We start from the raw sequence: 131,513 nt of genomic DNA, 5'->3' as shown, positions 1-131,513 counted from the left end.
ATTGAACTTCGTAATATAATTTGATACAAAATTAAAAATTAAAATATTTACTAGTTTTAGGCCTGTGCCATCAAATATAGAAATTATAATGTCATAATCAAGATAAATAGGCAAGCAAAAATGTTAAACAAAAAAGGAAAATTGGGTGTTATTTATTAATTAAGCTCGATTAATAAATAATAAACCTAAACCTAAAATATTCCAGAGTAGCTGAAACGACGCCTAAAATATCACATTTTTAGTTGTTAAGCAAAGATAAAGATGAATCTGGACTGTTTTCAGGAAAATAGGTGCCCCGTGTCACGGAATCTCAACGTTGTGTCGCGGCACACATACCGTGACATGGTGTTTTATTAGGGTTTCTCCGTGGCGCCTCTTCATTTATAGTGTTCCGTGCTTCACCCCACTATATACGGATGATTTCCTTAGTATCGGGGCACCAACAATCATTCTCTTCTCTCTCTCTTGCTTTAGCCTAAACCCTACCCTCCCTATTCTTCCATATACTTCCCCTAAGCACTCCAAGGAGTCCATACTTGACCTGAGGTTCCATCCTTGAACTAAGGCGTGAGGGTTTGGACTAAATCAATTCTATTTTTATTTAATTTAATTTTATTTCAATTTAATTTATATTTTTATTGAAGTTACTAACACGTTTATTTGTTTATGCAAGCAAACAAAATCAAAGTAAAGAATCATGTTCCTTTTGTTACTATTACCTTTCTAACGATTTTTATTATGTTTGTCATATATTAATTATTGGACTTATTGTTAAATTGCTTCCAATATTAATCTTGATTTTATAATTGTAAACACCCATTTGTGTCTCCCCAAAACCAGACCCAGTGATGAATAACCTTTCACGTCAAACCATAATCGAATAAGGTGAAAGTGTGAAAAATTAAGTGTTGCGGTTTAGTTTTATTAAATTCTCTACTCTCTGTTTTCGAAAACAATATTATTTTATTAGAAATAGCCAATCCCGTTTAGTTTGGTCCATAATAAGGGTCCACTAATAGTGTAATTGGATGGGTCTCGCAAAGACCTTTCCAACGATATATTATAAGCCCAATTCCGATGAATATTGAGGAAGTTATGGCCAAAATACTAAAGTGGGCCCGGTTTGTTATTTACATACGGCCCAATGATCTAGAGGAGGGCCCAATGTTAATTACTATTCCTAAAATTATTAGGATTAATTATAATTTTCTAGAAGTTTCCAGAAGGTTCTTTTAAATTCTAATAGAGTTAGGAATGATAATTATATCAAGATAGATTTTTATTTGGAATAAAATATTATTGTTTTATTATTTTAATTACACGATTTCAGCTTCTGTACGGATTCCGTGTGTTTAGGGTAATTTTACCCCGCCATGTGGCCCAATCAGAGGGCGACACGTGTCAGCCCGGGGATGGTCCAAAACGGACCTATCCCTGTTTGACACGTGTCATCCCAGATATTTGGGGGGGGAAAAGTCGGCCTTCAGGCCCAAATCCCGAGAAACCCGCAATGCGGCGCAGCCCACTGATTAGGGTTCTGTCACTTAATCAGGGGCACAAATCCCAAGGACCCTATAAATAGGGGGATTCCCCTCTTTTGGAGGGCACGTTTTTCCATTTATTACAAACTGTCCCTTTGATAGAGACAACTGAGCTAGAAATCCTAGCAGATCCCCACCAAAATTTCCGCACCTTTTTCTCTCCTTTCAAGTTACTAACTTGATCGTCGGAGGCGGAGCACCAACCAATAGGTGTCTCCGTTTGTCTTGCAGGTAGAGGCCGCTTCGGACCAGTCTTCGAGCTGTAACTCTCCCGAGGGACAAAAACACCCAAAACATTTGGCGCCGTCTGTGGGGAGAGTACCTCAAGATGGTTCAAAGTTCTGTACCAATTCTCAATTTTACCTCTCTACGTCCGGGTACTCAGACGGGTAACCCAGACGACATGCAACCGGTTATTCAGCCGGAAGGGTTTGAAATCCCTCAGCCTCAGCCTCAGCCAAAGGTATTCACGGAGGAGGAAGAAGAAGAAAATGATGTGGAGACCTACATATCTAAGGATGGCTCCCTCATCTCTAAATCCATTCGTTCAAGGGATTAACTGGAGCGAATTGTAGACCAGGCGGGCCCAAGCAGGCGCCCATCTGGAAGGCCAGAAGGGGAAACCCAGAAGGCCAAAGGTGAAATCAAGGCCATGATCAACAAAAACAAGGCAGGCTCTAGCAAGAGTCAGCCGGCTAAAATGACTCCCAATGATGGGAAGAAGAAGAAGCCGGTCAAGGATAGGCAGCCAACTCCTCATCCAAAGGAGAAGGCAGCCGCAAAACTTGACTGGTCTAAGATTTTGATGCCTCGGCGACCCCAGTCGAAGGCCAAGAAGACGTCTACCTTCGATGCTAGAGAAGTCATCAATCGAAGGAGGCAGCAACAGTCTGAGTCAGCTTCTACCTCAAGCTTTCCAGACAGCTTCAAGGAAGCTTCTGCAAGGAAATCTCTGTCGTTGCATGAGAGTCGGACAGGTAGTAAATCCATCAACACCGAACCTCAGCTGATGATAGGGTATATGTCATACGCACCCCAGGCGCAGTATGGGCAATATGGCCTCCAATTCATGCAGTCACCTCCTTTTGGAGGTCAGGCGGCATATACTCCTGCCCAGCCTCTGGACTGGCAGCTCCGGCTAATGAGGCTAGGCGAACAGCCGTCTACCTTTGCAGCTAATGTAACCGAGGCGGCTCAGCCGGCCAAGGTTAAGAATGTGTTGGTGGGCACTTATGACGGTACCACCAACCTAGAAGACTACCTGATGGCATATACCAACCTCATGTGCTTACAGGGTTGGGACGATGCCACCTGGTGTCGTTGTTTCCCGGCTACACTAAAGGGCATTGCTCAGCAGTGGTTTGGCAACTTGCCAGCCGGTTTTATTGATAGCTTCAAGAGGCTAGCCTTCTTGTTTGCTACCAACTTCTCAATGAACATCCCTGCCAAGAAAACGAGCCTTGATTTGAGCACCGTTAGGCAGGGTGAGAGAGAAGGGCTACGCTCATATGTCAGGCGGTTCAACCTGGTCAGAATACAGATCCAGCGACTGTCTGACGAGGTAGCTTTCACAGACGTTTTCAAGGATCTGAAGGACGGGTCGGCTTTTAAGTTCGACCTTGTTCGAAAATGGGCATTTACGCTACAGGCGGCCCTGAGGGAGGCGAAGAGCTACATTCAGGCTACCGACCTCTGCTCGCTTGGTAGCCAGTCAGACTCCAAGAAGTCTGAAAAACAAAAAGAAAGCCGGTCAGCTCAGCCGGGTAACAAAAAAGAAGAGAGCAAAAAGAAAAAGGAAGTCTGGGCGGTTAGTGATTCTGACCAGCCGTCCCAGAAGAAAAAGAAAGAGTTTAAACCGTATGTCCCCAAGTACGAGTTTAACAAAGATTGCAACTCCATCCTCATGGAGGTAAAGGACCGGTTGTCTATTGAGAAGCCGAATCCGATGAAGAGTTCCGTCCAGTCGCGGAACAAAAATAAATTTTGCAAGTTCCATGAGGAGGTTGACCATGACACCAACGACTGCTTTAGTCTACAGCGGACGTTGGACCGTCTGGCTGACAAGGGGCTTCTAAAGTCCTACATTTCTAAGTCCCCAGCTGGGGCGAAGAAGAAGAACAAGGGTCAGTCCTCCAAGGCTGGCCCCTAGCCTACTAGTAGTTCGGAAACCGACAAGGATCTGGTCTACACCATAGCAGGCGGATTTTCTTGTGGTGGCCCTACCATCCGGGGCACCAAAAGCCATCTTCGAAAGATGGACAAGGATGATGATGAGCAGGCGTCTGCCTCCTCCACCTTCCCAAACGTCCTCATAAATGAGAAGGACAGGGGCAGCGTCCGCCGTCTGCATGACGACCCGGTCGTCATTGAATGTAAGGTTGCCAACCAGCTGGTTGGACGGATCCTTATTGACACCGGCAACTCGTCGGATATTATCAGCCTCCGGTGCCTGCAGAAGCTGAAATACAATGTCAGCAGCATGCATTCGGTCACCCACCCCTTGGTTGGTTTTGGGGGTGGGATGGTCTACCTAGCCGGCAGAATTGACTTGCCCATCCGGCTGGAAGAAAAAGGCCAGAGACGACATATTGTCGTTAGGTTCTTGGTCGTGGAGGAGTTGACCGCCTACAATATCATCCTTGGTAGGCCAACCCTCAACGAAGCCAAGGCGGTGATCATCCCGTCACTCATGCTCATCAAGTATGAGCGGGATGACGGCTCTGTTGGTTCCCTGAATGGGGATCAGAAGACGGCTCGGGAGTGCTACCTCTCAGCCGTGAAAGATACTGTGGCCTCAGGCGGCCAATAGAAGGAACCAATAGACCTTGAAGATGTCAAGGATGCCAACCCTGCCCCACCAGCCGTTGGTAAGAAAAGAAAAGCACCTCTCCTGGTGGAGGTGAAGAAAGAGAAAAAATAGCAATCACTGACCGGGGAACGGTCAGACGAGCTCCGTCCCCAACCGGCTGGAGAGAATATTGATCTCGTTTTGGACGACAGCCGTCCAGAGCGTACTGTGAAGGTTGGGACGGTTGCTTATGCTACTCTGGGTGCAAGCTTGCACCTTCTGCTGAAAGAATTCAAAGACATCTTTGCCTTTGAAGTGGAAGAGGTGCCAGGCGTCAGCCCAGATCTCGCTGTCCACAAACTTGTCGTGGACCCCAAAAAGAACCCCATCCGGCAAAAGAAAAGAAACCATGGCGAGGAAAGAAGTCAGGCGACAGCTGCCGAAGTCAAAAAGCTGCTAGACGCCAAGTTCATTCGGCCCTGTAATTACCCGACTGGGTGGCCAATGTCGTCCTTGTCAAGAAACCGAATGGGACCTGGCGCATGTGTGTTGACTACACAGACCCCAACAAGGCGTGTCCAAAGGACAATTACCCGCTTCCAAAGATCGATAGTCTGGTCGACTCTACAGCCGGTCACGCCTTGATGAGCTTTATGGATGCCTATTCCGGCTTCCATCAGATACCCCTTTGGAAAAAAGATCAAGAGAAGACGACCTTCGTCACTGATTTGGGATTATTCTGTTATACTGTGATGCCGTATGGCTTGAAGAATGCGCCTGCCACATTCCAACGGATGATTAATACGGTCTTCATTAATCAAATTGGGAGGAATGTGGAGGCGTACATAGATGACATGATAGTCAAATCCAAACAACAGACGGATCACCTTGCTGATCTCCGAGAAACATTCACCACCCTCAGGCGGCATAAGGTCATGTTAAACCCCAAGAAATGCGTCTTTGGTGTTGAGTCTGGGAAGTTTCTCGGATTCCTGATTGATTAAAGGGGGATAGAGGCTAATGATGGGAAGGAGAACGGTAGGTCGTTTGGCTACCATCCCACCCAATCAAACAAAATTTGTAACTTAACAAACCCCTATTTAGCGTAGTGGTAATTCAAGGTCGAACCCAAAGGAATGGAGGTCGAATGCACAATGTCTAAGTCAAGCTATTTCGAAGTCAAGTAAAAGGGGTTTATGAAGGAAACTAGAGCTAGAGCTAAATGATGCAAGAACTTATATGAAATCAATCTAAAGACACTAGGGCAATGGATCCACATGTAATTGTAATGGAAAATGGTAATTTGGGAGGTCAAACCGACTAAGTCAAGTGATATGAAGGAAGATCATCATGTATCCAAAACAGCATACTAAGATGGTTCACCTAGAGGTCTATATAGCGTCAACTACGCTAAACACTACCTACGGAACGTCACAAAGCACCTCAATCATGAAATTGCAAGTTACTAATTAATGTGCAATCTAGTGCAATAATCAAAGATGGCCAAACCTCAATTAATCACACACATGCACATGAATTATCAACCAAATTTAATCATATCATCAACTCCATCAATTATCCCCAAATTACTCTAATCCATTATTCAAACATGTTTCACCATTTCCTTAGCTAGCAAACTACTCACTAGCCATAGGAATCAAGATCAAAACTACAACAATCATCAATTTCATCATCAACATAATTGAAATCAAAGATTAAACCAACAATCGATCAAATTCAATCATTAACCAAATTAATCATCAATAACATGGAAAACAAATGAAATCAACTAGAATCAAACTTGTATTTAAATCAAGAAGAAGATCCTTACAAAACTTTGATCTAAAGATCAAATACAATGAGGAATTCTTGAGCAATCACCAAAAATCATGAGTTTCTCTCTCTAAAGTTCTTGAGTTTCTCTCTCTAAAATTCTCCCAAAACTAACTATCCAAATTCAATATAAAAACTTCTTACTAAAAATAGGTAGAAATAACTATATATACAAAGAGGAGGTCGGTATTGACGCCCAAAAATAGACCCTCGTAGGTGCGGGCGCTCGGAGGAGAGAGAATGGTGCGCACGGGACACACCCAGACTGGTGCGCCCGCACGCACCAGGTGTGCGGCCGCACCCGACCAATGTGCGGCCGCACACTCCCTTGGTGCGCCCGCACTTGGCTGGGTCTTTCCCCCTTCTTCTCTTCGTCCTAGCTCAAGCGGTGCACACATCCTAGATGATGATGACGGAGGACAAAGTAGGTAGAAACTTTCTTGAATTTCTTGAAAAGTATAAGCCATAAAGAAGGCATATACAAAGCCTTGAAGCTTGCCTCTTGGATCCACCCTTGACTTGAAGCTTCTTGCACCATCTCTAGGCATGAAAACAATGAAAGCTCATAGAGAGGAAGCTCGGGAATTCGTGGACAATCAATTACCACCTACAAACAAATGATAAAAAGCAAGTAAAAGAGAAAAATAACAAGTAAACTAGAAAAGGCATGAAATAGAGAAACTAACTACAAAAAGCATAAAATAAAGAAAACAAGATTAAAACTAAGGAAAACTAAAGAAAAAAGAGATAAAATGAAATAGAAATCATCCAAAAAGGAACCAAATGAGTGCTATAAATATCACTCATCAAATTCCCCCAAGCTAAACTTTCGCTCGTCCTCGAGCAAAACAAAGCAAGAAAGGATGAGGATGAAAATTTTATTGAAAACGAAAAAGAAAGACTCGAGATAAGAATATACACTACAACTCACTGTCGTAGGAATCACGGTTGTTTTTAGCTACAACAAGCCCTTTAAACCCCAAAGTCTCCTATGAGGACGAGTGAGGTCTCGTAAGGGTATCCTAAGAGTTTGACCCATAACTCTCCACCAAACATCAATGAGGCAAACCAAAAAAAGGAAGGAAAATGAAATAAAAACAAACCTTTGAGAAATGAATCAACATAAAGACTATAATGCAAATGAATGACAATCTTTCTCAAGTAGTTAAGGTATGCACGTTTCAAGATATCCAAGGTTGATTGAAACATAGGGTATGCTAGGCATAGGAACTAGTTATCACAATTCACTTTCATCCCAAACAATCTTATCGCGTTCTTCCCACTAGTCTCGAATCTCCTCTTAGTGAGTGTCCCAATGATCCCTCGAAGGAACCGGAAAAGAATTATTTTAAGGCTACTCGACAATCTTGACTATGCATCCCCTTTCCTTAGGCAATGACCCATGATGCCCTCCCCCGAATAGTGACTCAACTATCTAGGTCGAAAGGTATTTCCCCAAGGTTGTAACGTAAGGCATAAAGGGTGAAGGTAGGCTTAAAATTTAAAAATTTGGTGATTTTCCTAAAAAGTGAAGCAAAAGGGTGATCAATCCTTAAGACCACAATCAAGAAATTACCAAACAAAAACAACACCCCCAAGCTTACTTGAAGCTATACTCATAAAAATATATATACAAAAAGCGTACACGCTTCTCCCCCGAGCTAAAATGAAGCATTGTCTTCAATGTTTAGTAGGAGAAAAGAATACATCAAAATAATTTTGAATTTTTCACTTTTTTCAATTTTTTTTTTGTGTGTTTTTATATTGTATTTGCATAGTCCTTGCCTTTTGCTTAATTCGGACGGCTTTTCCTAAATGCAAATTATTAGTCCATGCCTTTTGAGAAGTAGGACGGCTTTTCCACATATATTTGTCATTATTCACAAAGGAAATGAAATCACAAACTTGCTTACATAAAAACCAAAATTCCAACTTAACCACCACAAACTTCATCTCAAATGATCATAATGCTTCACAAAACCCAAGAAAATATAGAAAATGAAACAAAAGGTCAAATAACTAAAGATGTGGCTTGAAAAGAAGGGATAAGGCTCAAATGGTTGCAAGAAGGCAAATGTAAACCCAAAAATAAAGTAAATAACAAAATATAACAAAAATGAAAAATACCACCCCGAAAAATGTGCCTTTGTCCTTCCTAGATAGTTCGGTCTCGTGTTTTAGAATCATACATCAAGCTTTATTAGATTAGGTTTGCATAGTCAAGGATCCACGCCGCTTATACAAGGAATGTTGAAGGCTAGAAAAACAAGTAACCTCACAAGGTTGAGGCAAAAACTCACTAGTGGTGTCAAATCAACTATAGGAAGCAACTACCAACGTACCACAAACAAGTAGAATCCAGCTTCATGATCCTCCTAGTTCAAACCAACTACCCTAGCATACACTATCCTAGAGTCAACCAAACATAGTCTCAAACTGTGCATATCTTTACAACCTAGGAAGAAAATCATGCAAAAGACAAGTCCAATGTACAAGGTTCATTTCATAAGAAAAGAAATGAAAAACAATGCCTCAAAATCACATTAAAAATGAAAAGAAAAATAAAGGAAAGTAAGAGAAAAAGTAAAATAAAAGAGAGTAAAAGAAAAGAAACGGAGACATAGAAAAGGAAAACATAGGAGAAATAGCATGCAAAGGACTAGAAAGCAAGTTAAGCACATAAAGTTCCCAATCGACAAACAAGTGATCGATAGACAACAAAGTCACCGATCCCAAACACATTACGTGTTAACAAGCATCTATCCTCGAACCATTCAACTTCTCCTAAACTAATCCTATTCTATGCAACCAAGGAAAATAAAGAGAAAATAAGAAAGGTCTCACCAGGTATCCAAGCTTAGCAAAGATAAATGAAGCGATTAGAAACCACCTCGTAGCATGCCATATCCATAAGCTCTTCAAGGAACCAAGTGAGAAAAAGAAATAAAAGAAACTATGAACAAAGAAAATGGTTAGTAACTTCAAAACAAATAAAAGAAAACAACAAATAAAAGGAAACTAAACTAAGAAAGAAGTATATACAACTAAAGGAAAGAAAAGCTAAACTAACCAAAGAATAGAAAGAATAAAAGAAATAAAGCTAAGTAAACAATAAAGTCTAAACTAACTAAAGAACTACTCTAAACTACAAGATTTGGATTTAAGGGATTTGGATACAAGGGATCATCAACAACAACATGCCAAGCAAAACATCACCACAAACAACAAACATCCAAGCAAACGGGCAAACCAGCTAGCTAAAAGGAAAATAGCCTAGAGATCAAGAAAATGAGGAAAACAAACAAGAGGAATGAAAATAGACATGCAAACAACTAAGATATGTACACAACAACAAAATTGGTCACCGAGCAAGTTATTAGTTCCCCCAAGCTAGATAAAAATACATCTCAACATCCCAATCAAAACAAAACATGCATAAAAAATATAAGGGATGGAGGCAAAAAGCATGAGAAGCTAAAGGGAACTAATAACTACTACCATCACCACCACCACTCCCACTCGGCCCGGCCCCATCGGGGTCTCTATTGCGCTCGGGGTCATCGAAGGGATGAGGGTAGGGCTCCCATCCTCTGGTGTACCCCTCGGGCCACCCATAATGCCCCTTGAAAAGATCTTGTTGCCAAGGAGCAAGAGGGGTGATGTTATCGGGCAAAGTGAGTTCAAAGGGGTGGTTGGGATGGACATGGGGTTAGTTAGGATCACCCCTATAGTCACTATCACCCGGAGCCTTGTAATCATAGTTACCGTGCTCGTCCGGATAGTAGCGACGCTCGGTGCGGGGTTAGAACTCCCCGACCAATAAGGATGCCCATACGAAGGTAGAGGACCTTGTTGGGGTGGGAAGTACGGATAGTTAACCGGGGGAGTAATGTTCCCACGGTTAACCTCCGCCTCATAAATTTGTTGTTGTTGTGTAAACATACCTTGCTGCATCTCTTGAATACCTCTTAGTTGCTCATAGATGGCCCTAATGTCTTGATCATACATGCCATCCATGTGGATTTTCAATCCACTCATTTACTCACTAAGAGCCCTCAAATCCGCATTGGCGAAAGCATGTTGCCCTTGCTCTTGCTCTTGCTCTTGAGGAGCTTGTTGTTGTGGAGAATAATGTTGTTGTTGTTGTTGATGTTGCTGTTCTTCTTCATCATCTTTTTCCTCATCCTCCTCGGAGTCAAAATTGGGATGCCGGAAGGACTTGGGAACATGCCACACATTGTTGGCAATCCGAGCCAAAGAAGTCAAGCTGGGGTTAGGCAAGTAGCACCAATGCTCGTTGCCCCTAAGCCACTAATATCTCCCTTCGCTAAAGCCCTTGGAAATGAATTGGATTTGACCCAATTGTTGCATATCGAGGTAGATAGAAGTTTCATCCCCGATCTCCTTACAAAATGGGAGATAAGCATCGAGGCGAAGGCGAGTCAATAGCCTAGTTACCATGCCCCCGCATGGGATCTCTCCCGTACTCCTCTTGCGAAGATCCAAGCAATATTGGGCAAAGATATAGCCCAAGTTCAACCGGCCCACATACTCCGGGCGGGTAGACAACCAAAGGACCTTGAGTTCCAACTTACTCAACTTCCCCATTTCTTGTTTGGGGAACAAAACATAGCCCAAAAGACAGTGTACAACCCTAAGCCAAGGTTGGTACACCGCTGAGATCTTAGCCCGGCTGGTGATAAACTCATTACCACCTGAGATGTCTTCCCACCATGAGTGTTGATCATACTCCGGGAAGATGTAGTGTTCAACGTTGACAATATCCCCATGGGGATCAAAATCCAGAGCGGCGTTGAACTCTTCCAATGATTGGTCGAAGATGTGGTTGAATAATTGGAAACGCACCCTATATACCCCTCCTACGGGTACAAGCTCTAAGGTAGCCAAAAACTCCAAAGTAGGCTCCTTATAGGTGCGGTAGGCATCGGTGATGAAAGAACCCAATCTGAGATTTAGAAGCAACGACCGTACATCATTATCAATACCCAACTTCAGCATATCGGGTTGGAAGTAGTGGCGGGTTTGTTTTAGGATTCTTTCTTCCTTCAAGTTTTGGTAGAAGGTCTTTTGTTTGTTGGTGAAGTTTTTCTTTTTGGGAAGAGAGGTTGGGGGTCGTGTTTGAGTGGAGGAAGGGTTGGAAATACTAGGCCTAGAAGATGTACTAGGCCTAGAGGAGGTACTTGGGCGAGGAGGTTCATCGATGCTAACATCGGTTTTCCGCTTCTTGGTGAACTTCTTGAGGTATTTAGACATTTTGAGAGGCTTAGAAAGATCACCAATATCCAACAAGGAGCAAAATCAATGAACCAAGAATACCACACCCAAATTCACCACTTACTACCAAAATTGCCAAACTCCAAATTCACACTTCTTTTCAATCAAAACCAATTCCAAACCAATCAACAACACCAATAATCCAAGAAAAACTCCTTTTCAAAAATCCAAGAATAACCACAAGACCAATACCACAATCAGCATATACTACCAATACTCCAAAAATTCAACTCACAAGATTTCAACCAAAAATGATGAGAATAACTACAAAATCAACAAACAACACAATGTTATGCAGAATCAATCAAACAAACATCACCAAATCACAACCAATATCAAGATCAAGCATTAAAAATCACAAAATCAATACTACAGCTACACTATTCACGCTCATACAAATTTTCAATCTATGCAAATTTATGATATAAATGGCAAAATTAAAGCAAGGATTAGTGATTATACCATAAAAGAAGCAAGATTAATCAACTTATAGCAACCAATTCAAACCCACAAAGAAAGCCCCAAATTCGGCCACCAAGAGTAGGAGAGAGAGTGAGTGAAATTTGGGTCAATTTGTGAGGAATTTGTAGTGTACAAAGCTTTGTGAGTGATTTTAATTGAAAATGGAGTGATTTTGGTGAGGATTTGAGTGATTTTTGATGATGAATGAGGGGGTTGGAGGTGCGCACAAGGAGAAGGGTTTGAAGGAGGTTTTCGTGAGCTAGAAGAGGATGAATGAAGGAATGAGAAAAAGAATAAGAAGGAAAATAAGGAGCATGGCAGCAAGTGTGCGGCCGCACATGCTGCTGGTGCGCCCGCACAGGCCTCGTGTGCGGCCGCACAAACTGGGCGCTTCTAAATCCTTCTTTTTCTCATCATTTTGATACTTACTGCCTATTTGGGTGCGCACATGAATCATGATGGTGATGAGGAACAACATAGGCAGTAGCTAAAATCATTTTCAAAGACCTCAAAGTTGAAAATTCATGTGCTCACCACAAAAATTCACTAAGTATCAATTTCCTCCAATTTTCAAAACATGAATTTCCTATCTTACGTCCCTAAAATTCTTACCCCTTTTACCTCAAATTTCGATTAGAATCGAATAAAATATGATTTGTGCCACGAACACCTTCCATTCATCATGCATACTTGTAGAATTCCAATTACGCAAAAGGTCATCCTAAAAATCCAATCAAGTAGAAAAGTGAAAGAAAAGACAAAGAAATAAAAGAAACAAAAAATAAGAAAATTCAAAAATCAAAGAGAAAAAGTTAGAAACTCTGGGTTGCCTCCCGGGAAGCTCTTGCTTAAGGTCCTAAGCTCGACCCTTCCTCCAAATCATGGAGGATCAAAGAACACCACCTTCTTCAAGGTGGTTGATAGAGCAAAATCTTCTTCAATTTTGAGCAACTTCTCATCGTTGCTTAATGAAACCATCACAAAATTCTTTTCAAATTCTTCCTTTTCCTTTCTCAACTTCTTTCTTTTTCTTGCTTTCTTCGAGTCACGGGCCTTTTTCTTCGGCTTGACTTCAACATCTTTAATCATGGAGGCTTTCTCTTCATCTTGAGAATTAAGCTTGAACCAATTTGGAATCTCAATTTCTTTCTCATCCCTTTGCTTTTGAATTACAAATTCTTCTTCATTAACATCATTAAGACTTGCACAAACATCATCAACAACCTCAAAAACATCGTTAGTAGAAGAATCAATCATGCACATATCATCAATGGAACGAGAAAAACTAGCACATGCTATATCTTGCACACAAGATAAGGACTCATGCATTGGCTTCAACTTAAAACTCTCTTCCAATTTTCCACATCTCAAAGTGATTTGACCTCCCTTCACATCTATTAAAGCTCCCGAGGTGGCTAAGAAAGGCCTCCCTAAAATGATTGGAATATGCTCATCCTCCTCAATTTCCAAAACAACAAAATCCACGAGAAAGACAAACTCTCCAATCTTTAAAGGAACATCATCAATTCTTCCCTTAGGAAGCTTAAAAGATCGATCGGCCAATTGAAGTGTTATATTAGATGGTTGAAGCTCACCTAGATCAAGCCTTTTGAAAACCGAAAAGGGCATAATACTCACACTAGCCCCTAGATCACACAAAGCATTCTCAAAAACCATTTTCTTAATTTGACAAGGGATTGAAAAATTCCCCGGATCTTCCATCTTCTCCGGAAGCTCACCATGGATAAGAGCACTAAAACACTTCCTTCCTTCCACCGAACTACCCTCATCAAAATATTCCTTCTCCTCTAGTATCTCCTTAAGAAACTTGGAGTACTTAGGCATGTCGGGAATTGGCTCGGTAGAGGGTGTGGAATCATGAATTTCCTTAAGAACTCCAAGGAACTTTCCAAATTGCTCATCCATTTTGAATCTCAAATATTTTTGGGGATATGGTAAATCGGGAAATCTCTCTACCTCACTCATCTTTTCAACAACACATTCTTCTTTTTTCTCAACCTCATAATAAATTTCCTTGGACTCAACCCTCTCCACTTCATTCTCCATAGCACCAATCTCATCTCTTTCCTCTTTTGAACAAGAAACTCCCTCATAAAAATCATTTCCACCACTTGTGGCAATAGAGTACACGGGTTTCTTTGGTTCAACACCTTGGGAAGGCAAAGATGAAGGACTAGCAAAATCCTTAATAGTGCTTGCTAATTGGGTAATTTGAGTCTCAAGTATCTTATTGTGGGTCATCATCTCATTGAATTTCTTATCACTAACCGCCATATAGGTTTTAATGATCTTGGTTTGATTATCAATCAACTCCTCCAAAGTAGTCCTAGGAGAAGAAGGTTGTGAATAGGAATTTTCACCTTGAGTCTTTGGAACAAAACCGGGTGGGGGACCTCTTTGAGCGTTGTTTTGAAAATTTCCCCTTCCTTGATTGTTCCAATTACCCCTATTTTGATTTGAACCATAACCTTGATTATGGTTACCACCACCATGATTATGGTTACCATTACCTTGGTTATGATTTACATAACCATGGTTTTAATTACCATAATTTTGGTTTTGATTACCATAATTTTGGCTTTGATTTTAGCCACTATAACCTTGGTTATGGTTACCACGAGAACCTTGATTCCCTTGGTTCCTATAACCACCATTATGATTATAGTTGTCAAAATTGCCTTGGTTTTGGTAATTCCTATTCCATTGGCCTCTTTGATTATCAAACCTTTGAACATTGTTGTTTGACACAAAATTAACATGTTCACACTCATTGCTGTCAAATTCATCAACACATTCATTGTTGCAATTGCTAGAATCATGGTCATATGATCCACATACATCACAAAACAAACATCCCATAGGCATATTATGTGAAGTAGAAGGAGTTTGAGAGTTAGAAGAAGTACCTCTCCCCTTAATTTGGGAGGGAAGATTTAGAGCTTGGGAAGAGGAAGAAACACTCTCCAACTTGGCCTTGATCGCCGTCATTTCCTTTCCCAAGTTTGTCATTTGAGAGGAAAGATTGTTGATGGCATTGAGATGGTCCACCGAATACAACGAAGATTGCTTACTTGAAGAATCTCTTTCCCCATCTTGCCAATATCTATAGTAAGTCACCACATCCTCTATTATGTCCAGAACTTCTTCTTCGGTTTTGTTCATGATTGGACCACCGGCCCCTCCATCAAGGCATGCCTTGCCTTGAGGACTCAAACCACCGTAGAAGATTTGGATCAATTGATATGTTGGAATTTTGTGGTGAGGACACTCTATTTGGTACTCCTTGAATCTCTCCCATGCCTCATAAAGACTCTCATTTGGCTTTTGCTTGAATCCTTGAATTAAAGCTCTTGCCTTCGCCGTTTTCTTTTGAGGATCGAAACGGGACAAGAAAGTTTTAGTAACATCATCCCAAGTTCTCAATGAATTGGGCTTCACCTATTTGTCTAGCCATTCCAAAGACCTTCCTAAGAGAGAAAAAGGGAACAACTTAAGGCGGATGAATTCTTGAGACACTCCATTAACCTTGATCGTGTTGCAATATTTTTCAAACTCCTTAAGATGGTTCAATGGGCTCTCGTTCTTTACCCCGCTATATTGTCTCCTCTCTATTAGGGTGATCATTGCCGGCCGAATTTCAAAGTCGTTTGCCGGTGTAATAGGTGGAGCTATGCCACTCTCGAACCTATATGCACCGGGTACTCCCAATTCTTTCAACGCAACTCTTGGTTGTTCTCCCATGACTTGCTCTTGTTCAATCTCTTCTTCGCTTGAGGAACTATAATTCAAGGTCTTGTTTGCTACTCTCCTCCTTGAGAGAGTTCTTTCAATCTCCGGATCAAAAGGGAACAAATGAGCGATCTCGGGACCTATGCATACAAAACTCAAAGAAAATATGAGTAGCACGGCTACAAGTGTAGCCTAAAGTGTAAAATCTTTTTGTATTTTGCAAATGAAACGAAATAGACTCAACAACAACAGTACATGCACTCAAAGCACCATTCCCCGACAACGGCGCCATTTTGATGGGAAGGAGAACGGTAGGTCGTTGGGCTACCACCCCACCCAATCAAACAAAATTTGTAACTTAACAAACCCCTATTTAGCGTAGTGGTAAGTCAAGGTCGAACCCAAAGGAATGGAGGTCGAATGCACAATGTCTAAGTCAAGCTATTTCGAAGTCAAGTAAAATGGGTTTATGAAGGAAACTAGAGCTAGAGCTAAATGATGCAAGAACTTATATGAAATCACTCTAAAGACACTAGGGCAATGGATCAACATGTAATTGTAATGGAAAATGGTAATTTGGGAGGTCAAACTGACTAAGTCAAGTGATATGAAGGAAGATCATCATGTATCCAAAAGAGCATACTAAGATGGTTCACCTAGAGGTCTAACTAGCGTCAACTACGCTAAACACTACCTAGGGAACGTCACAAAGCACCTCAATCGTGAAATTGCAAGTTAATAATCAATGGTCCGTATCATAGCAAGCTCACAATGCAATCCAGTGCAATAATCAAAGATGGCCAAACCTCAATTAATCACACACGTGCACATGAATTATCAACCAAATTTAATCATATCATCAACTCCATCAATTATCCCCAAATTACTCTAATCCATTATTCAAACATGTTTCACCATTTCCCTAGCTAGCAAACTACTCACTAGCCATAGGAATCAAGATCAAAACTACAACAATCATCAATTTCATCATCAACATAATTGAAATCAAAGATTAAACCAACAATCAATCAAATTCAATCATTAACCAAATCAATCATCAATAACATGGAAAACAAATGAAATCAACTAGAATCAAACTTTTATTGAAATCAAGAAGAAGATCCTTACAAATTTATGATCTAAAGATCAAATACAATGAGGAATTCTTGAGCAATCACCAAAAATCATGAGTTTCTCTCTCTAAAGTTCTTGAGTTTCTCTCTCTAAAATTCTCCGAAAACTAACTATCCAAATTCAATCTAAAAACTTCTTACTAAAAATAGGTAGAAATAACTATATATACAAAGAGGAGGTCGGTATTGATGCCCAAAAATAGACCCTCGTAGGTGCGGGCACTCGGAGGAGAGAGAATGGTGCGCACGGGACACACCCAGACTGGTGCGCCCGCACGCACCAGGTGTGCGGCCGCACCCGACCAATGTGCGGCCGCACACTCCCTTGGTGCGCCCGCACCTGGCTATAGGGGTGAGCAAAAATTCAGGGTACCCTGATATGGAACCGGAACCTGTTCGGAACCGCAGGTTCCAAACCCGGAACCTGTTGATCAGGTTCCGGTTCCGGGTAATAAAATTAGGAACCTGTTGCAACAGGTTCCGGTTCCGGGTAATAAAATTTTGGACCTAGAACCTGTAGGGTACCCTGTTAGTACATGTTCCCTATAGGGTATATGAAACCGGAACCTATATGATATTAAATATTCTAGACAATTAGTGTTGGTTTGTTATATTTGAAGTAGTTTACTAAAGTTGTAAACTTTTATTGTGAACATCCATTTTTAAAAATATAGATTTGTCACAATTTATCAAGTAACTATTAAGCTTACTTTGAAAGACAGGGTACCCTGTTTAGGAACCGGAACCTTCAGGTTCCGGTTCCGGTTCCCAATTCTTAGGAACCTGTTGCAACAGGTTCCGGTTCCGGTTCCTATTTTTAAGAACCTGTTGCAACAGGTTCCGGTTCCGGGTATCGATATTTTTACAGGGTACCCTGCTACGCTCACCCCTACCTGGCTAGGTCTTTCCCCTTTCTTCTCTTCGTCCTAGCTCAAGCGGTGCACACATCCTAGATGATGATGATGGAGGACAAAGTAGGCAGAAACTTTCTTGAATTTCTTGAAAAGTATAAGCCATAAAGAAGGCGTATACAAAGCCTTGAAGCTTGCCTTTTGGATCCACCCTTGACTTGAAGCTTCTTGCACCATCTCTAGGCATGAAAACAATGAAAGCTCATAGAGAGGAAGCTCGGGAATTCTTGGACAATCAATTACCACCTACAAACAAATGATAAAAAGCAAGTAAAAGTGAAAAATAACAAGTAAACTAGAAAAAGCATGAAATAGAGAAACTAACTACAAAAAGCATAAAATAAAGAAAACAAGAATAAAACTAAGGAAAACTAAAGAAAAGAGAGATAAAATGAAATATAAATCATCCAAAAAGGAACCAAATGAGTGCCATAAATGTCACTCATCAGCTAACCCCGAAAAGATACAGGCGGTCATTGACATGAAGTCACCCCGTTCTGTCAAGGAAGTTCGAGACTAACTGGTTGCCTGGTCGCCTTGGGAAGGTTCCTCAGCCGGTCAGGTGACAAATGCCTTTACTTCTTCCAAGCAATCAGGAAGAAGACCAGGTTCGAATGGGGAGACGATGCTGAGACGACATTCCAGAAGCTAAAAGAGAACTTGCATTCTCTGCCTAGGCTGGTCAGCCCTCTACCTAGGGAGACGTTGTATATGTATTTGGCCGTCTCAGATCATGCTCTCAGTGTCGTTCTCCTTGCTGAGCGAGACGGCGTCCAGCTCTCAGTTTACTTCATTAGCCATGTTCTTAAAAATGCTGAACTCCGGTACCCCGTGGTTGAAAAATTTGGTTTTGCTTTGTACATGGCATTCAAAAAGTTGAAGCCTTACTTTCTGGCTCATCGATGGTGATTTACACCGATCAGCCACTCAAGCGGCCAATGTCTACCTTGGAGTAATCCGGCAGAATGTTAAAATGGGCTATTGAAATGCAAAGTCTTGAAATCACTTACGAACCAAGAAAGGCAGTGAAAGGTCAGGCGTTTGCCGACTTCATTGTGGAAATGACCCGTCCGGTGGCTCCGGATAATCTTGATCAGGTTTGGAAAGTGTATGTAGACGGGAGTTCAACAAAGAACGGTTGTGGTGCAGGCGTAATTTATGAGTCTCCTGAGGGGGACAGATATGAGTATGCACTACGGTTCAAGTTTCAGGCCTCAAACAATGAGGCGGAATATGAAGCCCTGCTAGTCGGAATCCGCATGTGTAAGGCGGCAGGGGCAACAAAAATTGACGCCTACTCTGATTCCCAGTTGGTCGTTAGCCAATATGAGGGAACATGATGTGTGTCATAAATGGCACACATTTGATGAGCATTTAGGTCCTTTTTGTCCTCTTTTCATTGCTTTCTTGCTCAATAAATGCTCGGTTTTATGCTTTCTCTCTCTTTTCTACCTTTCTATTGTTTTATAGTATTTTCTCCTTTATTTCTTATATTTTCGTTTTTTTAGTTGTTTTCTCTTTATTTTAGATTTTATAGATTTAGTTCTATTTTACTTTAGTTTATTTGATTTTATTTTCATTTCATTTTCCTTTACTTTATTTTATTTTTATTTTATTATATTTTCTTTCCTTTATTATTTTAATTTTCATTTCATTTCTTTTACTTTTATTTGTCAGTTTTAGTTTTATTTCACTTTATTTTATCTCTCGATTTTATGTGTGTTTTGTAGGTGTTTGTTCCAAAGTCCAAATTGGTGTAGCTACTGCACACTTTGGTCTTCGTGACCATCATGGTGATGATAGTGATGGTGAAGAAAGGAGGCAGGAACTTCTCCTCCATTTCCCCTGTTCCCGCAACTCCCTCACCACGCAATTAACCACCTCTTTTAGCCAGCCACCAACACGCCGTCAAGTCAGCCACCATTTCCACCAGCAACTAATCAGCAATCGCAACCACTCAAGCAAACACCTCAACTACCACGGCAACCAACAGGACAGCAGCCACCGCAGCCCCTGCTCTGCCGCAACCACCAGCCGCACAAAGCAGCCCCTACTACCCATTAATTGCGCCTCCAATCAGCCACCAACCTCCTCCAGCAACTCCCTTATTTCCCCAATTCGAACACCAATCGCAACGTTTCCTCCCAGCAGCTCCACCGCACCTCCAACTCACCACCAAATGCACACAACACACAACACACCCACAGCCACCTTCGCACCTCAAATCACAGCCACCACACCACGCAATAGCAGCAACAACTCCATCCTTCGCCACCAGTCACCACCAATTGCGCCTCCCTTTCCTCCGCAACCGCCATTGCTCCTCCTTCATTCATACCTCAGCAGGTGCGGGCGCACATTCTACGAATGCGGCCACACCTAGCTGGGTATTATTTGAGTCGTTGATTGATGAAGTTTGATGATGATGAGCGGCTCTGATTGTTCTTGATTAAGGGAATGGTTGTGCGAAGCATGGGATAATTCCCAATATTAGAGCAGCAATTCGAAGCCTCCCCTGATTCCTTATTTGGGGATTTTGGTTTTATTTTATTTTCCAATTAATTTTCTATTTTCCTTTTTACTTTCTTTTCCTTTTGTTACTTTTATTTTATTATTTCTTTCCTTTTCCTTTTCTCTTTATTTTTATTTTCTATTTTATTTTCTATTTTATTTTCTTTTATCCTTGTATTTATAAATACCCATTTTTGGGTAGAGAGAAACAATTACACAATTAGAATTAGATTAGAATTAGAATTAGATCATATTCTTAGCTTAGTTGAGAGCTTCTCTCTCTAGATTTAGGGGTTAGTTTTAGGAGTAGATTTTAGAGAGAGAAAGTGAAGAATTTCAATGGTGATTGAGAGATTGAAGATCCAATGGTGACAATTGTATTGGAGATCTACTCTATTATCAATGAGCATTTCTAAACCCTATCTCATTTATTGTTTTGCTTAGTATTCATGTTTAGATTGTTTGATTTTGATTAGATTTTGATGATCTGATGGTTGATGTTTGATTAGAGTTATTGTTCTTCTTTGATTGTTGATTCTTTGATTGTAGATTGTTGATTTCTTAGTTGTTTGTTGAATTGATGATGTTGCTAGAGTAGTTGTTTGGTTTGGGATTTGGTGAAGCTTGTATTATGTAATGGATTGATGTAGATTGGGGATTTTGATGGAGTTGATGATGTGATTAAATTGTTTAATTGATTATGTGCATGTGTGTGTTTGATTTAGGCTTGATCACCCTAGTTATTCACACTAGATTGCATTGTAAGTTCACATTGATACGGACCATTGATTTGTGGCTTGTATTTACACGATTGAGGTGTCTTGTGATGTTTCCTAGCTAGAGTTTATCGTAGTTGACGCTAGTAAGACCTCCAGGAGAATAACTTGATATGCTCTTTAGGTTGCATAATTAATCTTCCCTCACATTGCTTGACTTAGTCAACTTCCTAAACTAATTTGCATTGTTCATTGCTATTATAAGTGAATCCTAATCCCTAGAATTTTATTTGCTTGATTTCTTTGTCTTAGTAGTTGTTAGTGTCCTCTTTTACCCTTCGTCTTCGACCTAGCTTAGGCACATAATTGAAAGCACTTAGACATTACCGTTCCTTTGGGTTCGACCCTTGACTTACCTCTATACTTGTATTTAGGTTTGTTGAGTGTTTATAAATTTTGTTTGGGTTAGGAGGATTAGTCCAACGACCTAATTTTCCCACGTCAGAACATTTGAAGCAACTCACCCGGCTATGATCAAATATCTTCAGGCGGTCAAAGAGGAGGTTGGGTCACTTGAGGAGTTTCATTTGAATCAAGTACCCAGGTCTGATAATCACCAGGCGGATGCCCTTTCAAAGCTTGCATCCTCCGCCTGCCATGATCTGATACGCCTCGGTCAGTCTTTTGGGAAGTACATGAAAAAAGAAGCATCTATGAAGATCCCATTGGAGTCCTAGACCAAAGCTCTACCTGGATGGATGGCATCCGGTCATATCTCTAAGACGGGACACTTCCTGATTCGCCACAGGAGGCAGCCGTTCTGAAAAAGCGAGCTGCAAGCTTCGAGTTGAGAAACGGAGAGCTCTTCAAGGCGGGGTTTCTTAAGCCTTTTTTGAAGTGTGTAACCCCAAAAAAGGGGAAGGAAGTTCTCGAAGACTTGCACTCAGGATTCTGCGCCTCCCATATAGGCGGGAGATCTCTAGCCGTCAGAGCCAGACGACATTATTTTTGGCCCACTCTAGAGGCAGACGCCAGGGAATTGGTGAGAAAATGTGACAAGTGCCAAAAATTTGGTAAACTTATTCACCGTTCGGCTACTGATCTGACGGCCATCCACAGCCCAATCCCGTTTGCAAAATGGGGCATGGACATTTTGGGTCCTTACACGCTTGGCCTAGGCGGTAAGCGTTACATCTTGGTGGATGTGGATTACATTACCAAGTGGGTAGAGGCTGAGGCGGTAACGAACATCAAGACATCAGACGTCATCTCCTTCATCTGGAAGAATATTATCACCCGGTACGGGGTTCCTATGTCAATGGTGTTTGATAATGGCCCTCAGTTTGAGACGCCTCAGCTTAAAACTTGGTTGGGAGATAAGGGGATCTCAAGTTATTTTGCATCAGTTGGCTGACCCCAAGCAAACGGCCAAGTTAAAGCCTTCAACAAGCTGATCTCAGACGGTATAAAGAAGAAAATTGAAAGAGCCGGTGGCTTATGGACTGAAGAATTAATTCATGTCCTATGGGCCATCCGGACAACTGCAAAGGGGGCAACCGGTGAAACCCCATTTCTCATGGTGTACGGTGCTGAAGCCGTCTTGCCCATCGAGCACTATGAGCCGACTCTCAGAGTCATGGTATATGATGAAGAGGCAAACTGGGAGGCAATGCGCCTAGCATTGGACTCACTTCCAGAGCGCATGGGCAATGCCGCCTTGCGTCATGAGATTTACCGTCTGAGAATAACAAGAGCCTACAACAAGAGAGTACACAGGCGCCCTTTGAAAGTGGACGACCTAGTGTTATGGAAAATGGAGGCAACCGGTAGGGCCAATGAGCTTGGAAAGCTAACCCCTAATTGGGAAGGCCCCTACCGGATTTATGAAGAAGTAAGAGACGGCACTTACCGCTTGGAAACCCCAGACGGCCGGCGCCTGCCTAGATCTTAGAATGTAGATAATTTGAAAAAATACTACTTCTAATATTTTGTAATAATTTTTGTAAAACAAGAAGTACATTAATGAGAAGTTCTTTTTGTTTTCACTTTTGATTGTCTTATACCCCGCCTGAATTTCAGACGGGTTACATGTTTGTTTCTCTGAGTTTGACACTTTGAAACTGAATTAACGTCTGATCGACGAGAGGCCAATGGCCAGATAATTAAGCTAAGCACAAAAACGCTTAGTAGCTACACAGCCGGTCTCAAACAAGACTAGAGGCCAATGGCCAAACGGATGATTTTCCCATAAATTCGCCTGTCCCTACATGGACTAAGGCGTCCGGCGACACCCCTCGGGGTGCAATCGTCGCAGAAAGAAGCCTACTTGCTCACTCTACGTACCAATGCAGGCGGCCACGATTGGACGGCTGAATCAGCTATTCATAGCCGTCTGCCTGAACAACTTAAAGAACGATTAAGGTTGGGAACCCGGATGTCCACAGACATCAGTCGTCGACCGACTGTATTTCTTACTTAGCGTTTTTCGCATTTAAATTGTACACATCCTCGTTTGGGGCAAAAGAGTTGTGCAATGGCTATATGAACTTCACCTAGACGGACATTACCGTCTAGGTAGAAGCGGAAACGCCTCTAAATGTACAGCTGTGCACTTGGTTTAGGGCAATCACTACTGTTATTGATTGACTTACAAACGTATCATGCTCTTTGCAGCATCAGACGTTCCCAAGTTAATCAACCAACTCCATTTGAAACCAACCACACAGCCGTCCAGGGGCAAGGACAGCCGCGTACTTTTGATAAGTTAGGCTAAATTCGCCGGATGCTTTCAATAAGTTAGGCAAAAATTGAAAATGCAAAAAATTGAAAGGCAAACACAAGCGCAAAAAAGATCAAAACCGACTCAGTCGGTGCATTCATTAAATTTCCACCCAGCCAAACGGCTGTGATGGATTAACTGTTATCCGGACCCCGTACGGGAAAGAGAAATTGTTTGATAAACACGGCTCCTCAGCCGGTAAAGATACACATGTACTCGGCACGCAGGCCGGAAAAGCAAAATAAATGGCATACTGCCGCAGAAAAAATAAAAAAAGAAGACTTGGCACACATCCGCTGAAACTACTGCCCTGCAGGCGGCCCCTCCTGGTTCCTCTCACCCTCTTCAATGATCTCAACCTCTAGAGCTTCAGCTTCAGCCTCGGCTTCAGGTTCAGGTTGCTCAGTCTCTGCCCAGGCGAGGAAGGACTCAGGCTCTAGCTCACCCTTCTCTCGCAAGTAGATGACCTCATCAGCATACTTGTGAGCCAGAGCCCAAATCAGACGCCATAATTCTTTTCAGGATACAAGGCGCTCCAGGCGATCCTCAGAGCCTCGTTATCGGCGGCCATCTCAGCAAACAGACGGTTTTGCTCCGCTTGGATAGTTGCTCGGAAGTTCTCTTGAGCTTTGGCCGCCTCCTCCTCCAACTTAGCAATTTTGCTCTTCAGATCAGCATTCTCTGAAGAGGCTCCTTGAAGCGTTTGGAGGCTCTCTTGGGCTTTCTTGAGGTCCTCCCTAAGTTTAGGGAGGTCCACTTCCGCCTTCTTCTAGGCCGCCTCAGCAGCCTCAGCCCTCTGGTTGGCCGCCTGCAGACTTGATTCCAGCTTTGTAATCCTGGCCGCCTGCGTCATTTGGGTTGCTTTAGTTTTAAGTTCGTTAACTATAGAGGAGTGCAAAGCAACATCATTGGCATTTGTGGCGGACTGCTTGGCCCGTCTTACCCCATCCCGTTTGCGGGTGTAAGGACGCTTGAGCCCGTCTACCCGCAGCAAGGCCTACAAAAATAAACAAGGTTAAGAATGCAGGCGGGGAAAGAGGCAGAAACAGTTATTGAAAAATTGATTCTGGACGTTTGGCCAACGGGGCGATTGATCTGCACCACAATAAGCGTCAGATTGAGTTACTAAAGCAGCGCCTATCTGGTTCCGACCGTCTGAGGATGGCGTCTGCTGGAAGTGTGATTTCACTCGCAACGGCCATCCCAGCTCAGGCGGGGATTCAAAAGGGTTCTTACCTGCAGAGCCGGCCAGGAGAGAGCCGCTGGCAGCCGTTGAGAACCCCCCGGTTGCAGGAAGAGGGTGGGCCAAGTCTAGGCCAAGGGAGCCGGACACTTGTTCCTTCCTCCCTGCTATCCGCATTTGCCTCCCGAATGGGGCGACGAGAGTAGCAGAGGAGGTGGCCTTCTTGGAAGACTTGCTGGGGTTAGAGACGGGGGTCTCCTCCCTAGCCCGTTTGAGACTCTTCTCAAACATTTTGTCCACTTTGCCTCCCTGAAAAATAACAACTTAATGTTAGCAGACGAAGAAAGAAAACTTTGAAGTTAAACTCATAAAAGGGTCAGGCGTTTACCTTGGCCCTGAGCTCTCGCGCCTGGGCCTCCGCCAAATCTCGGCGGATCTGCGCTGAGGACCGTTTGGGGGTCTTCTCTTCAGGCAACATGTTTAATGCTTCTTCTGCAAGATCAAACGGGAAAACAGTTTAAACATTATCAAAAAACATTTCCGACATAAAAGTACTACAGAGAAAGTTATTCAGGCGCATGCGTCTGTCAAACATGTGCCCTAGCCCCCAGGCGGCTAGAAAGCACTCATCCCTAAACCAGGCGCTTTTGGGGATCCAATTCTTGGGAACTTTTATTGTCTCCCCGGTTGACAGTGTCGCGTCTGTGAGGCCGAAGAAATTAGCCTCAATTATTTTTGTCGATGTCCTCATCCGAGATCCGGGGAAGACAGCACTTCCGACCCAGAAGGTCGAGCTTCTTATTATACTGGCGGAGGTCGAAGTTCTCCCGCTTGGTGGGAGCCGTCAGCAAGTAGAACCTATGCTTCCAGCCATCAAACTTAGAGACCTTATCCAAGGTCATCATATATTGGGGGAACGTGGTTAGAGTATACCACATCTGTACCCGCCTAGGTTGCGGCTAAGATAATGCATCTTAGCGAAGGCTTCCCAGCCAGGGTGAATCCCTTGGAATTCACAGGCGGCGACATACCCCAGAATATTTGCCCAAGAGTTGGGGGTAAGTTGCCAGACTCCGAGGCCATAGCCTCTCAAAATTGCCTTCACCGCCTGGTGAAGGGGGAAGCGAAGACCCGCCTTGAACGTCGCTTCATAACAGCCGAAGTAGCCGTTTACGTTGCATTCAGTGTCTTCCCAAGAGATGGTGCCGTCTGGGGGAGGCACCCTTATTTTCCACGCTTCTCCCATTGGGTGCATTTTCAAGAAATTCTCAAGACCTTTTTCCATAAGGTCAATGTCTTTTGAGGAGAGGTGGATTTTGAAAGGATCATCCTTCTCCTTCCATTTCTTCCTTTCTTTTTCCTCGCTATCCACAAGCGGAGGAAGATCATCACTGCTTTCGGAAGAAGAGACGTCAAGACCACTTCCCGTCTCCTCCCCAGATAGGGAAACGGAAACTGAGGCGGCCTCCTCACCGCCTTGGTCGTCGACATCCTCCCCGCTTTGGTCGCATTCCTCTAAAAAGGAATCATGAGGAGTTGGGGGGCTACGCGGAGGGGATCTCTCCTGAGCCGTCTGGTGTTCAGAGCTAGACGTCTCCCCCTCAGGCGTTTGGCCGCCTGAGCCATCACTTCTATTATCCGGGTCTCGTGCCGTCTACATTGTCCGAGCCATTGTGTCCTGCACAGACGCGCAAATGGTCGGAATCCAAGCATGAGGGTGGTCCCAACACCCTGAGACGGCACTACCAGTCCTAAACTCAGCCGTCCCTGGTGAACGGCTGGATTCTACCCTAGGTTGTGCCGTGTGTGTTGGTGATGAATCCATTTATTTCAAGGAATATATACAAGCGGTAAAATGAAAAAAAGAGCTTAGAGAGTTAGAGACGGTACCTTTAGATTTGAGATCTGAAGGTAGACGGGTCCACCTGTGTTGGTGCGACTGAGTTTCTTCGAACTTGAGTCTGACTCAGACGGATGACTCCTGCTCTCTCTTTCAAGATTCTCTCTAAGTTTACTCTGAAAATTTTTGTGAAACGTACCAAAAATATGAGGGTAAACGGCTATATAAAGAGGGTAAATGAAGGGGTATTCCCGTAATTTACTCAGAAGTTGAATAGTAAAATTTTGGCGGTAAAATTACCACCATTCAAAGAGTGACACGTGTCACAGATGCCACGTGACGTGCCACGTCACATCTGTGAGGGGCAAATGTATATGGTAATTTTACCCCGCCATGTGGCCCAATCATAGGGCGACACGTGTCAGCCCGGGGATGGTCCAAAACGGACCTATCCCTGTTTGACACGTGTCATCCCAGATATTTGGGGGGAAAAAGTCGGCCTTCAGGCCCAAATCCCGAGAAACCCGCAATGCGGCGCAGCCCATCACTGATTAGGGTTCTAACACTTAATCAGGGGCACAAATCCCAAGGACCCTATAAATAGGGGGATTCCCCTCTTTTGGAGGGAACGTTTTTCCATTTATTACAAACTGTCCCTTTGATAGAGACAACTGAGCTAGAAATCCTAGCAGATCCCCACCTAAATTTCCGCACTTTTTTCCCTCCTTTCAAGTTACTAACTTGATCGTCGGAGGCGGAGCACCAACTAACAGGTGTCTCCGTTTGTCTTGCAGGTACAGGCCGCTCCGGACCAGTCTTCGAGTTGTAACTCTCCCGAGGGACAAAAACACCCAAAACACCGTGGATCGAATTTTCTTAAAGATCGGATTCCGCGTGGAAAGCGCGTGAAAGCCAGGCTGTCGCCAAACGACAAGTCTATCACCTCGCGACAAACCCTGGCGCCAAGAGACAGAGTGTATTTCTGGCGACAACGTGTAGTTTTATTCCTTATCAAATTCTATGCTTTTCCGGATTATTTTTCTTATGAATAGGGTCCTCGACCTCCGTTTTTAATCAATCAACTCTCATCAAGGCTTACTTGATATTCTCTCTCTCTTTCTAAACCAACCCTTTTGCAAACACAATTCTGCATACACAAGATCTAGAAACACCTAGTCAACTTTGAAGTTGCCTTCGCCCTAGACGTGCAAGGTTGATAATTTATGAGCGTTTGGTCCCAAATCCAGTCTAAACTTTTTAACTCTTTCTTTCAATTATTTAATTTAATTCTTTGATTTAATATTTTCATTAAAGTTTACTAACGCGTGTATTTTGTTATTAGTAAGAGGTACGAGGCTTCAAAGTAAGTAATTAGCTTACTCCCTTATTTATTTCAATGTAGAAAGCATGTTTAGATTTGATTAATTCCTAGTATCATGTTAGGATGTTATTTTGTGCTTTCTAAAATCATGTTTAGGGTGCTTTTTATTCTTTCTAATATCATGTTAGTACCATGTTAGGTTTAAAGCTTTGATCTTTGATGCTTAGTGACATGCTAGGATTTGTTATTAATCTTGTTAGTATCATGCCTAGGATCTTGCTATTATTATTAAGCTTTATTATGCCTTATTATAATTATGCTATGGTTATGATTATGATTATGATAATTATGTTGCTTGACATTATTTATTTATCATTATTGCTTGATCACACCTTTTATGCATGTTTAAAGGGAATTTGTACTTGAAATCACGCTTAATAAGATAATTAATAATTTGATTTAGGCTAAAGTGATTTTAATTCAAGTGATCGCCAATAATAGATTTATTTGTGCATTAATATTCAATCAACATAGATTAAACAGGTTTAGGGCTAAACCTAATTGTAGGGAATATTTCAAGCATTATGATAACCCCAAACTTGAACCCCACTGCGATCATACACTAAAGTACGGTGGCGTTCCAAAGGGAAAGACAAAGAGCAAAAAGAGTCGCCAACAAGTTTTAAGGAACTTGTACCCAAAAGACAATCCAAAGGACCGTCAACTACTCCATAAGGTCTTGAACCAAACAGGGTCCGGGGATGAGGGTACGAATCCAATCTACAAAAGAAAGGACCCGCCCTATAAAATAGGCCTCTACTTTGTTCTGCTCGTATTCATGTGCGCTTTTCGAATAACATACAAACATTATATTAAACCTACCCTGTTTAATCTATGTTGGTTGAAATTAATGCACAAATAAGACTATTATTGGCGATCACTTGAGTTAAAATCACATTAGCCTAAACCAAATTATTAATTATCTTATTAAGCGTGATTCCAAGTACAAATTCCCTTTAAACCTGCATAAAAGGCGTGATCAAGCAATAACAATAAAATATATAATCAAGCAACACAAATAAACAAGAGATAATAATAATGATAATAGCATGATAAGGCATAATAAAGCTTGATAATAATAGCAAGATCCTAGGCATGATACTAACAAGATTAATAACAAATCCTCGCATGTCACTAAGCAATAAAGATCGAAGCTTTAAACCTAACATGGTACTAACATGATATTAGAAAGAGTAAAGGAACAAAAGGCACCCTAAACATGACACTAGAAAGCATAAAATAACATCCTAACATGATACTAGAAAGCATTAAAAGCATCCTAACATGATACTAGGAATTATAAACAATAATAAGCATGCAATCTACATCGTGAAAGAAATAGGAAGTAAGCTAATCTACTTACTTTGAAGCCTCGTACCTCTTTCTAATAACAAAATACACAAGTTAGTAAACTTCAATGAAAATAATAAACAACAATTAAAGAATTAAAGTGAAATCAAATTGAATAAAGTTTAGACTAGTTTTGGACCAAACCCTCAGAAATATCAAACCTTGCACGTCTAGGGCGAAGGCAACTTCGAACTTGGCTAGGAGACTCTAAGTCTAATGTATGCGGAATATTGTAAAACTAGAAAAGAGAGAAAGAAAGCATAAAGAATTGAGGAAGAGTTAATAAGAATTGATGGGAATTGATTGATGAATGATGAGAGATGATGAAAGTTGATGATTCTGAAAACAGGAATTCGGACGCTATTTATAATGAAAATAATCCGGAAAAACACGGAATTTGATAAGGAATAAAACTCCACGCTGTCGCCAGGACTGGACTCTGTCGCGCGGCGACAGGGTCTGTTGCGCGGCGACAGGGTCTGTCGCGCGGCGACAGACTTGTCGTCTGGCGACAGCCTGTATAAGCGCGTTTTTATCTTTTTACAGAATCCGATCTTTAATCAACTTGATCTACGGAATCCGTACAAAAGATGAAATACGTTTTTAGGATAATAAAATAATATTTTATTCCAAATAAAAAACCTTTAAAGATAATTAACTATTAATCCTATCAATATTAGAACTAAGAAGAACTTTCTAGAAACTTCTAGAAAACCATAATTAATCCTAATAACTTTAGGAATAACAATTAACATTGGGCCCTCCTCTAGATCATTGGGCCGCATTAAAATAGAACTCCAGGCCCAGTTTAGTATTTTGGCCATAACTTCCTCAATATTCATCGGAATTGGGCTTATAATATATCGTTGGAAAGGTCTTTTCAAGCCCCATCCAACTACACTATTATTGGACCTTAATGATGGACCAAAATAAACTGAAATTGACGTTTTCAAAATAAATAAAGCCATTTTCAAAAACAGAGAGAAAAGAAATCAATTAAAACTAAACCGCGACACTTGACTTTCGAATCACTTTCACCTCATTCGATTATGTTTCGACGCACAAGGTATTCATCACTGGGTTTGGTTTTGGGGAGACACAAATGGGTGTCTACACTAATGTTTGCATGTTAGTCAGAAAGCGCACATGAATACGAGTAGAACAAAATAGAGGCCTATTTTATAAGGCGGGTTCTCTTTTTTGTAGATTGGATTTGTACCCTCGTCCCCGGACCCTATTTGGTTCAAGACTTTATGGAGTTGATGATCTCATGGATCTTTAAGGGGTGTAACCTTCACCCGGTGAACGGTTTACAAGTTCCTAAAACTTGTTGGCGACTCTTTTGCTCTCTTTTCCTTCCCTTTGGACGCCACCATACTTAAGTGTATGATCACAGTGGGTTTCAAGCTTGGGGTTATAGTGCTTGAAATATTCCTACAATTATATTCATCATATTGCATATTTAAAGGGAATAAGTAATTGAAAATCACTACTAATAAGATAATTTGGACAATTGGTTTAGGTTCCATTTTAATCTTGTTGTTTAATCAAGTGATCACAAATATTTTAGAATTATATGTTGCATTAATATCCAACCAATTTAGCATGATAATAGTTTAGAGTAAATGGAATATTTATTTGTATGCCTTTGAGATCGCAAGAATACTTTTCACAATAAGAATCGAGTAGAGACCAATACGTGCGAATGGGACTCCATGACTCACTTCGTACCATCACCCCTGATCCTCCTTTTGTGATTTTGATGGGAAGGAGAATGGTAGGTCGTTGGGCTACCACCCCACCCTATCAAACAATATTTGTAACTTAACTAACCCCTATTTAGCGTAGTGGTAACTCAAGGTCGAACCCAAGGGAATGGATATCAAGTGCACGATGCCTAAATCAAGCTATTTCGAAGTCTAGAAGGGGTTTGAGGTAGAACTAAGGCTAAACTAGGCAATGCAAACTTGTATAAAATCAATCTAAGACACTAGGGCAATGGATCCACATGCAATCATAATGGAAACGGTAATTTGGGAGGTCAAACCGACTAAGTTAAGCGATATGAAGGAAAATCATCATGTATCCAAAAGAGCATACTAAGATGGTTCACCTAGAGGTCTAACTAGCGACAACTACGCTAGACACTACCTAGGGAACGTCACAAAGCACCTCAATCGTGAAATTGCAAGTCTACTAATCAATGGTCCGTATCATGGCAAGCTTACAATGTAATCTAGTGTATTAATCAAAGATGGCCAAACCTCAATTAATCACACACATGCACATGAAAGATCAACCAAATTTAATCATATCATCAACTCCATCAATTATCCCCAAATTACACTATTCCATCATTCATACATGCTTCACCATTTCCCTAGATAGGAAACTACTCACTAGTCATAAGAATTGAGATCAAAACTACAACAATCATCAATTTCATCATCAACATACTTGAAATCAAAGATTAAACCAACAATCAATCAAAATCAATCAAAATTCAATCAATAACCAAATCAATCATCAACGACATGAAAAACTAAAGAAATCAACTAAAATCAAACTTGTATTGAAATTAGGAAGAAGATCCTTACAAAACTTTGATCAAAAGATCAAATACTATGATGAATTCTTGAACAAACACCAAAGATCATGAGTTTCTCTCTCTAGTTCTTGAGTTTCTCTCTCTAAAATTCTCCAAAAAACTAACTATCAAATTCAATTTCAAAACTAAAAACTTACTTACTAAAAATAGGTAGAAATAACTATATATACAAGGAGGAGGTCGGTAATGACGCCCAAAAATAGACCCTCGTAAGTGCGGGCGCTCGGAGGAGGGAGAATGGCGCGCACGGGACACACCCAGGCAGGTGCGGCCGCACACGACCAATGTGCGGCCGCACACTCCCTTAGTGCGCCCCCACATTGCTGGGTTTCCCCCCTTCTTCTCTTCGTCCTAGCTCAAGTGGTGCACGCATCCAGGATGATGATGATGGAGGACAAAGTGGGCAGAAACTTCCTTGAATTTCTTGAAGAATAAAAGCCATGAGTAAGGCATAAACAAAGCCTTGAAGCTTGCCCCTTGGATCCACCTTTGATTTGGAACTTCTTGCACCTTCTTTAGGCATAAAAGCAATGAAAACTCGTAGAGAGGAGGCTCGGGAATTCTTGGACAATCAATTACCACCTACAAGCAAAAGATAAAAAGCAAGTAAAGGAGAAAAATAACAAGTAAACTAGAAAAAGACATGAAAAAGATAAACTAACTACAAAAGGCATAAAATGAAGAAAACAAGAATAAAACTAAGGAAAACTAAAGAAAAGAGAGATAAAATGAAATAAAAATCATCCAAAAAGGAACCAAATGAGTGCCAAAAATGTCACTCATCAGATTTCGAACAATATGGAGTTAGTAATCTCATGGGTTATGAATGGGGTGTAACCTTGACGGGTCAATCGTCGTTTGCCTTCGTTGTCCCTTATTCGTGGTTGCCTTTTATGATCCGTGAACGGTTTACAAGTCCCTTTAAAACTTGTCGGCGACTCCCTACTTTGCTTTGTCCCTAACCACGTTCCTAATCGTATATGTCAATTCTCACTTCCTATGAGTGCCAAGCATATTCACAACATGTTTAATGTAGGCGCACTTCGAACGACGCCTACATTCATTCGTTTTATGCAATCCACATTTTTTTTTATTTCGGTAATAATTTCTTTCCTTTTATTGGTTTTAATCATGTTTTCTTAAAGTTCTACGATTAGTTTAGATATAATTATGTGTGAGTAGTATCCTATCTAGGGTCTTTGGGATCCATGAATAACATGAGGGGATATTGATTGTTAATATTTTGGGTTAATTTCCAATTGATTGTTATACTTAATGCTATGCAATTAGCTAGATTAGGCCTGGTTTAATTGTGTCACTACAAGAATATTACCTTTTCGTAGATATTATTTTAACATTTAATATCGATTGTAATTGCTACAACAGACATTCCCAATGAATGATCATCCGATACAATATCCTTCGTTGCCTTAGTGTTAGAATCCAACTCCTTTGATGTATTATATGCCTTTTAGATGCTTTCCTAGTGTTTAGTTTATGTTTTCTAGGCTTCAGGTCCCATTATCGTGTTACCGTTAGTTCAGTGTTCACTAGGGATTCTATGCATGTACTACATTAAGCTCTTTAGAGGGCAAATGAATAATGAAATCTTAAAGCCTTCTACCAAGTATTGCCTTGCTTTTATGCTTGTTTGTTGTTAGACCTTTATAGATATTGTGTCTTGCTTGCATATTAGCTCCCCTCCAACCCAACTTGATGCGCAAAGGACCCGTGGTTCAAACCCGCTTGTGCCTGCTTTGAAGTATAGGCCGTCACAAGTCCAGACCACCCGCACTCCGTCGCCCAGATAGACGCGAGTGCTCCTGCGATTCTATTGCCCGCTTGTGTTGCTTTGTGCTCACAAGCCCCTCTTTCGCTCAAGGCTAGCGTTCTTGCCGCCAAAAGGCTAGAACGCGCCGCACGTTTCGGGGCTCAAACTCCCGGACCGTGACAGTTGGTATCAGAGCCAAGGTTAAATCCTCGTCACAAGGAACCCGTGTAGGCACCAAGGAGGGCTACACAAAAATGGAATTCGTAGAAGATAGGCTCGCTTGGCTCGAGGAGAAGGCGAACAATTGGTCCGAGCTCCAAGTCATTGTACATGAGCAAGCCGAGCGAATTGTGAAATTGATGGCTGATAGAGATGCTCTTTGCTAACAATTGCAATTTGTTCAAGGACAAGCCGACGAAGCACTTGATAAATGTGCTACCTTAATTCGCGTTGTGGGCAGAGACGTACTTGGTGTTGGTGCAGCAAAGATAAAGCTGCCTAAACCTTGCGACTACATTGGGGCTAGAGATACTAAAGAAGTTGATAACTTCCTCTTCGACATGGAGCAGTACTTCCGAATATGTCAACTGAGTGAAGATCAGAAGGTGGATACTGCCATCATGCACTTGTCCGAAGATGCTAAGCTGTGGTGGCGCACCAAGCACGCAAACATCGAAGCAGGAAGGATAAAGATTGATACATGGGCGGAGTTCAAAGAGGAACTCAAAGAACAATTCTACCCCGTCAACACAACATTTGTTGCGCGGATGAAGTTGCAACAGTGCCGCCAGGAGGGTTCTCTTCACAACTATGTTAAGGAATACTTGGAAATAATGTTGGACATCACAGACATGAATGAAAAGATCGTGTGTTCAACTTTGTCAACGGATTAAAGGAATGGGCGCAGCGAGAGATTTTGAGGCAGAATATTAATACCCTTGCTGCTGCTATGTGCGCTGCTGAGAGATTGATAGACTACTCAATCGGGAAGGGTCGTCAATCCGAGAATATTTCAAGTGGGACGTCAACACGCTCTAACAGTCCGTCTCCAAGCTCTCCAAAGGGTACAAAGAATGGCTCACGAGTATCGTCCAACACCATATTAACACATATCATAGAAGAAGTGGAGGAGGTGATGCCCAGAGACAAACATCTACCCCCTCCCACAACTCAAAGGTCGGCATATCCTCGGCAAACACAAGGGCAATAAACTGCATACTTTGTCGAGGTCCACACAAATGGTGGGATTGCAAGCATAAAGAAGAGCTTGACAAGATCCAAAAGAGATTGTCATCCATGTCCGTCCAAGAGGCCACAAGAGAGACTAGTAGCGATGAGGAGCCTACATACAGGATGGGTTCCATATGCCCCCTAAGTGCTATGAAAAATGGTAGCACCTGAGGGAGAAGGTGAAGTCCGAAACCTTTTGGCAATGCGAGTGATGGAGCCAGAGAAGAAGGCAACATCGAAGAAACAAGCTCGCACCAAAGACCTAGAGAAGCGAGAGATGAAGCCCAATGAGTCGGCAACATTCCCAGATACACCCCCGCCAAAACTAGAGTCAAACACCCGGTTTGAAGCAGAGAGCGACGAGCCCGGAGACACCGAAGAGACACCAAAGGAGAAGCTCCCAAGAGATAGGGAAAACAGTGATCGAGCAAACAACGAAGGTGACGTGCAGGGGATCACAGAAACAATAGTCGCCTAAGAGACACCAGCCACGACTTGAAGCTCTCCACCTCAGTGTCCAGGAAGCAGCTCTCCATCAGAAACTACAAGATTCATCTCCCAGGAAATTTAGAGATGAAGCTCTCAACAAGTTGTTCGAGCATAGCCACCCTAGAGACCAGCTCCTCGGCAACAACGAAGATCCAGCTCTAGAATCAGCGAAGATTCAAGAAGTCAGCCGCATCAACGGCGCACCAGAGACTCAAGTTAGTTAGGATTTTCTAATTTTGAATGTAACTCTTGTAAGTCAACGAGGTCGTCGACAACTTAAGTAGGGGAGGAATCCAACTCCTTTGATGTATTAGATGCCTTTTAGATGCTTTCCTAGTGTTTAGTTTATGTTTTCTAGGCCCTTAGGTCCCATTATTGTGTTACTGTCAGTTCAGTGTTCAATAGGGATTCTATGCATTTACTACATTAAGCTCTTTAGAGGGCGAATGATTAATGAAATCTTAAATCCTTCTACCAAGTGTTGCCTTGCTTTTATGCTTGTTTGTTGTTAGACCTTTATAGATATTGTGTCTTGCTTGCATATTAGCTCCCCTCCAACCCAACTTGATGCGCTAAGGACCCGTGGTTCGGAATCGCTTGTGGCCGCTTTGAAGTATCGACCGTCACAAGCCCCGACCACCCGCAATCCGTCGCCCAGATAGACACGAGTGCTCCTAAGATTCTATTGCCCGCTTGTGTTACTTTGTGCTCACAAGCCCCTCTTACGCTCAAGGTGACAGGCTAAAGTCGTATCACCTAATCAAAAGTATTACCTAAATCCTCTAACTAAAGTAGATAGGGAAGTAGGGTCGAATCCACAGGAAAATTGGTCTTTCTACTCCTAATTAATTAATATAATCTAAATTATTAAGGTGAAAAATTGTTGTTTTTAATGTGAAACTATACTACGAAGATTAAGTTTAGGGAGAAAGTCGATAATAAGAAGGCCTTGGGTCGTAGGTTCACCAATAATTAATATTTCGGGATAAAACATAACAACCAATTAATCAACATTGCACAGATAACATGATTAACAGGCTCTCGCAATTTATTAACCAACATGGATCTAACAGGCTCTCGCAATTTACTAGATCTAAGTCCTTATTGAAAATAGCCCTTAATATCAAATTAACATCTGCTCGATTCATCAATTCGATATTGCTAAACATTCACAATCAAACTACATCTGCTCGATTCATAATCTAATTGCAAAGAATTAAAACAATTCAATAAGAAATTATCATGCAATATCAACATTCGACAATAATTTATAATCCCTTCATATTAATTATGGATCCCCATAAACCCTAGAATTAAACTACTCGGACATAATTAAATCTAAAACATGCATAATAATAAAGTATGCCATAAGGAAATTGAAAGGAAGAAATTACTGAAATTAATTGAAATAGAAATCGTACCACGACGGCGAAATTACAAAGTAGTCGAGATCAAAAGTAAAGTAGAGAGAAAAGTCTAGAGAGAGAAATATTAAGTAGAGAGAGAAATTGAAAAGGAAAGAGTAAGTAAAAATAATTATCTTAAAACGTACTTAAACAACATCTAAACAATACTCCTAAACAAAAACTAAGTGCTCGTCAAACACACTCCTCCGGAAACACGCGCCCGATCGGGCTAAGGGCCGCCCGATCGGGCGCGCCTTTAGGTCGACGTTTCTTAGCTGCGCACCACGCCCGATCGTGCTAAACATCGCACGATCGGGCGCACCTAGCTAGCACTCGTATCCTTAGTGCCCCGCCTCGCCCGATCGGGGCTACACTTGCCCGATCGGGCCCTTGTGGCTCCTCGAGGCTTGGACTTCCCTCGGGTCTTGAATGCTTGGTCCAAACCTCGGTATTCCAAATACCAAGCCCTTAATAACCGGCTCGATGGATCTAGCCGGCCTTGGGCTCCAACGACGGTCATGTTCCTCCAATGCTCGTAGTTGCTTCATAAAGTCCCGGAAAAGTGCTCCAAAGGTGCAATTCCCTACAAAACTCAACAAACACTACGAAAACACTAGAAAACGCATATTAGTAATAAAAGTGGCTCTAAAGAGCCAAAAACACTACTATTTATAACCAAGGGATGGGGGTAAAATACTATATAAAATGGACATATCACAAGGCTAGCATTCTTGCCGCCAAAAGGCTAGAGCGCGCCGCACATTTCGGGGCTCAAACTCCCAAATCGTGACACTTAGCCTTTAGTAGTGGTTTTCAATATCACTGGGGTTGCCCTCAAAAATCAATACGAAAGACTACATCCAATCGTGGTGATTATTGTTGCGATTATAATCGTTACAAATGTTGTACTCATTTTCTTAAAAAAAACAAAAAAAAAAAAAAGAAATTCATACATATGATCTCTACAAGATTTGAACATGCAAACTCAAACTCTTATATTAAATGTTTTACCAATAAGCTATGACATATTTTAGGTACTCTCTATCAAACAATATTTATACATCTAGTGTCGAAAAGGCTTTTCGTATCGATTTTCGGGATTTGGTGGCGATTGTAAATGATATGATTTCTCATAATTTTATAAATGTGCAAAAATAGTGTGGATATGTATTCCGTATTGATTTTATATGGGGAAACTATGACGGTTGTAAAATGATATGATTTTCTTAATTATTTCACAAACATACTTGCATATTGTATCGAATGTACAATCACTACAAAATAATCACCACGAAAAGACAATTTTCATGTGAGTTACACAATATTGATTCGAGCTTCGGCATATGAGAATTAATTTTAAGGAGAATTAATTTTAAGGCTAGATTTATAAGTAGAATTAATTTATAAATAGTTAAGTCAAAATTCGAGAGATGCGATTTAATACAGCTAGATTATCTATGTGATTATAATAAGTAGCGAAAGCCTGTACTGTTCTAGTTTGGTTAATTAATGCATTGATAGTTGATTGTTGTTTGTTATCCCGGAATCTTATTCGTTGGTGAACGTATGTCCTACGCTTTTATTAAATTGATATCTCTTAGTTTTAATCTCTTAGATTAAATCACACAAATCCTACTTGTTTCTTGATAATCTAGATCATAATAATTTATCAGGAGTAAAAGAACATTGTTTCTCTGTCGATTCGACCCTACTTCGCTATCTATTTAGCTAATGGTTTTAGGAATTACTTTTGACTAGGTCGTACGACTTTAGCGTATTAACATGTTATACTACCTCGATTACTTTTTAGTTGTTTAGTTGCAACATATACTTTTTTTTTTCGAAAGAAAGATAGATCCATATATTAATTAGGGAGATAAGTCCATCTCTGCAAAAATTACAATACTTTGAGGGAAAGCACTAAACCGAACAAACTCTTTATTTACCCCCGTGTCCCCTTAGCAACTAGGTGAGCTACCGTATTACAATTTCTTTTAGCATGAGAAAAAAGACAAACATTAAAAACCGCTCTATCTAATCTAACATAACATACACGACATGAATTGGGGCACGTCCACTAGTTTCAAAAGAGATAGCTTTAAATGAAATTAATAGGATTTGATACCATCCACACGTTCCAGTAACCAAACATGTTAGCTAGATTAAGAGCATATATGGCAGCCTGTGCTTCGATGTACTCAGATGTAGTAGTAGAAATCAGCTTTGTTGCAGTCAGCAGGATGCGTCTAGCTGCTTCTCTAAAAACCACCCCCATACCTGCATTACCAATAGTAGGGATGTGTGCATCAGCATTGGCTTTAATGCACCCTTGAGGGGGACATTTCCACACTACATTGCTGGTCATGGTTGCTAGAACAGCTGGAGGAAAAACCTTCTTAGCATAATATGTGTAATCCTCAACGAGCTTACAAAAACCTGCACCAAGCATCACTACATCAGGGCGCTCATTGTAAAAAATTATCAAGTTTATGCATCGCCAAGCAGCCCACATCAGAGCTGCCATACGCCTTAGCACACCACCCTCAACCTTGATGTACAACCAGTTCCACCTAGTAATAAAAGACTTGTTTGGTGTATCTGTCAAATGATTTACCGGCCCACTGTGCTCCCAAATCTCTTGAGTAGCAGAGCACTCAAACAACGTGTGTATAATTGTTTCTATCCCCCCCCACCCACAAATCTGGCAGGTAGAATCATTGGTAATATGTCGTTGCATAAGATGATCTTTAACAGCAAGATTCCCTTTGACAGCCCCCCCGGTAGAAAATGCTTAAGCTTATGTGGCCCTTGAATTCTCCACATTGATCTCCAACAGTCCTTGTTGCCTCCTACATCTCCCATAGCCATAGTTGCATCTCTAGCCAACTTATAACATGATTTGACTATGAAAAGACCACCCTTTGTACAGCACCTGTATGTAATGTCACTGGTAGCATGTTGCGGTAGAGGGATAGATAGAATAAAGGCAGTTGTTTCATCAAACAACTCACAAATTTTTGCAGCATCCCACCTCTTTAAACCCTCTGCCATCAACTCATTGATAGTCGTATTCTCATCTAAACCAACTGGTTGTTGTAACAGCATACACTTGCCATCTTTTACCAACCAAGCATCCTTCTAAGCTTTGATGTCATGCCCAGCTCCAACTCTCCAAGCTAAAACATCATGAAGTAAGCCCTTTGCACCATATAAACTCCTCCAAAAAAAACTTGGATTGTATCCTCTATTTGCAGCTAGCACATTAGAGTTCTTGAAATACCAAGCCTTGAGAATTTTGGAAATCAAAGTGTTTGGATTTGATTGCAGCCGCCATACCTGTTTAGCCAAAAGTGCTTGGTTGAAAAACTTAAGGTCACGAAACCCCATTCCCCCTTTTGTTGTAGGTAGACACAGTTTTTCCCAACTTTGCCAATGCATTTTCCTATGGTTTACAGTAGACCGCCACCTAAAACGACATAGGTTGCTATTAATTTCATCAATAAGACCCTTCGAGACCTTAAAAATACTTCATGTAAGTTGGGATCGCTTGTGGCACTGCTTTGATTATTAGAGCTTTCTTCCCCGGCTTAGAAAGCAACTTTTCCTTCCAACCGTTCAATTTTCTCCAAATCCTCTCTTTCAAGCATGCAAAGATGGCCTTCTTCGATTTTCCGATAATTGTAGGGTGCCCCAAATACTTCTCATGTCTATCAATCTTTTGAACCCCCAAAGTGTCAACAATAGCATGTTGTCTCTCCACTGATACACATTTGCTAAAAGCGACCTCTGTATTATGTACATTAACTTTCTGACCATTAGTTGCAACAAATTGAAACTTGACAAGGGAATAAACGCGTCGTCAATTGTCTATCCCTAGATCAAATACAATTTATACAACCTAAACAAACCTAATACGAGTATAAGGCAAGCATAGGGGTCGAACCACAGAAAACGGATAAACACCACCAAATGTTATCGACAATTAAGCTAGTCCGGAATAGGAGATAAATAAACTTAAGTCTAAATATGCTAAAACAAGAAATAAAACATTAAGGGAAATGGTTTAGGTATAGCATTCACTTGAACATAAACAAAAGCATAGAAGTTGAATTAATTATGAACTAAACATGCTCAAATATCGAAATAAAGGATCCAATCTAGCCGCCTTCCAGGGTCAATTGGCTTCTCCTAACACAGCCTCCATGTTTCCACACTAGAACCATATATTAGAAGGTGCAATCAAAGAACTATCGATAACAATGAACCTTAACTAAGTCAACTTCCGTTTCTTGTTAGCAAAGATTCACCTTTAATTAACTAACAATGTGCACTTGCAAGAAGATTAAAGAATATCAAGCATATAAAGACTTTAATCACAAATAAATCAATTCTAAACCTAGAACATGCTCAAGATCCAACTACAACACAACCATCCCCTCAATGGGGAAATTACTCACTAATCATGATAATAACAAGATTAATCAACAAATAATCAAGAATCAACATGATCAACAAGCAATACCAACAACAAAAACAATAATCAAAAGAAAGCAATAAAAATAGAGGAGAGAGAGTTAGAGATTCTCATTGATTGAAGATGAGAGTCTACAAACAAGATGATCAATCTTCTTCTTCAAAATCCAAGCTCAATAATGGTGAAACCCTCACTTTCTCTCTCTAAACTACTCTAATCCTAAGCTAAACCTAGAGAGAGAAGCTCTCCTAAAACTAGGGAAAAAAGATCTAAAAGAATCAAGTTCTCCTTTTACAAAACAAGCCTCGCAATATATAAAGAATCGCGCAAAAACGCTGAACAGGACCCGCTGTGCGCCCGCGCAAGGATCGTGCGCCCGCGCATGGTAGCAATGCGCCCGCGTGTGCGCCCTCGCAGCGGCCTGCGCTCCCTCGCGGGTTCTCAGTAGCCTGCGTGCCCGCGCATTTGTGGGTTGCGCGGCTTGTGCTTTGGTGTGTGCGCCCATGCTGCTGGCTACGCGCCTGCGCACCGTAGCTGCGCGCCCGCGCGGTGTTGGTGTGCGCCCGCGCACATGTCGCGCACAGGTCACGTAAAACTTTCTAACTCGATTCTGCAATTTCGCCAATTTTGCGCGGGTTCTCACAGGGCTGCGCGCCCGCACATTATTCGCGCCCTTGCACCTTGCTTTCTTCGATTCTTTTCTCATGATTCCTTGGCTTCTTCTTTGCAATCCAAGACTTCAAATACCTAAGCACAAACACCAAGGGAAGCAATAAGGTATAGGGAACGGTGCAAACACGCAATGAAGGCAAGCATACAACAATATACGCGATTTCATTAAAATCACATCGAGACATGTATGCACGCATTATTTGAACAAAACAACTACAAAACACCCTAAGACAAGCTAAAACAAGGCATAAACACTATCATAGGAGTGACATAGTCACTCATCAAAACTTTCCTTTTTAAGTAAAATTTTAAAAATAAAATTACAAATATACCCTTACTTAATATTTCCCTAATTAAATTAATGCGCTACATTAATAGTTAGTAAGTTATCAACTAACTTAATTTAATTACTTGATTCACCCCAAAGTAAATTCAGCAACCGAGTGAATTCATTCATCTTTTGCTCTTTTCTTTTCCTCCACCACTATTGGTCTCCTCCGACCACCACCACTGATCTTGATCCTCTAACCACCACCGCTGATCTCTTCTTCTTCTTCTTCTTCTTCTTCTTCTTCTTCTTCTTCTTCTTCTTCTTCTTCTTCTTCTTCTTCTTCTTCTTCTTCTTCTTCTTCTTCTTACTATTATTATAGCGCGGGGAAATTAGGTCGTTGACTAACCTCCTCACGGCCAAACAAAATTTATTATAATCCTAGACTAACCCCTAAACAAGTCTAGTGGTAAGTTCGGAGTCGAACCACAAGGAACGGTAATGTTGGATTGTTCTCGATCTAATGCTTAAGCTACGCCGAAGTCGGATTATGGATAGTGGACACTACAACTACACTAACACACATATAAAGATCAAGATATTATAAAGTCTACTAGGGGCAAAGATCCACTTTCAACAATTAACAAGTTAATGGGAATCGATTTGATAATCAATCATGCAAAGAAAGAATTAAAATGAGAATTAATTACACTCAAGAGAAATCTCTCAAATTCCTAGCCTAGATCCCTCATTGACTAGGTGCATAGAAGAAATTTACCCAAAATGCAATCAAATACATAAATTCTAATTCACAATCCCTTGTCAAACTAAAACTAACATGCAATTAAGTTTGCTATCTTGGGAGATCAATCCAATCTAAAACAAACAACATGCCATCATCAATTCAATCAATTTAATCACACAATTATCATCAAATTTATCTCAAGTAACTCAATTAACCATACCAAAGCTTCACTCAACACCTAGTAGAATGAAATCTACTTAAACATGATTAAGTAGATTTCATTCTCTATTTATAGCCCTAAAAACCTATAAATAACCTAAAACTACTGAAAATATGAATTCCCCCTCTCAAATGAGCAAAAAATCTATTTATAGCCCTTACTAAATTGCCTAGGGTGCTCCGCAAAAAGTCGAGCAGCGCGTAGAGGAGCGGGCGTGCACCCCCTCAGGAGCGGGCGCTCCAAACTTTCTGCCAAAACTTCTGTCAAACTTCAAAATTGCACACCCTGTGAGGAGCGGGCGTGCAACCTTGAGGAGCGGGCACTCCTGGCTGCGGACTGGGCAAACTGCTCAGCTTCAAATGAGCCTATCTCCCACGTTTTACATCGGAATTGAGCATATGACCTGTCGTTGGAAAGCTCTCAAGATAAGCTTTCATCTCCAATTAGAATCGCCCCAAAATGTTTTGTAGATCAAAAGATATAGGCGTTTGAAATATGATCTTTGCAAATCAAGTGCACATTTCTTCATTACTTGTTCTTTTATGTTTTATATTTCTTCAATCTTGAGCAATGAACTTATCCAAGTGTTCCTAAACATACGAGTAAACCAATAAAGTTTAATCTAATGTCATAAGCCACCAAAATATGCAAGAAAAGCCAAAATTGAGCAATAACGACCTTTCACACATAAACATGACAAATGTAGTAAAATAAACGTTATTAAAACCAAGTGAAAAGATAGAAAAACTATGAAAAACTAACAAGAAAACTCCTAAAAATAGCGACATAAATGACACTTATCAAATTCCCCCAAGCTTAACTTTTGCTCGCCCTCGAGCAAAACAAAAGAAACACAAGGAAATGTGATGCATTTTATACAAACAAAGAAAACTAGAAGGGAAAGAATATACACTAACTCACTTTCGTAGGAATCACGAATACATTTAGCGTATGCATCAAGCACTTTAAACCCCTTAGATTGCTCTAGAGGACGAGTAAGCTCTCGTAAGGGTGTCCTAAGAGTTTAACCCATAACTCTTGACAAAAATCAAGGCAAAGCAATAAATAAATAAAATAAAATAAATCGAAGTAAGAGAAAAGTTATAAGCGTTCTAGAGTGGACTTTTATGATGGAACAAACACTAATGAATGTCAATCTTTCTAAAATAATAAAGGTATGCACGTTCTAAGATGTCCAAGGTTGATTGAAACATAACATATGCTAAGCACAGAGAACTAAAGGAAACACATTCCACCTTTTGTTTCAACCAATCAAACCACGTTCTCTCTACTAGTTTCAAATCCACTTTCAAGTTAGCTTCTCATGATTCCACGAAGGAACCGGAAAATAAATAAGAAATTAAAAACATTGAGAAGGTTACCCTACATCTTGGCTATGCAAACTCGCTCTATAGGCTTGATTCCTATTTCCCGCCATCATTAAATGACTTAACCCTCTAGGATCAAAAGGACTTTCAAGGTATTAACATATAAGCTAGGAGAGTAAAGGTGTGGAGAACTCTTGAAATTGGTGGTAAACCTATATGAAGCACGGGTGGAATCCAAACTATTCCAAAACAAAAGTGCCAAGTATTCTTATTAAATAACTTTCCCCCAAGCTTATTTAACACAAAATAACAAAAACAGGGAAAACAACAATAACTAAGCTCCCTACCCCGTTGCTATTGCTTTAAGACTTGTGTGTTGTTTAAGCCTTTATAGATATTGTGCTTGCCTTGTTTTAAAGCATCCCCACCAAACCAAGAGACCCAAGATACACTTTCATCTCGTCGGTTCCGCTTGTGCCCGCTTCGAAGTATCGGCCGTCACAAGCCCCGACTCCGCACTCGTTGTCATCGTGTGCCCTTTTAAGACACCTTTGGTCCGTGTTGCTGTGTGCTCACGAACCTCCCTTAAGTTAGGCTTGCGTCTTTGTCGTCAATAGACAAGCGCGCGCCGCACGATCTAGTGTCAAAACACTCGGACCGTGACAGTTGGTATCATTATTACTATTATTATGATTATTATGATTGTGATTATGATTGTGATTATTATTATTATCATTATTATTATTATTATTATTATTATTATTATATCAAAAATCAAAATTTACAGAGTCAATCAATTTACAAGAAATTGGTGGGGAGCCGAGATACAATCTGGGCCCCCACCCCTCTAGCTATAGCGAACCCTATCCTGTTGAAGATGTGAGCAGCTGCACGAGCACCAATATCCTGAGTCTTAGCGAAAGCCTGAACCCGCTTTAGCAACGCAACAGCATCCTTCTCTAATTTCCCCCAACGAAGAAAAGGAGAAAGGAAGAAAGACAAAGAGAGAAACTTCCTCACCATCTCAATCTTTGTTCAGCTTTCACCATCATGGACAAAGACAAAGAGAGAAACTCTATTCACACCCCAACGAAACTCCACTTTGCTGCCCACCTTCTTCTTGTCGAGTAACACTTCCTTCTCTGTCTTCCATCTCCTTTTGTTCATCAAATCATCACCATTAAAGCTCCACTATAAGGTTTAATTAATGATGAGAAAATGTCAAATTTAAGCAATAATCAAAGCACCTATTAATTATGAGAAAAGGTAATAATTTGTATTTATAATTTTTTTGTTCATTTTTAATGGTTTTGGTGGATGCTGGTGGAATTTATGATGGTGGGTGGTTGGTAGGTGATTTCAAGGAGGGTTGATTTGGTGTTTGGTTACATTGTTGGAGGGTGTTGATGATGGTGATTAGTGAGTGTGGAAAAAAGTCAGTGGTGGTGGTGACTTGGTAGGATAAGGGGAGAGTTCAGGTAGTTGGTGGTGGTCAAATGGTGGAATTAGGGGGTTCAAGTAGTTGGTTGTGTTGAGCTAGTAGTGTTTTGACCATTGGTGGGGTTGATGTCAGTGGGGTTTTGGGTAATTGGTAATGGTGGACTGGTGGGTGGGAGTAGGTGGAGTCACAAATAGTTGGTGGTGGCGAGGTGGGTGGTAGTAGTGGTGATATGGTGGATTATTAATTATGTGATCTCCACTTTCTCCTTCACTTAATAATAGTATTAACCCTTTATTTTAGTTATGAACCGTTAATATTTTTCACCTAGGAGTTCGTCTCCGCCTCTTTGTTGCAATTATAAAGTAATGAAGATAGTAAATAATGCGAGGATAGTAAATAAGGAGAGGGACGGTACGAAGTCTTGTTCAATACTCCGTATAAAACTCCACAAAAAAAAAAAAAAAAAAAAAAATCTCTTTTCCAAACAAGGCCGATTTCAAACAAACCCGACCCAATGTGGGCCGATTTCATACAAACCCGACCCAAAACATTGGATCATTTCCTTCACTCCAGTAACACTCCCTGTTTCCCCCATTTCCAGGTCTTCTCAAAGTCCTCGCACTCTCGCAGCGTTCAAGCTAGAATCCATCAATGGCGATAGAACTCAAACTTCGCAACGCCTCAATTTTCTCTCTCCTCTTTTTTCTCTCTTTCATTCTTGGATCATCCTCAACAGCTACTCAACATGACCTGCAGATCACTTATGCTGAGCGCAGAGTAAGAATTCACTTTGAATTGCTTAATTTTTCTCAAATTTTAAAGTATATACTGAATTAAAATTATTTTTTTTTCAGTGCAATTAATCAAACTGTGTAATTTTTCTCGATTTTAAGAATAAATGGTTGTTGAATCTGGATGAAATTGAAATTGCATTGTTATTTTGAAATTATTGTCGTTCTGTCTGTTTTTGATGGTTGATTAATTATTGCTATCTTTTATAGCTTGGCACTGTGATTTGTATTGTACGATGTATTTGAATTGCCAATTTTTGTTATTTGGTTTTGCAGATCGATTTGACTTCCCACATCATCAAGGTTTTCTTGACTCTACAGGTATATTTATTGCAATTTTGAACATGTATCTTTGCTGTTAATTGAAATGCTAGTCGAATTCCGGTTAGAAATAGAGTAGGGTGAATTTGATGTTATCAGTGTTCATGCAGCGCGTTTTATTGTTTCTGGTTAGCTTGGGGAATAGATCTATGCTAGGGGGTTATTGGACTGTAAATTTAGCGCGATTTGAACCTTGAATAGATGTAATGCATCCTTTAGAATTAGATTATTATGGACATTCTGACAAAATCGAGCTATGTGATTTTGATGGCAATTTTGTTTGAAATCTAATTCTCAGATTGAATTCTGCATGGTTTTGATTGTATTGATATTATAACGTGTGTAAATTTGATTTGTATACTTCTGTTGCATCTTATAACGCCGAAAGGTTTATCTTGTTGGAGCTGTATTCTTAAAAAGGGTAGACGTGTTTCCCACAGAGACATTCAAAAAAGACAATACGCACACATATGCTTATGCACATTTGATTATAGTTTGTGGTGCTGTATCTGATGTGCTATAGTGCTTCAGGTTGAAAATAAAGGAACGACTCCCAGTTCAGAAGTCATCCTTGCTTTTCCTCCAGCCCAAATTGATCATATAGCATTGTTAAAAGCAGCTTTGCCGGTGGGAAAGAAAAAGAGAAAAACATACAAATCTCTTGATGTCAGTCCTAAGCTTCCTGATGGGCCGAATGGAACAAAATACTTTTCTGCCACTTTGCTTAGTCCTTTGAAGGCAGGTGAAACTGTTACGCTTGAGGTCCTGTACATATTAACACAGTCTCTCGAGCCATTCCCAACAGAAATTAGCCAATCGGAATCTCAGTTGGTTTACTACCGTGATAGTGCAATCATCCTGTCTCCATATCATATTGATCAACAGACGACTTTTATAAGGACTGCAAGTAATAGAGTGGAATCATTCACACATGTGGAGCCCACCAACCGTGCTGGTCTTGAGGTGAAATATGGTCCATATGTTGATCAGCCTCCGCACTCATTTTCACCCATTATCGTGCACTTTGAAAACAACAACCCATTTGTTGTTGTTGAGGAGCTTGTACGTGAAGTTGAGATTTCACATTGGGGAAGCATACAAGTTAGAGAACAATATACACTGGCTCATGCTGGTGCTCGGCTGAAAGGTGCATTTTCCAGGTATTGAATATTTGTGCTATTGAGGTTTGTAGATGAGTCAATTTTCCTCAGACCTTATAGCGATGCTTTTAGCTACTGTTTAAAATTAAAAATGATGTGAAGAACTAACCTTGGGAAGAATTTAATATCTCTTAATACCTGGAATACTAGCGTAAAGATTGCTGAATATGCCAAAGATCCATCTTTAGCTGTAGATCAATGGCACTAGTTATCTATTGTATTGAACACCAAACTATAATAGCGACATCAGACATGGCTAAACAGGTGGTTATGGTGGTATAGTTAGCAATGAATTTACAAGCACGCCTCTTAGCTAAATCTTGTATAATTGCTGGGCAAGCACCTTGTGATGCTTCACCATAAGTGACGCTTTGCGCTCTGCACACATGTGGTTATCTCTGGATTTCCTCATGATCTTAATTAAATAGAAACTTGTGAACCCTAGATTTCTTTGTTAGATGATGCAGACATGCGATAATATGTTTCCTCATGACAAAAATTGATGTCCATAAGTGACGCTTTGCGCTCTGCACACATGTGGTAATCTCTGGATTTCCTCATGATCTTAATAAAGTAGAAATTTGTGAACCCTAGATTTCTTTGTTAGATGATGCGGACATGCGATAATATGTTTCCTCATGATAAAAATTGATGTAAAATTTGTAGTCGTATTTTAAGGACGTGCCTTGTATTATTTCGATAGGCATTTGTGTCTCTCACAGTCCTGCCTAAAATCTTGGCTCTAATGCTATTGTTCAAAACTCATCTGTTAAATATTGCTCCAATGGTTTGATGGATTCATAATTTGATGCTCGAACGCGTATTTAGGCAATTTTTTTTTAAATATCTATGTGGCAGGGTGGACTATCAATCTAAGCCTTCCGTGAGCGGTGTAGCTTCATTTAAGCAGCTACTTGCAACACTACCTCCTCGGGTAAACTCTGTTTACTACAGAGATGAAATAGGAAATATCTCAACATCACGTTTGCGTCTGAACTTGAAGAAGGTAATACAATAAATGTATGCTTAGCCTTTTGAGTTGATGAATAAGGTTATGTGTATATTGTTCTTTATTTAAACAGTATTTTTCCTCTAATGTGTGGCTACGCATGCTGTGGGATATTGGGATTTATACATAACTAACATAAGTTACCCAATGTTTAATGGATTGTCAAAAGGAATTTAATCTTTTTAGTTTCAGAATCAAGTTACCTAAACTATGATATTTAATTCATTAACAAAACCTTAAGAGTAAACTAGCAAGCTCATTACAAAGTGGAAGCCATGACCATACCCTCATGAACTATATTTATAATTAAGCTATGATATTGGCTAAAACCCAACAAAATGGAAAAATTGATTACAATTCTGTCCAACCAGCCCTTGATCTTTTCTGCTGGAGAGTAGGTGGAAAGTTAATTAGTTGTAGGAAGACACAAGGTGCAGGCATGGCCCTTGAAGGTTTTTTTTTTATATATATACTTCCTCTGTTCTTTATTACTTGACTTGTATTCCTTTTTGAGAAGTTTCTTTTTACTGACCCTGTTTACTTATTTGGCAAATTAAACACTACACTTTTACTTATTTGCCCTCACAATTTCAACATAATTAAAACCACTATCCCTTTGTTACCTTATACCCTCCTTTCTCACCTTAGTCAGACATTCAATCAACCCCTTAGTTCTTCATAGTTCACCACCATATCCTCTCCCTCCTCCAAGTTAACCATGGCAGATTGGCAGCGACCCATCTCTACCACCCTAACCATATTTTTGAAACAACACCGCAACATCAACTATCACCCTTATCTCCCTCTTCACCATCGATGGTCTCCACACTCCTCTCCTCACCTCCACATCTCTAGCCACCGTCGCACCGTCACCGCCTTAATTTGTATAAGGGCTTAAACTTCACCAAAATCGAAGCCATGGTGGTCGAATTTGGCCATCTGAAACCACCATAGCCAAATTTGACCACCAAGCTTTCAATTTCTGAAAAATCTGCTCAAGGACGGTGGTGGTTGTTGTAGTGGTCAAATTCGGTGGTATTTTCTCTTTCCTCATTTATTTAATTCAATGGTTGTAATTGTTGCGGTGGTGGTCGAATTGGAAAGATGGTGGTTGTTGCATTGTGGTGGAGGCTGTATACTTATACTGGAGGTTGTTGTGTGGGTAATGGGTTAGTGAGCAGGGGTAATGGGTAAGGGCAATATAGTCTTTTAGCATTCTTTTCAACTTTTCCTTGATAATTGTGCCTAAATGGGTAGGTCAAGTAATAAAAAACAGAGGAAGTTTTATTTTTTCCTTTCCAAAATTTGATTAAAGAATGATATGTTTTGGATGTGTTTTAATTGTAAGTGCTTGACAAAATAATATTACTTCTGCAAAGTGATTTATTATTCTGTTGAGTAATACAGTTCCTGTACATAGTTAGCATGCTGTATGCTCTACGTATGAGGAAAAATTGAATTTGACGACATAATTTGTAAATTATACAACTTTCTTAAGGGTATGCTTGTATTCATGCAGTCAGAACTGGAAATAGAGCCTCGCTATCCTTTATTTGGTGGTTGGAGAGCTACTTTTGTTATTGGGTATAGAATACCTTTGGAAGATTTCCTTTATGAGTCAACTGATGGCAAGCAGCGTTATTTAAACTTCACTTTTGGATGCCCTATGGCAGAGACTGTTGTGAATAAGCTAACGATTAAGGTATATTGAACTTTTAATTGACCAAATCTTGTGGTTTGCTTCTATCCAATCTTCCTACTGAATTTCTCTTATCACCTTCTTTCTCAATTTTAGGTAGCTCTGCCAGAGGGCTCTAAAAATCCTACAGTTTCGGTGCCTTTTACAGTGGAACAACATTTGGAGGTAGATCAACACTTTCACAAATTTTCCTTTCTTTTTTGTTCTTTGTAGTTTAATTGAAATTTTATCTGTCCGTGACACTTTACCATATTTTATTTCATGTATATACTATATACATTCAATAGGCACATCTTCCTCTAATTTTCGGTATAGTTGTGTATTTTTAATTATATCTAGAACTTGCTATATCTTTTGTTTTTATCATTTATCAACTTCATGGATTATTAATTAGCTGTTGAACAATGCTTCAACTTAGACAAACATGATACTTTTTTTGATATATGTAGTTTCCGGAATAATAGGCCATGGTTTATAATTTCATATACATAACATAACAATGACCTTTGTCATTATTGCAAAATTTGCACTGATGATAGGAATCACTTCTTGTTATGTTGAGATTGTATTTTGTAGGGTGTTGGAAAGAAATAGTGAGAACCTCAACTTATTTATAAGAAATGACAAGGTTTTAAAAATCCTATAGTTATTAATGTATGACTCCATATTTCAATTGTGAATTTCACAAAGAAATGACTTTAGTATTATACTTTAATGGTTCATATGTTGATCTAATGCCTATAAGGCTATACTGAATGTGGCAATGTTAACTACTTCCTCCTTTTTCTACTCTTTTTACTTAGTGCAACATTTGGACTTTTACCCTATTCACTAGGGGTGAGCATAATCCGGCTGTAAGAACTGGTTAGAATTGGGTTTAAGAAATTGGAACTGGTTTTGGAACCGGTTCTAACGGGTCAAGTAATTTTGGAACCAGTTCCAAAACCGGGTACCCGGTTTTTTTATATTTTGATAGAAATTTTTTTTAACCAAATTTCTAAAATAGAAGAGACTAATATTCATTTAAATAGAAAAATAAAATAATAAAGTAGCGACATTCAAATATTGTATACTACCTCCGTTTCTTATAACGTGCAACAAAGGGGTATAATTTGTGAGATGTAAAATATTCCTTTGTTGGCAATTGTTGCGCATAATACATTGATTATACAATATACTCCCTCTGTCTCATGATATAAAGCTTGTTTTCCTTTTCGGGTAAACCAAAATACAATGCCCCTTTTTATTTAAAGGTTGTACTTTTTGACATAATTACCCTCTTTTTGATGAGTTGTCATCTTTTTTTTTTTTTTACATCAATTTCCAACACTTTCTCATTCTATCTCTTCAATAATTCCCAACTACCTTTTCTTTATCTCTCTCTAATCCCACATGCATATATGTACTTCTAAATATTAGTTTTAAGGAATTTACAACTTTCTTAATTCACGTGAAAAATCCTAAATAGGCTTTGTATTGTCAGACGGAGGGGGTAACATATCAAAATTTAGTAAGGAACTACAATTTGCTGGTCCAATAAGGCAATAATACTCACTCTGTTTTAATTTGATAGTCCCATTTTGACTTTTTTATCTTCATATATATATATATATATATATAGAGAGAGAGAGAGAGAGAGAGAGTATAGTTTTGTGATATATTGTTAGATTCGTTTTGATGTGTAGTTTTATAATATCAGATTTTTATAATTTTTGTTGATATATAACTAAGATATTGGTGGTCAAAGGAACATCTAAAAAACCGTGCAAAAAAATGAGACTATCAAATTGAAACGGAGGAAATAATTATCTTCTTAGTTAATGTACATGATTCCTTGTGTATTAACTAGAGCCTAATTACTACACTTAGTAAAAACAAATGTACTCCGTTCTTTTTTTGCTCTACTCACTTTCTATTTTGGGCCCTTTTTTATCGTTCTACTCACTTTGCTTTATTTTATTTATGGCATACCCTTTTTACCATCTACACCATAATTACAATTTTTATTCTCTCTCTCTCTCTTATTATATTTTTTTTTGATAAACAAACCCACCTTTTTTTATGCTCTTTCTTACTTTATCTCATACCCACTCACATCAGTGAGTAGAACATAAAAGATCGGAGGTAGTATTTATCATAAAGCGAACTATTAACATATTTAGAATCATTTTAACTGAAAATTACTATGTGTATATCACTCCTAACAATCGCATATGTCCATATGATTGAATAAAATTGTTTTTGTAAATGGGCTTAAATTATAATAGTAGTTAGCATTATATTGTATATGAATGCCTAATTTTTATTCTCTCCCTCAATTATGTTGCTAACAAAGTATTTTATTACATTAATTGTCTTTACGTTGTATTTATGAGATATTTCTATTGTCATAAAAAAATTCAATTATATTTAGTTTAATTAAATTCATCTAGTTGTAAGCTGTTCAATGATAACAAAAATGGAGGACATGAAGAGATAAAGTTGTGAAGGGGGGTGGAAGACATTGAACGAAACTTTCTTTTAGGATACATTTAACTAGTCATCCTAAGACCACTTGACAGTTATGTAATTAGGTGCTAAAGCCATTTAAATTTGGTCTGGGCTAGGCATTTTTAATGAGGCGTACTAATGTGCATCTAGGAGTACCTTAAAAAGGGATGCGCTTCATGTTGTGCTTTGGAACTCTATGCTCCATATGCCTTAAGGCTATTCAACCGTCGAACAGGCTGTCAAAGCTGTGACGTGAATGTAATTGGATCTTTGGTACTTGAGGGGGAAGGATAGGAAATGAGAGGACACGGTGGGGGAGGAAAACTTGATCCATGTTTATTTTGTGGAGACATTTTTACTTAACAGGCTCATTTCATGATTCCTGATTCTTCTGATGTTTGCACACTTTGCAGACCACTTATTCATATCTTGATGTACTTGGAAGAACTGTTGTGGTTTTGGAAAAGAAGAACGTGGTGCCAGAGCACAACTCACCCTTTCAGGTAACAACTTTCTTCTTTTCTTTTTTTAGTTATTAATTATTATTTTATTTTATTTTATTTATTTATTTATTTTTTTTGTTATAATTAAGAAAAATATAAATAATGATTATTTTGATGTAAAATGCGATGAATTATACTTTGTATCAAGAATCCTAGTGGTAACAAATTTTAGCATCAAACATTTGTGTAACTTGTGTCTGCATTCGTATTATTTTCGGCTGTTGGTTATCTTGACAGTTAAAATTTATGTAATTGTGTAAACAGTATACGGAATACCGTGCCTTGTCTAAGCTCTTTGTAATTTTTCTAGTTTAAAACTACTTGTCTTTATCGAGAATGTATCAATCAATTCTTTGTACAACCTATGTTCATGAAGGTTTAACTTTGTCATTATAGACTTTTGTTCCTAGGAACGTTTGAAAAGAGTGAGTGGGAATTAGAAAAAGGTATACTTTGTATTATGTAAGTAAAAAGTTGGTGGTTGTAAGAGAGAGTAGAATTGTAGAAAGGTATAAATATTGTGGGGAAGTAGAGAATAAAGTTTGAATAGAGTATGCAAGAAAAAATTATCAACAATAGCAACAAAAATAACAACAACACAACCTTAGCCCAAAATGATTTGGGGTCGGCTAACATGAATCGTCGTAAGGAACCGTCTAAGGACATAGCTCAATAATCATGGAAAGGTATACTACGCATAAAAGTAAGTAAAAAGGTGGGTTGTTATAAGAAAGAGTGAGTGGAATTATGGAAAGGTGTTAATATTTTGGTGTAAGGAGGATAAGTACTTCTAATCTATATAGAGAATCAAGTTTGAATAGAGTGAGTGGGTGTAAAAAAAAGGTATACTTCGTATAAAGTAGGTAAAAAGGTAGGTGGTTATAAGAAAAGGGTGAATGGAATTCTAGAAAGTATGGTGAAGTAAGGAGGATTAAGTATTTCTATCTATATAGAGAATAATAAAGCAACTTTTAGTTTAAAAGCCGGGTGGATGTAAGAAAGAATGAGTGGAAATGTGTAAATATTGTGGGGGCAAGGGGAAAAAGTGTTCTTATATACTATAAGAGTTAAATTTTTGGAAACACCCTAAAACAGAAAGTGAGTCAAACTTTCGAAAACAGAGGAAGTGTGCTTTATCGTCTTTTGGGTACAATTTTTTTTTCTACATCAAGTGATCACGACCACCAATAGTGCCCATTGGGCTATTTTATCAAAGAAATGCTTTACAAGCATGCTTATGTTAGATTTTGTCAACCTCAATAGTCATGTGGGTTTTAAGGATGCTGTTAAAATTTAGTAGTGTAATGTTCTAATAATGGAGGGCATAACAAGTGGCCATATTAATTAAGACTTGAATATATGATAGCGTCCCAACTAAACTGTCTAAAGCTAACATAGTAATCCGAGTTGATAACAATGGAAACTGTCTAAAGCTAACATAGTAATCTTTTTCGACTTAAAGTTGCAATACCAAACAATATGGAACAAAAGCACAATTGAAATGTCTTATACTTCCTCCGTTAATAGTTGACACGTTCAAATTTAGGCACACATATTAAGAAGAGGAGAAAGAATTATGAAGCAAGTGGGGTAGACTAGTAAATGCAAAGTATTAAACTTAAATTAAAAGAAAACGTGTCAACTACAAATAAACTTTCTAAAAAGGAATACATGTCAACTAAAAAAAATGGAGGTAGTATATACAAATTACCTCCAAACATAGACCACTACATATAATTCATGTGTAAGCATATATTGGGCATTTGACAACAATAGTATGGGGGTGGTGTGGGACTTAGTCTGATACGATTGTGCATTGATGAACAATGGCTAGAGATTAGTGTATTCATAAGGGTGTGAGGGAGTAGCACATTGGTGGGTCAGATTGGATCGAACTGGGTTTTCTTGTTGGATCTGGTCATTTTAAAGTAACAGTATTGTGTAAATACTTAAATTCTATCAGATGGGTTTTTGGGTGGACTAAAATTTTCATCTCCAACCTCTGGTATCAACACCTTGATGTGTATTGAAACGCATGGACTTGGATCTCAAAGAAAATCCCCTTTGATGAAATCATCTAAGCATTTTATATCATTATTGTAAATAAGTTCAACAAACTGCCAATATGAACCAGCTTTATGCTAAAAATAAAGCAAGAATAAGAAATTGTTTATGATAGCTGGAACTATGCTGAAAGTTGACCCCATGTCATTGAAGAACAAGTAAACAATCAGTGTGCAATTAAAACCGCAATTACCGTCCAGCCACTATCACATCTAATGACTAAAATGCAACCAAAACCCATACATGAGCTAACTCTACGCACCACAACTGAAAGCTGTTAATAGAATAAATTTTCGAGTGAAAATCAGGAATAGAGAAGCAGAAGCCAACTAAAAGCCATTGATGGAAAGATATGCAACCAAAACTTCATTTTGCTCACCTTCATAGTTTCCAACCCCATCAATATCTTTTGATTTTGTCACTATTCCAGGATTTTATAAATGCAAAAACAGTTATAGGGTTTAAATTATGCTTCTTTATTATGTGCCTCAAATCGTAATCACATATGTATCTCTTAGGGTCAATGGTAATAGGGTCGTTGACCTCTATGTTACTAACTTACTATCAGGTATCGCACGGTTGCACCCTCTGTCCATTGATTATATATCTCAGCCTTGCAGTATTTCAGACCTTTATGTTATCTGCTCTCTTCTCATCCAACTTTGATTTTGCAATACTGTCGTGGAGCAGTTTCTCCCCATAAGCTATTTCTAGTTGTATCTGATTTTCATCTTCCCCATCAACTATAGCTGCCAAAATTCTTCTCTAACTGCTCATCACTATATTCATAATGATCAGTGAAAAAACACCCTTCTGCTTCTGGGTATTGCTAGAAGTTCAACATCCAGATATTGGCCACAGTAGAAATGCTTGCATATTTTCAGTACTTGTTCTGATTAGTTAGTAGGTTATAAAGTAAAAACAGGCAATGGGGGTTGGTATGTGCAGAACGGCAGAGCCTAGGTGCTATGAAGGATAAAGATATGATAAATATTTCATAGCACACCTCATATGCTTATGGTCTTCTGGATGTTAGAAATTCAACTCCCAGCTATATGATACAGCATAAATGCATGTATAGTGCCTCTTATTTCTTACACTTGCATACATATATTAAAGTTTTGTCATCACTGTTTGACTACCTATGACATTGCATGCAGTCATACCTCATTTATAACAAAGAGGCTTCTTGCTCCTTCTAGTGGTAAAGCTGTAACATTGGTATTCAATGTGCTGTAAAGCTATCTGATCATCCATTTTCTCCATGCAGGTTTACTATGATTTCAACCCTGCCTTCATGCTTGTTGAGCCACTGATCTTGGTATCCATCTTTACATTATTTTTCTTGGCTTGCATAGCCTATCTTCATGGCGATATATCCATCCACAAGCAGAAAACATCTTAAAACTATAGTGGCTATGTAAGGGTAATATATTGCTAGTTTTTTTTTTGTCTGATATGTGTAACTTGACAACACATCTCAGTGTTTAATGAGCTGATAGTTTGCAACAACTTTTGTGTTTTGCATAGATACTAGATTGGGAGATTTAGGAAGCCTGGAGAATGATTAGTAAAATATCAGCATGATGAAAGCATCTGTTCTTGTATGTTGTGTTTTCAGCTGCAAGCAAGGTGATGTCTTGCATCCGAGAGTAGCATGAGAATACATAAGCATTAAAAAAATATTGAAATTCAACTGTATTTTAGCTGAATCAGTAGGTGCAAGTCATTTGCAACTTTTCCATGATAATAGAGCATACTGTTTTTATTTTTTATTTTTTATTTATTTTTTTGAATAAATAATATACTGTATTTTTTAGTTACAAGGTTATGAGAAAAATGCCAATATCCTAACATTCTATGTAAGGATACAATTGTAAGGCTAAGAAAGATGGACAGAGACAGAATATAAGTAGTGGGCTCATCTGAATGCGAGTCCTACTGGTGAAAGCCTAAGTTTTTAGGACAAAGGTCAGGGTTTTGAAACCCAACACCTTTTATTTTCCTTCTTTTTTGTTTTTTGGTTTTAACTTATCTCCCAATTCCTTCTCTCTCTTCTGCTCTTCAGTTGACAATTCAGGATTTCAGGTTTAGGCTTTTTTTTTTTTTGGCAAATCTTTAATTGAAATTGTGATTTAATTATTTTGTGATTCTGTGAGTGTAATGTAGATTGTAGAATGTTTATGTATATATTTTGGCATTGTATTTTACAATTTGGAGATGAAAGGATTAGAGTATTTTTGGAAAGAACATGTGTCAAAATCTCAAAAATCATCAGCTTGTTCATCTCAATTTTTTTTTTTAATTAATGTTAGAATATTGTGCACACCCGAATTAGAAAATGCAATTTTTTTTAAAAAAATTATAATATTTGAAATCCTTGTATTTGTTTGGAGCGAGCAATTCTTGGAACCGCCTTTGGATGTAATACAACATGCTAAAATTAAGAATTACAAATTAATTAGAACTCTTCTTTCTCATCCTGATCATGTGTCTTACTAATTCAAACTTGCCCTTTAGAAGGCCTTTTGTAAGTTGGTCGTCCTCCTTATACTAGTTTAACTTAAATTCACTATAATTTCAGCTTCTCGCATGAAAAATGATAATTCACCTCGATATGTTTATTACACTAACCAAATTAAAGTTTTTATATAGTTGAAAGGGTAATGCTATATATATAAGCATTAGATTATCTTGAAAATAGTATAAAATTAGAAATTCATGACAAAAACACGTGTAAATCAATCAAAGTTGTTAGATAAAGCAGTTGCTTTAGAAAGAGTAGCTTATGAGTTATACAAAGATCATTTAGAATTGGATTTGAAACATGTCATTGAACAAGAGAAGAAGCAAAGGTTTTAAACATGAGAAGGGTAAATTGTTGACAAATTTAAAAACAAAGACGGACTAAAGAATTTGATACAAAGCAATGATGTATGAAATAAACCAAAGTAATCGATTGATGGTTGTAAGAAATAAAATGGAACATAATTATGAGTAGCTCTGCCCCATGGTTTAGTGCACCATATTCAATCCCATTGAAGTATTACCCCAGCTGAAGTATAATACATTTGAATTGAAGAAGAATGGTGTTGGTACGGTGTTGCAAATGGTTCTGCTAATTGAGATCGGAAGGAAAATGTTCTCCAACACTCGATTTTAATGCTTCGTATGAAAGATGCATATCACGATATTTAAAAAAAAAAAAAAAAAAAAAAAAAAAAAAAAAAAAAAAAAAAAAACCTATGTGGTTGTGATGCTAAAACATTGATATATTAGACACGAAAAAGGACTACATACATGACTTGGTGAATTTTTATATTTATATCACAAAATCTACCAATAGATACGAATTCATTGGCTATTTGGAGTGCATATAGGCGCATAACACCTACGAAATATATGTTTAGCATGCATATAGGAGGGCATCATGGGGTTTTTATTTTATTTTTTTCATTTGATATTTTTCTACCATGGTACATTTTTGTGTACAACAATAATATAATGTACCATTAAAGTATAAGTTGCATTAATAGTACTTTTTGTGTACTACTATGTATATGGTGGTACTTTTTAATCATCCTATATCGATTATTTTTTCCTAAAATACCTATCACCTGTCACTTATTAGGCTGTAATGATACATTTTTGTGATCCTATATTTTGTCTAAAACATATTGGCACTATTACTTAACCCTTCATTTGTGGGTATGAATGAACAATCATCATACACACAATTGCATGTATGCACCAATTGGTTGTTGGTGTTGTGGTGATTGGGACTACACTTGGTAGAGAGGACCCGTGTTCGATCCCCCGCAGCAATAATTGGGAGGGGACTGGAACTAACACCCAGAACTGATCCTTGAATCCAGATTAGCCCAAAGGGTGAATCGAGTGAAACACAAAAAGAAAAAAAAAAAAAAAAAAGAGCATGTATGCATGTGGATTCGTCTTAAATGAGAAAATTGCTTCCTTCAAATGGCTCTTAACACTTTTTTCAAGTCTATGAATGGAGTTCATCCAAGAACAATCCTGACAAACAGGCTTTTACAATGGACTCGACAATTAAAACAGTATTTTTGCATTCATACCTTAAACATTGCATATGGCACACAAAGGATAACTCAACTCAAAGGTTAAGTATTGGCGCATAACGCCTAACCACTACAGCCTAATAAGTGACCGGTGATAGGAATTTTAGGAGAAAATAATCAACGACATAAGATGACAAAAGTACCACCGCATGCATAATAGTACACAAAAAGTACTATTAATATAACTTATTCTTTAATGGTACATTATAATACACAAAAATGTACCACTACTGAAAAACATCAAATGAAAAAAAATAATAAAAACCCCATGATGCCCTCCTATATGCATGCTAAATATATAGGTGCTATTCGCCTAGAAGCACTCTAACTCAAAGGCACATATTAGAGATTTGACAGCAAATGATGATTTTTTGAAGGTCTTTTTTTTCTTTATTATTATTATTATTATTATTATTGTTATTGTTATTGTTATTATATATATATATATATATATATATATATATATATATATATATATATATATATATATATAAAGGGGAGTTTTTCCCCCGACTTTTTAAAGAGCTACGTAGGATTTAATTTTCTTAGCGCGTCATGTAGGATTATAAGTTTAAGTTATAGTCACTTAAATAAGAGATTATCAATTTATTTTACAATTAAATAATTCAAATGCTACACAAGCAAAATTGACGAATGACATTTTAATGTTTAAATTAATCATATACAAAATATAATCTTTTGAGATTAGGAATTTTATCTAATATTTTTAACTAATAAAATAACAATTTTAATCACATTTAATATTCTTAGCGTGCCGTGTAAGATTATAAATTTCAGTTGTAACCAATTAAATAAGAGATTATTAATTTCTTTATAATTAATTAATTCAAATGCCACGCAAGTATAATTGGCGAATTATATTTTTAAGTTTAAATTAATTAAATATAAAATATTATCTTTTGATATTAGGAATTTTATCTAAGTACTTAACAAATTTTAGCACATAAATTTTCACGTGCTTCATTTAGTGTAATACTATAGAAAAGCTAAATTATTTTCGGAGCTAGTAAGTTTGTTTTGCCATTATCAGTATATTAGTTTTGCTCATTTTCAATGGTAACAAAATACAAGTAGTTACAAATCCTACAAAATAACATTATTTTTTTTATAAGTTTCTCTAATGCAATGTTGTATTCTAAGTAAATTCATAATTTTTGATAAACTCCCCATGCCGCACCCACGCTAGTTAGCCACCGGAATCCACCACCACCCTCGATAATCTTACCACCCTACTCGCCTGAACCTCGCAAATCCCCCCACCCTCGCCGGAACCCTAAAATCCTAAAACCCCATTCAATTATAGAAGTCAATTGTCACTGACAATTTTTGGAAAACATCAAATATCTTGCTATTTTTTCAAATACTCCCAAATCGATTTCTCAATTAGGGTTTCTTCATTTTTTTTTCCTTTTGTTGCTTTCTCGTTAGCCTTTCAATTTTTGTTTCAGATTTTTAGGGTTTTCGATTTTTCCTCAATTGACAATTTTCATCGAGTGCAAATTGGTGGTGGTGGATAATGGTGGCTAGTCGGCGGCGTGGGGTGAGTTTGCAAGGTTTTAGGCAATCTTGGTGGTACGGTGGTGGATTCTAATGGCTAGTCGACGGTGTGGGGGTGGGTTCACAGGAGTTAGGTGAGCTTGGTGGTAATGGATTTGGTGGCTAGTCGACGGTAGGATGGTGGTGCATACGCAAGGTTTATGTGAGCTTGATGGTGGTGGCATACAGTGGCTATTCGGTGGTGTGGTGTGGGGTGGCTGGCAAAGAGGACTCTATACATTCTTGTAAATTTATCTTTTTTTTTTTGAAAAAAAAATATCATTTAATTAAGCTAATGAACTAATTATAAAACTGTTACCATTGAGAATCACATAGCTACGAAATTCCCTTTTCTTTTTTTTTTTTTTTTTTTTTTTTAAATAATTTTCATATTGAGTTGAAATAGTTATATGAAAAGAACTCATGCATTAGCAAGGGCATAAGCTAGTAATCAGTACAAATCCTTTCGTGTACACATTTGCCATTCCTAAAATCATAAAAGCGTAAATAGAAATTAAAATAAGAAAAAAAAAACCGCATACTTCAGATATATGCATATACCTTACTTATCTGAAATGTTAAAATACACCTTATGATATATCTGCTGCAACAATTTGGTTGCTAATGTCCTAAACTATAGTATAAACGTTACAATTAGGAATTCTGCCAAAAAGATGGGTAATTTTGAGAAAATCAAAACTATTTTCATCTTCATTTATAGAAAAAAAAAATGTGTAGGGATATGCAGAACATTTCAGAACACCGCCATTATAATGTTAGAATGATATTCACAGTTTATCAGATAAATTAGCATTTCTTCAATTCAAATCATGCAATGCAGAGTACGATGACCTTTTCTTGCTCTTGTAATGCTTACCCTTTAATTTCCGCTTTTTACCACGCACACATACTTTCAACATCAATGACACAAAACCCAGAAAAAAAGCTCCCCATAAAACCATTAGCCAAATCCTGATGGAACTAAATTGTTTTGATGCAGGAGGTGTCAGTAATTCCGAAGAATCATTACTTTCGTTAGAGCTATTTCTTGTGGCATCACTTTCAATAATCTTTCGAAACTTCCTATATATCTTTTCCTTGTTCACGACCACCTCGTCTAATGTGGCCAGAGTACTGGGATCAGGGCAATTTCTTCTCTTATGATGGAGATACAGAGCATCATTCAATGTTCTTCCACATTCTATGCTGAGCAAATCTCGATGGTATGCATCTTCATTGGTTCTATCAAGAGTTGATGGATCAGGAGGATCAGGAAACTTAGCCCAACATTTGTTTACTAAGTCAACATCTCTCCATTTAGCCTTGTCAAAGGTCCAATCTCCAACCTTGAAAACCAATCCATAGTGGAAAACCCTGTAATTGACACCAAGTTGGGGAGCATATCCTGGATACATCATTATTGTGCCGTCTATTCTATGCCGCAAATTTAACTGTAGACATGAATAAATAAAAATAAGCAAATAAACAATAAGGACAGGTCAATCCTACAAGGGTTTACTGAAGGTTGGGAGCTTGGGACTTACGTACTCCCTACACTACTTCACATCATATGTAGGTTTAGCAATCACCGGGTTGGGATTGAGAGAAAATAAAATATAACTAGAATGATGGGATGGAGAGACAACAAGGATGATATTAATCATATTATGGAGGCGGAATGAATAAAAGTAGATACAATTATCATAGTTATCTTTCATTTTAACAGTTCATAGTAGACTTAGTAGTGTGAAAAACACATTGGGCAACCCAAAAAAGAAAAGTGCACAAAATATTTAGAACAGAATATTTGCATGCAACAACTGAATATTTCAAGTTCCAAAATAATAACGCCATCTTACTGACGTAAATGATAATAAGAACTCCCAGTCTCCAGGCAAGTATTTCCCTTAAGAATCCAGAATAGAAAGAGAAGGTTGCACGAAAAATGTTCAGGCATAGAAACTACAATGATTAGTGGCTATCATTTAGGAATATAGAGAACCAATTTAGAGAGGAACGGAAACCACAGGAGGAAAAGTGTATTTAAACTATGATGTGCCAGGAATCGACATAATTACCTGTCCCCTAGCTGACGTATGCTACATGAAGGCAGAAGGGTACTATTAATAATCCCTCCATCCACAAATAATCTTCATGTAATGTTTAATGAAACGCGTATTAAGGATTCTAGTAACATCACATGGGTTGAATGTGAAATTCATCCATTCAAAGTAACAGGAAGATTTTTTGAGGACAGGAATAGTGGAATATAGGAACATTATTTGTGGTTGGAGAGACTGAGTACTGTTCAAAGAAGTTCATTATATTTGTATGTAAAGTTTGTAAGAGTAATTTTGGGAATTTGCATTTAATGGAGGACTGAGAAAATGGAGATGATGTTTGAGAGGCTTAGTTAAATATTGTAGGAGGCTTGTAGAGGAGAACACTCGGAAAAATGGAGAAAACCCCTAATGGTTAGACTCCACCCCTTGAAAGTGGGAAGACAGTAATTGATAATTAGTGATGAAGTTAAATATAGTATCTGTTCTTCCAATTTCCTTGCAATTCCTAGTGTTCTCATAAACCTTGTTTGCCAATATAATATAAAATTCAATGACATTTAGAGTCATTGCTGTGCAAAACATACCTCAGCTGCCCCAAAACTGTAGCCATACATCTCACTGATCCATCCGGCTTCATAGATATCACCAGTGATATTCGTAGAGTAATGTTCTGTATCAGCTCGTACCTCCTGAGTTTTAAGCAGCCAATACATAGCAAATTTCCGGAGATCCTCTATGTGCATTATTATAACACCTCCAACCTTATCACAAGCTTCAGGATTGCGTGTATGGAGCTTTGCAAGTATATTGTCACAGCCAATCAGGTAACTGAAAATCAGATAGGAATAAGCAAGAATGAAATAACCACTTAGGAATAATGCTGAAAGACTGAAACTGGTGGAAATCCTATAGCCTTACCCATATGGAGCTGAAACTGGACGCCCACGGGCTGCTTTGAATTCCCATGGTGTAATTTCACCTCTCATAATCATATCAGCATCCAGAATAACAATATATTCTGCATCAATTTGTGCATGATTAATCCAATGAACAACTGCAGCTGGTTTATTGATTGCTGGGTACCTATAAAGGCATACATGATTCTGTATCAAGCTTCTATTTACAAAAATTTGAAATAATTTCAGTCTGAATAATGGTTCACTGGTCAGCTATCCAACTATACATAATACAGGAGGCACCAAGGCTGTATTATTTAGCCTATAATTTCGGAAAAGATTCAACTGTCTGTTGGCTGCTGTTTATGTAGTGGTTATGTATGCCTGGGGATTAGTTGATCTATATGAAAGTGACAAGTCAATAAAACATGACAAATAAGGGAAGTACCAAATGCCATAGACCGAAAGCAATTAAAGTTCTATCCAGTATGGTATCCACACTAGAAAAAGGCAGAACTTCAAAGATATTGTTTTGCTTTTTAGTAAGGAGAACATAGTCCATATCCTATATATCGATTGACATTAGTATTTAACCATGTAAACAATACTTGGAGAAACCATTCCTTAGATTACTTAATAATATTTGATTATCGGTATATAATACCTACTTGTATATGATAAAGCATTTCTTTAAAAGTTATACTATAGACATTATTCAAATAAAACATTTTTGAAATTTGAAAAAAAAAAAAAAAAAAAAAAAAAAACAGAGATTACAGGAATCTGGATATCCAATATTCCCAAGTCTCTACTGGTATATTTCTGATTAAAAGTCCAAATTCCTGCACACTTTTAAGTCCCTACTTTATACTTTTTAGTGGCCCTTTTATGGAAGACACTGGATTAACGAAGTTACATCCCCCTTTGGAAAAGCAATTCATTATATTCAATAGCTTGTTTTGCTATTCCAAACATATAGATTAGTAATTTGGTTGCGTACCTTGGGTAAGGAATTTCATTTCCCATTTTGAAAGGAAAGGGTTGTATCATATGTGACACGTGAGTACGTGACACCTAATTATATAGGTCCTGTTTGGCAATTAGCTTTAAGCTGTAAGATATTGGCTAATTAGTTATTTGAGTAAAAGTGTTTGATTCAATGTTACAAGGTACGTGGTTCGATGCGAAACGTGGTACGGAAATGGATACGTGGTACGCTACCCATGATGAATCCGGTACGATTGGGTACGAAATAAATAAATTAATAAAATATATGGGTGATTTTTATTAATAAGATTTTGATTTGGAAAATAATATAAAACGTAGTTGTATCAGTCCTAGCTTGAATTTATTTAAGTTAGTGAATTGCTTAAGAAAATAAAGTACATAATATATACTTGTATAATAAAAAGCCCAAAGACTTAAGCCCATTTGGAACAGAACCCTAGCTGCCAACCTATGTACTACTGTGTAAAACAGAAGAGAGGAGAGAGGAGAGAGAAAAAACTACTCTCAAGAAATAAAATCAGAAGAGAGAGAAAATGCATTGGAAATATCGGGAAGAAACCATTGAACATTGCACAAGAAGAATAACCGCTTAGCTGCTACCAGAGTCGCCTCCTTTAGCGATCCAGATCGCGAACCCCAGCGACCCAAGTCGCGTTTGTTCCGCGTTCCGATACGCGCGACTCGGATTCGCGATTCGTGGCTACGTACCGCGAACCTTGTAACAAGTTAATAGGTGTTTTAGTGTGTAAATTTAACAAAAAAGCTAAAACCTCTTTTAAAAAGCTCCAAACAAACATTCCAAAGAGCTTTTTAGAATGGTCAAACAATTATTTTTGCTCCAAAAAGCTCCTAACCAAACACCCCCATAATAATGTTATTCGGTTGACATAGCTTGGTTATGGAAATTAATCTCCCATTTTCTTAATCTTCACTCAACATTACCTCCTTTTCATGTTTTAGATGCTTTCCTAGACTCTTACTTTTTAGGTTTTACAATCCATTAATATGATTTTTGTCAATCCTATTCAGTAGAAAAACAATGCAGATCCATAATGAATGAAAATTAAAAAAAAAAAAAAAAAAAAAAAAAAAAACTTCCTAACAAGTTTCTTGCTTTTTTTGCTTGTGTGTTGTTAGACTATAACAATTGGTGTACCATGACTATCGCCACATGTATTTAGCACCCTAACTCACTAGATTCTATAAGAAATGCATGATTCAGCGCTGCTTGAACCCACCTCAAGTCCTCAACTAGCTTTGTTAGCACTAGCCCTGATCGCCCATGCTTCGCTGCTAAAAGATAGGACTGCCCCCTTGAGATCCATTACATCCATACATCCAATTGCTTTATTTCGTGCTCACAAACCACGCTTACACACAAGGTTTGTGCCCTTACCATCAGAAGGCAAGAGCACGCCGCACAATCCTGAAAAATACTCGGACTATGACACATGGAAGTTGGGCCTCACTCTCTTAAATCCTGCACCAACCCCACACCCCCGAAGCTTTTAAATCACATTCCTCCCTCTCATCCCTCCTTCAATTCAAAACTCAATTTAAAAGTAGACGATATATCCTCCATAAATAATTTCAAAACAAGATAACTTCCTTCAAAAATAAACAAATCTCAATTACCTTTTATACAGTATACTTCAATTAATCACAACATTTCTTCCATAATAAAATATACGGCTGCGAGTGGGTTACTGTGATAATAATTTTTTTTTTAACAGAGATGTATTCTCCAACTATTCATGCATTATCTCCACTCTCCAAACAATATAGCAGCTGAATGATTGTTTTCCAGCCTTTGAAAGCATTAACAGATGAATTTTGTGTAATCTCCAAGCATCATTTTGTGTTCTTTGTGAAAAGAAGAGACATAACTCGGTTTGTATTCAAATTATTCAATAGTGCTAGTGCGGTAACTTACATGGTAACTTGGTTTGTATTCAATACTGCTAGTGCTACTCAGATATCCCAGATGGCAGTGGTGACTTTGGGCCTACGCTAATAGGCTTCTTAGTATTTGGAACAGATAATTAACCAATTTAACTCCACTGGATCAGCGGATCCTAATCACTCAGCTAATATTCATTGTGCTGATTTTATCATTTCTAAGATCCTGGGATCTAGAGGTTAGAAGTTCACTCTCAGCCACTAGACCATAAGGAAAACAGGTGTTTTCTCTAATCCATGAGTGCAAAATAAACTAAGGTCCCTTTTTTATTCAATATAAGACACGAGTCATTGGTTTAAGTATCAAATCACGATTTTCTGCTAGTCAATATAATAATACAAACAATGACCCTAACCTACTACTTAATTTATCTCTCCACCTCTCTTCCCCTTCTCTATGCTTCTTAGTCCTCCCTCAACCCCGTCCCCCCTCCCCCCTCCTCACCTCCACTGTGGCCAAATTCACCACTCTCTTTCATCCCTTCCTATTCTACACCACTAGATTTTTCCATGAGTTTTGCTACCCTCCCTACCGTCACTACCATAGACTACTATTCAAAATGAATCAGCCACATGATAATCTCACATTAAGCAGAGCATAGAACAGAATTAATCAACTAGACGTAAGGCCATTTTTAACTTCCAAAAGAAAAAAGAAAGCAAGAGCAAGAAAAAAACAATTAATTACCGATCACCCGTCAAAGGATGTACGCTCATGGAAGGAACATAATGAGTTGGAGCCAAATCATGACCACTGTAATGCTTAAGATCTTCATCTGTACAGCTGAGAAGCCGAGTGACATTGCCTGGCTGACCACTCAGACGAAAACTATGCATAAAGCCTACAGTCTGCCAATCAAAATAAGGGGTGCATTCAGTAGAAAAGATAGTATGGATTTTGGGATATGGTTTCCCAGCTTCACCAACCAGCTCCTCTTCGTGATCCTTTTCATTTAGCCATCTAATGCCACCAGGATATTTAGGCTTTGTTAGCTCTGCATATGTTCTGCTCTTCAGGAAACTTAAATATCTGGTCCATTTTGGCTTAGGGCACCCTCTTGCTATGTGGTGAAGCAAAAGGGCTTCATTTAGTGTATTCATACACTCTATGCTAAGCATCAGGCCTCGTCTTTTTCCTGGATCAGTTTCAATAACTTTCACCTGCAGAGAACAATATATGCAGATGACGCAAAAGAATAATATGTTAATTTGTTAGTGGTGTATTATGAATGGATGAGATTTTTTAAATGAAATTATGAGTGGTTTGATAATTTTGAATTCTATGTATTGTTAGAGTACTCTACTATGATTAGAGTAAATGGGGGGGATTGAATTTTGTTTTTGTTTTTTTTTTTTTTCTGGGTTTCAATCAAGGAATTAACTTGATGACAAAGTTTATCTGATTGGATTGAATTTTGGGGTGGTGATGAGGGTAGGGTTGAGGTTCGGTTCAGGTCACCGTGGGTGGTTGGGTTAGGGACAGTTTAGTTCAGAGGTGGGGGTGAGGGGTGGTACCTATGGTGGTGATGGAGGGGTTGCCATGAAGAAGGTGATAAGGTGGGAAGAAATAGATTAAAGAAAAATAAATAAATAAATTTACCTGTTGAAAAGGTTGTAGGTAGAAAGGCTCATTTTGAGAATATGGGGTATAAAGGAGGGATTATTTCTAGAATATGCAGAGGTGGAATTGTTTTGAGAAAATGAGGCAAAGGTGGGATTATTAGTTTCAATTTTCCAAAAACAAAATATTAAATAAATAAAAATATTCCCTCCACATTTCACCATATTATAATGTTTTGAATTTCAAAATGTCCAGGAACAGTTAAAAATGCTCCAGAAACGACATGCTAGAAATTGCAAAATTCTGATACACAGAATTTGCCACTGAAATGACATTTTAAAACAAGTAAAGCTTAAGAATGCGCTTCATTACCACAGACATCTACAAAAAAAGGAAAACTAGAAACCCTGTCCATCAATTGGAATCCAACAGACTGTTCTGTATTCTAGATTCTTAGCCTACTTTAGAGTTTAGAACTACTTTCTCCGATCCATATGCACTGAAATCAATATGGCAGCCTAATGGTTGAGATTGTTCTTGAAGAAAAACAATGAGAGACAGGGAAGTTGGCCTCTCAATAATTTTTTATCATCACTTCTTTCACCTCAACATATGACATATTAGATATGATTGCCTCCTAGACTGCCATATAGAGAGAGACAATTTCTCTCTCCTCTGCCTATCTATCCGTAAGACTCCTATTCATCGGAAGCCGATGATGCCATGTGAATGCTTAAACCAAGAATCAAATAGACGAAAAAGATCCAACTCGAATAATGGTCTTTAGGCACTTCATGTTCCACAATCACCCATCATGACCCAAGAACCTTTCTCCAGTCCAGTGTCTCAAGATTTTTCTTGTTGTTGCTTCCATTTCAATATAACTAGATATGACTTGTTTAAATATGTCTAATAAATAAGCCAAACTTCAATTTACAGAAGTGGTGAAATGGTGATATTCAAGCATGGCAGACATGATAATGGAGCCATGGAGGAAAGTGAGAAAGACAACAAGCGGTGGTGGCAGGGCAATGGTGAAGTTGTGGGGAAAAAATGACAGTGGTTGAGGGATTAAAAAAAGCTCTTTGTAAAAATATACATCGTAGTTGATAGCCCAAATTCTTAAAAAGAGATGATTCTCAATTCTTAATGTGAACCAACCCAAAATTAGTCAAATTCCTTTCTTAATCCCTTTCTTCCTGTTTTTCTTACTTGACCAAGGATAAAAAAAAATTAACCATTGAACATAATAATCTTAATAAAAAATAATCAATAATGGACCCTTATATAAAAATCATTTTTAGGCTGCACAATTATAAAGCCACAAAAAACATCGAGTCACTAATGAGAATTCCAAAATTATGGACAACCATGACAATGTATTCCTTATATTAGAGCAAAAAATCTGTCAAAATCATCATCTCAATTATTCTTTCACTCTCTCTACTACACCCGTCTTCCAAATCAAAAAAGAAATGGACTCGTTGGGAAGAAAGATGGAGTGCGGTCTGTAGAGCACATTTAACGCACCGTCGGGTTGCTCACGCAGGCGCAAATAGCGGATAGTTTGAACGGTGGAAAGCAGCCTAGGCATGGCATAAACCATGCCTAGATACCCGAAGACCAATTTTCCGGAAAAAGTAGAAACGATATGACTTATGATACCGAATCCAGGCAGAATGAGAATATAGACCTCTGGATGACCGAAAAACCAAAAAAGCGCACACCGGCTTTCTTCCTTGCTTTTCACTCCTTAACCTTTGCTTTTTCCCAAAGAAGTCCCGCTACGATGGCCCGACAAGTCATCTACTTAAAAGGACCCTCCCCAGCGCGAGGAAAGTTCGAAAAGCTAAGGAAGCAAGCACAGTTCATCATTCGACATGGAAACCTGTACAAGCCAATGACAGCTTTTCTTCAGGGACTAGACCCTCCTTTTTGTCATAGATTCATAGTCTCTTTTTGAAACCTCCACTCTGGTGTCTGGACTACCTTTGTCTTAAGGGAGATTTTTCCCAACCACCACAACTCTCAAGGATAGAAACAATTTTACTAACACAGCCATCCAAGTGATACAATTGTTTGAAGGCAACCATTTACGCCTCATTCATAGTCTCTAAGAGACTGGAGAGGTATTAGTGATTTAGCGGCACACTTTTCACTTCCCCATATATATTGCATATCCCCCTCTATATCTAGATTTTATAAAAATACCAATATGATTTCATATGAAAAGTTTACTTTCTTGTAAGAAATTATTTCATTTTTTTAACAACAAAAAAATTCTAAATTTGACAATGGATCAATTTAAGAATTTCGTTAAGTGAAGTGAAGATTATACGCAGTAAACCTCTCTCTTAACGTACCCAATTCTGCATAATCTCTTTTCTAGGAGAGGTATGGGTAAAGTAAGAGACGAAGAATAAAAAGGTGGTTGGTTGCAAGAAGAGGTGAATAAATTAAGAGAGTGAAAGAAAGTATAGGGTAAAAGGGATAATATAATATAATGCGCTTGCCAAAAATAAAATAAAATAGAAAAGGGCAAATTTAAAGAAAATGAATCAAATATTAAAAATATTATCTTAATAGAAAAGAGTTACGTAGGAAATGGGAGTATTTATTAGTTGCTAACAGGCGAGCAAAACCCGTTTAATCTAATCAAAACCAAACCAAAAATTACAAAATGGTGATTTAAATTTTTCATTTCCACATTGAATTTCTTGCCACAACTTTAAGATTCAAAGGGGATGTAGCATGTGCCTATCGCCCAATATATTAATGCAAGAAGAAGAATAATTAGTTACATCTAACCTATATGTTTTAACAGTCCACAACACATTCTCTTACCATGAAAGATTTACGACTCACACATTAAATGGTTTATATCTTTTAAATTCGTCATGAAAATATAAAATCAAGATTAATTATATGATAAAAATCAATTAATAAAAAAAATGGAAACCAGTCTGGAATGGTATATAATCAAAATGATTCAGATTTTTATATTTAGTACTTCTCTCATCAAAATCAAGATCATCCATTGATTTACTTATAAGATTATTCATAGCATTACTATATCTCTTATTTTCTCCTATTCACGGTGAGTTGATATCCATAAGAAAAGTTTACCAACATAGTCAACATACTAATTATTCCCTGCCGATGATGTTGACATTTCCAATTATCTAAGGAAGTCCTCAGTAGTACATCCACAATACAAGCAAGAACAAAATTCATAGTAATAATATTATTTTATGTCAATGATTATGTTATCATTACTGGTGAGTTGAAAAAAGCTCTAGACTGCACTTTAAACAGAAAGATCAATACACCTATAAGTATACAGAATCTTATTAGTACCTCTCTTGGATAAGGCGGTTCAGGAAAGAGCCGTCCACAGTCATAAACAATTCCATCTTGGTGATGATCTAGCTTGGTGAAAGACCAGTTCCCAACTGCAAATGGCAAGCCATAATGCAAGAGAATTGGCTCAACACCATCTCTTGGAACATAACCAGGATAGATCATCAGGTCATTAGTAATTTTATGGCGGAGTCCAACCTGATAAGAAAATGAAAGTGTTATAAGCACAGAAATAATAATTACCCAAATATCCAGAGAACAGAAAATAGAAAATTGGGTATGACTTACTTCTGCAGCACCAAATGAATACCCATACATTTCACTGATCCATCCCGTACCATATATATCACCAGTTATATTTGTTGCCCAATGAGCCCTATCTTCTCGCACTTCCTCAGATTTAGAGAGCCAAAACGGAGCCATTGCTTTTAGGTCTTCAATATGGAAAACCAGCAACCCCCCAACCTTGTCACATAGCTCTGGGTGTTTTGTATGTAATTTGGCCAAAATATTATCACATCCAATTAAATACCTGATGGAATATATCATATTATAGTCACATAATACCCAAAAGCCGAAAGTATGGGAACTTAAATGAATAAATTATCTTATATCTTTGGAACATACTCAGCTAACTATGAGCAAGAGCTTTGAAGTCCTTGGTGCAAGGATGATCAAAATTTATTTAACAAAATGTAAACTCTAAATTATCAAGAGCTGAAGAGCAGCAATACATCAGAAAACATTTTTACAAACATTTAGATACACCTGATGTACAGTAATTTTATCGGTCATCAGCAACATCAATAACATTTTAGCAGTTTTTAACTTCTAATTTTTTGTAGGGTAACTTTTAACCTATTAAATACTTAGTGTGTATCAAGGGGTACATTTTAAGAGAAAAGTTTTTAAAAGGATTATATGGTTACCTTTATACATTAAAGTTAATATTTATGTGAAAGAGTTTTTCTTCCCCCAATTACCAAATTAGGCAAGATTCTTGGTGGTCGAGCGAAGCTATTTCTTGTGTGAATTTCTAAAATTTTCGAAGATTTAAAATAAGGAAAACCCATGTAATAAAAAATCCTAGCTTTTATCATTGAATTAGAAATTCTCTCTCATGTTGCATCTTTTTGAGCATCCTAATCTTGGTGACAATCTCAAATGTTATCAAACTTTGTGTGACATCAATATAAAATTTCATTAAACCTTTTTGATTTATGAGTCATATATTAATCTACAGGTCATTTGTTTGATTTATTCCCCCCCCCCCCCCCCTCCCCACAAAAAAGAAAAAAAAAAGAGAGAAGAAAAAAATAAAAGTAATCTTTGAGAGTGAGCAACTTTACGATATATGGATTGGATTTTTAATGATTACACACAGCAGAGTGTTATTTAAAGCTTCCACGCCGGTGAAAAAATAAATATTAGCAATTACTTAAGTTAATTAGAAATTGATAAGATGGAAAATGGTTTGAGGAGCTCCACTTAGTTATTACTAACTTAGAAAAAATGGATTGTAATAATCAAACCATAGGGCAGTATGCTTAATTTAGTCCCCTTCTTCAATTAACTAAGAATAATCCTGGATTTTTTGGGTATCTTTTTCTAACAGTCCTAATGACCAGTGACTGGTTTCAATGATTTCTAATATTTAACTAGCCTAATTAGCTTCCAAATTCATTTATTTAGGCACATGTCAATATGATATTGGCCATACTTTCTTTATGTACTAATATTATCTTCATCCTTTCTCTCTCCAATGGTATAAAGAGGTGGATGATGAGGCAAGGGTGGTGTCATTGGCGGCGGTGTTGTTATAAGCGGAGACTAGTAGACAAAATACATATTTTATTTTATTTCATTTTTTAAAAAAGGTATATCTTAGTGGCTAAAGAGGTTTTTCAGGTAAAGGGATAAAGAAGATACCCATAAAAAAGTGGGATTAGTCTTAGGGCCTGTTCATATTTACTGAAGTGAGCTGAACTGAACTGATTGGAGCTGAACTGAACTGAACTGATTGGAACTGAACTGAACTGAATTGAGCTGAAATGAATATTTTATGTGAGAGGGAAATTAAGAGCTGAGCTGAACTAAACTGAACTGATTGGAACTAAACTGAACTGATTGGAGCTGAACTGAACTGAACTGAAATTAAGTAAATGTGAACAGGCCCTTAGTCAATTGAAATTGGGATTGTTTTAAGCAGACCACCCAAAGGTTGGAACATAAATATATTTGGATCTGCTAATTTCAGTTAACTAATTAACTGTTTGAACAGAAACTTTGTTTATAAAAGATAACAAGTTTAGATACCAAAAATAAATCAAGAGTGACATTGGGCGGTACACTGTTCTAACACTAATTTGACCAGTAAACCAGATCAGTCTTTTTGGTGGACTGGACAGCAATTCCAATAAGCTATAAAATAAACATTTCTAAAGTAGACAAGTAGTAGACAATAGACATATATATTGTCATTCAAAAAACAAATAACAAGGCAACATCCTACTTCGTCAGTCATAAATTCTTATTTGGGAATAAAATTTGTTTCCAATAAGATTCCAAAAACAATAACTCGCATGATCTTATAGTAGGATTTCAAAAAAAATTCTCACTGCTCATCAATCACTTATCCCAAATGGAAAAAAACCTTGCACTATAGACTAGTGGCCTAGTGGGAAACTGTGTCTGTAGATCACTGGTGGGAAGTAAAGAATAAAGTTTTATAATTGGTTGAGATGACTAGGTAATGCACAAATTGTTTACAGAAGTTTTATAGACAGCATACTCCCTCCGTCCCACTATTAAGTGCCTGTTTTCCTAATTAAGTTTCCCATATTAAGTGCCTATTTCTATTTATAGAATATTTTTTTGGACCTTCATACCCTTATTTTCAAATTTAATTCCCCAAGATATCCCAAGATTTCCACCCACTTTTACCTCTTGTAATTACTACATTGCACTTGGTTTCTTTTTGTTTTGTACTTACGCACATAAAACAATATAAATAAATGAGTTGACAAACACCTATAATTGCTTTTAAGATAAATCTACTTGCTTTATCCGTTTGTATTAAAACATATGAAATACAAGAAATGAGCACTTGATAAAGGAATGGAGGGAGTAGTAGTCGTCCTAGTCGATGATAAAAAGACAGCACAGAAGAGAGAATACAACTGAGATAGCAAGAAAAGGAAAAAAAAAAGGATAAAGAATAGAGGAAATGGGGGTTTTATGATTTTTGGGAAACAAAAAGAGCAGCAAGTGAGAAAAAATAAGTACCATTGCTCAGTGATCACTGATCATCAGAGAGTTTATTTTATTTTTTTTACAGAAATCAGGTCACTGATCTGGACTAGAATGTTCAATTTTTTTCTGGACTGGACCAAAAACCCAGAATCCAGGTATTTGAAGGACCTGAGACCAGTCTAGTATGGTTCATAATTCAGGTTCAATTACGGGTCTGGTCTGGATTGTGCACAATCAGGGCATCATTCCTAAGGTACTATAGGAGTCCTTTTATTCATCTAAATCCAACGCTGTTTGCTGAATTTTTTTAGTTTTATGGTTCATATTCCAAATTACCCTCTAATATTTTCAATTAATTGATAGTTGACTTCATCGTTAGGCACTTCAGGTATGCTAATATAGTATCTAAATTATCTACAAATTCTAGAAGTGATTGATCTGTTTAACATTATGCCAAATAGTACATTTTTAGTTTTGATGTTTCTTTTAATGATGTACTTTACCACAACTTCTATCAAGCACTCAAGCCTCAAACAGAGGTAAAAAAGAATGCAAGAACAGTAAAGTAAAGCAGATCATAACCAAGAAGTCTGAGTTGATTATCCATACCCATAATATTGAGAAACAGGCCTGCCTTTCTCTGCACCTAATTCCCAAGGTACTATTGGCCCTCGGATGATCATGTCAGCATCTAATATTACAACCCAATCAACATTCCTAGCATCTTCACTATGCTGGAGCCAATGCAAAACCCCAGCGGGCTTGTTAATAGCAGGGTACCTAGGCAATAACAACATTCACCCTTAGTTTTAGTATATCATGATTCCAGGAAAGCTAGAGGAAACCAAAAAGAAAATTGATAAAATGCAGCCAATTGGAAAGCAACAAAAGCAAATTATGGATATTTATAAGCTATATATGTGTGTTTGCCATAAAACCTCGAAGAATACATTATGATGTGGAAGCCATCACTTCGATTAATTCAAAATTTCGATCTTATTTTACACAATTCCAGATAAAATTTACTTTAATCATGACAATATCCTTATTAACACATTGTTGTTTTAGAATGCTCAGTAGGAATCTCAAAACTTTGGATTTATAATATGAATGAAATGGAATTGCACATATATCCTTATATCAGTACACTCCATTAATTGAGTGCATCATAATATATAAGATGCAATGCATTGATCTCTTGCTTTCTTAACAAGCATATCCACCAATAAGCAAATAAAAGTAAAATACAATCGCTCCATACGAAAGTAACAGTCACATACTCACACACATACTACTTTAGGATGTATGCAAAAAACTTTGTGACCTTTTCGTAATATATTATTGAATTCTGATGAGATTTTCCAATGAGTGACCACCTAAGCTAATTGATGGGAACATAGAAATATCTGCCATTTTTTAAATGTCTTTTCCCCATTTATGAAGGGTTAGAATAAGGTGGCAACAACTTCTGTTAGGATTACAAAACAAGCTAAAGAACTCATCACGAACCAAATATATACTTAATTTAAGCACAATCCAGTGCCTAGCCTTATCTGCCGTGCTTTTAATTAGACCCTAGAATTAAAAAGCATTGCCCAAAGACTAACTACTTCATAACAAATGAATGAGCAAAGAATATCTAATTTCCCATTAAATACAAACAAATTTATGGTAATCATCCATATTTCAGCTGTTTTCAACTGTATATACGGCAGCTACCAATGAGGTCTCAACCTATTAACTAAGATCAATCCAAGTACATTACTTATATCTATCATACAAACAATTGCAACTGAAGAGTAAATGGCCATTAACACAATCATTAATCAATAATAGCACTGTGGTGGTACCCAGATCAAATCACGTCTACATCACTACCTTTAGTAATGGGCTAATGGCCCCTCAACCCGAATAAAAAAAACATAAGAATAGCAACTGAAAGAACACTTGCCAAAAAAAACAGACATTATAAAAGAAGGTAATAGTGATATACCAGTCACCAGTTCTAGGGTGTCTGCTCATAGAAGGGACCTCCATAGTCGGAGCTAAGTCGAAACCTCGATACCGTTTCTTCTCCTCCTCCGTGCAGCTCAGAAGCCGGGTAATCGGTCCCGGGTGACCCGATTTCCGGTAACTGTGCATAATCCCAACTGTTTGCCAATCGAAATAATCATTGCATTCTGTTGAGAATAATGTGTGGATTCTCCAAGGAGCTTCCCCAACTCTGTACTCCTCTGAAAACCCAATTGTACCTAAACTCAAAAAAGTTACCAAGATCACCAAAATCTCCATTAAAGACCTCATTGAAGTCATGGAAATTGATTCAGAGATCTATTTATCATGGTCTTTTATTTGAAAATGTCCAAAATTGAATACAAATTGTGAATGAAAACATGCAAGTAGTTGAATAAAGAAATACACAATTTAGGATGATCGTGATTTATGAATATTAAATAAAATATTCGTGGGTAAGAAAGTTGAATCTGTCAAAAAATCAAAGAATAATTGAAATGTTGTTGGATTGGAACAAGGGGTTGTTGCACTTATTGTGTCTTACTATGATTTCTGTAATCATGTTTATATTTTGAGGTTAATTTAATAAATGGGGTTGAAAATGATGGAATGATTGATTAATGAATGAATTGTCGTCTTCTTCCAAAGGGTTGATATTTGAACAAGAAAGATGAAGATCGAAAGGTGTGACTTTGTGAGCTTTCAACTCTTCTTTGAGTTTTTTGAAAACATGAGCATGCTCCTTACTGTATTGTTTTGATTATAGTGTAACATTGATACCGTATTACATGACATTTTCGTAAATAAATGAACAATCAACAACTTTGTTATTAACGTGGTCATGTGGGAGCCCTTTCCCAAATTTTGGGTTCCATCGTCTCTTTTAATATAATTTCCACATAATTGTCTATGTCACCGGTTCGAGGAGATTTTTACTTTTACGGTTTTGCAAAAATTTAGCGGGTTTTCTCATTTACACCGCTACTTGAAGTGATGGTTTTCTTTATGAAATACCCAACAACCGTTCTTTCGAACAAGCTAAGAACAAAAAAAAATAAATAAATAAATAAAAGCACGCTACTCTACTATGGTCTTCATGCAATGCCTACCGATCTTTTTCATTAGCTTATTCAATATCTTAAGATGAAATGATACTTATCTCCATTAATTTAAAAATCTATCTCAACTAGCTACCTACTCCACAATTAGCTTTTTAATACTTTCACACACAAAAACATCTTTAAGCAATCAGTTATTTACCAAACACGTTCCTAAATTCAAATGCAACGAAGAGCCCCTCGAGTAGGGTTTGTAGTCCCTACCTAGGGTTCGGTGTTCTATGGCTGATTTCCCCTGTTTCTTCATCAATTTCCACAATTAATTTTTGTTAATTCGTACGAAGGTCAATTTTTCATTGCTCTTGCTCTCTGGAATCACAATTTTTTTCATTCATTTTCGTTCGCTGTTTATTGTCGTGGTTGGCATTAGGACTATTTATGGTAGTATGGTGGTGTATTCTTTCTGTTAATTCAATCGAATAGCAATGAAGATCTTCAGTTGGAACGTCCGAGGGTTGGGTAACTCTTGGGCAGAAAAAGCTCTCCATGACTGGTGTTAGAGAGAGTGATCGAACATCGGTTTCCTAATGGAGATGAAAATTGACACTGGTAAATTACAGAGAATTCGAAATATTTGTGGTTTTGTTAATGGAATTTGCCTTAGTAGTGAAGGAAACTCATGGGGTCTTGGTCTTTGGTAGAGAGATATATATGTCAAAATCAACTTGTACTCGATTCATCATATTGCGGTTAAGATATGTGATCATAATGACAGCCCGGTGTGGAGAGCAGTTGGTATTTACGGATGGCCCGAGTCAGAGAACAAACATTGCACATGGCCTTTAATCAGTAGCATCAAGTCAAGTAGTACTATGCCGTGTGTAATGTTTGGGGATTTCAATGAGATTGTAAGTCATAGCGAGGAAGAAGGAGGGGCTTCAAGGAGTGAAAGGATGATGGACGCTTTTCGGAATGCTATTGATGATTGTGGTTTGCGATACTTGGGTTATAAAGGTAGTATCTTCACATGGATGAAAGGTATGAGACCGGAAACTTTTAAAAGGGAGAGGTTGGACAGGTTCCTCGGTGATGTCAGGTGGTGCTCAAATTTCCCTAACACTGTTGTGCGCCACTTACCAATTTATCAATCAGATCATGCCCTTTTGATTTTGTTAGATACCAATTATTATGAGAGAGGTAGAAAGGAAAAACAATTTAAATTTGAGGCATTGTGGTTGTCGAGTGAGGAATGTGGCAAGGTTGTAGCCGAGTCGTGGGCAGCAAGTATTGGGGAACAAGCAACACATAGCCTATCTTCTTGTGCAGAGAGTTTATCAGCATGAGCAGCTAGGCGTTTTAGTGATTTAAAGAAGAAAATAAGAGTGGCAGAGGGAAAGCTGAAGGAGGCGCAAGAAAGTTATCTCGATGCGGCAATGCTTGAGCTGTGTTCGTCTCTTGCAAATGAGCTTCAAGAGTTGCATAGATTGGAGAATCCTATTGGCATGCGAGGGCTAGGGCGAATGAGATTCGAGATGGGGATAAAAATACCGCTTATTTCCACCATAAAGCTAGCCAGCGAAGAAGCTATAATAGGATTGTGGGTGACAGGCTAAAGTCGTATCACCTAATCAAAAATAATTACCTAAGTCCACTAGCTTATGCAGATAGGGAGTAGGGTCGAATCCACAGGGAAACAAGTCTTTTTACTCCTAATTAATTAATATAGTCTAAATTACTAGAGTAACCAATATTTGTTGTGATATTAAATTATACTACGAAGATTATGAGTAAAGAGAATAATTAGGGAAGAAATCAAATATTAAAAGGCCTAGGGCATAGGTTCACTAATAAACAATATTCCATGGTAAAACACAATAATCAATCATCAATGCATTAATTAATCAGATCATAAAGGGCTTTCGCTACGTATTACAATCACAGAATTAATTTACCGGTATTAAATCTCATCTCTCGAATCTCGACCTAACCATTTATAAATTAATCTGCCTATTGAAACTAAGCCTAAACATCAATTCTCATCTGTCGAATCTCGAATCAATATTGCCAAACTCATACAATTAAACCTGGCCAAATCTAATTGCATAGCATTTAAACAATCAATAGGAAATCAATTAAGCATTAATAATCAACAATCATAAAATTACCCCTTCATATTATTTATTAGATCCCTATAAACCCTAGAAGGAAAACTACTCAGACATAATTAAAACTAAGCAAAACATAATAATTAAACAAGACATGAAGGAAATAGAATGAATAAAATACTGAGAATAATTAAGAGAGAAATCGTACCAAGACGGCGGAATTACAATAGAGTTGAGGAACAAGAAAGAATAAAAGTCTAGAGAGAGAAAGTTAAGTAGAGAGAAGGAAGAGAATAAAAACTAGAGTAAGTAATAAAGAAGAAGTATCTAATCTTCCCCATAAAATTACATTAATACTAAGCTTTATTCGCTAAAACAAACTAATCGGAATTAAGATTCCTGAAACCCACACGTGCCTGGTCGGGCAAGGGGCCGCCCGACCGGGCCCGCTCTTTTCTTTCTCTGAAGCTTCTCGCACCCGTCCGGGCGCGTCTCCGGGCGGATTGTTGCCTCGCCCCGCCCGGCCGGGCGCGCCTTCGGGCGGAGCAAATGGACCAGGCAGCTTCTCTTGGGCCACCAAAACCTCGATTGGGCCTCTTATCCTTGGCCCAATCCGAGTTTCCTCCTTGGATCTTCATACTCGAGCCCTTAATCACCGATTTGATACCTCCAATCGGTCTTGGGCTATTGAACTGGGTCACGGTCTTCCAACACTTGTATGCTCCTCGAAAAACCCGGGAAAATGCTCCAAGTACACAAATTCCTACAAAACTCAAGCAAAACTACCAAAGCACTGGAAAACACAAATTAGTAATAAAAGTGGCTCGTAAGAGCCGAAAACACTACTAATTACGACCAAGGGACGGGGATAAATATATATATGAAATGAACACATCAAACTCCCCCAAGCCAAACCTTTGCTTGTCCCTAAGCAAAGAGCTCCTCAATGAACAATAAAAACATGCGTCACCCCAATATAAAAAATCAAGCACAAACGATTCAAGGCAAATCAAGAGAACATGCTTCAAAATCAACCAATCCTATCCATCTAATCACCCTTCCTCCCCAACAATTGCCAAGTAGAGCAAACCACAAGAGCATATAGAATTCAAGACTAGTGCTCACACACTCAACTCTCATTTATGTGGCGAGTAAAAGATGTACTCGATCGCTCTCCATCCCAACCCCTTTAATGTGAACAATGCCCTCCCAAACTCACAACACTCGTGTGTTTAAAAAGACGTGCACTCAAACTAATAGTCGACTCGGAATATGTCAAGTCATAACTTGCATTGATAAACAACACTTTCACATTTACACAACTCTATGCACAAGGTCAAAAGGTCTTTTAAAGCTTGTAACGTAAGGCTAGGGTGAAAGGGTAGGATAAATTTGGGAATATGTGAGAGAAAAGCCTTGCTAAAAGGGAGCCATATCCTAATAAACCCATGACCAAAGATAATGATCATAATCATCTCCAACAAAACTAACTCCAACACAAATCCACCAAATATACTCCAATCAATATAAACCAACCCAATACTTACAAAATTCACTCATAAAAATATGATAATATAAACTAGAGTGAATAAACAAACTCAAACTCAAATATTTGCAATGAAACTCACTTCTTTTTTCTTTTCTTTTGATAAACCTTCACTTAGATAATTTGAACATGAAACACTTTTTTTTTTCTCTTTTATTTTTAGAAGTTCACCTTTTTTTTTTTTTTTTTTTCTCACTTTTTTCTTGAACTTCTTTTTTTTTTCTTTTCCATCACACTTTTATTTTTCAAATATATACACAATAAAACTCATCAAAACAAAAATATGATCAAGAACAAATAACTTCTCAAACCCACCCAAATTGTGCAAATAATGTGCACACTACAAACTCCCTCACCTCACTCACTAATAGCTCCCCCAAGCCAAGCTTGGGACTAGTAACCAATGGGGCAAACATGGGTTGTAATGTGGCTAAAAACAATAAAATGTCAAGGCAACAACATGGGTAGCAAGAAGGGAACAAATGTATCTAAATAAATCTGAAGGCTACCTAAAGAACAAATGCCTTCGTCCTCCACATGTGCATAATATTGAGTCATAAAACACTACTCATAGTTGCAAACCAATACTCAAATTCATTGACATACCAGGAACTAAACACACATTCCTAACCAAATCAACTAGTCAAGCACTATATTCACATGTAGTTGGGCAAAATTGACGCAAGTTTAGGAATCTAAGTAATTAAACTTCAAATCATGATCAACAAATCCACAATGCTCAAAATCAAATACCAAGAATCAAAACAATTTTTCTCAAGTATGGGGCATAGGGAAGCATGATTTATAGTTCATTGGTTCGTATATTTTTTTTTTAATTTTTCAATTTTTTTGTATTTTTCATATAAGGAAAGCAATAAACTAATCTAAAAAGCAATAATCTAAACTAACAAAACACACCATATATAAACAAAAATAAAGAAAAAGGAAGAAGAAAATATATACCAAATCCAAAAATCTCCCCCAAGCCAAGATCGGACAATGTCCTCATTGGCTCGAATGTAGCCCAGCTGGCTACTCATCCTCATCCTGGTCCATCCGTGAGGACCCACCTGCTCCACCACTGAAATTTGCACCATCTGCACCAAAGGAGCTACCACCAAAATAGTTAGCATGAAAAGTCCCCCCTGGCGGTCCCCCAAACGGAATGTCCTGGCCGTTCCCATGGAACGAAGAATAGTATGTGTAAATACCATGGGCAGTGGGATCCCTATCGTATCCCTGAGGTGGGGGCTGGAACCAGTCTGGGTAAACAGCGTCGTCGGGAATGTTGCCTCGACGAGCGTAATCATCATAAATAGGGTAGAGCCCCCTACCCTGGTTCCTCTCTAGGTAGCCTAGCCTATGGTCGACAGAACCAATCATCTGTCTAAACTCGGTCTGGGTCTGCTCTATGCGACCTATGGCCTGGCCAATACTCTGCAAGTCCCAAACTGGGTCAGAGTCACCATGAGGGACGGAATAGGACTATCGGGGTGGTGATGGTGGCTGTGGAATGGGCTGAACTACAGGCTGTGGCTGGGCCTGCTGAGGATCCTCACCCCTAGCATGGGCAACTAACAGGGCATAAGTGTAGGACTCTTGCCTTGGGGGAAAGGCGGTCAGGTCTGGGTTGGGCAAAAGAAAAATTAGTAAGGGTTGTTCAGTCCCTGTCCTAATGCACCAATGGGTGACCTGGTTCTCGTCTACTCGCAACCACCCAAGCTCCTCAAGGTACCTAGACGTAATATAGGTGTCGGGTCCCATGTTAGTCATGCGGTAGGTTCCACTCTCTACTAAACCGGCCTTCTTGATAGCTATCCTAGTAATAATGCCACCAAGACGGATGGGGGTAGTGTGGTGGTTGCTGGCCGTAGCATGCCTACCTAGGTGGTGGATGATGTACCGGGCTATGTTCAATTTCTCATACCCAAACATGTAATGGCCAATTACAGCTAATTCATTGGTCTGACAGTTATGGGGTTCATTCCTACCTAGGAAACATACACCGGCAAATCTTTGCCACATTTTAGGGACGGGGTGGTGAATAGGCCTAGCACTAGCATGTTGTGCAGAAACATGAGAAATGCCAGTCAAAGCAAAATACACATCCTCCATTTTAAACTCAGCATTCCATTGCTTATTTTATTCAGGTTCCAGTTCGAACAATTTACAAAATTCCACAAAAGAAAGAGTGATATTTCTATTGTTAAGCCTAAAAATTAATTTTGGACCACTTTTATGGTTTTGAATAACAAGAGAAGACAAGAATTCACAGGTTAATTCACGGTATGTCGAATAATGCATATCTACAAATTTACGCATACCAATATCATTCAAAAATCTTCTTACAAAGCCATAAATACCTAGAGCTTCTAAAGTAGGGCGGTGTAACCACCGTGAAGGGATTACCTCGCGTCCGTATAGCACCTCGAGCTTCTCCCGTTGTTCCGCCGTTGCGATCTTGATCGTCGGCCATTGGGGAAGTTAGAGCGTCGGGTCGTATTGCTGGGATGAACTAGAGCTACCCCGAGCAGATTTCGAGCCCTTTTAGCCGCCATTATTGGTGGTCGGAAAATAATTTTTTTGTGGAAACGGAAAAAATTTGATATAGGAATGTAGGGGATGAAGAGAGGAGTAAGAATATGTAAAAAGTTTTGTATTTGGGTGAGAAATGGAGGAGAAATCTTAGAGAGAAGTTAGAGGAATTTTGAGTTTTAGAGAGATAAAGAATGGAGGAAAGTGAGAAAGGAAGAAGAAAGAAGGAAGAAGAAGAAGAAGAAGAAAAGGGGGGACGGGTGAGGCGCGCCCGGCCGGGCGATCCGAGCCCGGTCGGGCGATCATAGATGCCTCAGATTAGCGTCCTCGCGCCCGGTCGGGCGCACAACTCGCCCGATCGGGCGATCTATTTGCATCTACGATCCTTTTTCTCGCGCTCGGTCGGGCGCCACATCGCCCGATCGGGCGATTTTCTTCAAATTTGGAATCCTCTTCTCGCGCCCGGTCGGGCGTTATTCCGCCCGGCCGGGCCATTTTAAAGTCCGTATACGTCAACTCTCGCGCCCGGTCGGGCGAAGCTCCGCCCGGCCGGGCCCAAGAGTAAGGTTTGACGATTCTACTTTCTTCAAATTTGGCTAACTCTTTTCCTCTAAACTGTACCAAAAACTCATGAAATTCTGTAAATTCCCTCATCTCTCCCCTCATAAGAAAAATAAGAAAAACAAAAATAAAAACAAGTAAAATACGGGTTGCCTCCCGCAAACCGCTGGTTTATCTAGGTCCCGCCCCGCACGACCTTCTTACCATAGTATTCTCAAGGTGAGCTGGAACTAGTCAGGTGTAGTAGTTCAACTGCACCAATCGTAGCCCCGTCATGATAAATCTTAAGCCTCTGACCATTTACCTTGAACTCATTACCATGCTCATCAAATAACTCTAATGAACCGAACTTGTTGGCCCTTTTTACAATGAAAGGACCCGACCACCTTGACTTCAACTTTCCTGGGAACAGTTTAAGTCTAGAGTTGAACAACAACACCTTATCACCCTCTTTTGAATTCTCTCGGAAGGATCATCTTGTCGTGCCATCTCTTAGTCTTCTCCTTGTAGACTCGCGCACTATCATAGGCCATCAACCTAAACTCATCAAGCTGGTTAAGTTGTAGAAGCCTCTTTTCTCTGACGTGGGGAAAACTAGGTCGTTGGGCTAATCTTCCCTAAGCCAAACAAAATTTATAAACACTCAACAAACCTAAACACAAGTATAGAGGTAAGTTAAGGGTCGAACCCAAAGGAACGGTAATGCCTAAGTGCTTTCAATTATGTGCCTAAGCTAGGTCGAAGACAAAGGGTAAAAGAGGTCACTAGCAACTACTAAAACAAAGAAATCAAACAAGTAAAATTCTAGGGATTAGGATTCACTTATATTAGCAATGAACAATGCAAATTGGAATGGAAAGTCGACTAAGTCAAGCAATGTGAGGGAAAATCAATCATGCAACCAAAAGAGCATGTCAAGCTATTCTCCTAGAGGTCTAACTAGCGTCAACTACGATAAACTCTAGCTAGGAAACATCACAAGACACCTCAATCGTGTAAATGCAAGCCACAAATCAATGGTCCGTATCAATGTGAACTTACAATGCAATCTAGTGTGAATAACTAGGGTGATCAAGCCTAAATCAAACACACACATGCACATAATCAATTAACCAATTTAATCACATCATCAACTCCATCAAAATCCCCAATCTACATCAATTCATTACATTATATAAGCTTCACCAAATCCCTAACCAAACAACTACTCTAGCAACATCATCAATTCAACCAACAACTAAAGAAATCAACAATCTACAATCAAAGAATCAACAATAAAAGAAGAACAATTACTCTAATCAAACATTAATCATCAAATCATCAAAACTCAATCAAAATCAACAATCTAAACATGAATACTAAACAAAACAATAAATGAGATAGAGTTTAGAAATGCTCATTGATAATAGAGTAGATCTCCAATACAATTGTCACCATTGGATCTTCAATCTCTCAATCACCATTGAAATTCTTCACTTTCTCTCTCTAAAATCTACTCCTAAAACTAACCCCTAAATCTAGAGAGAGAAGCTCTCAACTAATCTAAGAATATGATCTAATTCTAATATGAATTGTTCCTACAAAAATAGAAGGGAAAAACTATATATACAAAGGAGAAGGTCGGTATTGACGCCCAAGAAGAGACCCACGCAGGTGCGGGCGCTCGGAGGAGAGAGAACGGTGCGCACGGGAGCACACCCAGGGATGTGCGCCCGCACACACCCCATGTGCGGCCGCACACGACATATGTGCGGCCGCACATACCCCGTGTGCGCCCGCACAAAACTGGCAGCCTCCTTTCTTCTTCTTCGTCCCAGCTCATGTGGTGCACACATCCTAGATGATGGTGATGGAGGACAAGGTAGGCAGCAACTTTCTTGGAATTCTTGAAGAATATAAGCCATGAAAAGAGCATAAACAAGGCCTTGAAGCATGCCCCTTTGATCCCTCTTTTGACTTGAAACTTCTTGCACAAGCTTTAGGCATGAAAACAATGAAAGATCATAGAGAGGAAGCTCGGGAATCCTTGGACAATCAATCACAACCTACAAACAAAGGAGAAAAAGCAAATAAAAGGGAAAAATAACAAATAAACTAGAAAAAGAACAAAATAGAGAAACTAACTACAAAAAGCATAAAATGAAGAAAACAAGAATAAAACTAAGGAAAAATAAAGAAAGGAGAGATAAAATGGAATAAAAATCATCCAAAAAGGAACCAAATGAGTGCTAAAAATGTCACTCATCATTCTCCTGCTAGCTTAGCGTCCAAATTGAGCTCCTTAATAGCCCAATATGCCTTGTACTCTAACTCCACCGGAAGATGACATGCTTTACCATACACAAGTCTATAGGGAGTGGTACCTATAGGGGTCTTAAATGCGGTTCTATATGCCCAAAGGGTGTCATCCAACTTATCGCTCCAATCTTTCCTAGATTTTGCTACCACCTTATCTAAGATGACCTTAATCTCACGATTAGACACTTCGACTTGGCCACTAGTTTGGGGATGGTAGGCTAGCCCTGTCCTATGGTAAACACCATACTTCTTTAGGAGGGTGTCTAACTTCCGCTCATGAAAGTGGGATCCTCCGTCACTGATTATGGCTTTAGGCACTCCAAATCTAGGAAAAATAGTCTTCTTGAAAAGCATGGACCACCTTGGCATCATTGGTAGGAGTGGCAATGGCTTCTACCCACTTGGATACATAATCTACGGCGACTAGGATATAACGGTTCCCTCTAGAAGAAGGGAACGGTCCCATGTAATCAACACCCCAAACATCAAAAATTTCAACTTCCAAAATCCCAGTTTGAGGCATCTCATGCCACCGCGAGATGTTGCCAGTCCTCTGGCAAGAGTCACAAGCCTGCACAAAAATGTTAGCATCCTTGAACATGGTGGGCCAATAAAATCCTGACTCATTTATCTTGGCCACTGTTTTAGAGGGACCATGATGTCCTCCATAAGGTGAAGTGTGGCAGCTAGTGAGAATACCATGTACCTCCCATTCGGGGACACACCTGCGAAATAATCCATCTGCACACTCACGAAACAAAAAAGGATCATCCCAAAAATAATGTATAACATCATAAAGGAATTTCTTTCTTTGTTGATAGGACAAGTCAAGAGGTAGAGTACCACCCACTAAATAATTTGCGAAATCGGCGTACCAGGGGTGTTGCTCTACAACTGCATACAGGTTGTCATCAGGGAATGAATCATCTATAGGGAGAAAATCCTTACCCTCATCATACTTGATTCGTGACAAGTGATCTGTCACAACGTTCTCTGCACCCTTTTTATCCCTTATTTTAATGTTGAAATCTTGGAGCAAGAGAACCCACCGGAGTAGCCTAGGCTTTGATTCAGCTTTGGCTATCAAGTATTTTAGAGCTGCATGGTCAGTAAAAACAATAACTTTAGAACCAACTAGATATGATCTAAATTTTTCTAAAGCATAGATGACAGCTAAAAACTCCTTCTCCATGGTGGCATAATTGACTTGAGCCTCATCCAAAGTTTTACTAGCATAGTAGATAGCATGTAAAACTTTGTCCTTCCTCTGTCCAAGCACGGCTCCTAGAGCAAAGTCGCTTGCATCACACATGATCTCGAAAGGAAGATTCCAATCGGGAGCACATATGATGGGTGCCGATATCAAAGCCTGCTTAATCCTGTTGAAAGACTCAAGACACTCGTCAGTAAAAACAAAAGGGGCATCCTTAAGCAAAAGCTGAGTCAGTGGTTTAGCAATTTTAGAAAAATCTTTGATAAAACGGCGATAAAACCCCGCATGACCTAAGAAACTCCTAACTCCCTTAACATTAACTGGGGGAGGTAATTGCTCAATCACTGAAATATTAGCTTTGTCTACCTGTATGCCCTTATCAGATACAATGTGACCCAGGACTACCCCCACTGTCACCATAAAGTGACATTTCTCCCAATTTAAAACCAAGTTGCATTCTTCACATCATTTTAGGATTTTAGCTAAATTAATTAGACATGAATCAAATGAAGAACCATAGACACTAAAATCATCCATAAAGACTTCCATGATAGACTCTATGAAATCAGAAAATATGCTCATCATGCAACGTTGAAAAGTAGCAGGTGCATTACATAAACCAAAAGGCATTCTACGATATGCAAAAGTGCCATAAGGGCATATAAATGTAGTCTTTTCCTGATCTTCAGGGTGGATCGGAATTTGGAAAAATCTCGAATACCCATCCAAATAGCAAAAGAACTTATGGTTAGCTAACCTCTCAAGCATTTTATCAATAAAGGGGAGAGGGAAATGGTCCTTTTTAGTGGCGACATTTAATCTACGATAATCAATGCACATACGCCACCCTGTAACAGTTCTAGTGGGAATTAATTCATTTTTATCATTGTAGGCGTCGTTCGAAGCGCGCCTACGTTAAAGCATGGTGTGAATATGCTTGGAAATCATAGGAAGTGGGAATTGACATATACGATTAGGGACACGATTAGGGACAAATAAAGTAGGGAGCCGCCAACAAGTTTTTAAGGAACTTGTAAACCGTTCACGGATCATAAAAGGCAACCACGATTAAGGGACAACGAAAGGCAACAACGATTGACCCGTGAAGGTTACACCCCATTCATAATCCATGAGATTACTAACTCCATATGGTTCGGAACCACGAAAGGAGGATCGGGGATGATGGTACGAAGTGAGTCATGGAGTCACATTCGCCCGTATTGGCCTCTACTCGATTCTTATATTGAAAAGCATTCCTGTGATCTCAAAGGCATACAAACAAAATTCAATTCGCTCCAAACTATTATTAAACTAAATTGGTTGAATATTAATGCACACATAATTCTAATTATTAGTGATCACTTGATTAAACAACAAGACTAAAAAGAAACCTAAACCGGTTGTCCAAATTATCTTATTAGTCGTGATTTTCAATTACATATTCCCTTTAAACATGCAATATGGTGATCATAGAATCAACATTAATATTGGAAGCAATCTAACAATAATAGCGTTAGTCAAATCAAATAATAATAATCCTCATCATGATATTAGCAATAAGAGAATAAAATAAGTAATTAAATTAATTAATTACTCACACTCCGCGCGTTCCTTTAAATTGCTACATCATGAATAAATTGTTAGTAACTTCAATAAATAATAAATCAAATGGAAATTAAATTAAATAAAAAGTAGAGTTGATTTGGTCCAAACCCTTAGTTAATTCTACCTTTCACGCCTTGGTTTAAATATAGAACTTCGGATTAAGTATGGACTCCTTAAAGTGCTTAAGGGATGTATTATAAGAGAATAGGGTGGCTAGAATTTAGGCTAGAGCAAGAGAAAGAGGAGGGAATATTTTTGGTGTAGGGAGAGAGAATGATTTTTGGTGTAGAAGAGAGGAAGAGAGAAGGATTTGATGATCAAGCTTGTTGATGATTGAAAAAGGGGAGATATGACCTCTATTTCTAGGGAAAAAAGAGAGGTCGAATCAAGAAAAGATAAGAATTCGAATCGGATAAAACTCTTGCGATAGACAGCAGTTTTTGCGGTTTTTGTTTTTATCATATCTTTTGATCCAGAAATCGGAATAAAATGAATAAGATATCGTTGGAAAGATCTTGAAGTCTACTTTCTAACCCAATTAAAATCAGATTAAAATATTTTGTAGAGTAAAAGATATGGCCGAAATAGTGGGACGGTGTCAGTTTTGGATGGAGTTTCGTATTTCTTTTATATCTTTTTCGTTATAGCTCGGAATTAATATTATAATATATCATTGGAAAGATAATTTCAAGAGCTATCCAAACATTTAAGAGTTAGATAAAAACAATGAATCACGAAAATAATATCTGTCAATCTTTGAACATCTTTCAATTCGAATAGAATTACTAGAGGAGTTTTATTCTATTTCAAACTCTTTCATCTTATCTTTTCAAAAAGGATAATTAGGATATTTTAGAAACTTATAGAAGCTTCCAATTAATCCTAATTGGATTAGGAATGAGATTAAATCCTTTGGACCCTCCACATGATCATTGGGTCGTAGGTAAGGTGGGCTTAAGTTCGGTTTAGATTCAGTTTAGTATTTTAGCCATAACTTATTCGTTATAACTCGGATTTGGGCTTATAATATATCGTTGGAAAGCTCTTTTAAAGCCCCATCCAAATATTTAATCATTGGACCCAGATTATGGACCAAAATAAGCTGATATAAACGTTTTTATAAAAAGGACACGAAATGAATGAATTATTTTGGGTTTAAAGGCACGAAAAGAGGGAAATAAGTTATGATTTGGAAAAAAATGGGCTATGAATTGGATTGGAACATGGATTTAAGCACTCTAAAGATTAAATACTCAACCCGACCAATAATGGCGGTAAAAGGTTGTTCATCATCGGGTTTGGTTTTGGGGAGACATTTTTAGGTGTCTACAATCATTTTTAATCACATCATCCCACCCTTCTTAGGAACCACCTTTACAGGACTTACCCATTTGGAGTCAGAAATAGGATAGATAATACCTGCATCAAGTAATTTCATAACCTCTTTCTTGACTACCTCTTGCATATTGGGATTCAACCTCCTCTGGGGTTGAATGCAGGGCTTGTAGTTGTCCTCTAAGTCTATCCTGTGCATACAAAAATCTGGGCTTATACCCTTGAGATCATCAATACTGTACCCTATTGCCCTTTTATGGGTTCGGAGAACCTCTAGAAGTAGGGAAGTTTGTGGGTCATCAAGTGCAGTACTAATGATCACAGGGTGCATTTCCTGCTCATCAAGAAAAACATATTTTAAATGAGAAGGGAGAGGTTTTAGTTCAGGTTTCTTTACCTCTGCAGGTTTCGAAACCTGAACTAATTTTACTACCTTCTTATTCTCTTTATCATCGAGTTCTTCTATGGCAAGAGCTTTCTCAATAATATCCACCTCCTTGCTCCAGACACTCGCATCACCTGCAGACAAATTACCACAAAGTATTTCTTCCAAGGGATCCCTTGCAAGAATCTGTGTCAAGCTATCATCACAAATATCATCCATTATATCTATAACATCAATCAAACAACAATTTTCCTCAAGCATAGGACCTTTTAAAACCTTCCCTAAATTAAAAGTAATATTATCATCACCAACAAATAGGGTTAGTTTACCATTTTTAACATCTATAATGGCTCCTGCAGTATGGAGAAAAGGCCTACCTATTATAATGGGTATTTGTGTATCCTCAGCCATGTCTAAAACAACAAAATCAACAGGGATGAAAAATTTACCAACTCTAACAGGGACGTCCTCTAAAATACCTAGGGGATATTTAACAGAACGGTCTGCCATTTGCAAAGTAATATTAGTATTTTTTAATTCACCCATATTTAATTTAGAACAGATAGACGATGGCATTACACTAACAGAAGCACCCAAATCACATAATGCTTTATCTATGAAGACATTACCTATATGACAGGGGATAGAAAAACTACCAGGATCCTTTAATTTAGGGGGAGATTTATTTTGTAACAATGCACTACACTCCTCAGTAAAAGCTATAGTTTCTACCTTATTAAAGGCCCTCTTCCTAGTCAAAATATCTTTCATAAATTTAGCATATGCAGGAACCTGTGTAATAAGTTCAGTAAAAGGAACCGTTACCTGCAAATTTTTAACAACCTCCAGAAACTTACCAAACTGCTTGTCCAACTTAGTCTTTAGTTGGCGATTAGGGAATGGTAATTTGATAACTGGTGGTGCTTCCCTACTCTTTCCCTGGGGTGCATCCTTCCCTGAGGTTGTACCCTGCAATGAATCATCAGAAATATTAGTGTCAGGAATTTTACCCTGCAGGGGAAATTGGTACAACGGAATCAGGATTAGCAATATTAATTAAATCAGGTTCATCCTCTTTGGCATTAAGGGCCCATCGTAGTGTGAACCACTCCTTAGGGTGATTGCATTAGCATGATCCGTAGGTTGAATTCCCTGCGTTGGTAAAGCTCCCTGCTGGCGAGATTGAAGGGTAGAGGACAATTGGGCTATTTGGGTGTCCATGACTTTATTATGGGCTATAATAGAGTCAATCTGTTGGTCTCTACTCTCCATATGTTTTTGCATACTGGTCAACATTGCCCTAATTTCTAATAAAGCAGGGTCACAAGATGTAGTAGGGGGTTGTGATGGGGGTTTCTGGTTAGCATGAGGATGGTAATATTTCTTCTGTGGAGGGGGTGCTTGTTGTGGTTGTTGTGGAGGTGGAGGATTTTGAACATTGGTGCTACGGTAAGATAGGTAGGGATGGTGCCGGTAGCCAGGATTGTAGGAATTGGAGTATGGGTTATTTTGCTTGTAGGTTTGAAAAGCATTAACTTGCTCCATTGAACTCCTGCAATCTTGTTCATAATGACCTACACTTCCACAATTTTCATAGAAAGCATCATTAGCATTATTAGAAACAGCAGAAACATTAGCAACAGAATTAAGATTGTTAGTAGTAAGGTTATCTAGTTTCTGACAAATAGAAGTAAGCGGAGCTTGCAATAAAGTTACTGAATCAACATGATGTTTGCCCTTGTTAGCATAACCTCTAGCATTCCCATATTGGGAATTATGGATTGCCATATCTTCAATAACCTAACCTGCATCATCAACATTTAAATTCATAAATCTACCGCTAGCTGCGGAATCTAAAATTGTCCTAGATGCATTTCCTAAGCCATTGTAAAAAGCTTAAATTAACTGCCACTTTGCCAAATTGTGGTGGGGACACTCCCTCTGCAGATCCTTGAATCTTTACCAAGCTTCATATAATGCTTCATCTGTCTCTTGGGCAAAATTCTGGATAGCGCTTCTCAATAAAGCTGTTTTCTCTGCAGGGTAATATTTATTATAAAAATTCTACGCAAGAGTCTCCCAGTTAGTAATACCAACTGCAGCTCTATTCAAACCATTAAACCATAATTTAGCTTTTCCACATAAAGAAAAGGGAAAAAGAATCTCCCTAATTTGATCCTGCGTTACTCCATTCTGCCTAATAGTATTGCAGTATTGACATAAATCTGCAATGTGAAGATTAGGATCTTCACCCTTAGCTCCACTAAATTGCTTTCTTTCTATCATCGTTATGAACTGGGGCTTGATCTCGAACTGGACTCCCTAAAGATCGGGCGTAGGAGAAAGATGTGGAAAATCCGTCAAGGATGGTTGCGAATAATCGCAAAGCTTTCGAGGTGGAGGTGGTGGTGGTGTACCCATCTCTAGTTCTGAATCAGAAGAATGTTCCGAATCACTAGAAGTAGGTAATGGATTTCTAGGAATATTATTACTCCCAGAACCTGCTAGGATCTGCCTATAAAAATTCTTCTGTCTATGAAACGAGCGTTCGATCTCAGGATCGAATGGAATGTAACCTAATCTGGAACACCTGGCATAAACAAAGAACTAAAAAGACAGATATTAGAACTACCTCAAAGAACTAATGTCCTTTGAGGCAAAAGGGAAAAATAATTTAAACTACAAAAACAATTAGAAATAAAAATAAAACCGTTTCCCCGGCAACGGCGCCAAATTTTGACAGGCTAAAGTCGTATCACCTAATCAAAAATAATTACCTAAGTCCACTAGCTTATGCAGATAGGGAAGTAGGGTCGAATCCACAGGGAAACAAGTCTTTTTACTCCTAATTAATTAATATAGTCTAAATTACTAGAGTAACCAATATTTGTTGTGAAATTAAATTATACTACGAAGATTATGAGTAAAGAGAATAATTAGGGAAGAAATCAAATATTAAAAGGCCTAGGGCATAGGTTCGCTAATAAACAATATTCCAAGATAAAACACAATAATCAATCATCAATGCATTAATTAATCAGATCATAAAGGTCTTTCGCTACGTATTACAATCACAGAATTAATTTACCGGTATTAAATCTCATCTCTCGAATCTCGACCTAACCATTTATAAATTAATCTGCCTATTGAAACTAAGCCTAAACATCAATTCTCATCTGTCGAATCTCGAATCAATATTGCCAAACTCATACAATTAAACCTGGCCAAATCTAATTGCATAGCATTTAAACAATCAATAGGAAATCAATTAAGCATTAATAATCAACAATCATAAAATTACCCCTTCATATTATTTATTAGATCCCCATAAACCCTAGAAGGAAAACTACTCAGACATAATTAAAACTAAGCAAAACATAATAATTAAACAAGACATGAAGGAAATAGAATGAATAAAATACTAAGAATAATTAAGAGAGAAATCGTACCAAGACGGCGGAATTACAATAGAGTTGAGGAACAAGAAAGAATAAAAGTCTAGAGAGAGAAAGTTAAGTAGAGAGAAGGAAGAGAATAAAAACTAGAGTAAGTAATAAAGAAGAAGTATCTAATCTTCCCCATAAAATTACATTAATACTAAGCTTTATTCGCTAAAACAAACTAATCGGAATTAAGATTAACCCACACGCGCCCGGTCAGGCAAGGGGCCGCCCGACCGGGCCCGCTCTTTTCTTTCTCTGAAGCTTCTCGCGCCCGTCCGGGCGCGTCTCCGGGCGGACTGTTGCCTCGCCCCGCCCGGCCGGGCGCGCCTTCGGGCGGAGCAAATGGACCGGGCAGCTTCTCTTGGGCCACCAAAACCTCGATTGGGCCTCTTATCTTTGGCCCAATCCGAGTTTCCTCCTTGGATCTTCATACTCGAGCCCTTAATCACCGATTTGATACCTCCAATCGGTCTTGGGCTATTGAACTGGGTCGCGGTCTTCCAACACTTGTAGATGCTCCTCGAAAAACCCGGGAAAATGCTCCAAGTACGCAAATTCCTACAAAACTCAAGCAAAACTACCAAAGCACTGGAAAACACAAATTAGTAATAAAAGTGGCTCGTAAGAGCCAAAAACACTACTAATTACGACCAAGGGACGGGGATAAATATATATATATGAAATGAACACATCAGTGGGTTTGCTCGGTGAGAATGGAGTATGGCGCAGTGATAAGGCGGATCTAGGAGGAATTGTTGAAAGATATTTTCGGACTTTGTTCACTTCTGATTCTCCAGGCTCTTGAAGGCATTGGGCATGTGGTGTCAAGCAAGATGAATGAGTCTTTGAATGCTACCCCATCGGATGAGGAGATCAAGGCGGCTCTATTCCAAATGCATCCCAATAAAGCTCTGGGCCTGATGGTATGCACGCGCTACTTTTTCAAAAATTTTGGCATATTGTAGGGAATGATATTATCTGCTTTGTGAAAAATTGGTGGCATGTAAATATTGATTTAAGTGTGGTTAACAAAACTTGTGTGGTTCTAATTCCGAAATGTGAAAGTCCAAAAAGTATGACGGAATTTAGGCCTATAAGTTGTTATAATGTACTATATAATATTATCTCGAAGACCATTGCAAATAAGCTGAAACCTTTTCTTGATAATATTATATCGGTCAATCAGAGTGCTTTTGTGCCTAAATGATTGATAACCGATAATGCCTTGGTGGCTTTTGAGATTTTCCATGCTATGAAAAGAAAGGGTGAAGGCAAAGATGGCTCGGTGGCTTTGAAGCTAGATATGAGAAAAGAATATGATAGGGTGGAATGGATCTTCTTAGAGAGGGTAATGTACAAAATGGGGTTCACTGATAGCTGGGTTTGAAGAATTATGGAATGTCTGTCTAGTATGTCCTTTGCCTTCAAGATTAATGGAAATATTTCGGGCTCGGTAACTCCATCTAGAGGGTTGAGAAAAGGTGACCCTATCTCGCCATATTTGTTCCTTATTGTGGCTTATGTTTTTTCTACTGATTACGAAGGCTACTAACGAGAGGTTGATTCATGGTATGCTAGTTTGTTATGGTGCGCCTAGAATTTCACACTTTTTTTTTTTTTGCTGATGATAGCATTTTATTTGCTAAAGCTATGGTGAGAGAATGCTCAAAAATAGATAATATTATTAGCACATATGAAAGAGCATCTGGGCAAAGTGACAATCTTGATAAGACGGATGTAGTTTTTAGCAAATGTGTTGATGCGAATCGAAGAGAGGAAATCATGAATGTTTTGGGGGTAAATGAGGTTGAGAAAACATGAGAAATATTTAGGTCTACCTACCATCATAGGTAAATATAAAAAGGTGATATTTGCAGGGCTTAAGGAGAGAATTCGTTAAAAGCTCCAAGGTTGGAAAGAGAAGCTTCTTTCAAGACCCAGGAAAGAAATAATGATCAAGGCGGTGGCACAAGCTATTCCCACATACATGATGAGCATATTCAAGATTCCGGAGGGTCTAATTGATGAGATTCATGCGCTATTCGCTCGATTTTGGTGGGGTTCTACGGAGTCTACCCGGAAAATGCATTGGCATAATTGAGAGTCTTTATGTAAGCCTAAAGCTCTTGGGGGTTTGGGTTATCGAGATTTAGAAGTCTTCAATCAAGCTCTTCTTGCAACACAGATTTGGAGACTTCATACGAGACCCAATACTCTCACTCACGCAATTCTCAAAGCGAAATACTTCAAAATCAATTCGGTGCTTGAAGCTTTACGGGGGTACGATGCAAGCTATTCCTGGCGTAGTTTATGGGGCTCAAAATCCTTACTGTTAGAAGGTCTAAAGTGGCGTGTAGGAACCGGAGTGAACATACGGGTTTGGCTTGATTCATGGCTGCTAGAGAAACCGTCTGCTGATGTCCCTGTGCATGATTCTCATTTTGATCCGGAGTTAAGGTTGCCGATTTGATTGATGCTGATTATGGGGAATGGAGAGTTGATATGCTGCAATCACTTTTCAATGAGCATGACCGCAAGCTTATTTAACATCTGCCTATTTCACAATCAAAGCCAACAGATACCCTCTTTTGGTGGCCATCAAAGACCGGGGAGTACTCTGTTAAATCAGGTTATTTGTTTGGCAAATTGGGTCATTTAAGTGGTGTTGAGGAATCCTTGAATGATGATGATAAAGAGCTTGTGTGGCATATTAATGGACCGCCAAAATTAAGACACTTCTTATGGCAAGCGAGCAAAGGGAGCATGGCAGTGAAGCAGCAGTTATTTCGCCACCATATTGCACATGATGAGGTATGGATGTGCTGCAATTTTGAGATTGATACAATTGTGTATGTATTATTTGATTGTCACTTGGCTAGGTGTGGGCGCAGTCTGAGTTTTCCCAAGTTGTGAGGGATGCTCCTACGTCTTCTTTCTCTTCTATGTTGTTATGGTTGGCTGAAAAAATTAATAGAACAAAGCTACCGAAACTCCTTGCTATAGCTTGGGCAATTAGGTTTTGTAGAAACAAAGTAGTGAAGGAAAATGCCACGATAAATGCTACCTACGTTGCTGCTGGTTTTGTGCGTCTTGTTTCTGATTATGGTGTGTATGCTCACAAAGTGTTTAGCAAAAAAGCTGCTTTGAACATCATCTCTGCTTCATCGTGGTGCTGCCCTGCTGCTGGACTGGTTAAATTCAATGTGGATGCTCACATTGTTACTGATAATTATGTGAGTCTTGGGGTAGTTTTTTGAGACGAGGTTGGGCAGTTGCTGCTAGCTACGGCTAAGAAGTACGATGGGGATTGGGGTGTAGAAGTGGTAGAAGGTTTGGATACAAAGGTTTGGATACGGGTTGGGGCTGGCTCAAAGGTTTGGATACAAAAATATTTGTGTCGAGGGAGATTCAAGCTCGGTTGTCAGCAAAATAGAAAACCACTCTACGGGCTTCTCTCCTCTTTGGCTCATTTACGATGATATTGTTAGCCTTGCAAATGATTTAGATGTGTTTGTTATTTCTCATGTTAAGAGAGTAGGCAACTTGGTAGCCCATCTTGTAGCAAGGTGGGATACTAGAGATAGTTCGGAGCGAATTTGTATGAACTCTTATCCCCAAAGTCTTACCACTTTGGCGGCTCTTGATTTGCAATAAATTGCCTACTAATCGTTTCCCTAAAAAATAAGCTATTTACCAATCACTTTTATACAATTAGCTAGTTAAAATATTAGACAATCAGCTAATAAATTTAGTTAGTCAAATCAATTAATACAATCAGCTAGTCAAACACAATTAATACAATCAACTATCAATTTCAATTTCAGTTCTTCACGAAACACGGGCACAACCATAGTCTTTTCTACATTCATAAAAGCGTGAATTGCCAATCGTGTTCTCGTATTGAACGAACGAACCCTAACAGTAGGGGTGAACGAACCGAGTACTTGGTCAAAATTTTAGGATCTGGACCTAGAATTGGTTGGAATAGGGTCTTAATATTTCAAACCGAAATTAGAATCGGTGCAACCGATCCTAAAATTTAGGAATTGGAATTGGTTCTACCAAGTACCGGTTCCGATTCCGGGCACCCATCATAGTACTATTTTTGGTTTATTTTCACTTTTAGCATTTAATACATATATCTTAATATGCATTAAGCTATTTTATTTATGTTAAATATTAATATTACTTTTTTCTTTTTTACTACTCCGTAATTAGTTTTATTTAAAATATTTTTGTTTTTAAAACATATTAATTTCAATATATATTGGGTAACCGAGTACTCAAATCAATTTCAGTTCCAAAAAATATTGAGTATTGAAATTGAAACCACCAGTCCAGCACTCCAGCAGTAGCACGTTGTTGGGTTGAGAGCGTTGAGACTGGCTCAATTACTCAGTTGGTTGTTCGGACTCTTGTTTTCCACTTGAAAATGAAGGTAGCACCAAACTTGGTATTCCTTGTCCAGGATCCAGAGGGCTTCTCTGCCGCAATCTACAACTCTCTTCAGCCTACCTCTGATTCCATTCTTCAAAGATCGTATGTTTTTTTTTTTGGAAAGTTCTTTAATTTTTATTTTTGTTTTGGTCGCTTTTTTCTGATAAATTCTGATTTAAATTATGTAGAGAAGAAACGTTTGAGCTTTCATTGGAGGAATATGGGATAAAGGATCGAAAAGCATGTGGTAACATCGCTAATTTCATTGATAACAATAGTTTGTTGCAGGTAGTTTTTCTTTTCTTAATTGTTTTCTAATTTTATTAATTTAATGATTATTCGAAGTGTTTTTATTTTAAAACTACTTGATAGAATTTGAGCATTGAAGAATTAGTTGATGGTTTAGTGAATATTTTGCTTTAGCCCCTAATTGTTTTCTAATGAAATGATTTCTAGTAATCTATGGCTATATCACAGATCTTTTGGATAATCTGAAATGATTTCGATGAGGCGGAAAAGAAAGGATTTTGAATCTAGAGTAATCTTTATCAAACCAGTTGTAAACAAACCCAAGCAAAAGTATTTTTGAGGATTTAGTTTAGTTAAGGAATACAAGAGTGAGTGACAAAGAAGAAAACTAGCAGGAGTAATTGACAATTGAAGGGAAACAAGGAATGTTATATGAACCTGAAATACTGATATTTTACTTAATTAAGGACTTGGTTTGAGTATTGGTAAGATATAGAATCAAATTCGCCATTTATCACATTCCCAGACTCCCAATGGTAGGCTAATCGCTAAGGTTAGATACACAAGAAGCCAAGACTACTAAATCTATTTGTCAAAAAAAAAAAAAAAAAAAAAAAAAAAAAAGAAAAAAAAAAAAAGACACGAATAATTCTACATGTTTGCCAATCAGATATGTATCAATCGCAGTTGGGTCCTCTATATAATGAAATTCCCTAATTGAAAAAAGAAATTCAAACTTCATTGAAGTATAAACAAATTGGATCATGTTATTAATAGGAGCACAAGGAACTCAGCTCATTCTGCCATGGAACTTATGGCAGCTTGTGTTCAACCATAGAATTTAAGCGACTATTTTGCGCTCGAGCTTGTCTCTTTGCTATTCTTGATTAATCAGGAATGCCTTTAGTGAATGTTTCTTAAGCTTGAAGCCTTGAAACTGTGATTCATAGAGGACCCCTTAAAACTCAATGAGCAATTGTGGACGAGCTCGTTTCCATTTGTTTTACATTGCAATTGTGTTGAAGATTGAAAGTGTTCAGATTGAAAATTTCTGAAAAAAAAAACCCAACTACTATGTTTCAAGTCGAAACCTAATCAAGTTTGTCTACATCAAAAGTATCACAAGATGCTGTGCAATTGGTATTCTGCTATTGTTGATTGATGGTTTAGTCTTCACTTATGAGCTTATGTTAAGTAAGCCATAGAAGTCCAATTTACTTTTGTCTAAAAGTTCATGTTCACTGTTGTTTTGCATCTGTCTACATACAAAAATTTCTGAATTCACGGTAAAGTCAGAAAGGGCTTTACATTGATCTTATTGCATGTGTATAAAGTGCCAAACTGATTTCTTAAGCGATCCAGCTTGTCAAGGAACCAAATTTTTATTCCCTGCAACAGCTCATGGTATCCTTCTATGAGATCACAGGCTTCCTTAGTAGCCCATATTTGTGGTGTGCAACTTTGTAGAATGATTCTAATGGTTATTATGAATCGGTCAATCATTTGAGAAAGAAGGAATTTTCCTCTTTTTCAATTTAGTTACTATTGGTAAGGGTCGGAATATTGACAAGATTAGAGATAAAACTAATTTTTTGCAGCTCTCTTTCTCTTAATTATATGGTAGAGAAATATTTAAGATTTGGTTTTGCACTTTTGGGTGCCTGAGTGCTGCCTCTGTATATTTTGTCTTCTCTGTTCTAATTCAAATCATCTAAATTTTGATTACTTAAATGTATACTGCTGCATGCTCAGACAATAAATCCAAAACACCTGAAGGTACTGAGGGCACTGCCAGATTTTCAGCATTCTAAGGCACTGTTAGATTTCAACTAATGCATGATTACTATTTATGCCCTTGAGAGATGTCTAATCTGCAGAATGTTACATTTTTTTTCCACAGGTTTCTTTGTTGCTTGTGGAATATTATGAACCCCCACTTTTGTCATGCGTGGTAAATGAAGTCTTGAAGTCAATAAGTGGTGCACACTTGTCATCCACTGCGAGTCTGATACTCCCATACATTCTGCCAGCAGCAAAGCTCAAGTGTGAAGATAAAAATTCATCCATTAACAACAGTAGGTCGGAACTGTATGCTTTCCACACAGGGCCAGCAACAGAAATTACAGAAGAAATAATTCGAGAAGCCGAGAAGCCACCTTTGTCTTTGCAGATCAATTATGAGCCATTGGCTTGCTTGCTTCAGCTAGTCCAATTCTATAATATTTCAACTGCTGTCCTTATTGGCAAAAGAGGCGTAAATGAAGAGCAGGAGGTACTGTCATTTCACCTGTTTATCCATATTGACTGGCTTTTTAGCCTAACAATATAATACTTTTGAGTCAGTAAATTGCCATGCAAAAGATTTTCATTCAAGTAATATAGACATTTTTGCATACTTGTCTAGATGTCTAGTTACCTTTCTAAGCAATTGTGGTATTGAGTATTGGCCTATGTCAGGTTTACTTTAGAGATCTGTCTAATAATAGCCAGTATCTTGACTCATTTTAGCTCCTTAATAAATTAGAGCAGTACTTGATACTCGAGCCCTAAAATTATCATAATTGTTTCACATATCATAATGCTACCTTTATACTTTTCCAGTTTGACCCTTCACCTCATTTTATACTACCTCCGTGCTATATTATTTGTATTTTTGGAGGACGCACAGACTCCTAGGCAAAATTTGTTTGTGAGTGTAAAATGGAGAGAGAAAAATAGGATGCATGTGATGAGGAGAGAGAGAGAGACAGAGAGAGAGAGAGAGAGAGAGAGAGAGAAATGACAACTTTAAAAAAAATAAAGAAAACAATTGTTGCAAATAATGTGTAGCATCCATTTTTGGCAAAAGTTGCAAATAATATGAAAAGGAGGTATTATGTCACTGTCAACTCATTAATATGTAATATATAAGGGACATTTTTAATGAACCCTCTTTTCAGCCAAGGATACGACTATTTCTGAAGGTGATACGACTCTTTATCATTCTTATAAACTTGGAAGTCAAGGTGTTGCAGTTTGATTGTTTTGTATTTGTCCAGAAAATTGGGAATTGTATTTTAAGGCTTTTCTTGACAGTGGCTTTATCAAAAGCTATGTGTAACTGTTCCATTCTGCCTTGATTAATGAATGGCTTGCTAGTTGCTTTATTCTCATTTATGCTTGCTGATAATAAACTCCAATATCTGTTTCTTAATAGGTACTTTGTGAAGTAGGAGAGAGTTTAGCAAGTGCATTTTCGTTGTGCTTCATCAAGAACCGAATTAAGTTGAATCTTGGGGAAACAGTGAAACAAAAGGAACCATGGCGTGCACTATATGGTTGATCTTATGCTTTGCAGAAAGCTAGCAGTTCCATGCTTATGGCCTTAAGCCCTTGATTTATTAGAACAATTTCCTGTCATGCTTAGTGTCGCCTATGTTTTTTTTGGTCCTTATATGTTGAAGGAGATGCACTCTGACCTTGCATTGTGAGCTTAAAATACAAGGCAGCATACTGTGTTAAAGATAGTACGAGAAGTGTATCGTATATGCGAGAACATGTATACCAACTACCAAGTTACTGGTTTATTGCTAGGTTTAGGAGACTATTTATTTATTTTATTTTTAGTCTCTTTCAATGCACAAATTTGTCTATAATTTTTTTAGTTCTCTTTTAATAAAAATTATAATAAGTTGATATTATAATTCAAAAAAAAAAAAAAAAAAAAAAATAAAAAAATAAAAATAAAAAATTGATTTTATTAAAATATGCATTATGAGATTGTAACTAATCCAATAATGTTTTACAAGTATATCATAAAAAATTATGTCTGCACGTTAATAAATTGCTTGATTTTGATTTGTCTTGCCCTTCAATTTCATACGAAGTATATAATTACCAAAACTAAAGGTCAAAACTATCGTCATAAACGTTGTAAGATGTTAAGGTCTAGGGCTCTAGGCTTGAAGCCAGTCAAAACTCAAAAACCAAACCAATAAATTCTTGCTTCAAACTCATAATAAACAGGCTAAAAAAACTTTGTAAACTACTTTAGAATTAAATTTACCAACGATAAAGGTTGTAGACCACCACAGCTTCAATCATAATAATAAAAAAAACTACACTATAGATGAGTATAGAGATTGAAGAGGCCATAAATAAAGGTGGATATGACAGAGCTGGAATCCAACTAAGGATCAAAAGAACATGGCATGGAAAAAATGTGAAGAAACTTTGGAGCATAATATGTCCAATTCTAGGAGAAGATAGTTTTCTTATTTACAAATCATACAAAGTTTAATATCTATAAAATCAGACCATCAGTAGCATATATGAATGTATATATAACAAAATATTCTATCAAAACAGGGGTGGATAACAAGCTCTAACAACCTGAATCAAACAGGTATGTGTTCAGTGTGTTGCTTGCTCGCTTGAACCAGCTTCGTATTTCTCACATTGCTATGCACTGTATGCAGTTGATGCTGCCTGCTGTAAACCTGAAGAGCCATTATGCTCCACATATTATATATTGAGAGGACAACATATTATAAAAACATTCCGGCCACCTAACCAGTAACCATACGTCCACATGTAAGGCAAGATTTCAATTTCAATATGTATTATAAAATGTTTGTGAGAAATAAGAGAACAAATTCTGCATATAGACATGAATTCAAGCTCATTCATAATAACCATTTTCAAGCCAGTTTTGCAGAACTCGTACTCTTGTGGACGGCACATAGCACCACATATTGCCAGTCATGGGCTGGCAAAACAAAGTGAAGATGAAACCACTTACATGAAAAAGTAAACTTTATAACAAAACCAAAAGAACAGCTCGGTTTTTCCAGACGAAGAGCATACAACATGAAATCAGTGGTTTGCATGAGGCACATATAGATATCTGGCGGTAGCTAGCAATCTCTTCAAGCTGTTAGTTAATATCTGTTTAGTATCTTCTATCCATGAAAGCAGCCCCAGCACACCTACAGGGAAGAATTCTTAGATAATTTCATCTCAACTGAAAACTATTTTGGCAATCGTGTCTAACTGAAGTAAGTAGTAATTGCAGTCTTACCAAGAAGGCATTTAATTTGAAGATAATTATATTTAATCCTGATTCTGGCGATAAAAAAATCCAAGGTAGAACCTGAGAAAAAAATCAACTAACTTCACGTTCTGATAATTTAACGTGCCTAAGACAAGGAACTGAGCATAAAATAAATCATACTATCACAATTTTCACAAGCATTGGCAGTGAATAACCAACTCTATATACTCACTAGAAAGAAGACTATGCATTAATAAGTACTAAAATGGCTCTAAATTTTACCATGCTCATATTCTTTGATTGGAGAAAGACCATGTATAGCAGATCTGGCATAGGTTAGAATCCGAACACTTTGGGATGTACCTAATTTGCTGAGTATAGATCTAAGAATGCCGCTGAAATTGGCAAAAAAAAAAAAAAAAAATATAGAGGGAATTAAAATGTTAATGCAGCATCATTGCCTGTAGATATGACAAAAAAGACTTGACACATACTCTGTACGCAATATTGTCAAAAAGTCAGCCGGCAAGGATTCCATGAATGATGAAATGTCATCCATTGAAAGAGCCTTGAGCTCCTGCTTGACAATATTTCGTTCTTCATTGGAAATCTCTCTTCCGAGTCCTGCTTTACTGTGTCCATACATATAAGGAAAATGACTAACAATAATGAGAAACTACAAATAAGCTTTTAATAATACATCAAAACAGAATAGTTAAATACCTAAATATATTTATAATAATAAAAAAAATAAAAAAAATAAAAAAGAGAGAAGAAAAAATCAGGCTCTTTATACGAGGTATGTGCTTGTTCTAAAAAAATGGCAAGATTCAAAGTCAAGTGATCTATAGAGTTGGTTAGAGCTTAATTACGCAATGTATTTTCCTAGGGAAGTAAGGTATATTAGATATATACACGTTAGTATTGATTAAACTCAACAATACCGGTAAGGAGTCCTTAAAGGTTGTGACAAACGGGATTAGTCATGAAATGCAATAGATGTGACTTATAAACTAAGAGTAGTTTGGAACTATTAGGAATTGGATTGCTTACCTTTAAAAAATAAGTTTTAAGACAAGCCAAAACATGCTTAAACACTTAATGTTTTTTGGATCTTGGAATCGCCTTATGGGACAAATTATGCATATGTGAACAAAACATTAATAAGTTGAAAATTGCAAATATGTTTTCCTTTCAAACTTATTAGGAGTGGTTATTCATCGCATTTCTTTTCATTTGTAGTAAAGAATGTCTGCAAGTAACAACATGATACCAAAACTTCCGAACAAGTTACAGGTAAACTTGAATTTGACCAACTTTCTTGAGTGGGAGAGAGAGCTTCACAAGACACTAAGTGCAGAATAGTTCCTTAGAGTATGTCTTGGATTCTCCCCTTCCAAGCTACTACACCAAAGGACTCAATTCTGAAAGCTGGGCTCTAACTGAGGTGACTGAGCTGATGGTGAACTCTATTCCAAATGATTGGAAGAAGTTCCTCACGTACTCACCTGACATGCTATTGAGGATATTGTCAATGTGAGGGGAACAAAGAGTCTCCGTGGCAATGGTGATGGGAATGTTTATGACTTGACTAGGTCATTGTCTTACATGAAATCGAGCCTTCGGAGGAAGGGTGCCTAACCAAGGTACCAAGTACGGTCCAAGGTCCTTGGGGCTAGGCTAAGACCTGGAATGCCTCTCCAAGCTCATGTGCTCAAAATGATTAAATTCTTAAAGCACGCGAAGCTACTTGGAATTCTTCTTGAGGATGAAATGGCGGCTCACATCTTAGCTCACTTCAATTGGGCTATGATATGCTTAGAGCGCATATGTTGGCCAAGAAGGAAGCACACTCACTAGGTGAGCTAGTGCAAGTAGTTCCATGTGCTTAAAGAGCGTATTCATTTTGAGCATACGAGCTTGGAGAGGCATTAGTCTAGCCCCAATGCCCTTAACCTTACTTGGTACCTTTCCTAGGCTAGGTACCCTTCCTCTAAAGACTAGATTTTCATGTTAGACAATGACTTAGTCAAGTCATAAACATTCCCATCGCAATTGCCACGGAGACTCTATAAGCAACTATTGTTGGATGTTAGATTGCTACCGTAAATATTGTTGAATGTTAGATTGTTAGAAACATACACGTATACTTTTCATAATAAAAACCAAAAATGACAATACATTTACCTGTTTATTGTTCTCCCAGTGAATATAATGGGTAAATATATAGCATAACTACCAATACCGAGTGATTCACCAGTGTGCAGTATTTCATCAATATCACGAAGAATCAATGCCTTCCATAACCGACAATAGTTCCTTGTGAATCCTTCATCTAGTTCCTTGTACATTCCATGGTCTAATAGAACTGGAATTTTCCCATGGTATGAGAATGCATCACAAGATTCACAAATCACAACGAAAACTAATCACAAACTGCAAACAGAGATGACATACCCAAAGTAAAGTCATTCTGACCACTTGGAGAAACTAAGATATTTCCAGGATGTGGATCTCCATGAACAAAGCCATGGATAAATACCATATCAGCAAAAACTTCAACCAGAGCTTTCGCAACCTGAAATGATGTTTGATCAAAAGCTCAGGAACATATATTTCACTCAAATCAACAAAAGAATCTGAATCAAAATCAGACCAACAACCAATCTCTTTCAATGCTCATTTAGGCTTTTTATACTGAGTAAAAACTTGGTATACCAATCACAAGAGTAAGATGGCAAATAATAAAAGACATAGGAGGGAACCTTTCTTGGATCCATTCCCTTTTTTTTCAGATATTCCAGGTCATCAACCTGAAATATAACACAATGAGTACTTGGTGACTCATAAATATTCCACAGCACAGCAAAATATGCAAGTAACATAAGTATAATGCATACAAAACTATGGATGCCCATACGTCAAGCATAAATATATGTTTCCATGGTGTACATGCATTTGAAAATATGCATTAGAAGTATATAGTGATCTTAGATATTTAACATAAGGATATTGGAGACGGGAGGCCCAATTTTATGTTAAGAGCTAGAGTTAGTCACCATCTAACAACAAATGCTTTATTAGTGACTACAAGAATTTTTTTTTTTTTTTTTTTTTTTTTTTTTTTTTTTTTTTTCAAATAACGATAAAAAATATATGTATATTGCACACTCACACGCACACACTAGTAGACTCTCCTGATTGAAAGTGCACATTTGAGTTGATCTTCAAGCTGCCGTTTATTTTCGAAATCGCTTAATGATTATTGATTGACACTTTACGTTTAGTACAAGTCTTCCAAGTAATTCTAAGACCTACAACTACTGATTCATTAGTTAGGGTTTGATTATCTTAGCTTAGCTCTTAATTCACTTCATGCAAGTTTGTATCTTAGTGTAATGGCAACCGATCGTGCGCCATGTTCTTGCTTATTTGTTGATATGGGCACAAGTCTTGTGTGAAAGTGAGGATTCTGAGCACGAATCAGCACAACTGAGCCTTTGTAGAGTGATGGGCACTCTAATCTTTTGGCAATGGAGTGTGGGTGATCAGGGCTTGTAATGACCGAGTTAATTGAGGTGGGCACAGCGGGCTTGAATCACAAATAATTGATAACGTGTAGTGAGTTTGGGCAGCTAAAATGACAACACAAAAATATTATTTTCACAAATTTAAATCACAAAGTGAGAAGTTTGTTAGAAGTGTGGATCTATATTAAGAAGTCAAGGTTCGCCCCAATCGTGGACTGATTAAACTCCTTAAACAGTTAAACTCAAACTTGTTTTCACTTCCCCCAAACCCAAAAGAAGTACTTAGTTGGACTGAAAAAAGATTACTAAACTCAACAGCAAGCGCCAAGCCATACCCCGAGAGTGTATAAATTGAATGAGGGATGAGAAAGAAAGGAAAAAAAGTATAAATTTATAAGGTAAAAAGGTCATTTAATACCATAGTTAGAGTAATTATATTGTAGCATTCAGTAACCCTAATTATAATTAAAAACAAATTTACATCTACCAACTAAAATGGTAAGGAATGACTAAAATTAAATTGTCTAAATAAACACAGGAGCCCTCACAAGAATTCACATTATTTTCCATAATTTCCTTTTTTTTTTTCTCTCCTAAACTTCTCCACTCATTCACAATTTTTATCATTTCTTAAATTAGATATGATTCATTACGGAGTTCATTCTCCATGGACGGACTGACAACATTGGCTCAACAGTTGTGTACTAGGCAATGCCTAGCCGGCCACCTTATTTGAAGGAAGGATTTACTTAATCTAGGCTTCCCTTAAAATAGCAAACTTAGTTTGTAAATTCAAACATAGCTTTAAATAAGATAGTTAAACATCCTATGTGTGGGATTTAATTGACTAAAGACTGATCCTTTTACTGGCATTTGATGTGTGTGAGAGAAGAGTTTGAGAAACTCTCCTCCTTGTTAATCAATTAGTTGCGGTTCGATCATACTATGTGGATAACTGGATACTAATCTTAGAGAAACAATTGAATTTATTTGTTTGTGTTAAAGGTACCAGCCAGAAGATCCATGCATCTTATAATATTATATTTTTAAAATTCATGCTAAGTATGTATATGGGATCCTGAAATGAGGTCTTATATTCCGCTGATAATTTTCAAAAAAACCAAACACTTGAATCTGATGCAAACCACCTGACGAGGTATTAAACAGTCCATCACTGCCTGCATTCAACTTTAGATGGTTCCAGAATGATAACTAAGTTGCTAAAATGGTAAAATTCAGTATTATTCTGCACAATAAGGAATTTGGTAAATTACACTAATTTTTTCAGTTTCCTCTGTCTTACATTAAGATAATTTCTGAATGATACCACAACAAAGATTTTCAATCACCAATCAAAGAAGCTAAGACTCCAGTTTATTGTTTATCAGTTAAAGTGTTATACTGCCATATAATTTTCCACCACTTAAAGGTTTAACATAGATTACCTTTTGGCCCAAACAAAACTGCATGGTCAATAACTGGCTGGTTGTCAAATCCTGAATAAACAGCAGAATTATTTGTTTAGCTAGAAGTCAAGAACAAAAATGCAATATTCATAATGCAATACAAAGATACAGTAAAAAAAAAAAAAAATATCAGCCTAGACAACACAAGCAACAATGAAAAACTTAAGTCAGATTTGCACCCAAAAAACTCGCGGGATCTTGACTTTCTTGTTGTTTCTAAAATTCTTTGCAGTCCTCTCAGAATTCCTTGCTTCCTGAATGAAATCTTTAAAGTCCCAACAAAAGTAGAGATTAAAAAATCTAAAGAAAAGTTTTGATAACATGAAAAAAACCTATTGATAAAAATACATCAGCAATTCAGCATACACAATATCAAAAGAAAGACAGCTACTGTAAATCTATCCCCTTGAATGGGCAGAACAGGTGGTCTTATACTACTGGGAACAATTCTTTGGGCAAGGAGGTATTTCCAATAAAAGCATGAGATGTCAGTAACCATCATTCACCTTAATATAAAACAAGATAGTGTGTTAAGCTAAATCTACCAACCTTCAATAAGAGTTAACATAAAGGTAATATGCCTTAACTGACAGCAAAACAAATGAATACACATAACATCTTGCTTTCTAGTCATTTGATGAGCACAAGCTCATTAGCAGAGAGTAGAGAATGCTAATCAAGATATACATCCACAGGCAAACATGTTAATTTTGCGGCACATGAAATCAATGAATCATAAATATGCTACTGACCAAGTTCTGCAGAAATGGCCTCTTTAAACATTGAAAGAATCCATCCAAATCTGAATTCTGGAAATATCTGAAGAAAACTAGAATCAGACACAAGCTAGGCCAATAACGAGATGTTGAACAAACAGGCTTAAATTGGTTTATAATTGTGTCAGAAGATTCAATGAATCAAAGCCCTAAAAGTGGGGTCGGCTACATGAACCAAATTGTGTCAGAAGATTGACGGAAAAAACATAAAGAATCAGACAACCTAGTAGCTTTTAAGTAATTGACTAAACTTTAACAAAATGAAAGGTAATGTGCCTAGGTACACATGGTATGACTATCATTTAATGATCCTTGAGAAATGTGGATTTGCACAAAGGCATAGTATGATCAAATCAAAAGGTTCTCATTTTTTAAACAGTTCAAGAAAGGCAATGGTAAAGTAAATGAACAAATACCTGGGCATCCACAACACCCCCCCCCCCCGCACCCTCCCCTTTCTCTCTCTCCCTCCCCCTCCCTCCCTTCCTCACTCTCTTATCTCTCTCTCTCTCCCTATCCCTACCCCTCTCTCTAAAAGATGAATTTAGAGAAGAAACTCATACCAAGAAAGGCAATGCTCAAATGCATATGCATCCACAATCGTGCACACACCTACACTACACCCCACTCCCCCCCCCACCCCCGCACCCTCCCCTTTCTCTCTCTCCCTCCCCCTCCCTCCCTCTCTCTCTCTCCCTCTCTCCCCCTATCCCTACCCCTACCCCCTCTCTCTAAAAGATGAATTTAGAGAAGAAACTCATACCAAGAAAGGCAATGCTCAAATGCATATGCATCCACAATCGTGCACACACCTACACTACACCCCTCCCTTCCCCCCACCTCACATTTTGTAAACAAATTTGCAATTTTAATCAATCCTAGGCATAGTAAACTATATTTCAAGTGGTTAAAGTTTTTCTCCCGGTTCAGGTGATCCTGGGATCGATTCCCATCACCCGCCCTTGTGGCTCTCTAAACACCAAAACAAATCAAAAATTAAATCAAAAATTAAAAAAAAAAAAAAAATCAAAAATCAAATTAAAACAAATTTGAGTAGTTCTTATTTATGATGAATAAATCAAAAGGTAGAGTAGTGCTTATCAAAAGGTGATTACCTCATAAAACAACAAAGAAATATAATTATATACCAATGAGGTAGGAGTACAGCTGTACAGGCTTTACAACACCATTAATATATAGGACCACAGCAATGTACCTCACTGAGATAATTATTCAATTATTGTTGTCACAAAGAAATTTAGATTGCAACATAAGAAGCTTCAATTTTACTGCTAATTCCAAAGAAATCATCCTGTTTTGTGGGAGTTGTACAGTAATTATTACAGGTAATTTGGTTCATACCCAAGCAGCAACATGTGAGACAAAAGACATGATAGTGATGTCCAACTCCATCAGCCGCTCTAACCCAGGGTATTGCACCTGTAGAAAAGTAAAAAAAAAAAAAAGCTATTTCATTAAACCAATCACCGTTCCCAAATTTATTATGCCACTATAAGCATAATGAGAATTTGCATTTGTGTTGCATCATTCATAGAAAATAGTAAAAAGGAAATAAGAGATTTTCAATGTAATGCATAAAATTTATTAAGGCGTAAAATTTATTTAGTTTTATATCTATCTAATTTTATCATGTTAAAAATTACTCCCTCCGTCCCTAAACATAGTTCCTGTTTGGAAATAACACGGGAATTAAGAAATGGGAGAAGAAAGTACTAAATGGTAAATAAGGAAATAGAAATTATATTTAGGACCACCAAAAATTAAAATGGGAACTATATTTAGGGACAGAGGGCATACCTTGTATAAAATAAAGATGTATTACTTTAATATAATGATTTAAAAAATATATAGATAAGGAAATTTTTACCGCTCACAAATAACCCATTTATTGATAGTACCACCCAAAAAAATTATTTTAAAATACCACCCAAAATAGGTAAAAAAAAATTTAGATTTTCATCACCAAATCGGTTAAATCTAACATTTTAAAAATAAAATTCTTCAGTTTTCATGCCAAAAACATGCTTTTAGAGGTTTTGGGGGTCAATAAGGTTGCACGGAAACGAATACAGGGACAAACTAGACCCTCTGATTACAAACTAGAAGGTCTAGTCAAAACATAATTTTTGTTAGGAGTTTGACACGAGTATTAAATTTTGGCATCATTGCCAGGGATTAATGATATTAGGATCACATTGTTTATGATTTAATAAGTTAATGTGGCGATTGCTCCTTGCTATTTGATATTTGAAGCTACTCTATGTAAAAAAAAAGGGAGTAGAAAAAGACAGACTAGGAAAAAAAGAAGTGAGCAGCTACATCTTAGTGGGAATACGGTGTACCAAATATCACTAAGCTAATTAGCTTTGCTAGGCCAGCCATCAATGCTGCGAACTGATGCCACAATTAACAAGTTTATCTCCAACGATTCATTTGGAGATTCTCCCAATGATTGTCCTGTAAGCCAAAATGCTGGTTTCTTTGAGAAGTGTGATGCAATAAAGATTAACAATGTCTCCAAATTTGCAATCAGATTTCACCTATTATATTTCTCTCTATGAATAGAACAAAAGAGTGCACAAAAGGTTGATGCTTGGGACAAATTAGCTAGTTCCTTCTCAGTGAAATTCTAATGAGAATGCTCTCATCATGGGATCCCAAATGTTGATGAATATGTTGATGTTCTGTTGAGTGTTCAATCATGAAAAAGAATACAACTGATGCTAAGGAACGAATTAAGAAGATGCAACCAAGGATAGCAAGCATCCAACCATCCACGTACTGCTATAAAAGGGAGGTAAAGAAGATGTCTATACAATAACTATGTTGGCTAGCACACTTCAGGCACCAACTCAAAAGGTTGATCAACTCCAAGCTAGGTCGCCTACGGTAGCGCCATGTCAGATATGTGGGGTGATAGAATCTCTTACTAACGATGATGAAAAAGCAATTGGACAAGCCAATGCTCTTAAAAATGCGGCTTGGAAGAGACAACATAATCCTTACACCAACACATACAATATGGGAGGAAGAATCATCATTGGCTCTCGTAAAAAAACACTAATGATCTTTTCCAATTAATGTATCATTTGATCATCAACAATTAACCTCCTCCTTCTCAACAAAAATCGAACTTAACTAATGATGGATTGCAATAACTATAACTATTACCCACTTAGTTAGCACTTAAGTAATCAAACTCCTTATCGGCAAAAGTCAAACTTAGAACTAGTGATAGAGAACTTCTTCTCTTAGCATACCATCTTTGCTAAGCACGTAGGGATTGACTTGACCTCTTTAAAGAAGTTCCACAAATTTTCCCTCCTTGATCTTGTGAGCATGGCACGATATGGTTGGTTGTTGGCACATAACACAGATATGTATGTGTGGTAAGTCAAAAAAGAAAGCAAAAGGATTATCCCCCAATTCTTATGTTATTTTACCCACTACTAAGACTCGTTCAGATGCTTCAAAATCCAAATGCTTTGTCATTTCCCCCACTTCTCAACATGAAGACAATTTTAAAGATGGGTGTCATTCCATATAAATCGGTTGCCCCTTTGGAGCCTTCCTCTATGATGGTTAACACCATATAGTCCCTACAAACTCAGCCTCCAAGATCAAGCTAATGGTCTTGGCTCCATCCACCCTCTTCTCCACCATGTCAATTCTAAGGCATCACACAACAATTAAATCACAATAGAAGAGTTTACCATGTTCATTGATGGTATTAATATTTTCACCTAAGGATATCCTTAATCACCTAGATAGTTTATAGCATCAACAAAATTTTATCAATTAGGAGACAGATTCTAGCTTTTACACTACATCTATAGAGACTCGCATCAACATCATCCGTTTATTAATATAATTCTTTTTAAGATTAAGCAAAAATTGATAGAATTCCCTTTCCCTATGAGGGACACCACATGTTTGCATTATAAATTTTTTTACTAAATAAGGAGATCTTCATGGTGGTTTTCTTTCCGTGAGCAACACCCATTTTGTATATTATCTTCAAATCAAAGTCTTGATGTATAATGAAGGAAAGATAATATAAATACAAAAAACAAAATGTGTTTCTTTTTATAGATTGTAATCATGTAATGTAAGTATAAGATAATATGTAAAAGATTGTAATGTAACTATACTTAGAAATTAGAGTGGGTTTTCAGATGCCAGTCCTAAGCCTGGATAAAGGAGAAGGGTTATAGTAGGCCAGTGACAACCAGTGTAAAGCTTTGTCACATCGCTTGGCAAGAGCCACAATGATTGAGAGTAGTACTAGGATGGGTGACCTCTTGGGAAGTCTTCATGTTGGTTCATGTAGCCGACCCCACTAATGGGATTAAGGCGTTCAAGGCGAAGAAGAAGGTCACTACTTTCATATGTACTTTAACAATATGCTTATGTGGATGTATGGATGCATTGATTGGTTGCAAATTTTTACCAATACTTTACTATTCTGAAATTTTCAAAAGCCTAAAAATAAATTTATGAATTGAATTTAATCAAAATTATGAAATATTATGAATTAAATTTGATTTGAACTTTATGTCATGCACATTTTGAAATAATATGACTTTTAGTTTCTTCTATAATTTTAAGTCACGCTAAAAGTCAATTCCTCGATTTGCCCCTACATTTTACAAGATCCTGGTATGAAAGAAACACAAGACTGACCTTCACAGCAACTTCCTCCCCGCTTTTCAGGACAGCACGATGAACTTGAGCAATTGAAGCTGCAGCGAGTGGTTGCTCATCAAAAAAGAGAAATCTGAAAGACGCATGAGTGCAATAGTGAGTTTGACACCTAGAAGGAACCCAATGGATAAGAGGGAATACATTTGCATTCCACAGAAAATTATTCTAGCACACTTGAACTTTAAAATCTCTAATATTTGAGCACTAAAACCACATAACCAAATCTTTCAACATTCAATAACACATTCCGTATTTCTGTTGCTAAGACCTTCAGGCAATATTTCACCGAAATGAACTATGAAAAAACACTAATTCAAAGTGGTCATATCTGCCATAATTTTTAATTTATCTTTTTATACGTCCACCACCCTTCCCAGCAAATTTTTAATTCTAGATGTATCATTTGGGCAAGGATGACATCATATCCATGAAGTTGATGCATTGATTAGCCATATGGACGTATATATTCTTTTAAAACTTCTTGTGTTCATGTTTAGCTTTGGGCCAACTTTAGGATCAGATGACTTTATTACTGTTTGGGATCGAGTGACTTTTTGTTTTTATTGTTTGAAGGCCTTTTGATCTGGAAATGAAGTTAATCAAGTTGTTATAATGGATTACTAGTCTCCTGCATGTAATTTGTCATATACCTGTCTCTCCATTAGTCCATGCCCATATCCTATGATTCCTATCTACTAATCCAGATTACAGAACAGTACAACAGTACTAGTGAAGTAGTGATATCCATTGCCGTTTTCTTAAAAAGGAAACAAAAAAAAAAAAAATAGGGGGGGGGGGGGGGGGGGAGGGGGACACCATTTGAATTTCATGATCACCACTGCATAACTTTGACCCTGAATATCTTTAATTATAGATTAGTACAAATTTTTAAAACTTAAATGTGTTTTTAAAGCATATATATCAAGGCATCGATGACGATGACAACAACAAAGCTTTATACCCAAAATGATTAGGGGTTATCTAACATGAATTGTCATAAGGAACCGTCCAAAGAGGAAAAAGAGCATAGCAAAATTATCGATTAAATAAAAGTCAGAAAAAAAATGTGTAAAGTGAATACCAGAAAGAGTATACAAATAAACTTTACGAGAATTGTGAAAGAGTGATAAGAGGATACAAAAGAAGAGGAAAAACATGTTAGTAATAAAATATACAGGTTTGTAAAAACATTTACAAAAGAAATAAGTAAAATTTGCAAAACACAAGTTGAGTTAATAAAAAGTAAATACTACTCCCTACGTCCCATATTGTTTTTCCCATTTGCCAAATTTCACAAGAATTAAGAAGTGTGAGGAAAAAAATACATGAAGTACATTAAAATGAGAGAAAAGTACAAAAAAAAAAATTGAGTGTGGCACAAATAATAAATGCATGAAAAAGTAGTTTAAAAAAAAAGAAAAAAAAAAAAAGTACATGCAACACCATATTTTCCTCAATCCCAAATCACTTTCAATCACCCTCTTTGAAGATTTCAAAGGTCTGCCCCTACCCCAAAATCCCAAATCTAACAAAATCCCAAATGATTATACAATAGAAAAAAAGATTGTGAATAGCCTAAAAGTCCAAATGGTGCAAGTATCAAAGAATGAAGTAGAAGAAATTGTAAGAGAAAGACTAATAAGTTTCATCCATATTGCGCTCTCTTTTAAATCGTCAACGCTTCCTAATGATATATTCACAGCTTTGCATTCTCTTTTCACATAAACAGGACAACATTCTTACCAAAAGAATAGATAGAAACATAGAGAGCTTGGGTGCTGATGAACAGGACATATAACTGTATGGCATATAAATGTAAGTTTCCAACAAGAGCAAATGAAGTATCATATTTCAATTCAGGTATGTACTCACATATCATTAATGTCAGAATTGAGATTTCTACAGATCACTTCTTTTATCATATTGAAATCACACGGAACTACCTAGATATCAACAAAAAAAACATTAGCATCCAACATAAAATGCATGACTTCATACAAAAAGTCTTTGTGAAGGTTGCAGGAAATCAATTAAAAAACAAATTTCAAAACAATAAAAAATTTGGACTCAAACCTTATCCTGTAAAACAGAAAGTGTCATAGTATATTCCTTTGGGAGCTGTCTTAGAGATGACGCAAACTGACCAGCTTTCACATAAAACCCTTTGTTGTCTTCACACAACTCTAATATTCTCTTAGCAGAGCGCAGATGAACCTGAATTGGTAACACACACATTCCTATGAGTCTCTTGTTTGATTTATGCCATAAAAAATATCAAAAATCATAATGATATAAATACTCAAAAAAAATTAAAAAAAATAAAAAAAAATAAAAAAAAATCAAATCCAGTAACTTTGGTTGGGAAGCAAGTGACTAACACCAAAATGTTATACAGCTTCATGATGATATAATGCAGCTTCGGACTTACAAAGATTGACGCTAATCCCCTTCACACTACCAAAGTACTGAGTCCATTTTCCTACAAGGAGCTCACTAAAATTACACCATATATAGACCCATTAAAGCTTAATGCCCCATAAAGCAAAAGTCAAGTAAATTGGATCACATTTTTGTCATACACTAACAACGAAGAGTAAAAAAAAAAAAAAAAAAACGTCCATTGTGATACCCACATAGCTTTTACGACCAAAGAAATGAGGATAAGAATCAACCATGATCAAAGACATATAAAAATGAAACCTTGAAGCATTGCAATTAAAGGAGCAAACAGACATTTTGCTGTTACTTGAATAATTTCTGGTCTCAAATAATCTCTCAAATTGCGAAATTTATAATCTAAACCCTCCATCGCATCTTCGATTAATGCTTATCACGGCATATAGTAGTTGTTTGGATATTAGTTGTTATTTTATTGGAAAACCAAAGGCGACAGGAAGTAATAGGGCATTAATTATTGAAAAGTTAATATAATAGAAGATTGTGAAGGTATTTATATTGAATGTACGTGATAGCTTATTGATAATGGGAAAAAAAAGGTATTATAATAATAATGTAGGCTTTGTTAAAGTAGAATTGTAAAAACTATGTTGGGATAGATGAAAATAGGGATGCTAGAGGGGCGGGTTTAAAAGGAGACCCACCCTACATCCACCCCAGTTAGATAAGGATGGATGAAGGTTTGGTGGGTAGTGGGACAAGGATGGGGATAGAAAGTGCACCCGTCATGGGTAGCGGAGCGGGGCTGGTGTGGGTTTTAGGAGTAAAACGAAGTATATAACTTAAGTAAACATATTTCAACTACATTAAGTTATTACTTTTTACTTTTATGTAATTATATGTGTTGAAATTAAAACTTAAATTGACATGCGAAGTGGATATTGGAATGATTAAAGTAGGTGGTGGGGAAGGTAAAATGAGAATTAGATGGGTATGGATACACAAGTGGGCGATGAGGTTGAAATTATCAACTACGTGAGTGCGAAGTATTGGCCTCCTAAGGTAGATTGTTCTTTGTCTTCCTAAAGCACTCATAAGGCCAAGTCAAAAGAACTATTGTGGAGATGCTCGAGCTCTAAAAGCCAGTATGTGTTATGAGGTTCCTTCTTTTAGATACTGACAATGTAGGTGTTGAATACCTCACATCCCTAAGTTTTAGTTCAAACCTATGGATACTAATGCCTATTCAAGCTAGCTTTTCTTATACTATTTATTCACAATTCATGATTTTCTCTTATCATTCCACTTTTATGTTAATTCCTTTTCTTTTTATTTATTATTAAATTTTCATGTACGTCGCTTCACCTCAAAAACCAAAAAACTCCTAATACTCCTTATTTGTTGTATTATGTCTTCTCCTCTTCCTAGTTTCTTTTCTTTCTCACCTTCATCTTTTTCAAGTTAAATTTTTCCTTCTTTCTCCCTCCAATTCAATTTATCTTGGTGTATATGAGCCATAACCAAATCGTCAAAAAATGAATTCCTAGGTTTCTTGCAATTAATTATACTATTTTTTTTCCCTATTTGTGATTAGTTTCTCCAAATTACAATTATGTTTCTCTGAAACCAATAATCCATTTTATATATTCATATTTCACTTGATGAGTATTTAATCTTAGGTTTTTGTACTATGATTTAAGGACATTATTGTTCAAAAACATTGTTACAGTAGTGCTATAGTTTCTTTTACAAGATTTAGATTGACTCCCTACACTAGGTTTCCTTCTCTTGTTTTACATCTATAGTGCTATAGTTTCTTTTACAAGGTTTAGATTGACTACCTACACTAGGCTTCCTTCTTCTATTTTACATCTATAGCGCTAAAGTGCAATAGTTTCTTTTACAAGGTTTAGATTGACTCCCTTTACTAGGCTTAATCTACTACTACAATACAATTTGTATATACGCACATTTTTTGACTTAAATTCAATCGAATACAATCCGAACATGCAATTGAACAACCAAAATTAACCCGTGAATTGCATGGGCTAAATACTACTCCCTCTATCCCTTATCACGAAAACTTGATATCAATAAAGTATACAATACGACGCATCCAACAAGATATGAACATATAATCTCTAATGATTACCGGAAACATATGGTCAAATTTTTCAAAGTTTAACCCAAATATTGGCAATGGGGAAAATAATACTCCCTCCGTCCCCAAATGACGTTCATAGGTCCCAAGCTCTTTTTTGAAAGCCCTCCCCCCTCTCCGTAGTCCCTTATGGACAAAAATTACGGGAATTAAGAAGCTTAAATAAAAGTAGTAAAATTACATAGAAAAGATAAATTTACATTGGGTATGTAAAATAGTAGAGAGAGAAAGTAAGTACATTGAAAACAAAATTTGCATGGGAAAGTTAAAATTTGCACAAATATTGTTGCAATTGGAAGGAATTTCGATATATATATAAAAAAAAAAAAAAAAAAAAAAAAAAAAAAAAAAAAAAAAATTGATATAAATGGTACTTGAAAAAAACAAATGGGACTATCAATTTGGGACTAAAAATAGACCGTAAGAGACCATCATTTGGGGACGGAGGGAGTATGACGGAGAATCACAAAAACCCAACATTGAAACAAAACATTGAAACAAAGTACTCGGTATATTTTTTTTTTTTTTTTTTTGGTAAATACTCGGTATATTAAAAGTTTAAAAAGTAGGACATTCAAAAATAATGCTGACAGCCGAAAAAGGAAGCAGAAATTCAGTAAATTACCTCAGAAATTGTATGTCGATACTCATCGGAACCCTTTGCTAGCCCATAAATCGAATACTTGTAATCGAAAATGGTTGAAGCAATCTGCAAAATCAACAAGAAACACAACAGATTAATCAATTGAGGTATAATTCAATGTGACCAAATTGTAATGAATAATAATAAATAAACAAAATTCGGACCGTAAAGAAGGTGTAAGAGGAGCGTCGAAAAGCGAAAAAAGGAGCACGAAAATCATCGGAGAAAGGGGTGATGGCACGGGAAGAAGAGTCCAAAAGTGAGAAGGAGTCGACAGTCGCGGTGGCGGTGGCGGTGGCGGTGATGAGGAGGAGGGAGATTTTGGCGGCCTTGGAGGGAAACTTTAAAGTAGTTTTCAACCACATTGTACTGCTGTCACCTGTGGTGGTTCTTCAAGTTTCGAACTTCAACCGTTACTAAATCGCTAATTAGTCATTTTTGTACATTTTTTTTTTTTTTTTTGATAAAAATGTTAAGCACGAATATTATACTCTCTTTGGTTTTATTTATTTGTATCACTTGGAGTGAACAGAGTTTTCTTTTAAATGTGTCACTTTTATGATTAGTACAAGACTTTGCGGGAACATACCCATACAAACAAATTCCAAGCAACCACAAGTATCCCATCTTGGTACAAGGTGGGATACCGTGATACCTGCCCTTCCAACATGAGAATAATTAAAAGCATTTAAACACTTAAGTAGCATGCTAATATCATCATAAATTAACTAAATTGACGAGCAACCTCTGGAATTGTTGTTGATTGCAGCACACACTGAACAAAAATCCCCTTCCAGCCATACATGTGTCACACCTAGGCTATTGGTTCTGTACACTCTACCTCCCATACACCCTCAACACTTCTAATTGCAGCCCAGACAAGCTCCCCCCAATGGTTTCTCGCCACGTTGTTAAAGAGAGACTTGCACTTCAATGTTGGCTGGAGAACACTTTCTTGACATTCATACAATTAAGGGTGTTAAAAAAAACCCGACCCGATTTCTCGATGACTCGGTAAATACCCGATGGGAAATTTTGAAAAAAAAAGTTTTTTCGGTCGGGTACCCGTCCCGGGAAAATTGCCTTGTATCCGGGTCGGGACATGGGGCGCAATTTTTCAGAATCGGGTACCCGAATACCCGAATAACAAATTAAAATTTAAAAAAAAACGCTACTAGTGACTAAGCCCAGCCCAATTTGGAATTAGCCATACTTTAGTGTATGATCACAGTGGGGTTCAAGCTTGGGGTTATAGTGATTGAAATATTCCCTACACTAACAATTTTATTTGTATATAGTTTTCTTTATTTCTTTTGCTCTCGTCCGGCTATGATTGTCCTGCTTCTATTTCGGAGATTTATTCGGTGATTCTTATACTACCTCTGTTAAATGTTATGTGCAACTTTGGAATATTTTATATCTCACAAATAATACCCCAAAGTTGCACATAACATTTAACGGAGGTAGTATTTACTCTTTATTTTTCGCTAAGCTTGGATTATCCGGTGAGACCTTTCCTTTTTCCTTCTTTTATTTCCTTGGTTGCTTAGATTAGGATTAGTCTAGGGAAGTTAAATGGTTCGAGGATGTATATGTTTAACACCTAGCGTGTTTGGGATCTTTTGGTGATGTTGCCATTAAGATCACTTGTATTTCGATTGGGATTTATGTGTTACATGTGCATTCTTGTTCTTTTCTTCATTTCTCGCTTTTACTATTTCTTTGTTTTTCACCTTTTCTTTTATTTTTCTTTCCTTCATTTTTCTTTTGCTTTGTTTATAGTTTTGAGGCTTTTTCTTTTATTCTCTTTTATGATTTGGATTTCATATCACTCGACTTTTGCCTTTGAATGATTTACTTCCTAAAAAATAGAGGTTTGCACATTTTGAGATTATGTTCGGTTGACTTAAGAAATAATCTATGCTAAGGTAGTTGGTTGGAACTAAGAGGATCATGAAGCCGGATTCTACTTGATTGTGGCATGTTGGTAGTTGCTCCCTATGGTTGATTTGATGCTAATAGTGAGTTTTTGCTACATCCGTGCGAGATTCTTTGTTTTTCAAGCCTTCTACCTATATTTGCATGAGCGGCATGGATCCTTGACGCAACTTCATCTTGAAACTTGACTCATAGTTCTTAAATTCGAGATCGAACCATTTAGGGAGGACATAGGCACATTTTCGGGGTGGTATTTTTCTATTTCTAGGATAGTATTCTTCATTTTTGTTCTTTTTTGGTTACATTTGCCTTATTGCTAAACCATTTGAGCCTATTCCCTTCTTTTCAAGCCACATACTTAGATTCTTGAGCCTTTTGTTTCTTTTCGTTCCATTTTTGGTTTTTGTGAAGCAATTGGTCATCTTTTGGAGTTGTGGTGTATAAGTTTGGTTATTGGTTCTAAATGAAAGCAAGTTTGTGTTTTGTTATTTTGTGTATAATGGCAAGTGAATAAAAGAAAGAGTCGTCCAATTCTTAGAAAAAGGCAAGGACAAAGGAAATGCAAAGTTCAAAAGCCGTCCAAAGCTACAAGAGGCAAGGACAAGGTATATAAAACAAAACAAAAAAATAGTGAAAATCCAAAAATATTTTGATGCAGTGGCGGATCCAGCGGGGGTTCAGGGGGTTCAACTGAACCCCGTTGGATCCGGGAAAAAAATGGAAAAACTGTTTATAAAAAAAAAAAAAAACGTAATAACTATATAAATAATATTTCAAACAAGAAATTACATTGTCAAACACGCAGCTCATTTGGATAGGATAGCAGCTTTTTGGACATAAGGTCCCAGGTTCGAGGGTTAGTAGGACGCTTTCTTGAGTATTTTTTTGCTTTTCACTTTCTTTTCTCAGTTGCTTTCATGGTGTTTCGGCAAGTCTCTTCTCGCCTCCCTATTTTTTTTTTCTTTTTTTTTTCACTTTCTTGTTTTTTTACTTGTTTAAATTGTAAGTAGATTACTAGATTGTTAATATTTTTTCTTTTTAGTGTTAGTTTTTTTTTTAATAGTATTTATAGTGTTAATTTGTTAATTGTTGCAGTGTTAAATGTTTAAATCTGTTTTAATTTTAAAATCTCTTTATTAATTGTTACTTGTTTAAATTGTTAATTTTGTTACTTGTTTAGTTGTTTGACTATGAATTGAAACGTTAGTGATAATGATGTATTGGAACGCTTTCAAAATATGAAAACTCGAAAAATGCTTTTAATTTGCATCTTTTTTATGTATTGTATTGACATTATCCTAAAATATGTACTGTACTACGTATTGTTTTATCGGATCATTTTATTTTGCATTTTTAATGGAATTTGAATTATTTTGTTGTGTACTTGTGTATTAGTATTTATTTGAACACTTTATTTTATACTTGAATACCCGTGCATTCGGATATCGGTGTTTGATGAAGTTCGAACCCCCTAGGTACAATTCCTGGATCCGCCACTGTTTTGATGTATTATTTCTCCTTCTAAGCATTGAGGACAATGCTTCATTTTAGCTTGGGGGAGAAGCGTTTACGCTTTTGTGTATATGTTTGTGAATGTAGTTTTGAATAAGCTTGGGGGTATAAGGTGTATGTATTTTTTTTGGCTTGGTGACTACTTGATTGTGACCCTAAGAATTGGCCATTCTTTTGCTTCATTGATTAGGAAAACCACCTATTTCAAATTTTAGCCTACCTACACCCTTTCTCGCCCTTGCATTACAGCCTTGGGGAAAGACCTTTTGACCTAAGTGGTTGAATCATTCATTAGAGGAGAGGAATGTGAGTTTTAGGATAAGGAGAGGGGATGCGAAAGTCAAGATGTCGAGTAGCCTAAAATTTTCTTTTTTCCGTTCCTTCGAGGAATCATTGGGACACTCACTAGAGGTTGATTTGAAACTAGTAGGGAGAACGCGGTAAGAACGAACGGGATGAAAGTGGAGTGTGATACTCAGTTCTCTATGCTTAGCATGTTTTATTCTTTTATCAACCTTAGATATCTTGAAATGTGCTCACCTCTATTTATTTGAGAAAGTTTGTCAGTCATTTGAATTGTAGTCATGGTGAAAAAGTCCAACTCGTAGAATTTTATATTTTTCTCTTCTTTTTTGTTTTGATTTTGTCTTTTTGTTTTGCCTCGTGTTTTTCTTTATGACAGTTTTGGGTCAAACTCCTAGGACACCCTTACGAGACCTTACTCGTCCTCATAGGCGACTTTGGGGTTTAAAGGGTTTGATGTAGCTAAAAACAACCGTGATTCCTACGACAGTGAGTCTTAGTGTATATTCCAATCTTGAGTCTTTCGTTTTCCTTTTGAATAAGTTTTTCATCCTTTTCTTTCTTGCTTTGTTTTGCTCGAGGACGAGGGGGGAATTCGATGAGTGTCATTTATGGCACTCATTTGGCTTCTTTTAGGATGGAATTCATGCCATTTTATAGCTCTTTTCTTTAGTTTTCCTTAGTTTTGTCCTTTATTTCTTTAGTTTATGCTTTCCTTAGTTAGTTTTCTTTTATTGTGTATTTCTTTGTTTATTTGGTCTTTTTCTCTTTTATTTGTTTGTTTCCGTGTATTTTCAGGTTATGATCGTGTTCCACGGATTCCCGTACCCTCCTCTCATTATTTTCATCAATTTGGATGCCTCGTGTTCGTCTTTTGAAGCCCAAGTTTGAAGGAATGCAAGGGGCAAGTATTTGAGATCGGTGCACGCATGCGGTGGGGGCATTATCTTTAAGATGAGCCCACCAAAATTACCATTTCAAGACTGTCTACCTTAGTGTTCATCATCACCAAGATGAGAGCACGAGAATGAGCTAGGACGAAGAAGAGAGGGGGTGCCCTGTTGCCAGGTGCGGGCGCGCACCTGGGTGGCGCGGGCGCGCCTGGTGCGGGTGCGGGAGCGCCTCCCAGGGCCCCTGCTCCGTACCCTTTTTCCGCGGCCGCACTCCTCCCTTGTTGCGACTGCGCCTTCCGGGGTTTTTTTTGGACGATCTAACTAACTTCTCTCTAGTTAGTTTTACTATATAGCTTTTTCTTCTATTTTTAGAGGGAGGGGGATTAGAATAGAATTAGAATTAGTTTTAGGTTGGATTTTTGTTAGAGAGAGAAACTCTTGTTCTTAGGTTTTTAGAGAGAGAAACTTTGGGGTTGATGATTGATGATTGAATATTGCTACATTTGGTTTGATTTTGATGAAGTTTGTAAGAATTTCTTTCACTTCAATTCAATCTTTTGTTTAATTTCAATTGTTTTGTTGATTGTTCAAGTTTGTTGATTGTTTGATTAATTTGGTTTGATTTTAATTGATGAATATGAATTTGTTGGTTAGATTAGCTTTGATTTTGATGTTCTTATTGGATTGTGAGTAGTTTGATTGCTAGGGTAATGGTGAAGCATGTATGAGTAATGGATTTAAGTTAATTTGGGAAAATTGATTGAGTTGATGATGTGATTAAATTGGTTAATCGATTTTGTGCATGTGTGTGCTTGATTTAGGCTTGATCACCCTAGTTATTCACACTAGATTGCATTGTAAGTTCACGTTGATACGGACAATTGATTTATGGCTTGCATTTACAAGATTGAGGTGTCTTGTGATGCAACCTAGCTAGAGTTTATCGTAGTTGACGCTAGTTAAACCTCTAGGAGAATAGCTTGATATGCTCTTTTGGTTGCAACATTGATCTTCCCTCACATTGCTTGACTTAGTCAATTGACCTCCCAATTAATTGAATCTGTTATGACTACATGTGGATCCTAGCCCTAGTACCTTATACATTTGATTTCATCTCGCTTATTAGTAGTTTTTGTCCTAGTATTCACACCCTATCATTAGACTTCGGAATAGCTTGACAATAGACAATAAATAGTCTCCCACCATTCCTTTAGGTTCGACCCTCGACTTACAGTTATACTTGTGTAGGGGTGTGTTGAGCGTTTACAAATTTTGTTTTGACCTTGGGTAGGGGTTAGCCTCAATGACCTAGCTTCGACCCACGTCATTTAGGGTTTGGCTGGGTTTGTTGCGGGGGGTCGGGGTAAGGGGAAAGGGAAGGGGTCGGCTGGCGGTGGAGGTTGGGTCGCCGGGGATGAGGAAATCTGGAAGTTGGCATGGGAGGGGGCGGCTGGCCAGTGGTAGAGGTGGTGGTTTTTTATTTATTAATAAATTTAATTGTTAAATAATTAACCAAATAAAATTAGTGAGTCGGAGGGAAATTAGAAGAAAAAGGGGTGAGACTAATAAAAAAAAAAAAAGACCATGTGCATGTCACATGGGGTTCAATGTCGGAAAGAGTGAAGTCAACGTCGGAAATTAACCATTGGTTGTGTTCAACAAAATATTTTTACAATCTGGTTTTAAATTGCCAAGAAATTTTTAAAAGGTTTTTTGAACAAAAGAGTTACTTTAAATGGGTTTTTCTGACAAATTTTCCTAATAATTACAAAATCAATTAAAGTTTTGTTTTTAAAAAAGGTAATTACGGAGTTTAATTATTAAAAAAGATGGTTAAACGCAAACCACACTAAACTGCATTTTGCTATTCAGTTTGGTGTGGTTTGATTAGAAGTGTAATTTAGTGCGAATTTTGTTGTTTGGTGTAGTTTAGGATCCAAACCACACCGCGAACACCCCTAATCGTGTTTAACATAGAAGTTGAGAGTAGTAGTTCAAACCCTTATGTTTTGCTATGAGTAAAATAAACGACCCAAAAAAAAATAGAAAAAAAAATTTACAGATATGCATTGCCTAATTAGGTCTTTTCTCAAAATGAACCTTTTTCCAAGAATTGCATTCAGAATTGGGTTGTAAACGGCTAAGACATATATGTTCTACTCAAAATTAAGAGTATATAAACTGAGTCCTTTCCATGTATATAACCTTAAGTCATTACAAGGAATGTTAACCTTCTTTTTAGCCATTTTATTATTGGTATTATTGTGTTTTTCGTCTCAATTTTTAAAATCTTTCACATAGCCTCATTCGTAACATGTTTTACATCAACTACAACTTTCACAATCAACATTCACAAATTTAACACATTGAGTTTAATTCCACAAACTATTGGGGGGGGGGGGGTGCGTATGTGTTGCGGGCGCTTTCACAACTAGTGCTAAAGAAGGAATGAAAATTACAAGGTTGAAGGGGATCAGTAGGGAGAACAACATGGAGGTAGATGGTAGTTCAGAGTTAGGAAAAAGGGGGAGGGAGTTGGGTACATGAAGGAGGCCAGGTGGAGAATGTGAGCAAGAAAATCAATTGGTCAACTGAATTAAGTAGATTGCGATGGTGGAGGCTATCCATGAAAAACCCCATCGAGCTCAATGAGTATCCAGAATTCAAATTGTAGAGGGTTGGGTAACCCCTCTATAGGTTGTGGCCTTCGGGATTTAATCCAAAAAGAGTCCCAGTCTATGATTTTTTTTTTCAGAGACAAAATTTAGTAGTATGGAATTCAAGAAGGTGCAAGATAGACTTGGGGATTTTGAGGTTTTAGCGGTGGATTCGATGGGAACGTCGGGAGGTTCCGCTTTGCTATGGAGAAAAGGAGTGAATAACAATCTTCATTCTAAGTCAGTTCATCATATCGATGTAAAGGTGAATAGGGGTCTTGAGGTGGATGGCTAGAGATTGACTGGATTTTATGAATGGCTGTAAACTCGTAATAAACACATTTCTAGAGTGCCTTGGGTGTGCATTGGTGACTTAAATGAGATTCTCTTCTGATCGGAAAAGGCAGGGAAACGTGACAGAGCTGAGTAACAAATGTCAAATTTCAGAGATACGACAATTTTGTATGGATTGAGGTGTATTGCTTTTTCAAGCTTTAGGTATGATAATTAGGGCTCAGGGCCATCCCAATAAAATTGGAGGCTCTGTGCAAAATACAGGCATAAGGCCCTGCCTCGCAACCTATACTCTTAAAATTCCTAATTCATACGAAGTATGTAACAATTAAAGGTCATCAACCATTCAATCTACCGATTTTTACATAATAAAAAAAAATTAAAAAAAATAATAATTAAAAAATAAAAAAACAAAACAAAAAAAACCCTTCTACTGTCTTTTTTGAAGAAAAATCTTATTTTCTATGAAATTAAACAAATTTTTTGCACACGTTATACAAGTATACAACATTGAAATCTAACCATGTACAGTAATAAGTTAGACAAAAGCATTAATTTTTTTAATAAACAAAATAACAAACAATTTATATTTAATGGGTAAGCTTCAAAAATTCAAAATTTATACATCGTATATAATTACTCAATTAGTTTCATATACGAGCTAAATTAGAAGTCATACATTTCCATTCGTGACGAATTTGGCGACGAACAAGCAATTTGTGATTGCCAAAATTGTTCGCTTCAGATAAGCTAAGAGAGGTTTATTGATTGAGCAATGGTATTTGAAATTGGAATAATTTAAGTAGATAATCAAATTTTAGCCAGTTGAAAGTGGTTATTAATTTTTGTAGGATACTCAATCTGTTGATCTTTGTATTTGGGTTGGAGTTTTGAAATTTCAGAAGAATAATATGAAGAGTCGTAAACAAAAAATAACTAAAATTTAGGGAAATTCTCATTGGTAGCCATGTAAAATTGCACATTCTTAATGGTAACAAAATTATTTGCAAATTCTCTAAATAGCATTACTAATCTAATTGTTCTCTATGGTAGCATTATTTTTTGTCTTGTAAAATTTTTCTACCTTTGATTGTGTTTTTGCAGTCCTCCTCCACTCCGAAGGCGAGGAGGAAGCAGCCGGCCACATCCACTTCTGATGCGAACGCATCGAAAAGGAGGAAGACGGTTGCGACCAAGACGCCCTCAAAATCCGCGGCCAAGGTGAAGTCGCAGACTGCTACGACGCAGTCTCAAGGAGAACAGCCCCGGCTGACACAAAGCGGGGTCTCCAAGCCCGTGGAACCTGTTGCTGATCAGGTCCACGATGCGTCCGTCCCTTTGGACGGTGGGGATAAGTCAACCCCAGAAAAAATGACCGGCTCCCTCTCGATTCCGGGAATCGAGATAGTCAAAAAATCTGACTGGCTACGAGGGGGAGGCCTCTTTGCCGCCTCCTCCCATCGCTCTCTTTCCTCCAAGCTTCTCCACTGGTTAGCCTGTTTTCTTTATTCTTGTACGTTTAGATTTGTACTTGTAAATTTTAACTAACTCTTTTTGAACGGCCGTATGCAGATATCTCAGAGGAGTTGCAGATGAGACTGCCCGGCCAGTCACTGACTGGTGCGGACAGAAAAGCGATGCGCGAGGCTATGGTCCGCGCAGTTCCCCAAGCGCAGCGTGACAACCTGCAGGGAATAAATGAGGGCTTCCTCGGCCCTATGCTCAACTGTAGTGCTGAGGTACGCCTCCTTTTCTCTATACTTTTTCTTTCCAACACTTAGCCAATTTTTTTATATATTTGACTAAGTTTCCTTCTTTTGTCCGCAGCTCTTCCTCCGCCTGAACGCCTTCCTAGACTGGAAGGACAAGGAAAACGAGCGGCTGAAGCAAGCTTGGCTCGAAATCAGGAAGGCCGAGGATGCAGTGACGGGGACGGCCGCCGTCCAACGGGTGCACCTGGAGACCTAAATAACCGCGCTGGCCGACAAGGCGGCGCGACAAACTGAAGACCTGGTCAAACTGGGCAAGGCGCTTGAAGAGGAGTCCCTGGCCAGGGATGCCATGCGGGTTGAGAGGGACGAGGCCGTCCTGGAGAAGGAAAAATGGAGGCTGGGCTTCGAGGTGTCTGAGGCCTTGAAGAGTGAGTTAAAGTTGGCCCAGGCCAACCTTAAGTCTGCTTTGGACGAAGTGGACGCGCTGAAGGTCGAGGTAGAGACCTTGAAGAAGTCCGTTGCGGACTATGAGGAGCAACTAAAGACTCCTCGACCACCCAGCGCGGAAGAAATTGTCCGCATTGAGCAGAACTCCGAAGACCGTCTTAAGGCATACTTCTTCCATGCCTTTGACCTGATGGTGGACGAGGGTGAGGCCGCCTATTATGAAGAACGCTTCAAGAAGCGGCTGAACTATGTCTGCCTCAGGGAAGAGGCAAAGAGGGCCGGCCAGCCTCCTCCCGAGCTGGTAGTTACTTCTCCCGAGTCCGGAGAGG

The 131,513-nt window shown here is 37.8% G+C and overlaps 5 protein-coding genes and 1 pseudogene across 6 annotated transcripts; 4 read left to right on the top strand and 2 right to left on the bottom strand.

The window, feature by feature from the left end:
• Positions 1-15,190: 15,190 nt before the first annotated feature.
• LOC145596212 (small nucleolar RNA R71) lies at positions 15,191-15,289 on the top strand (annotated as a pseudogene).
• Positions 15,290-46,710: 31,421 nt separating this feature from the next.
• Positions 46,711-57,937, top strand: LOC145595184 (dolichyl-diphosphooligosaccharide--protein glycosyltransferase subunit 1B-like). Its single transcript, XM_081651564.1, has 8 exons — positions 46,711-46,902; positions 47,193-47,237; positions 47,769-48,397; positions 49,256-49,403; positions 50,926-51,108; positions 51,202-51,270; positions 54,009-54,098; positions 57,433-57,937. Exons 1-8 carry the CDS (start codon positions 46,777-46,779, stop codon positions 57,565-57,567), a joined length of 1,425 nt encoding a protein of 474 aa, XP_081507690.1. The 5' UTR covers positions 46,711-46,776; the 3' UTR covers positions 57,568-57,937.
• Positions 57,938-62,336: 4,399 nt separating this feature from the next.
• Positions 62,337-78,629, bottom strand: LOC145595183 (peptidyl serine alpha-galactosyltransferase-like). Its single transcript, XM_081651562.1, has 8 exons — positions 77,909-78,629; positions 76,525-76,695; positions 72,952-73,195; positions 72,661-72,861; positions 68,431-68,903; positions 64,798-64,962; positions 64,464-64,707; positions 62,337-63,267 (listed from the first exon to the last, which is right to left on the bottom strand). Exons 1-8 carry the CDS (start codon positions 78,226-78,228, stop codon positions 62,635-62,637), a joined length of 2,451 nt encoding a protein of 816 aa, XP_081507688.1. The 5' UTR covers positions 78,229-78,629; the 3' UTR covers positions 62,337-62,634.
• Positions 78,630-79,858: 1,229 nt separating this feature from the next.
• Positions 79,859-80,329, top strand: LOC145594255 (uncharacterized). The gene has a single exon (XM_081650590.1). It carries the CDS (start codon positions 79,859-79,861, stop codon positions 80,327-80,329), a length of 471 nt encoding a protein of 156 aa, XP_081506716.1.
• A 20,014-nt stretch (positions 80,330-100,343) lies between these two features.
• LOC145595181 (uncharacterized) lies at positions 100,344-104,297 on the top strand. The gene is made up of 4 exons (XM_081651560.1): positions 100,344-100,551; positions 100,638-100,737; positions 102,599-102,970; positions 103,895-104,297. The coding sequence occupies exons 1-4, from the start codon at positions 100,445-100,447 to the stop codon at positions 104,018-104,020; spliced, it is 705 nt and encodes a 234-aa protein (XP_081507686.1). The 5' UTR covers positions 100,344-100,444; the 3' UTR covers positions 104,021-104,297.
• Positions 104,298-104,924: 627 nt separating this feature from the next.
• Positions 104,925-121,894, bottom strand: LOC145593581 (uncharacterized). Of its 2 annotated transcripts, XR_014102773.1 has the most exons (17): positions 121,593-121,894; positions 121,411-121,494; positions 118,301-118,441; positions 118,100-118,170; positions 116,207-116,300; positions 112,865-112,942; positions 111,479-111,545; positions 110,906-110,991; positions 110,706-110,756; positions 108,496-108,543; positions 108,188-108,308; positions 107,918-108,098; positions 106,225-106,362; positions 106,013-106,125; positions 105,758-105,829; positions 105,479-105,665; positions 104,925-105,176 (listed from the first exon to the last, which is right to left on the bottom strand). XR_014102773.1 is itself a non-coding variant. In XM_081649853.1 (16 exons), the coding sequence occupies exons 1-16, from the start codon at positions 121,791-121,793 to the stop codon at positions 105,553-105,555; spliced, it is 1,659 nt and encodes a 552-aa protein (XP_081505979.1). In that variant the 5' UTR covers positions 121,794-121,894; the 3' UTR covers positions 105,187-105,552. The 2 variants fall into 2 exon arrangements, 1 of the variants encoding a protein (XP_081505979.1); XM_081649853.1 differs by lacking the exon at positions 104,925-105,176 and having other exon boundaries at positions 105,187-105,665.
• Between the last annotated feature and the right edge of the window lie 9,619 nt (positions 121,895-131,513).

This window comes from Chenopodium album, chromosome 19, assembly GCF_948465745.1.
Source record: "Chenopodium album chromosome 19, dcCheAlbu1.1, whole genome shotgun sequence".
Taxonomy (NCBI): domain Eukaryota; kingdom Viridiplantae; phylum Streptophyta; class Magnoliopsida; order Caryophyllales; family Amaranthaceae; genus Chenopodium; species Chenopodium album.
Note: the sequence above shows the minus strand (reverse complement) of the source record. Positions and strands in the feature narration are given on the sequence as shown.

Coding starts and splice junctions, on each gene's coding strand:
- LOC145595184 (XM_081651564.1), top strand. CDS start 46,777: ATGGCGATAGAACTCAAACTTCGCAACGCCTCAATTTTCTCTCTCCTC. Junction 49,404..50,925: donor TGCGTCTGAACTTGAAGAAG/GTAATACAATAA, acceptor GTATTCATGCAG/TCAGAACTGGAAATAGAGCC. Junction 54,099..57,432: donor AGCACAACTCACCCTTTCAG/GTAACAACTTTC, acceptor TTCTCCATGCAG/GTTTACTATGATTTCAACCC.
- LOC145595183 (XM_081651562.1), bottom strand. CDS start 78,228: ATGACTTCAATGAGGTCTTTAATGGAGATTTTGGTGATCTTGGTAACT. Junction 72,862..72,951: donor ATTCATTTGGTGCTGCAGAA/GTAAGTCATACC, acceptor TTTTCTTATCAG/GTTGGACTCCGCCATAAAAT. Junction 63,268..64,463: donor ACAGTTTTGGGGCAGCTGAG/GTATGTTTTGCA, acceptor TCATGTCTACAG/TTAAATTTGCGGCATAGAAT.
- LOC145594255 (XM_081650590.1), top strand. CDS start 79,859: ATGCCGTGTGTAATGTTTGGGGATTTCAATGAGATTGTAAGTCATAGC.
- LOC145595181 (XM_081651560.1), top strand. CDS start 100,445: ATGAAGGTAGCACCAAACTTGGTATTCCTTGTCCAGGATCCAGAGGGC. Junction 100,552..100,637: donor GATTCCATTCTTCAAAGATC/GTATGTTTTTTT, acceptor TAAATTATGTAG/AGAAGAAACGTTTGAGCTTT. Junction 102,971..103,894: donor GCGTAAATGAAGAGCAGGAG/GTACTGTCATTT, acceptor GTTTCTTAATAG/GTACTTTGTGAAGTAGGAGA.
- LOC145593581 (XM_081649853.1), bottom strand. CDS start 121,793: ATGTGGTTGAAAACTACTTTAAAGTTTCCCTCCAAGGCCGCCAAAATC. Junction 116,301..118,099: donor AATTCTGACATTAATGATAT/GTGAGTACATAC, acceptor TGCGTCTTTCAG/ATTTCTCTTTTTTGATGAGC. Junction 106,126..106,224: donor TTGACAATATTGCGTACAGA/GTATGTGTCAAG, acceptor TGCCAATTTCAG/CGGCATTCTTAGATCTATAC.